Here is a 144,179-nt window from a genome sequence, read left to right on the forward strand (position 1 = left end):
ACTATTTCTAAACTGGATTACTGTAATTCTTTATATAAATCACTAAATTTAATGGCTTCAATATATTGTTTTTGAGTAGAGGCAAATATTCAATACAGAAAGATTCAAATAATGCCACACTCTATAATGTCTTGAAATTCATATTATCACTTGTTATTACAGGAATTTCATACTTACACTTCCCCCTCCCCATTCGCGGTTCCTGCACTCGCGGTTTCATATAATCGCGATTTTTTTCTGGGGAGGGGGAAAATAAAAAAAACCCAGTCTTAATGTAAAAAAAAATCCATCTTTTTTTTTCCTCCCTGCCGCCTTCCCGGCCTTACCTGGTGGTCTAGAAGGCTTTCGGGGCAGGAGCGATCTTCCTGTGCTCCTGCCCCGTGCAGATCGCCATGAGGAAATAGCTGCTGGGAGTTCCCGTAGTCTCTCGAGACTATGTCGGGAACTCCCTACAGCCATTTCCTGATGGTGATCTGCACGGGGCAGGAGCGTAGGAAGATCGCTCCTGCCCCGAAAGCCCTCTAGACCACCAGGTAAGGCCGGGAAGGCGGCAGGGAGGTGGGGGTGGGTCAGAGCCGGATAATAGCGTTTTTTTTGGCATTCGCGTTCCGGCTCTGCCCGTATCCCCCGCGAATGACAAGGGAGAAGTGTATTTCATTTTGCTCATAACAATTTTCGCAGACTTCTTCTTTACCCTTTATATGGCCTCGAGTGTCATAATTCATGTAATACTTGAGCCTAGAAGTAGCCAGCCTCCTCATCAGCCTTTGAATAAATATCTCAATGTTTAAATATAGATAATTTAGATTTAAATTAAGAAATAACTTATCTCATCTTATGTGAATATACTGAATGAGGCTCCGACGTGAATTCAGCGTTTCGTATTAGAAGCTGTTTCAAGGAGTAATCCCCATTTAAGAAATAACACCACTATCTCCATATTACATTACATTACATTAGAGATTTCTATTCTGCCATTACATTGCGGTTCAAGACGGATTACAAAAGAGTTATAAACGGTGGGTTACAATGGAAGATCATTTGTCATTTCTAGAGAAGGTAAAGAGTAGATCAGGTAGTTTCTGTGTGGCGGGAAGAGGGAGAAAGGTATATGTGATGTTAGGACTATTTCAGGAATTTCTTGAAGAATAGAGTTTTTATCTATCTAATTATCTATATTTAAACAATGATATATTTATTCAAAGGCTGATGAGGAAGAGGGCTACTTGTAGGCTCGAGTATTACATGAATTATGACACTCAAGTATAGCCACTGAGGCCATATAAAGGGTTAAGAAGAAGTCTGAGAAGATTGTTATGAGTGAAATGAAATAAGTATGAAATTCCTGTAATAATAAGTGATACTATGAATTTCAAGACATATAGAGTGTGGCATTAATTGAATCTTTCTGGATTCTTTATATAAAGCCATTACTCAGAAACAACTAGGTAGACTACAGTTAATGCAGAACACATCAATAAAAATCATCACTGACTCAAAAAATTTGACCACGTAATGCCTCTCTTGCGAAACGCCCACTGGTTACCAATTCAGCATCTAACATCACAAATACCTTCCTTCTTCCTGCCACACAGATACTACCTGATCTACTCTTTACCTTCTCTAGAAATGACCAATGATCTTCCATTGTAACCCACCGTTTATAACTTTTGTAATCCGCCTTGAACCACAAGGTAATGGCGGAATAGAAATCTCTAATGTAATGTAATAACATTACATTACATTACATTACGGATTTCTATTCCGCCTATACCTTGCAGTTCAAGGCGGATTACAAAAGATTTGACTGGACATTTTCCAGTGAAGATACAATTTATTTTTTTTTTTTTTGACAGAGGAGATAGCTGGATAGATTCCTAAGGGGATTTAGGGGTTGGATAGTAAAATGACAGTGCCGAACTGTGTGATATGGACAAAGAGAATATTGTTAGAGTAGGTAAGATTACCATCTAATTTTGGGGGTCTGTTTGCTTGGAAGGTGTTTAGGTGGGTTATTTGGGGACGTAATATCTTGAGGTAGGTGAAGAATGGTTAAGATATTTGGATGAATTTTTTGAAAAGCAGGGTTTTGATTTCTTTTCGGAATGTTTTGAAGTCGTCCGATGTTGTCAGCAGATTGGAGATGGTATGGTTGAGTTTTGCTGCTTGTGTTGCCAGAAGGTTGTCAAACAATTTCTTGCGTAGTGTGCCTTTGAGTGGGGGAAAGGTAAAAGGGTTTGGGGTTCTTCTGTGTCTTGAGGTGGAGATCTGGTTTAAGCGGTTGTTTAGGTAGGAAGGGGAAGAGCCATGTAACGCTTTGAATAATAGGCAGTAGAATTTGAATTGAATTCGTGCTTGTATGGGTAACCAGTGGGAGTCTAAGAAGGCAGTAGTTATGTGATCATATTTTCTGAGTGAGTAGATCAGTCTGAGGGCGGTGTTTTGTATGGTCTGGAGTCTTTTTATCATGGTGGCTGGACAAGGAAGATAGAGGGAGTTACAGTAGTCCAGCAGACCTAAGACTAGGGATTGGACAATTAGTCTGAATTGTGCTGGGATGAAGAATTTTCTGATTTTACGTAGATTTCTCATGGTTAGAAAAGCTTTCTGGGTCGTCTTGTTGATTTGGGACTGCATTGTGCAGCATCTGTCTATTATAACTCCTAGGAGTTTTAGTTCGGGTTGTATTGGGTATTTGGTGTTTTTGATTTTCAGTTCTGTGATGGCAGGCGTTTTGGCCTGTTCGAGCAAGAATAACTTTAAAAAAATTTGTTCTCCTGTGTTATAAAATTCGACAATTAAATCCTCCAGCATTTCTTGATAAATTCTACATACTCCCGTTAGGACCCTGCGTTCGGCGGATCATAACCTATTTTCAATTCCTTCTCTAAAAACCATTAATACCAGACGCAAGGAGATCTTTCCAATTTACGCACCTCGGTTGTGGAACTCTTTGCCTTCTTTTCTAAGATGGGAATCTGCTCTTGATAGATTCAAGAGCTCTTTAAAGTCCTTTTATATATAGAGACGCTTTTGAAGATTAAACCACTATTCCAGTTCTTAAACTTTCCACGATCCAGAATTTTTCTTTAATATATAGGATGCATCATTTATATATTTTACCTTCCCAATTGTATTTCCCTTATTTGTGCCTTTTACTTCATTTATTGTAGTTCTACCCTTATTCCTTATGTAGCAGGTTAGTTCATGGCTGTTGTTGTCTATATAATATATGTTTTACTATATCCCCGATTTTATTACATACTAGTTTTTTAGCCCGTTACATTAACGGGTGCTAGAATAGATGTGTAGACTTAAGCTTTTCTTTCTTTCTCTTTGCCCCCTGTCTGTCTGTCTTTTTTTCTTTCTATCTCTACCCCGTCTGTTTTCCCTTCTCCCATATTTTTACCTCCCCCATGTCCAGCAGTAGCCCTTCTCCGTTCCTTATACCCCTTCCCTGCTCCCCCTGTCCAGCAGTAGCCCTTCTCCGTTCCTTTTACACCCTCCCCCCCTGTCCAGTAGTACCCGTTCTCCCTTACCTGCACATTGTCCAGCATCCGCTAGGCCGGGCAGCCTCGGGGCTTTTTGCTAGGCAGGCCCGCTTCGCATTATCGAAGTGGACTAGCCTAGCAAATGCCCCATAGCCACTGCTGGTCCGGAGGTGAGAAGGAGAGACATCGTCAAAAGTCAGCCAGCGTCAGAGATCAGGGCAGAAACGTTGCTGGAGAAACCACCACACGCATTGCAAACCGCTGAAGGCTCCTACTGTGCATGCAGTGACATGGAGCCACAGATCAGGGATCACAGCCGCACAAAGTTTCAACTGCGCATACGCGCTAAGGGTTTTATTATAGCAGATACCGCTTAGAAATTATTATAAGCGATAGTATCAAATTTTAAAATAACCCTGAAACCTGATGACCCTGCCTTGTTCCACCCACTCCTCAGCTTCAGTGAAAGCTTTTTAACCACCCTATGTACCACTGAGTCTCCTTTAATCTGTCATGGCAGGCCGCTGATCATCTCTGCTGCCCTTTGGCCACTAGTAGTATGAAGGTTGATAGGCTTAAGTACTAAAGTGAAGGAAAAGATCTTGGAACACCACGCCAAGGATCATGAATTTTTCTTCTACAGCTTAATTTGGTTAAGGTATCTTTTATCTATCAAGAACCTTCACAATATATTGACTTTCTATTTTTTAGTCTTAAATTCTAACTCTACTTTTTATTTATTATGAGATCATTTCTCAGGTTTAAGAAAAAAGTCATTAAGACTATCATCAATTTACACAGAGTGCAAAAAAACACCCAGTTCAATTCACTTGTCTTAAATGTTGCTTTGTTTATGAATATCGCTGTTTGAAATTCCAATACTGTGTGGATCCTCCTTATCTAAAGGATTCCAAAAGCTGACGGGACCCATTTCGCTTCAAATACAGGGCTTCATCTGTGTCAGGAGTGTTGTTAGCAGTGTGCAAGTAGCTCGACCTTATGCCCTGATGAAGCCCTGTCTTTCAATTCACTTATGTTTAAATTGATGATAGTCTTAATGACTTTTTTTTTTTTTTAAAGCCGAAGGTTTTTATGAGTCATATAATAATCTTTAAAAATTCAAAAAAATTTTTAAAAAGAGAAATTATCCCAGGACAAGCAGGCATGATATTCTCACATGTGGGGTGACGTCATCTACGGAGCCCCGATGCGGAAGCATTTTCAAGCAAACTTGATTGAAGATTTAAGTTTGCTCTGCTGCTCCACGCATGCGTTCCTTCCTGCTCCACTAGGGGGTGCATTCCCTCGTGGTCTCCAGTTCAAAATTTTCCGCTGAGCCTAGAAGTCGTGTTTTTTCAGGCTCTGCCCCAACTGCCTTCTAGCACCGCGATTTTCTTGTTTTTCATCGTTTAAGTTGCTGTGCGCGAAATTTTTTCTTCTTCAACTTGATTCCTGCTTCATTTGACCGACCCGGAGGCTTCCGGGTCCCCGTGGCCGCGTGGCTACTTGAGCCGCGGCCACTTTCGATTCTATGTCCCGGCCTTTGACCGGCTTTAAAAAGTGCACCCGGTGCGAGCGGCTTCTTTCCATCACAGACCCACATCGCCGGTGCATCCTCTGCCTGGGGGCCGCTCATCCAACCGACTCCTGTCCCCAGTGCGCTACTTTCCAGAACCGGGCCCTCCGTCGAAGGAAAGCCCACATGGCGGATCTTTTCGCCCCAGACCAACCCTCTACCTCGGCCTCGAGGTCGGCCCCGGCCTTGACCTCGGCCCCGAATACCTCGGCATCGCCTCAAGACTCGACCCCGAAGTCCTCGGGACAACAGAAAGCCTCGGCTCCGGGTAAGTCCCCTCTTCCCTCTTCAGGTTCTGTACCAGCGAAGAAACCAACCTCGGGGACACCGGCGACGCATGGCGGAAGTCCCATGCTTACAACCCCAACGAAGCCCTCCAAGCCTTCGGGCCGTGCCTCCACCACACGGGAATACTCTGATATGAGGTCGCCCCCCGGTGGAGTGCACCAAGGCAGGGGATATGCCTTCGATGCTGTCCGTGCCCGTCTTCCAGGACTTATTCCGAGCAATGATCTCGTCGGAGCTGTCCGCTGCAATGGTCCATCTACAACCGGCCTCGACCTCGCATGTGCCAGACCAGCCTGAGCCTCGCGTCGAGCCACCTCGGGGAAAAGTGCGCAAACTTCGCCGCATCTCATCCTCCTCGGACTCCTCGCCGAGGCACCCGAGGCGCTCTCCCTCCACAGACCGCCACAGGGCAAAACGTCGGGCTAAACTAACAGAAACCTCGAACCGCCGTACCTCTAAGAAGGCCCGGGGTTCCCCCACTCTACGAGGCCGTTCACCTACACCTCGTACGGGACCGCTGAGGGTCACAGAGTTATCACTCTCCAACCCACGCATCCTCCGAACTCCCCCTCGGACCGGGGCTCCGATCCGAGGCTTCGGGCTTTCACCAAGGGAATCCGGGTCGAAGTCACCAATTCGACATCGATCGGTACCCCGAACCCCGGCATCGTCTCCGAGGGGCTCCTCGAGACGTCGGAGATCCATGACCCCGGAACATTTCACAGTGCTTCCCCGGTCTCGGAGCTTGGATCGGAGCAGGAACCTCGCTACTCGAGGGAAGCCTCCCCTTCCTTCTCCACCCGACGGAGGTCTCGTTCACCGACCCCGCACGGGGCCTCGGGGAACATCCCGACCATCCTTCTCACGCTTTGTCCAGGACATGGGCCACGCTTTGAATTTAGACCTCCAATCCGACTCCAGATACTCTAAAGAGTACCTAGCGGAACTGGATATGCCATCACTGCCCAGAGAGTCCCTTCGCTTACCGCCTAACCCGATACTCCAACAGGCTCTCTTCAGGAACCTGGAGACCCCCTATATGGTCACAGCCGTGCCCTCCAAAATGGAGGCCAAGTACCGTACAGTAAGTACCCTTTCCGGGATTTGAACAACCACAGCTCTCCCACCAGTCGCTGTTAGTAGAATCCTCCTTAAAAAAGGCTCACCCCTCCCGGGTCTCAGCGGCGGTCCCTCCAGGCCGAGAAGGCCGAACCCTAGACAAGTTCGGCAGGAGACTATATCAAAATGCGATGATGGCCTCTGGGGTGCAAAGCTACACTTTCACCTTCACATCCTACCTCAAACACCTCATTGGACTACTGAGAGCCTTTGAGACTGACCTACCGGCCTCCCGGCAAGGAACGTTCGGCCTGTTTTGGAGTCCCTCTCCAACCTGCGCCTTCATCTATTCCATGCGGCCTACGATGGCTTCGAACTCTCCTCCAGAGAGGCAGCCTTTGCTATCGCCATGCGCCGACTAGCTTGGCTACGCCTAGTCGACATGGACCCCAACTTACAGGACCGGTTGGCTAACCTCCCCTGCGTGGGAAAAGAACTGTTCGATGACACTATCGAGGCGGCTACAAAACGCCTCTCCGAACATGAACGCTCGTTTGCCTCCCTCGTCCGACAAAAGCCCAAACCGCCCTCGTCCAGGCCGTATAGGGCCCCTCCGCGCCGCTACCCACTCCTGCCTTCTCGCGGCCTCCACCCAGGCGTCCGCAAGCCCACCACCGGGCCATGCCCAAGTCCCAACCGCCTGCGACTACCAAACCATCTCCGTCCTTTTGACGGGATACGCGGAAGGGGGCGGGCCCCCTCCGCCATAGTCCCAGGCCTCCTTCCCATCGGGGGTCGCCTAAAAGCCTTTTACCCTCGCTGGGAACAAGTCACGTCGGACGCATGGGTCCTTGGCGTGATCTCATCAGGATACTCTCTCAACTTTCGGACCTTTCCTCCGGACAACCCCCCAAGGAATTCCCCTCCCAACCGGACGCAGCTACCCCTACTCCTCTCCGAAGCTTGAGACCTGCTTCGCCTGAGAGCAGTGGAGGAGGTTCCCCCCGACCAACGGGGGAAGGGCTTCTACTCCCGTTACTTCCTGGTACCGAAAAAAACGGGAGACTTACGCCCAATACTAGACTTGAGACACCTCAACAAATTTCTGATACGGGAAAAATTTTGGATGCTTTCCCTACCGACCCTCTACCCCCTGATCGACGAGGGCGACTGGCTCTGCTCCCTCGATCTGAAGGAGGCGTACACACATGTCCCAGTGCACCCCGCTCACCGCAAGTTCTTGCGTTTTCAGGTAGGGGACTGGCACCTACAATACCGTGTCCTCCCCTTCGGCCTAGCATCGTCACCTCGGGTCTTCACCAAGTGCCTCGCGGTGGTCGCAGCAACCTTACGCTCCCAGGGCCTCCAGGTATTCCCCTACCTGGACGACTGGCTGTTATCTCAGCGACCCAACAGACTATTACCTACCTACAAAGTCTGGGGTTCGAAATAAACTTCCCAAAATCCCAACTACGCCCCTCCCAGTCCCTACAGTTCATCGGGGCCACGCTGGACACGGTTCGCCTCCGTTCCTTCCTCCCCCCTCCGCGTCTAGAGGCGTTAGTAAGTCTGAGTCGAAGGTTTTCCCTGCTGACCTCAGTATCAGCTCGGCAGATGATGACTCTTCTGGGCCACATGGCCTCCACCGTCCACGTCACACCCTTCGCCCGCCTCCATCTGAGAATTCCTCAATGGACCCTGGCCTCTCAATGGCGTCAAGACCGGGACCCGATCGACCGCCCCGTGACAGTGACGCCTTCTTTGCAACGATCGCTCCGCTGGTGGGCCGACTCTTCAAATCTTTCCAAAGGTTTGCTCTTCTTCACCCCACCCCACAGCAAGATACTCACCACGGACTCGTCGGAGTACGCTTGGGGAGCCCATCTGGACGGCCTACGCACTCAAGGGATGTGGTCAGCAGAAGACCGTCGCTGCCACATCAACGTGCTAGAGCTTCGGGCCATCTATCTCGCAGCTGTAGCTTTTCAACATCTGCTCCACGACCGAGCGGTTCTCATCCGAACCGACAACCAGGTAGCAATGTACTACGTAAACAAACAAGGGGGAACAGGGTCTTGGTCCCTTTGCCGGGAAGCCCTACGCCTCTGGAAATGGGCAATCTCAAACAACACCTTCCTTCGAGCGGTGTACATACAAGGAGAACAAAACTGTCTGGCGGACAGACTCAGCCGCCTCCTCCAGCCACACGAGTGGTCACTGCACTCTCAGATCCTAAGACAGGTGTTCGAAAAGTGGGAGACGCCTCAAATAGATCTATTCGCATCCCCCCACAACCACAAGCTGCCTCTCTTCTGCTCCCGGATGTACTCCCCGGACCGGCTTGAGGCCGACGCCTTCCTCCTCGACTGGGAGGGAAGGTTCCTGTACGCGTTCCCGCCGTTTCCTCTGATACTGCGGACGCTGGTCCACCTGAAAACAGTACAAGCCACCCTGATCCTGATAGCCCCGCGCTGGCCACGCCAGCCGTGGTTTTCCCTTCTACTTCAACTCAGTGTCAGAGATCCACTGCCGCTGCCTCTGTTTCCCTCTCTACTATCACATTGTCAGGGTTCGCTGTTACATCCCAATCTTCAATCACTTCATCTGAATGCTTGGTTTCTCTCCCCCTGACTGCTCTCCCCGTGTCTCAATCAGTCAAGGAGATGTTGGAGGCCTCTAGAAAAACCTCGACGAGAACCTGCTACTCCCAAAAGTGGACCAGATTCTCAACCTGGTGCTCCTCCCACAGCCAGGACCCGGTGTCGGTCCCCGTCCCTCTGGTCCTTGACTATTTACTTCAATTATCTCATTCCGGCCTAAAGACCAACTCCATCGAGTACACCTCAGTGCGATCGCGGCCTTTCATCAGCCCCTGGAAGGGAAAGCCCTCTCGCTCCATCCCTTAGTCTCTCGCTTCATGAAGGGTCTTCTGAACGTCCACCCTCCTCTCAAACCTCCCCCGGTGGTTTGGGACCTTAACGTGGTTCTGGCTCAACTAATGAAACCTCCATTTGAGCCCCTAGACAAATGCCATCCAAAATTCCTCACTTGGAAGGTGATTTTCCTGCTCGTGCTCACTTCCGCCCGACGGGTTAGTGAGTTACAAGCTCTGGTAGCAGACCCACCCTTCACGGTATTCCATCACGACAAGGTGGTACTCCGCACCCATCCAAAGTTCTTGCCTAAAGTAGTGTCTGATTTTCATCTCAATCAGTCCATTGTCTTACCTGTGTTTTTTCCCAAGCCCCACTCTCACCCCGGAGAAGTGGCGCTCCACACTCTTGACTGCAAGAGAGCGTTGGCCTTTTACCTCCAACGCACTCAGTCACACCAGAAGGTCCCACAACTGTTTTTGTCCTTCGACCCAAACCGGTTAGGTCACCCAGTTTCCAAACGCACCTTGTCCAACTGGTTGGCCGATTGCATCTCCTTTTGCTACGCTCAGTCTGGTCTCGCGCTGCATGGTCGAGTAACAGGACACAAGGTCCGAGCGATGGCAGCCTCCGTAGCATTCCTCAGGTCCACACCTATTGAGGAAATCTGCAAGGCTGCCACGTGGTCTTCGGTTCATACCTTCACCTCCCACTACTGTCTGGACTCACTGTCCAGGAGCGATGGCCGGTTCGGCCAATCAGTTTTACGAAATCTATTTGCTTAAATTGCCAACTTCCCTCCATCCCTTTTCAGATAGCTTGGAGGTCACCCACGTGTGAGAATATCATGCCTGCTTGTCCTGGGATAAAGCACAGTTACTTACCGTAACAGGTGTTATCCAGGGACAGCAGGCATATATTCTCACAACCTGCCCACCTCCCCGAGGTTGGCTTCTTTGCTAGTTAAATGAACTGGAGACCATGAGGGGATGCACCCCCTAGTGGAGCAGCAGAGCAAACTTAAATCTTCAATCAAGTTTGCTTGAAAATGCTTCCGCATCGGGGCTCCGTAGATGACATCACCCCACATGTGAGAATATATGCCTGCTGTCCCTGGATAACACCTGTTACGGTAAGTAACTGTGCTTTATCGGCATTAGAATTTAAGACTTATCCCAAGCTTTCTTGAATTCAGAGTTCCTGGTCTGTGATTACCAAGAAAATTCTGAACAACCAGCACGAATGCTTCCCGTGCTGCTGATTCATCTGGGTTCAGTTTTTGTTTGAACACATTATCAAAGATCAGTTCACAGATTTTGGGTCCAACAAAAACTCCTTCTTTGATTTTGGTTTCACTTTTTTCGAAACCAAATGTACTTAGTGCAGAAACACATCACCATTTCTGGCCATCGCCTTGACAGAATTTTTCAGCAGACCCAGTTTTATGTGAAGTGCTGGAAGATAGATTTTCTCACGATGTACTAACTGCAGGTGCTTCACATTGTATCTGCTAACATAATGCTTGTATGCACTTTGAAGTCTGCTGGACAGATTCTTTCACTGATCTTGTGTAGTAAATTGTCCGCAGACATATCAGAAATTATCAGGATGGTTAACACAACCTCATCTGTTCATAATAATAATAATATCTTAGTCAAAGACAAACAAAATATAAAAATTCACAGGTAGAAAAAGCAGCACAATCACTTTTTAGTATAAACATTCAAATTACTGGCATATGAGCTGACCTAAAATGCAATATTGTGTTACAGAAACAGTAAAATACTGACGTTTCACAGTGGCATTATTGATGAAATGATATAAACCCAACTTAAAAACAGGATGTGATAGACAAAATCTGTTTTCAGATTTAGAGGCAGCATGTGGTCCTTGTAAGGTATAGGTGACAGAATTACTTAGAGGTTATGATATATAATTTTTGTTTATAATTGTACTATATTTATTATTAGACTTGGTGTACTGCCATTTCTAAGCGTAGGTCATGGCAGTTTACAAAATACTGTAAAAAGCTAATGAAAAATAAATACAGTAGACTGTTAACCAGCACCCATGGGGATTGATAGACAGAAACATAGAAACATGATGGCATATAAAGGCCAAATGGCCCATCCGCAGTAACCATTATCTCCTCTCTCTAGAGATCCCACGTGCCTATCCCAGGCTTTCTTGAAATCAGACAGAGTCTGTCTCCATCACCTCTTCTGGGAGACTTCCACGCCTCTACCACCCTTTCTGTAGAAAAGTATTTACTTAGATTATCACCTCTTAACTTCATCCTATGCCCTCTCATTCCAGAGCTTCCTTTCAAATGAAAGAGACTCGTCTCATATGCATTTACATCACGTAGTTATTTAAAACGTCTCTTATATCTCCCCTCTCCTGCCTTTCCTCCAAAGTATACAGATGAGATCTTTAAGTCTGTCCCCATACGCCTTATGATGAAGACCACGCACCATTTTAGTAGCCTTCCTCTGGACCAACCCCTATCCTTTTTATATCTTTTTGAAGATGTGTATAAATGTTTCTGGCTGTTGAGTTACTATTAAAAATAGGCCCAATACTATGCCATACCATAAACTGTTCCAGACAAACTACTGGACATGTGGTAGGCAATGCTTGGGAATACTCAGGTGTGTTGTGCTAAGTTTACACTTAAATTTCTGCCAGAAATTGATGTGATTTTAATTTATATTTTATTACAGTATTTCTTTGAATATTTTTTTTTTTTTGCTGGTTGCTTGAGTCTACTGTCGAAAGGAGTACCAACAAGTCATGCTACTCCCTGAGCAGAGGGTTTTCAAAGTATCAGTGATGTGATTGGTCAACACTACGGCCACAGGCTCCACCATTCCACACAAGGTAAGGGCTCCTCTTACAAAGCAGCCCATTCTAATCGTGTGGACTTCTCATGTGAAACACTGCTAAACAGTAGTGTGCTTTGTAAAAGAAGCTCTAATGTGTGAGCTGGTACCCTACAACTCACCAACAAAGGAATTTGTCAATCCAGTTGGGGGGTGTGGTCCATAAGATGTTAGAAACAAAGAAAAACTGCAGACAAGTGTACAAGATGCAGACTATGTTTATTATATCAATTATAGAATGCGGTTATCAATGTTACCACTTTTTGACAAACCAAGGGACCTGACACGGTCCATGTTTTTGCTTTGGAGCAAGTTTATATAGAGACCCTTGGTCAGCAATTACCTTCGATTTGCTCAGGCTCATGTTTATTTTGATACCTTGCCAACCTGAAACCCCTGATGAAGGCGTGTTAACAGAAAACACAGATCGTGTCAGGTCCCTCCCCCGAACCAGCAGGGGATCCTGCTACAACTAAAAGAAACAGCACCAATCGGCATTTCATCGCCCAACCCCCGCACCGATACCAGCGGGCAGTCCATCTCATCGGGACCTCTACATCGGAGCACTGCTCCGCCCCTCCCCCCGAACCAGCAGGGGATCCTGCTAAAACTAAAAGAAACAGCACCAACAGCGCGCCGCCGTTTGGCGTACCGATGAAGGCGCACGACAAAGGTGCATGCGCCTTGGTGCACGCCTTTATGAAGTGACTGCCGGGAAGCCGTCGGTCCCACTACTAAACCCAACCACTCTCTGAGATCAATCAAAATTCTGCGAGGAGCTCCACGAGGACACCAACGTCCCGCACCAGGTCCAACAATCTCAGCACCTCCCAGAGCCGACCACCAGCAGCGCGAGCACCAGGCCAGAGATGCCTCCAGCCTGCCATTCCCACCAGCCAATCTGATAAGTACCTTGCATAACTACTATACTATCTATTCCAGACTAAGATATCTTAACACTTGCACTATCTTTCATTACATGATGGTTTCCATACAAAACTACCTGAACTTATTTCTCATGTTTTTTTGGACTTGTTACAAAAACTGGTTAACCTACTCTCCTCCCCGATTCCAATCCTCATAAGGCCTCGTCCTATCAACCCAGAACCCCAGAGGCCAGCTCAATGCCTCATTCTTGACTGCTCTGAATGGGGCCCCTTCCAAACCCCGGTTGTTACCCCCTCTCGCAAACCAAAGAAACCTCACAGAAATATACACTGATCATTAAGGAAAATCACCCACTCAGTCCCAGGTGACGCTCCTCACTATCAAAAGGTCCTAGGTTTCTACTTAAACATCCGTTCTATCAGGAACAAAGCCCAACTAGTTAAAGACTGGCTAGAGGAGACCAACTCTGACTTTGTCCTCTTAACTGAAACATGGTTGATCTCCGACAACGATATCATAATTCGTGAGTGTTTACCACCTGGGTTTAGCATTACCTCCCTACCCAGAACCTGGGGAGGACTAGCCATCATAACAAGAGATGCTTTCGAGCCCACCATCCTAGCCTCGAAATCCTCAACGGACCTAGAAATTCTTTCCTGTAAACTCCAGTCAGACCAGCTAGAAGATAGCTTAATTATCACTCTATTTTACATCCCTCCCAAGAAATGGCCCACCGACAAAGACAACTTCTGCGAATTCCTCCTCACTAACTCAATTAGAGGTCCCTACAACCTATTGGTCGGTGACCTAAACATTCACCTAGACCAGGTCGATCAGAGTGACACTAAAGATTTACTTTCCCTCATCACTTCTCTAGACTTCTTTGTACTGACCCTGAAAAAAACCCACCATAAAGGTCACCAACTTGACCTAGCAACCTTCTCCTCCAAAGATCAACGCCACCCCAAGATTTTCTGGGAGCTAGCCACTTGGACAGATTCCCTATGGTCAGACCACTGACTATGCAACCTCCAACTTGACTGGCAAGCAAGACGTCGCTCATCCTATTCCAAGCTGGGAAAAAGGACTAAGAAAATGATATCCACTAGAGGCTCGACTCATTCACAGCTGACTCTTGGACCAGCACAAGCACACAGATCCTAAACACAATGGCCCCCATTAAAAATAGGAAAATGAGAAACAAAACTACGGACGATTGGTTTGACACTGAATTAGGATCAGTGAAACGGGAATTATGGAAACTCGAAAGACTTTGGCTGAAATCTGGTGACAATAAAGAGAGAACAAAAGTAAAAGAATACAAAAAACTTATAACTACCAAACGCACTGACTTCTACACACTAAAAATCGGCTCCCCTTACCCCGACATCAAAAATCTTTTCAAAATAGTCAACAACCTTTATGACATTCAGACCCTAACCCGCAATACCTCAGAATTCCCTCCACCGGCCAATGCCCTAGCTGAGTTTTTCAACAGTAAAATCTCCAATCTGAGATCCTCCCTATCGGGCATCACAGCCAACCATATGAACTACCCAGTTGCTCAGCCCTTTGACAAACCTAGAGCTGATCTTCTCTGGAACAACTTTACAAACCCAACCTGGCAACAATTCTGCACACTCTGTTCAAAATACACCAATTCCCACTGCAAACTAGACTGTTGCCCACCTAACATAATGAAAGTTGCCCCGGTCACCTTCAAAGCCAAGTTACATACTTGGCTCTCTTCCCTTTTACAATTGGGCACTTTTCCTGAGGACCTAGGCCAGATCCTAATTACCCCGATTGTAAAAAAACCCAAAGAACCCATCAACCTGACATCAAATTACAGACCTATTGTGAACATCCCCTTCTTTGCAAAGTTAATGGAAGGTCTGGTCAACCACGACTTAGTAACCTATCTGGACAAATTCAACATTCTAAATGACAGCAAGTCACAGCACCGAAACTGTTATTGCCTCTCTACTAGACTCCCTCCATTCCCTGTTCAGACAGGGCACAAGTGTACTAGTCCTTCAGTTCGATTTAAGTAGTGCCTTCGACTTAGTTGATCATACCATCCTTTTAGACTGTTTGGAGTCAATCGGTCTCTCGGGCAACATTTTAAAATGGTTCCAGGGTTTCCTAAGTAAAAGATCATACCAAGTTTACAGTGACAATACACATTCCTTCAGCTGGGTAAACGCATATGGAGTCCCGCAGAGCTCTCCCCTGTCCCCCACTCTGTTCAACATCTACCTGTCTGCACTAGGGAACCTATTGCAAAGCCTGAAAATCAAATTCTACATTTACGCTGACAACATTACCATAGTCTTTCCCCTAACCAGCGTAACTCCTGAGACAAAAAGTAACCTGGCATCTATCCTTAAGCAAATCGAACTATGGATGTCCGACTTCAAATTGTAACTCAACGCAGATAAAACCAAATTGACAAATGACAAAATCAAAGACTCATTAATCTCTTTGAACGGTCAAGTTTTTCCCATCACAGATTCCATAAAAATTCTAGGAGTGATGCTAGACCGCAACCTCACCTTTGAAACTCACACCGACTTACTAGTCAGAAAATGCTTCTCCGCCTTATGGAAACTAAGAACCATCAGAAAATACTTCGATGCATCCTCATTCTGCTTACTGATGCAATACTCCATCCTGAGCTTACTCGACTACTGCAACATTATCTACCTGGGATCCATAAAAAAAAGCCATTCAAAGACTACGTATTATCCAAAATTCGGCAATTCGACTGATCTTTGGACTAAAAAAATGGGAACACATAACTCCCTACTACCAAAAATTCCACAGGCTGCCCCTGGAAGCAAGAGTGCTGTTCAAGTTTTCCTGTCTCTGTTTCAAATCCATTCTTGGTTCGGCCCCCCTTATACTTGGTTCCCCATTTTACCTTAGATTGTCCATCTAGACCCACTCGCAGAGCTCATCTCTTCAGCCATCCAACTCTAAAGGTCTGCTGTTACAAAAGATACCTGAACAGAACTCTAGCCTTCCAAGCAGGTCATCTAAACCAGTGTTTTTCAACCTTTTTTGGGCAAAGGCACACTTGTTTCATGAAAAAAATCACGAGGCACACCACCATTAGAAAATGTTAAAAAATTTAACTCTGTGCCTATATTGACTATATATAAAGTAATTCTCTTGAATAGGAATCAAATAAACACAAAGAAAGTATTTTATAATGCTGCCACCGCCAACAACACCGTTGGCGGCGGTGGCACTCAATGGCTAAAGAGCCGCAGTTTGCCGGCCTAGGGACAACACTGGAGGGTGGCCAGCTGTGCACCCCCTTGGGACGTAAACCCGGGGTGGGGCAGACCGCCCCCCCCACCCTGGTATGCCACTATCTGTACCTCACTCCCTCCCTATGACCAAAGTTCTCCTTTCTTCTATTCCCCGTGTACACAACCATCTCTTTCCCTCCCTTCCTCTCTCCAAAGTCCATGCCTTCTGTGTCCAAACACTCATTCCCTCCCCCACCTCAGCATCTCTTTCCCTCCCTTCCTCTCTCCCAAGTCCATTTCTTCTGTGTCCAAAAACGCATTCCCTCCCCCACCTCAGCATCTCTTTCCCTCCCTTCCTCTCTCCCAAGTCCATTTCTTCTGTGTCCAAAAACGCATTCCCTCCCCCACCTCAGCATCTCTTTCCCTCCCTTCCTCTCTCCCAAGTCCATGCCTTCTGTGTCCAAAAACCCATTCCCTCCCCCACCTCAGCATCTCTTTCCCTCCCTTCCTCTCTCCCAAGTTCATGCCTTGTGTCCAAAACGCACTCCCTCCCCCCTTTTGTGTTCCGTGTTTGCCTCCCAGCTCATCTTTGCAACTTTCTCAGCAAAACGAAGTTCAAGCCGCGAGGCTTGTCTTCTGCTTCCTGCCTGCCCTGCCGCGCACAAATAGCCGAACGGAAGTATTCTCCGACGTCAGCGCTGACATCGGAGGGCAGGCTTTGCTTAAGCCCTCCCTCCGACGTCAGCGCTGACATCGGGGAACGCTTGCGATCGGCTATATGTTAGCTGCAGGGCAGGCAGGAACAGAAGACGAGCCTCGCGACTCGAGATGTATTGAACTCCGCGGGTCCCCCGTCCAGCTCTCTCCTGTCCACGTGGGGCGGACCGCCCCTCTCCCTAGACTGGTGGTACTGCCCTGATGGCAGCCCTGACAGTACGGCACACCAGGCAACATCTCGCGGCACACTAGTGTGCCGCGGAACAGCGGTTGAAAAACACTGATCTAAACGATTGGCTGAGCAACATTATCTCGCGTTCCTCATCCTACCTAAACTTCAGAAAATTATTAAAAACTATTTAACTGATTTGTAGCCTAAGACCCCTTACCCGACCCTTGCCCCCTAAGATCTCTTTTTTTCTTATCTTCCTTCCCACTCACCTTACATTTGATCCCTTATATTGTACCTGTTCCATGCTTACATATATTACCATATTTACGCGCGTTATACACGATTTTACAAACCGAGTATAACCATGCGCGTTATATTCGTGAGCGCGTTGTCCAAATTTTTTTTTACATAGTTTTCCCTCGTGAAAGCAAAAAGAAAATACAGTGGTATCTCAGTTTACGAGTGCACCGATTTGCAAGTGTTTTGCAAGACGAGCAAAACATTTGCAAAATCGGCACCTTGGAAACCGAGTGTGGCTTGATTTACGAGCACCCCTCCCCGTGATCCGCCCCCACCCGCCGCTTTCTACCGGCACCAGCATGTCCTGTGCTTGGTGCCCGAAGATCGGCCTCCTCTTCTGCTGGGCCTTGAGCATCTGCGCATGCTCAAGGCCTGCGAGTTCAGAACGTGAACTCGCAGGCCTTGAGTGTGCGCAGATGCTCAAGGCCCAGCAGAAGAGGAGGCCGATCTTCGGGCACCAAGCACAGGACATGCCGGTTCCGGTGCCCAGGTGACGGTAAGAAGCATCAGGGGGGGTGCCAGATCACAGGGGGGGGGGCCTTTGGGGGGAGCAATGCTGGTTCTCGTGGGGGGGGGGGGGGGGGGAACCTATCAAAGCGAGTTTCCATTATTTCCTATGGGGAAACTCGCTTTGATAAACGAGCATGCTCCTGGAACGGATTATGCTTGTAATCCAAGGTACCACTATAAATAGAAATTTTTTTTCTACCTTTGTTGTCTGGTTTCTGCTTTCCTCATCTTCTCATTCAATTCCTTCCATCCACTGTCTGTTTTTTCTCTGCACCTTCCATTTGCTCTGTTACTGTACCTCTCCCCCAATTGATCTGGCATCTCTGTCCCACCCTGTCATTCTCTAGTCTTAAGTATACAATAGTTCTGCAAGTATAGAGCTGGTTCTGATTAATATAAAATTAAAAGCATTTAATAACTTTTAACTACTGAATGTGCATCTGATGGAATCATGATGAGATTCCATCTCTCTCCAAAGATTATGTAATTTAAATAATATCTAGTAGCTTATATCCTACTAACTTTTACATATGTTTTTCCAGGAGACAAAAAACAAAGATAAATAAGAGCTACAATTCTCTCTTTCACCACCTCCTCCTCACTTAAAAAAAAAGGTTGGGCATTTCAAAACATTTTTTATTCATGCATTAAGCAGTTTTCTGTCGTGGTTTTTTTATTTTTTTATTTTTTTGCCACGCAGAACTGCCAAGTCAGCACAAGAGCTCTGTCTGAGTTTTCAGAAGTGAATGCACGCACAGCCCAGGACCACTGCGGGGGAACATTCTGGGCCAAGGCACCCAACCACAGTACAGACCTCTGTACTCACATGAAGTGGCATCTACAGCGCGTGTCCACAGTCAAAAAGAGAACAGAGGGAGGGGTGCAGGAACCTTTAATAAGCACCGGCGCTGGGGAAGAAAAAGGCGCTTACGACATACGCTACAAGGCACTCTTTGGAACCACCTTTAGCATCCTGCTGCTTCCAACAGCCAGAGCATTGAAATCGCGTGTGGCTGCAGGAAAGGTCATCTGATGCTCACAGATGGCATTTTCCCGAATGACCTCAGCGAAATCATCATCACCCCAATCTTAAAAGACCCAAAAGGACCAACAGACCTCTCATCCAACTACAGACCAATAGCCTCAATACCTCTATATATCAAACTAACAGAAGAATTAGTAGCCAAATTCCTCACCAACTATCTCGAGGACCATAACTTACTCCATCCCACGCAATCCAGCTTCAGAACTAACTTCAGCACAGAGACACTACTAGGCTCCCTTATTGACACAGCAAGACAACACCTCCGCATTGGAAAAAAAATGCTGCTCATACAGTTGGACCTGATGGCGGCATTTGACCTGGTAGACTATGACATCCTACTGCAAATCTTGGACTCAATAAGCATCTCAGATAAAGTATACTCATGGTTTGAAGGTTTCTTAAAATCCAGAACATACAAAGTAAAATCCAAACCTTGGTCCAACCCCTGCGGGTTCCACAAGGGTCCCCACTGTCCCCTACTCTCTTCAACCTATATATGGCCTCTCTTGGCGTTTACCTGAACAAACAAGGCCTATCCTCTTTTAGCTATGCTGATGACATCACCATCATCATTCCTTTCGTCCAACCAATGCTCTTAATGTCAGACACACTACACAGAACTCTAGCTACAGTTACGACTTGGATGGAAGACCACAAACTGAAATTCATCCTCCTAGAAAATAACAAAATCCCAACCATAACCAACTATCAACTACCCTTTGCAAACCACCCTAAAACTTCTAGGTATGACTATTGACAGAGGCTGCACCATGCAACCACAAATTAACAAAACAATACAGAAATCTTTCGCAGTTATGAGAAACCTTAGACAAGTTCGAAAATTCTTCAAAAAAACACAATTTTAGCTCCTAGTACAATCTCTAATCCTAAGTATCCTAGACTATTGCAACATCCTCTACCTCCCCTGCAATAATGATTAAACAACTACAGACAATTCAGAATACAGCTCAGACTCGTCTATTCATTGAAAAAACATGATCACATTACTGAGGCATTCATCAATTCTCATTGGCTTCCAATCCAGGAAAGAATACAATTTAAATTCTACTGTATACTATTTAAAACTATAAATGGAGACAGCCCAACCTACCTAAACGACCGCCTCATCCAAACCACCTCTACCAGGCATAGAAAAACACACCCCATTCACTTACCCCCCAATCAAAGAAGTAAAATGGAAAAAACTATACAACGGACTACTTGCCACTCATGCAGCGAAGATAGACAACCAAGTCTCCAACCTATTGCCAACAACCCCAGACTACAAAATCTTCAGAAAGGAAATAAACATGATACTCTTCAAGAAATCCCTTAATAAAGCTTAACCCCCCTCTTACCATACCCTCCCTAACCCCAGATCCTACTTTTCCCTCTCTTGGAAACCTTCTCTGATCTAACGTTGTAACTCTTCTTCCATAACTCTTTTTGTAATCCGCTTTGAACCGAAAGGTAATGGCAGAATAGAAATCTGTAATGTAATGTAATGATGTAACTTCCGGTTGCGTCAGATATGACCTTTACAGCAGCCACACTTGATTTCATTGCTCCGGCTGCTAGTAAGAAGCACATTTAGAGAAATTCCCTGTTGCGAAGGTAAGGCAGGAATGGAGATGCTCAGGAGGTGGCGATCAGTGACCATGCGCGTTCCCTCCCTTCATTTCGCTCCACGGGGCGGTGAATGGCCTTCTCCCTGTACCCGTAGCGACCACTTCTTTTCACTCCCCCGTTTGGGCTGGTTGCTTGTGGCTAGCTTGTAACAACCACCGTGTCAATCTCTGTTCCCACACTAATCAGCTAGTGCAGGGGTGTCAAATATCAGCCCTCGAGGGCTGCAATCCAGTCGGGTTTTCAGGCTCTCCCCTATGAATATGAATGAGATCTATTAGCATACAATGAAAGCAGTGCATGCAAATAGATCTCATGGATATTCATTGGGGCAATCCTGAAAAGCAGACTGGATTGTGGTCCTTGAGGACCAACATTTGACACCCCTGAGCTAGTGCCTCTACATTACTGTATGCTAACTGGTTAGTACAGGACAAACATGGGGCCCTTTCCACCTCCAACATAGGTGGCAGTAAATCCTAAACTTAGCATTTGGCCATATAGTGGAGAGAAAAAAAAAATGGAAAAATAGCCATTTTCATGGTTGTAGAAAAAATGGTCCAAGTAGATGGGATGGTTTAGGTAGGCAGGTCTGCAGCCTTGATCAGCCAGGACAGGGCTACCCAAATCCGGTCCTCGAGATCTACTGGCAGGTCAGGTTTTCAGGATGTTCACAATGAATATGCATGAGAGAGATTTGCCTGTACTCCTTCTTGGTATGCAAATCTCTCTCTCATATACATATTCATTGTGGAGATCCTGAAAACCTGGCCTGCCAGTAGATCTTGAGGATCGGACTTCAGCAGCCCCGAGCCAAAATATGGCTCCCTTCTCACAAAAACAGACACAGCACGGTCTTATGGGAATGCCTGCTCATACCAAAAAAATTATATTCTATTAAGCGAGGATTAATGAAAGTCCTTAACAAGGGGGGGACCCTCATGCAAAATAAACTTCCATTCTTTACTAGGGATGGGTGGCTAGAAATGTTTGGGTTTTTTTATTTATATATTTATTGATTTTCAATTATAATCAAGCATAACTTGTACAGAAAGGAAATTCAGCAAGAAATAAAAAAAATAAGAATTAACATTATAATAATAAATCAAATATAAGCTTAAATTTCAACTTAAGGCCTCAAAAAGGATCCAAAATGGTTACTAGGCGAACATTGAAGAAAATTACATTTACAAAGGCAGTAAACTAGTTGGGTGAGACTAGGGCACCCTTTCTTTTAACTAAGCACTCATATTTCATCTTTTTCCAAGCGTGATGTTGAGAGAAACATTGTCAGTTGGGTTGGCTCAAAGAGAACAAATTTATGAGATCGATAATTACACATTTACATGGATGTCGCAAGTAAAAGGTTGCCCCTAGGGCTATGACACCAGATTTCATTAATAAGAATTCACGTCTCCTCTGTGTATCTTTAGCCAAATCTAGGAACATCTGTATTTTAAAGGTGTAAGAATTATTTTTGTTTGTTTTTAAAGAAAAGTCTCAACAACCAGTTTGTATCTGATGCGAGAGCCACTGTCACAAAAGTAAAGTTGCTGGGGTCACTAATTCTTTATCAGATAGTTCCAACAGATTTGTTCATTGAATCATGTCCCAATTGCTGTTGCTGATGTCGATCCTGCGTCTTGTTTGAAAGGTAATAAACCTGTGTGAATGGAGGTACTGACTCATCAGGAACCTCCAATACTTCCAACATATAACGTTTCAACATTTCCCTAGGGGCTACTATTGGAACCCTGGGGAAATTAATCAGTCTAAGATTATTATTTCAAGAAAAGTTTTCCAATGCTTCTACCTTACTTCTTAAATTAGTATTGTCCTTGATTAATGTCTCAGTGATTTGCTTGGAGACTTTTAATTCTTGGTGGACAGTCTATAAGTTTTTAATCTCAATTTCATGATTATTAAATTTCCTTTCCAACTGTTGTATCTGTAGATTAGCCACAAGATCCCATAAAGAGTCCAGTGTTACTTCCCAGGGCTTCTCAATTTGAAAAGAGTGTAAATTTAATTTAATTAGCTCACCCTCTGGTAGCGTGTCTTGTTGAACGACCTGCTAGGCTTGTACATCCCTTATTGCTTCCTTTTCAGTCTCCATGCTCAGATTCCTCTGTACCAGCAAGGAATCTGGCAACACAGTCCCGTGTCGTTCTCCTTAGGCTCCGGGAGGAGGTGAACTCCAACTTCTGGAAGTGCCTCCGCTCGCGGGGAACTGGTTGACTGAGGGTGTGGGGGAGGTGCTGTAACATCAGGGCTCAGCGATGTCTCTAGTCTCATGGAGACTGCCACAGTTTCGCCTCCTCTGTGCGTCTCCTGCAGGAAATTCCCCAGTGGCAACAGCATACCCTGCATTCTCCTCATCAGCTCCTCAATGATGCTGAAGACGGCCGTCGTGGAGCTCTGCGAGGCTCCAGCCGCACTTTGTCCTCTCCTCTTCGGCATTGCTCAAAAACAGGTAATAAAGAAACTATGCAAATTAAATTTGAGGAACTTCAAGGGGAATGTAGCTCAGACAGCATAGCATGCGGCCATCTTGGATCCAGAAATGTTTTGTAGAATATACAGCACTGCTTCAGAAAATGTCTGGATACGTTCAAAACATCAAAATACACCTATCCACCTAAAAAAAACTGCAGCCTGTTTAAGAGTGAAACATGAATTCATGTTGGCAGTTTCCACTGCTGCAAGTGCTTTTTAAAAAATTATTTGAACACTAAAAGTATTTAAAATAATAACCATATTTGAAATCTTGAAAAAATTACAATTAGAGAAAAATTTAAAAACAAGCAAGAGAAACATTAAGAAAAATATGGACTTATGAAGCTATGATGGTTCCTTGAGAACACCACCTCTTGATGGTCCTGCTAAGATGTGGCTAGGTGTGTTTTGATATAGAAATGTTTTGTCATTTAATGAGACTTAACATGGGAGCAAAAGTCAGCGTGCCCAGTCTGTGCATACTCAAGTGTTCACTAGTTATCAGCAACGCAGTAAACATGCATTTTCTGCTCATTTTTAACATGATAGCCTATGCCATTGTCCAATCGCCATCTCCATGCCCCTTAATATTGCAAACAAATGACAAAAATAGCCATAGCTAGAGTTAGTGACAAAAATCCCACAACTTTGCAGCTATTCCTATGTTTTAGAAATAGACTCGTATTTAGGCCTAAGCACTTTTACAAGAACAGAGACAGATTTGAATAGGTTTGTTCGCAATAATCGGACCAATGCTACCCATATAGTTTTGTATTTATTCTGGTTCTCATTATGGGTAAATTCTAGCCAGTGGCTTCACAGAAATTCACATCTACGTTGCAAGACCACATTCATCTTACTGGTTCAGTCATAAAAGTCTTACCTCAACACAATGACAAATGCTCTGGAATCCAAAACCAAAATTACTCTAACCTTAAGGAGAATGCTTTTAAGAGTATGAAAGCTAAACTGACAAAAATTTTATCCACATAACACTCGGAACATAAAGGGGTCCTTGTATTAAGGCGGTCTAAATGCTAAGGCATCCATTATATTGTAGCATTTAGCGCACCTTACTAAGAGGACCCCAAAGTAAGCAAGCCATAGGGACAATGCTTCCTTAAAAAAAAGGAGGTGAGAAATTTAGGGCTATAATCTAAATATTCCATAGGCTAAACCAGGGGTGTCCAACCTGCGGCCTCGTGAAGTATTTTGTGCAGCCCCAGTTGAGGGTCGATACAGTGTTTTCCTTTGCTGCCCCCGGGTGTCTGTCTTGCTGCAGCGTTTGCACGGCCCCAGATACATTTTTTTTGGCCAATTCGGCCCAGGGAAGCTAAAAGGCTGGACACCCCTGGGCTAAACTATTTACACACCATCCCCTCATCCTAAAGGGAATGTACTGGCCACCACCCAAATATAATCTTATGTGCAAGTTTCTAAAAGTTATTTAACCAGTACTCTTAAGTGATAGTTTCTGCTCATGTGATTTTAAACTCTGTGGCCCATTCAGTGTACTTGTGTCAGCTATGGAACCTTGATCTGTATAATATGTGTTTTAACCCTTTCAGGACCATAAGGATCGTAGGCCAATTTTTGTGGTCTGACGACATTTTTATGGTAAAAAGGGCTTGCAGATGCCAAAAAATTGATTTTTTTTTGTGAAATATCATTATTTTATTTAAAAAAATCACACTTCTGGCTTATGGACAGTGTGGCAAGTGAATCTTCTCGTCAATCTGGCAACGACGCTAATGAATGAATGTTGGAACCAGTTTGTTTACATAAAGGCAGTATCATATGGAATCCGTACATATCAAATTTAGAACTGTAGACTATCCCAATCAAAATTTATAGGATTTTAAAGTTATGGGACAAATATGTCCCTTGGTCCTGAAAGGGTTAAAAGATTGACTTTGGTATTATTCCATTCAAGCCAGCTCTAGTCTATTGAAAGACATACAAAAAAGTTAGATTCCATCTCCAAAAAAAAAAATCTTAAAATGTTAGTGTGGGTTTGGAGGCTAATGTGTCATTTAAGTGATATTCCAAAACTGCCATCAATACCCTTAAAAACTTAAAATGACATTTTAATAAAGCATAGGTAAAAAATGCTCTCCCAAGTCAGCAAGAAGCCTAAACTCTGCTTTGTACCTTTCACACCCTTAAACAAGTCAAAATAGATTATATAAAAGCCACTCATTAAGTACATTAGATTGTTGTAGAATTAGATTTTTGTAGAAAAAATAAAATGATTAAACATTTTCTCAGTCAAATGTTTGTTTTTATAGAAAAAGCAAACAGAAAAATATACAATTTAAACACTTTAATATACGCCAGTGTCCATTTCTCATAAGTTTAAAGTTTTTTTTTAATGGGGGTTTAAATATTTTGTTTCATGACATCTTTTCCATTCCTTTAAAATAGTAAAAAACCAGGTTCTTGATATGTTGTTCTACAGCTTCTGGACACAGAATGATCATAGTGAAAAGTCAGCTCTAGCATCCCTTGGCTATGCCTTAACTAGAAAGATTCTGAAGTTGACCTTGATCTAGATTCTGGAGTTAGAGAATTATTCTGCTGCTTCTGTATGATGATTTCCAAAAGGTACTCTTCACATTTGATGCAAGTGAGCAGTGTGAACCAGCTCTTCATGGCTTTTCTATGGTATGGGACTTCCTCCATTTCATAGGGCTCAAACACTAGAGGTACACTGAGATCAGACATACAAGTTATGCAGTTTTTGTACAGCAGAGGAACAGACAAGCTGAAAATTTTTACAACCCTATGAGAGGCAGGGGAAGTGAGAGTTATGAGGGGCTGCTGAAAAGCTATCATCCCAACCAAAGTTCAGGCAGTCTCTAGCAAAGGCTAAAGACTTAGTCTAGCGATTTTCCACTTTTTTTGTTCTGTATTTTTCCGAGACTGCCCCAGCTTTGTTGGTTGGGCTGAGAACTCGTCAGTGGCCCCTCGTACTATGTTAGGGACCAACTGCTTAATGCTCGAGTTTCTATGCACTACTGAACCTAAAACGTACCACCATTATCACCAATGACTTTAGCTGGGCTAAAGTACATTCTCTCTTTCTGTAAACTTGAATGTTGAACAAGATTAGATTTTAAAGAGACAACAACTGGCCTTAATAGTAACAGAACCTTAGGTCAGTGATTCCAAACCTGTACTGGCTGGTAGGAGTAGAAGGAGGGAAAACTCTAGTCAAGATTTCAGAATATTCACAAGATCAATTTGCAAGTCTAATGTAACATAAACATAGTAGATGACGGCAGATAAAGACCCGAATGGTCCATCCAGTCTGCCCAACCTGATTCAATTTAAAAAAATTTCTGGGCAAGAATCCAAAGCTTTACCCGGTACTATGCTTGGGTTCCACCTGCCGAAATCTCTGTTAAGACTTACTCCAGCCCATCTACACCCTCCCAGCCTTTGAAGCCCTCCCGTGCCCATCCTCTACCAAACGGCCATACACAGACACAGACCGTGCAAGTTTGCCCAGTAACTGGCCTTAGTTCAATATTTAATATTATTTTCTGATTCTAAATCTTCTGTGTTCATCCCACGCTTCTTTGAACTCAGTCACAGTTTTACTCTCCACCACCTCATTCCAGGCATCCACTACCCTCTCCGTAAAGTAGAATTTCCTAACATTGCCCCTGAATCTACCACCCCTCAACCTCAAATTATGTCCTCTGGTTTTACCATTTTCCTTTCTCTGGAAAAGATTTTGTTCTACGTTAATACCCTTTAAGTATTTGAATGTCTGAATCGTAGCTCCCCTGTCTCTCCTTTCCTCTAGGGTATACATATTCAGGGCTTCCAGTCTCTCCTCATACGTCTTCTGGCGCAAGCCTCCTATCATTTTCGTCGCCCTCCTCTGGACCGCCTCAAGTCTTCTTACGTCTTTCGCCAGATACGGTCTCCAAAACTGAACACAATACTCCAAGTGGGGCCTCACCAATGACCTGTACAGGGGCATCAACACCTTCTTCCTTCTACTGACTACGCCTCTCTTTATACAGCCCAGAATCCTTCTGGCAGCAGCCACAGCCTTGTCACACTGTTTTTTCGCCTTTAGATCTTCGGACACTATCACCCCAAGGTCCCTCTCCCCGTCCGTGCATATCAGCTTCTCTCCTCCCAGCATATACGGTTCCTTCCTATTATTAATCCCCAAATGCATTACTCTGCATTTCTTTGCATTGAATTTTAGTTGCCAGGCATTACACCATTCCTCTAACTTTTGCAGATCCTTTTTCATATTCTCCACTCCCTCTTCAGTGTCTACTCTGTTACAAATCTTGGTATCATCTGCAAAAAGGCACACTTTTCCTTCTAACCCTTCAGCAATGTCACTTACATACATATTGAACAGGATTGGCCCCAGCACCGAACCCTGAGGAACTCCACTAGTCACCTTTCCTTCCTTCGAGCGACTTCCATTAACCACCACCCTCTGGCGTCTGTCCGACAGCCAGTTTCTGACCCAGTTCACCACTTTGGGTCCTAACTTCAGCCCTTCAAGTTTGTTCAACAGCCTCCTATGAGGAACTGTATCAAAGGCTTTGCTGAAATCCAAGTAAATTACATCTAGCATATGTCCTCGATCCAGCTCTCTGGTTACCCAATCAAAAAATTCAATCAGGTTCGTTTGGCACGATTTACCTTTTGTAAAGCCATGTTGCCTCGGATCCTGTAACCCATTAGATTCAAGGAAATACACTATCCTTTCTTTCAGCAATACTTCCATTATTTTTCCAACAACTGAAGTGAGGCTCACCGGCCTGTAGTTTCCTGCTTCATCCCTGTGACCACTTTTATGAATAGGGACCACATCCGCTCTCCTCCAATCCCCAGGAATCACTCCCGTCTCCAGAGATTTGTTGAACAAGTCTTTAATAGGACTCGCCAGAACCTCTCTGAGCTCCCTTAGTATCCTGGGATGGATCCCGTCTGGTCCCATCACTTTGTCCACCTTCAGTTTTTCAAGTTGCTCATAAACACCCTTCTCCGTGAACGGCGCAGAATCTACTCCATTTTCTCGTGTAACTTTGCCAGACAATCTCGGTCCTTCCTCATCACTCTCCACATATTTGTTCCCAGCATCTTTTAGCCTAGCAATTCCATTTTTTATCTTCCTCCTTTCACTAATATATCTGAAAAAATTTTTATCTCCCTTTTTACATTTTTAGCCATTTGTTCTTCCGCCTGTGCCTTCGCCAAACGTATCTCTCTCTTGGCTTCTTTCAGTAGTCCTTTCTGCTCTCCTCTTCTTGGGTTTTTTTATATTTCATGAACGCCAACTCTTTCGCCTTTATTTTCTCAGCCACTAGGTTAGAGAACCATATCGGCTTCCTTTTTCTCTTGTTTTTATTGATTTTCTTCACATAAAGGTCCGTAGCCATTTTTATCGCTCCTTTCAGCTTAGACCACTGTCTTTCCACTTCTCTTATGTCCTCCCATCCTAACAGCTCTTTCTTCAGGTACTTTCCCATTGCATTAAAGTCCGTACGTTTGAAATCTAGGACTTTAAGTATCGTGCGGCCGCTCTCCACTTTAGCCGTTATATCAAACCAAACCGTTTGATGATCGCTACTACCCAGGTGAGCACCCACTCGAACATTAGAGATACTCTCTCCATTTGTGAGGACCAGATCCAATATCGCTTTTTCCCTTGTGGGTTCCATCACCATTTGTCTGAGCAGAGCCTCTTGAAAGGCATCCACAATCTCCCTACTTCTTTCCGATTCCGCAGATGGAACATTCCAGTCCGCATCCGGCAGGTTGAAATCTCCCAACAGCAGAACCTCCTCTTTCCTTCCAAACTTTTGGATATCCACAATCAGATCCTTATCAATTTGCTGCGATTGAGTCGGAGGTCTGTAGACTACACCCACGTAGATAGAAGTTCCATCTTCTCTTTTCAGAGCAATCCATATCGCTTCTTCCTCTCCCCAGGTCCCTTGCATTTCGGTCGCTTGGATATTGATCTTTACATAGAGAGCTACTCCTCCACCTTTATGACCATCTCTGTCCTTCCTAAAAAGATTATATCCCGGTATGTTTGCATCCCATCCATGTGATTCACTGAACCATGTCTCTGTGATAGCAACAATATCTAGATCTGCCTCTAATATCAGGGCTTGCAGATCATGAACTTTGTTGCTTAGACTGCGAGCATTTGTGGTCATCGCTTTCCAGCTATTTTTCAGCGATAATCTCCTTTTTTGTATGGATTTTTGTGTCGTTTCACTTTCCGTTGCAATACTAAGAAATGAGTTGCTGATATTGCTTATGTTGCAGCCATTACTACTATCACATCTTTTCTTTTGCCGGAGGTGGTCTCTATAATTGTCCTTCGTACATATACCACCCCCACCTTCTAGTTTAAATGCCTAGAAAAATATTGTCTAAATTTCTCTGCAAGGTTTCTTTTTCCTGCTGTAGTAATATGTAGCCCATCAGTGCAATATAGCTTCTTGTCCTTCCATGTATTTCCCCATCCTCCTATGTACCTGAAGCCTTCTTGATGACACCAGGCTCTGAGCCATCTATTAAAGTCCTCTGTGTTTTTCACTCTTTGCTCTCCTTTTCCATATGCAGGCAGTATCTCAGAAAAAGCTAAAGTTTTTACAAAAGGTTTCACGCCCTCACCAAGCTCCCGAAAAGCTTTCTGTGCTGCAAGTGTGGAGTTGTTGGCCAGGTCATTTGTTCCCAGATGGATAACAACATCAGTGTTAAAATCCTTAGTTTCTTCCTTAATTATAGTCAGTATTTGCCTGGAACTCCTGGTAGCTGAGGATCCTGGAAGACATTTCACTATTTTGGTCTCCTCGACCTGTGTTCCAAGGTTAATGCCTCTGATGATGGAATCCCCCAACAGTAATAGTTTTCTGTTTTTGGCTTTTTTATTTGTACTTAGGGTGCGCTTGTTCTCTTGAGTTACCTTCATTGGTTCCAGTCCCACCTCCCTTCTGTTTTCCTGAGTATCGCAGTGCACTAGTGGAGCGAAGGAATTCTGTAGAGGTAATATTAGTGAAGGTGGATGTTTCTGTGTTACATGTCGCAGTCTTCCTGAGCCTACTGTGACCCATTTATTCCTGGGCTGTTTTATTCTTTGAGGTAGAGGTGGTAAGTTGGTATGATTTTGTGGAGTGATGGAAGCTGCTTTAATTGTATTCAATTCCTGTTTAAGTTTGCAGAGCTCCTCCTTAATACTGGCAAGTTGAAGACAGATGGATATTCATCGTGGTCATCTTGAAAAGCTGACTGGCTTGGGGTTATCCAGAGATAGGTTTGGGAATCACTGCATTAAATACTTCTTATTAGATCCCATCTTCATTTAAACCTAGTCAACACCTCAGACTATTTTGCTCCCTAAAAAAGAGATTTTACCAATTACAAATGCAGTGTGCTTGATTGCTGCCGTCCAATTATCTGCTGTACCATTTTTTTAGGGGGAGGGCATGGAAGCAGGGGATTAATATCACAGTGCACCCCCAAAGGAGAACAGTACTGGTCAAAGGAATCTATTTCATGGTGTGAATTAATCACCATGGTATTTCTGAGCCTGAACATATAAGAATAGCCTTACTGAGTCAGACCAATGGTCCATCAAGCTCAGTGGCCAATCCAGGTCACTAGCACCTGGGCAAAACCCAAGGAGTAGCATTATTCCATGCTACCAATCCAGGGCAAGCAGAGGCTTCCCCCATGTCTTAAGACTATTGACTTTTCCTCCAGAAACTTGTCCAAACCTTTCTTAAAAGCAGCTATGCTATCTGCTCTTACCACAACCTCTGGCAATGTACTATAAACCACTTTGGGTGAAATCTCATCATGAAAAAATGGGTTAATAAATCCAAAGAAATAAAAGTGCTTTTATAGCTAAACAAATACTTCCATGTATTGTAGAATTTTATTTAGTACCAAGTGAACTGAACACTTTGAATTGGAACTTGGGAGGTAACCAAATGATGAAACATTTTGAAGTGGCAACAGACCATCTTACCTAGAAAGATCCCATTGTTGGGTTGCTTGGTAGAATTGCCATGTTTTTGACACCTGGCTAGCATGACCTGTCAGTATCACTGTCTTCAGAAAGCTGACTGGGAGATACAAACACTGTTTAAAAGGCATCGACATCTGCAAGAGAAATCAGTTATCCAGAACAGGAAAAAAAGTTTCTACTTATCCTACATATTATACTATTAGTATATGGGTCAAGTTATAGGATAACCTGAAACGTAAACTATACTGAAATTATGGCAACTCCAGTGCAAATCATAACCTGTTAACTGCATACTATGTATGTTTTAACTTGTAACCCATTCTGAGCATTCTATCCTATTGCCCAAAAATAAGCCCTAGAAATTTTCTGATTGTGGTGGTATAGAAGAATAAAGTTATGTTATATATATCCTCTATAATAAAACCCTAAGCGCACACTTACGATGCTGTGATCCCTGCCATCATGATGTGTGCCTCCATGGCCATATTCCATTTACGGCATGTGCGCCGGCTTGGGGCGTGTGCAGCAGTTTGAGCGGCGGTTTGTCTTCTGATAGCTGGCAATAGAGCAATAGTAGGAGGGTGTCGTGCGGGTGCTGCGAGGTGTCCCATGCAGGTAAACATTCTGCTACTGCTGCACAGGGAAGTGGAGGGGGAGAAGGAAAGGGGGCCAGGGAGAGAGAGACAGACAGACAGACAGAAAGCAGCCAAGGAGAGAGTTGGTTTCTTATCCCATTGCCCCAAAGAGCTCAGGATGGGTTACAGGTTAAACACACATACCTATGTACATAAAGTCTAGGAAATAAGACCCGTGTGTGTAGAGAGGAGGGAAAAAAGTGGAAGGAAGACCTGGAATTCTTTTAAAAAAATCTTTTGCATAGGGTTACCAGATTTCGTAATGGGAAAAAAAATTAAGTACACAAGGCCCTGCCCTGTTATGCTCCAGCCCTGCCCCCACACAAACCTAGTCTCTTCTTCACCGAGCTTGGGGCTGCATAGGACCTCAACAGATGTGATACAGTAATGTCACATGTGCGCACACGTGATGTCATTGCGTTGCATCTGTGCATGCTCGGCAGCCCTCCAAGGTCGTGGCCTTCCAAAGCCCGGACAAATTTCCTAAAAAGGACATGTCTGTTTCCCCCGGATATCTGGTAACCCTACATTCGCACAAGATACACTTAAAAACTTGCATTTCAATCCATTTGACTGCTATAACCATGTTGGAGCATTCTAGTCCTCTTTAGAGCAGTGGCTCCCAAATTTGTCATTGGTGGACCCAGGGACATGAGAGGCAGATCTGCGATGACACAAGGGTAGAACAAAGAGCAGACCAAACAAGTATATGGAGCAAAAATAATTTTATTGTAACATGTGCGCGACTTTGCCCGCTTCACCTGAGGGCTGCCTCAGAGGAAAAACAGGAAGTGGTTGAAGGAGTAGCAGGACTACTGCTGCTGAATTTTTGTACCAGAGAAAAGTGTAATCTGTGGTGTTTTAAGTACTCTGGATGCTTGCTGTCCATTTTTCCTCGTGACACAGCCTTTGGGCTAAATATGGCCACCATCAGGCACACGTTACATTAAAAAATTTTTGCTCCATATACTTGTTTGGTCTGCTCTTTGTTCTACACCTCTTACCTTGTACCTCTAATTTCCACGGCACAAGCAGTATCGCAAACCTGCTGCCTGCGTTGGTGTCGGCTCTGAGGTCACTTGGGTCTAACGCCTAGGAAGTGACGTCAGAGGGAGAACTAACACGATGTGGACAGCAAGTTCTTGATGCTACTTGCACTGGGAAAATTAAAGCGATATGGGGGAAGGGGGTGCTACCTACACTCCAAGCGCTACTCATTCTTGCTATGGCGCTGGTTCTACCTTTGGAGATCCCCAGTCATTCATACATTGCCTCTGCAGCGTGTACATCTCGTGCATATTCATTGTGGAAATCCTGAAAGTTAACCAACTAGTTCAAACTGGTGTGTCTGTTCAAAGCAGCAGGATCTCCTAGACAGATTAATCTACCGTACTGTTTAAATCTGGTAACAATTTGAAATACCTATTTGAAATACCTAGTGACTGAGCTGTTTAGGTGAACTGTCAAAAAACAAACAGGATTTATAGAATGCAGTAGTTACCTCCATACAACAATCAGGACATATTACCCTGTAAGGAAAAAAAAAAAAATACACCTTAAAAAAAGAGGCACTGAAGTGCATTGGAAGAATTTTGTTTAGCACCAGCCATGGTGGTAACTGCAGTTTTTAGCACCAGCCACAGTAACTGCTTCAACGTTCGTAGGAATTCTAGGAGAATCGGAGCCATCACCGTTGCGGCCAGCGCCGAAAACGGCACTACACTTTTGTAAGGGGGGGGGATTAAAGAGCTTTAAATAACTCTCAAATTAATTTTTCTATTAGTTTTGCAATTTTATAATTTCAATGTGCCACAAAAAACATTTGCTCAGTTTAGTCTGCCAGAGCTAAAAAAAACTGAGACACTGGGCAACATGGATGGTTGACCTGTTTTAGAATTTGGTTTTTAAATTAAGAGTAGCTAAGTCTTTCCCTCAGGTGCCATTTACCTGTCACAGATTTGGCAATTGCAAGGCCATGTGAAGAATAGCCGCCTCTTGTGGCAACTTGAGCAGACCTGTAAGTGGTCAGAAGAAGAGACTTTAGCTAAAGTGGAACCATCAAAGCTTGCCCTCGGAGGATGCAGTTGTCTTCAAACTTGTTCTGTTTCCTGGAGTTTATCTGTTTTTCTAGGCACAAAGCTAAGATTGTTAACAGTGACAATTTGTTGGAATTTTACAAGTCAAATATTGCTTGGAGCGTTTGGGTTTGATTGTATTAATGAAGTTTCACATGGCTGATAAGTGCCAGTGTCATTAGAAGGCTATTTCTGCTAGGATAGTCACACATTTCACAAACCATTAATGCTATGTAGGATTTTATGACAAAACTAGTGTTTAAGCCCGTTACATTAACAGGTGCTAGAGTACATGTCTGTCTGGGTTTTATTTTATTTGTCTCTCTCTCCTTGGATGCTGTCTGTTTGTCATTCTTTCTGTCTGTCTCTCCCTGGCCCCCTGTCTGTCTATCTTTATTTCTAACTCTATCCTCTTCCCTCAATCCTGCATGTGCCCTTTTTTCTTTCTGTTCACCCTCTGTCTTGCCCTTTCCATTCACTGCCCTCTCTTCTTTTCCATCCAGTGTCTGCCCTCTCTCTCTCTGTGTTCCATATGGCATCTCCTCCTTCCTTTCCCCCTTTCTTTTCCCTTGGTCTGGCATACATTCCTCCTTCCCTCCATGCCATTCTCTCCCCCTCTGCTCCCTTTCCTCCTTGAACTTCATCGGGCAGCAGCATTCACAATTCATTGCTGTTGCCGGCTTCAGGTCTTCCTCTCTGTCGGGTCATCTTCCTGAAACAGAAAGTAGGCAGGACTCGCCAGAGAGGAAGGCCTGAAGCCAGCAACAGCAGCGAATTGTAAACGCTGCTGCTGCCCGAAGAAGCTAGGCCTTGAAAAACCCGAGGTAGACCGCTTCTCTTCCCTCCCAGCCCAACCCCCGCTGACTCGGCTCCCTTACCCTTACCCTGCGTCATGGAAGCGTGAAGACTGAACGCTGGCAATTGGGCTGGCAAGGACACGGCTCAGGAGACTGAGGTTTTGGTGTGCGGCGGCGCTCCACGAAGCCCTCCTCCCGGCAGCCGCCGCCAGCACCAATCGGGACCAAGCTTGCCTGCGCTTCCTCCAGCGGTTGGAGAGGGAGGGCGGGAGGAGGGAAGTGGCTAGAGTGATCCTTGCCTCCGTGTTCTAAAATGGAACGTGGCCAATGATCAGAAATCACAGCGGCAGGGATCACGAAATTTCAAGAGCACTTGCGTGCTCTAGGGTTTTATTATATAGGATTGTTCCACTAAACTGCCAGCCATCATGCGGTTATAAAGCAGTTAATCTGAACGTATTTTCAAAACGTTCCCCAATGAAGCCAAATCTCGGCGAAACGGGTCCCGTTGGGCTCTTATCAGCAGCAAAGATAAGTGCATTAATATTATAGCTGATTGTTTTGAAGAGTGATAAAGTGCATAATTCACTGAATCAAAAAATTTTTTTTTGATCAGTTAAGAGGTTTTTGACCGATGATAGAAACCCTGTCCCTGCCATTTACCGCCTTGGAGTTCATATTCTGTGGTGCAGATGTCTGAGGTCTTTTCCTCTTAACAATAACTTTCATAGTTGTGTGTGGAAACCTGTTTCATATTTCTTATACAACACTTGAGGTTTCTATCCATTCTAATTTTTCAGTAGTACTACTATAAGACCAACTTCTTGGGACATTCTATATTGTCAGTAAAATTCATAGCAGTTTTTGTAAACATTCTCCCACACTGAATTTAATCTGGACACACCTCCTTCCTGTGTCCAATGTTCATTCCTTGAGCTCTAGAGCAGGGGTTCCTAACCAGGCTTTCAGAATACCCACAATGAGGGAGGAAAGGTGAGTAGTGGAGTCCCTCAGGGTTCGATGCTGGGGCTGATCCTGTTCAATATGTTTGAGTGACATTGCTGAAGGATTAGATTAACAGGGGTGTCAAAGTCAGTCCTCAAGGGCCGTAATCCTGCCGGGTTTTCAGGATTTCCCCAATGAATATGCATGAGATCTATTTGCATGCACTGCTTTTATTGTATGCTAATAGATCTCATACATATTCATTGGGGAAATCCTGAAAACCCGACTGGATTGCGGCCCTCGAGGACCGAATTTGACACCTGTGGGTTAGAAGGACAGGTTTGCCTTTCTGCAGGTGATACCAAGATTTGTAACAGAGTAGACACAGAGGAGGGAGTGGAAAACATGAAAAAGGATCTACAAAAGTTCGAGGAATGGCCTAATATCTAGCAACTAAAATTCAATGCAAAGAAATGCAGAGTAAATGAATTTGGGGATTAGTAATCAGAAGGAACCATATATGCTGGGAGGTGAGAGGCTGATATGCACGGATGGGGAGAGAGATCTTGGGGGCGATAGTGTCTGAAGATCTAAAGGTAAAGGCAAAAAAAAAAACAGTGTGACAAGGCGGTGGCTGATGCCAGAAGGATGCTGGGCTGTATAGAGGTCTAACCAGTAGAAGAAAGGTGTTGATGCCCCTGTACAGATCGTTGGTGAGGCTCCACTTAAGAGTATTGTGTTTAGTTTTGGAGACTTGAAGAAGCTCAGAGGAGGGCAACAAAAAATGATAGGAGGTTTGTGCCAAAAGACGTACAAGGAGAGACTGGAAGCCCTGAATATGTATATCCTAGAAGAAAGGAGGGACAGGGGATATATGATTCAGACGTTCAAAAACTTGAAAGGTATTAACGTAGAATAAAATCTTTTCCACAGAAAGGAAAATGGTAAAACCAGAGGATTTGAGGTTGAGGAATAATAGGCTCAAGAGCAATGTAAGGAAATTATTTACGGAGAGGGTGGTGGATGCCTAGAATGTGCTCCTGAGAGAGGTGGTGGAGAGGAAAATGGTGACAGTTCTAAAGAGCGTGGGATGAACACAGAAGATCTAGAATCAGAAAATAATAGTATAGTGAAGAACTAAGGCCAGTACTGGGCAGACTTACATAGTCTGTGTCTGTATATGGCCGTTTGATTGTGGATTTGCTGGGAAGGGCACCAGCGGCTAGGATGATGTAGATGGGCTGGAGTGAGCTTTGACAGAAACTTCAGTAGTTGGAACCTAAGCACAGTACTGAGCAGAGCTTTGGATTCTTGCCCAGAAATAGCCAAGATGAAGAAAAAAAAAATATATTTTTTTGATTGAATCAGGTTGTGCAGACTGGATGGACCATTCGGGTCTTTATCTGCCATCATCCACTATGTTAGAGATAAATTTTCATGCACCACCTTCATTGTGTCCGAGTCTAGTCATTCGTATTCATTGTGGATATCCTGGCTGTCTAGGTATGTTACAAGGACTGAGTTAAGAACCCCTGCTTTGAGAGGGAGGAGGGGAGATTGCCATTGTCACAATTATCTAATGTGTTTTACCAACATGGGATACACTCATTCAGTACTTGATCTCACAGCCGCCTACCCACAACCTAAGTGTTCTAATAGTGATATTAAGCAGAAGTTGTACAATGGACCATCATAGCTTCTTATCAGTCTCCGACTGCTCCTACCATTCTTAATAATGGCAATGAAGTTGAAAACAATTTCACTTAGCTGTACACTGGAGTGGATACTGGCATCTGTGCTTGAGCGGTCCTGTAGCCATGAAATCGTTATATCCCTCCCAATGAAGCACCTTTTTTGCAGAACTCGAGTAGAGGGAATGCAATGGTTATAGAGATCACAAGTGGTAATATAATATTTGTTGGAATTGGTGAAGCACAGAGGTGCACAAGCAACATCTGCTCCAGTGTACAGCTAAGTGAAATTGTTTTCCAACTTCATTGCCATTGTTGATGGTCCCTTGTATAACCTCTGCTTAATATCACTATTAGAGCATTTAGGTTGCAAGTCTGAGCACTTATCTCTAATTTATGTATTTTTAATTGTTTGTGAGGAAGGTGGCTATGAGATCAAGTACTGAATTAGTGCATCCTGTGTTGGTTGAACACTTAAGTATTATCACAGGACAGTTTCAGTTGTGCTCCACGATTTATTAAGAAGTTGAAGCTGCAATATCTAATGGCCAGGCACTAAGGACACGTCCTACGTTCTATTCAACTACAGACCTGTGGTAACTGCCCAAGAACCTATTGTGGAGGTAAGGCCCTAAGGCAGTGCTTCTCAACCCACTTTTTTCCAATTTTCAGGAGTACCATAGCAAATATGCATAACCAGTTGTACATCCAATGTGTCTTTGAATATATGCTTTTTTCCTTCTTTTTTTAAATTAGGTAATCCTGAAAACCTGACTGGGCAGGTGTGCCTCCAGGAGAGAATTGAGAAGCACTGCCTAAAGGGAAGAGAAGTGTCATTCTCTAATGCTAGCCAATATAGGCCAGTCCCAACTCAAATTGAAAAAGTTATTCAGAATAGCTAACAGCCTTGTTTATTAGGCATTTTCTCCTGGAATCTATCCATAAGAACATAAGAATTGTCACTGCTGGGTCAGACCAGTGGTCCATCGTGCCCAGCAGTCCGCTCCCGTGGCGGCCCACAGTTCAAAGACCAGTGCCCTGAGTCTAGCCTTACCTGCATACGTTCTGGTTTAGCAGGAACTTGCTAACTGTCTTGAATCCCTGGAGGGTGTTCTCCCCTAACAGCCTCCGGAAGAGCGTTCCACTCTTTGGGTGAAGAAGAACTTCCTTATGTTTGTACGGAATCTATCCCCTTTCAACTTTAGAGAGTGCCCTCTCGTTCTCCCTACCTTGGAGAGGTACCAGCTACCAGTCATCTGAGCGGACACTCAATCTTATTTTGTAATGCTGCACTACAGGGGCAGATCTCAACTCTAGCTCTGGCATGACCATAATTATGGCAGCTATTTTCTGTCCAGATTGTTATGAAGTGGTGCAGCGGCTCATAGCTGACCATCATGACCTTTCCCTGTTATCCATAGGAAAAGTGTGTTGCGTTTCACACCACAATCCTTCTGAAACTATTGCTACTATGCACTGATCACAAAACAGGGTTATAACAAGGCCTGTCTAATTATCAGATGCCTTAGGCAAAATCTCCAATACTTGAGCTACCCCCCGCCCCCAATGGCTCAATGTCATTCCTCCTAGAACAATCCTGTAAGGTGGCATAGTTGGACATACTTGTCATTTAAATTTTCATGTTCACGTAAGCTCAATTTCTGAAGTCATTTACTTGTGGATAAAATTGAGTTAGACAGTGATTGAACTATTGTGGGTGGCTACCTAGATAGCAAAATGGTTAAGCTGGCTTTAGTTGTGAATAGACATGTATGCTGCACTTTACCACTTAAGAGAACATTTACCCTACTTCTGGAAAACATGGTGTTATCTTCATTCCTTTTGAAGTCCACCATTTCAGATTTTATCATGGCTTGTCTGACTGGAATCAGCTCAGCAATTGTTGGATGCCTTCTACAATGCAAAATCTTGGGGGGGAGGGGGGGAAAGAGTTAAAATGCAACTAATTAATTATCTACCTTAACATAAAAAGTTATTTATTGCATTAAAAATAAATGCAAATTCAGGCATTGTCTTGTCATACTTACAGAGTCCTCACTCCAAGGGCTACTCCCCAAAGACTTTGATCTCTGGTGGGATGTTCCCAGCATCTTCACACTAAGAATGCTGTTAGTTTTCAAGTCAACTTGTGATGATGTCAGCACCGGAACAAACGTCAAGTCCATGTCAAGTTCTATTGGAAGTGGCATGTTCAAACGTCAAAATGCATTTTACTTTTAGAACCCGAATGTTTACATGGCATTTCTTGAAAATTAGTTGGCTGAGTTACTAGAGCCCTATTCCTTTCTCATGAGTGATTTATATAAGGTCAAACCTTGGTTTGCGAGTAACATGGTTTGCAAGTGATTTGCAAGATGAGCAAAACATTCCCAAAATCGTGCCTCACAAACCAAGTGTTGATTCGATTTGCGAGTGCCCCCCCCCCCTGCGATCTGGTATCCCCCCAATGATCCGGCATCCCCCCTGCTCGCATTGGCCCCCCTTCCCCCGTGATCCGGCATCCCCCGCCGAGCGCCCAAACACCATCCCTTACCCTGATTTGGCACCAGCACCAACGCATAGGACATGCGGTGCCCGAAGATCCTCCCTCTTGGCTGGGCTGGGCCTTGAGCATGCGCAGATGCTCAAGGCCCAGCCCAGCCAAGAGGGAGGATCTTCGGGCACCAGCATGTCCTGTGCATTGGTGCTGGTGCCAAATCAGAGTAAGGAGTAGTGTTTGGGTGGGTGTGGGATGCCTGATCGCAGGAGGGGGGGCCCACGATGCGAACGGGATGGCAATGCCGGTTCTCGGGGTGTTCGCTGGTGGGGGGTGGGCCATGCCAGTTCTCAGGGGGGGTGTGAAGCAGCGCTGATGGCCTTGGGGATGATGACGACGAATCAAGCGAGTTTCCATTCATTCCTATGGGGAAACTCACTTTGATATACGAGCAATTTGGTTTACGAGCATGCTTCTGGAACAAATTATTCTCGTAAACCAAGGTTCCACTGTATATTATATAGTAAATATATAGCTAAACAGAACAAGGAAGTACAGTGGTATGCAAAGTTTGTGAATTTTGCATTCTTTTCAACTTTTGACCTTTTAAATTTTTTTGTTGATTCAATAGATTTGTCTGCATACCACATTATAAGGGATATGTGTATGTTTGGCTAATAGAATCAACTTTTTATTCTAGCTTGGTCTTAAATTTGAGTTTGTTAAAGTTGCCATGTTAAATTCAGTTTTCTGTGTAAACTGAATAATGTACGTTGCTGGTCAAAAAATATATATAGGAGCGTCATCTATCCTTCATATTCATGTAGGTGGCATTGGCAAAGTCTAAGGTGTCAATGATGGCTCAGCATTTGGTGAAAATCCAAAACAAAAAACTGTAGTCTGATGTTGCAGAGCATAGGTTGTTGCAAATTCACACAGTTCCTGAAGAGACTAATTGGGGCCCCTGAAGACCTTTCTGGTCAAAACACAAACTGTGTTGGGTCCTTTTCATTGACAAATTGTGGATGTGCTCCATTGTTGTTAGAATGTGTACTATCGTCTTGTTCTAATAAAGCTGACATCAGCAATATCACACTTCAAAGATTTTTTTGTTTTGGACTTCTACCCTTCAGTATTTGGTGAGCCACACTCTATTCTTGATCATCTGTCTGCACCATTGTCTATATTGAGTGAACCAGTTTGATGTGATCATGGGTGACCAACATCATGGTTCCAGACTGCAGTGAATGACTCAGATCAACTCACGTTATGATATTGGATGTCTCCTGGATATCTTCCAGGCCACCTTATACAAGTTCTCAATCAGATTCAGATCCAGAGAATGGGCAGGTTAATCAATTGACTTGAATGTTGTTCCATCACTTTCAGTTGATCACCTGTTTGGAGCGATTGCATGGTGCATTGTCCTCTTGGAACAGGAACTGGCCTGGAAATAGCTGCTAAACTGATGGCACCATGTGCTTTTACAGTATTGTGATGTACTTTGTTCTAGAGAATGACACGGGGACAAATTTTTCCCCATCCCCACCCCATTGCTGCAAGCTCTGTCCTCATTTGCACAATCCTCAAACACCTTAAAATCATAAATGTTCAAGGCATGTGCGGTTAAGACAGAGCTTGCAGGAATGGGGCAGAAACAAAAACTTGTTGAGATGGGACGTGGAAAAATTTGTCCCCGTGTCATTCTCTACTTTAGTCCACTGACCATTCCATCGACAATATACAGGCATCAGACACCACTGGCAGCCATGCAGCTTCAGACCATGACCTTCAAAGGATGCCTCACAGTGAGGTTGAGGCACTCAACCTTGAACTCCTTTCCAGGAAACCTCCTCCTGTAGGTGTGGGCCTGGTTACCAAACAGGTAGAAGATGCTTTCATCACTGAAAAGCACCTTTCTCCCCCACATTTACATTACATTAGTGACTTATATTCCGCCTTTACCTTGCAGTTCTAAGCGGATTACAGTGCAAGACAGCTGGACATATCCAGGAAGTTACAATTCAGGGGATGTATACAGATCAGGCATAGAATAGAGGGGGATAGCTGGGGTTTTCTAGGAAGTTATAATTGGATGATGCTAATATAATAGATGCTGGAAATTACAATTTAGGAGAAGGGTTTAGGCTTGGTTGCTTGTTAGTTTCGGTTGGGAAGTTGTATAGTTTTTTTGAAAAGTAGGGTTTTGATTTCCTTTCGGAATGATTTAAAGTCGATAGTTGTTGACAGCAAATTGGAGATAAAGAGCTTTGGATTCTTGCCCAGAAATAGCTAAGAAGAAAAAATAAAATATTTTTTAGATTTAATCAGGTTGGGCAGACTGGATGGAACATTCGTGTCTTTATCTGCCGTCATCTACTATGTTACTATGTTTGTTGATGCAGAAAGTGTATGAAACCCAGAAGTCCTGCGCTTTTCATGGTTGTCCAGAGAAGAGCGACTAAAATGGTTAAGGGGCTGTATAGTGAGAGATTAGAGAAACTGGCCCTCTTCTCCCTTGAAAAGAGGAGACTGAGAGGGGACATGATTGAAACATTCAAGATAATGAAGGGAATAGACTTAGAAGATAAAGACAGTTTGCTCTCCCTCTCCAAGGCAGAGAGAACGAGAGGGCCCTCTCTAAAGTTAAAAGGGGATAGATTCCGTACAAACGTAAGGAAGTTCTTCTTCACCCAGAGAGTGGTAGAAAACCGGAACGCTCTTCCGGAGGCTGTTAAAGGGGAAAACACCCTCCAGGGATTTAAGACAAAGTTAGACAAGTCCCTGCTGAACCAGAACGTATGCAGGTAAGGCTAGTCTCAGTTGGGGCACTAGTCTTTGACTTAAGGGCCATCGTGGGAGTGGACTGCTGGGCACGATGGACCACGGGTCTGACCCAGCAGCGGCAATTCTTATGTCTGGACTGTGATTGGCTGACGAAAGCAGCCTCCTTATTGTCCAATTAGCATGTGTTATTTCTGATCAGTCTCAATCCAGTTTTTGAAATATGAGCTGTAAAAAGTTATAGTAGCTATGTTCCAGTATCAAGAAAATTATAAAATTAGAAACAAGTGGTCTTAAAGTTCATTCTAATAGCCAAATGTATCCCTAATGTGATAAACAGAAATCTATTGGGTCAAAAAAATTAAAAAGGTCAGAAAGTTGGAAGAATGCAAAATTCACAAGCAGTTTCAGACTTTTGCCGCTACTGTAGGTTAGAAGAGAGCTGAAATCTGCTGGAAATAACAGCCTTAACTTGCTCAACAAATTATAGAGTTCAGGTTGCATGTGGCTCATTTTGAATGTGCTCACCATCCCTATAAAATCAATACTTGAATTTAAAATCATAAAAACAGAAGTTCTTGACAGCAAGTTAAGAGGCAAGTATCCTAAGATTTGCTAGTTCCTCCCACTTAAATATCACATTATGTTTCCAGCTATAATATATTAGCCTCAAAGGCACCCAACTCATATAACTTCTTAAAGAAAAAGGCAATAGTAATTCACAGCCTCAATATATAAGGGATTACAAACCTTATACAGTCAAACCTCGGTTTGCGAGTAACCCGGTTTGCGAGTGTTTTGCAAGATGAGTAAAACGTCTCGCAAACCAAGTGTTGACTCGATTTGCGAGCACCCCCCAATAACTGGCATCGCTCCTCCCCGCTCGCAAAGGGCCCCTCCCGCTCGAATCGGCACCCCCCTCCCCCCGCGAGAACAGGAACCCCCCGCCTGACCAACTTTAACTCACCCCCCCTTTGGCACCGGTACGCAGCCCAAAAGTGCCCGTGCCGCTTGAAGATCTTCTTCCCAGTCTCTGCCGGCTTTGAGCATGCATCTGCGCATGCTCAAGCCCTTCTAATTCTCCCTCTCGCCGAGAATCTCGGCGAGAGGGAGATTTAGAAGGGCTTGAGCATGCGCAGATGCATGCTCAAAGCCGGCAGAGACTGGGAAGAAGAAGATCTTCAAGCGGCACCGGCACTTGTGGGCTGCGTGCCGGTGCCAAAGAGGGGGTGAGTTAAAGTTGGTCGGGCGGGGGGTTCCTGTTCTCGCAGGGGGGGGGGGGGGGAGGAACGTATCAAAGCGAGTTTCCATTATTTCCTATGGGGAAACTCGCTTTGATAAACAAGCATGCTCCTGGAACGGATTATGCTCGTAATCCAAGGTACCACTGTATACTTAAAACCTTTTTCAATTGCAAAATCTCACATGATCCTCAGAGAGGCCACCTCCCCACTCAATAAATCTTCATAGTAGGTGGCTTTACACCTCCTCTCGTCATCGGATCCTTATATTTTCTTAAACTTTTTTTGTGCTTGTATTCTTTATAATTTTTTTATATAATTTAATGTTTAAATACTTAAATAGTTCATAAATAGTGGCTAAAATAAATTTACTTAGCTTTAGATCAGCTCAATTTCTGGTCTCAGTTCATAGAACGGGGGGGGGGGGGGGAGAGATAATCGACATGTTTCACCCATGTGTTCTGATACGGTTTTTTCAAGGTTATCTCTCCCAATAAATATCACTCCATTCCGAACAGACCATTCTCCTCTCCAGAAAGCACAAAAAAAGTTTAATAAAATTAAGAAAATATAAGGATCCAATGACGAGAGGAGGTGTAAAGCTACCTACTATGAAGATTTATTGAGTGGGGAGGTGGCCTCGCTGAGGATCATGTGAGAGATTTTGCAATTGAAAAAGGTTTAAGTATATAAGGTTTGTAATCCCTTATATATTGAGGCTGTATCTAGCTATAATATAGCCATATTCCCCCTTACAGGCAATCCCCCTAATTCTAGAAAGTTGCATGCCCAAATTTCTGACTAGTGTGTAACTTAAGGCCAATAGATTAGCATCTAATCTATTAACCAACTATTGGCTACAATTAGCAGTTGTAAACCCAATTTCCAGGGTGCACATCTCTAAGCATCTGTTATAGAATACTAGCATTTGCTTGCCAAAATTGCCATTGAGTTAGTAAAGTGCTCCCTCATAAAAAGCCAATGCAAATTCTATAATTGCATTTTAAGCACACATCATCCCAACACCTAACATTACTGCTTGCCAAAATAGTCCCAGAGATAGCAGAAAGTCTTAAGATTAGAGAGGAAACTCCAAAGGGTCCAGCTTCAAGCAGGTTATATTATGCCAATATTTAATACACTAATACTAGAAACCTGGAATTATGGCTTTTCTGGAGGGTGTGGGAGAAGGTGTGCTAGATGTACTGCTGGACATATACTCCGAGAGCCTGCTGTCGGAGGTAGTTTCAGAGCCACAAGCCGAGGGCCAGCTGCCTTCCTAGAAAAGATTTAAGATAAGTGTAAAGAAACTGAACAGAGATGGAGTCCAAAATAAAACTACATTTTTACAAGATCATTCTAAAGAAAAATGGGAATAGCAGATATCAGGCAGTTACAATCTGTTTGATTTCAGTGAGACAAGACAAAAAATAAACAAACACCACCTCCATTATTAATCCAGATTCTTGGATTTCATGTATGTATTCGGATTACTGCTTAGAACAAGCCATTACTAAAGATACTGGTTAGAGGGTCTTTGCTGCCCAGATTAATCTAGACCAGTGTAAACTTTTTCAAGCCAAATATCCACCTAAGTCTAACAAATATCAACCAAGTACCCCCACCCAGGCTCTGCCCCAGACCTCACCCCCGCACTGAGGAGGGGTTCACCATTTTGGATTGGTGGGCCTCAAAGCTGGAGGAACCGTGCTTCCCTCCTGCTCCCAACTTCTGAAAAAGTTACCGGGGAGAGGGAGGGAGGCTTCTGGTAGCAGGAGAGAATGTGCATCCCTCCTGCCTTTTTTTTGGGGGGGGGGAAGGAGGGGATGGTTCAAGAGTGGGCATCCCTCCTGCCAATTTTCTCATGTGGAAGGGTGGGGGGATTTCCATGGAAGGAGGGAGTGGGCATTCCTTCTGCTTATTTTTTCTTGTGCAAGGGAGGAGGGGGTCGGCCTGGCAGGAGGGAAATGGGCAACCCTCCTGCCTATTTTCAGAGGTATAGGGTTGGGGGAGGGGGGATCGGTCCCAGTTCATCAGGGAGGGCTGTCATCGGCCATGTAACATGCACAGCATCTGTGCCAGTTAAGACAGTTAAGCAATTGGGCTTGACTGGCCACTTTTTTATAGCTTTATTTGTGCATCGCCAAGCGATGTTAGTACATTAATCGCTGGGTAGTTTGCATGGAGTTTTAATATTAACTAGATAGATAAGTTTGCACGGCATGGCCAGATCGGAAAATGAGTGATCGAGGGGGAAAAACACACGGTGAGCAGTTTTGTGCATCGGGTCGGCAAATGCAATTGTCGCTAAAGCAGTCAAAACTGGTTTAGCGGCGATTGCCGACTTTGGTGCATGCAGCTCTTAAGTTAGGAAAGTCTGGGAAAGGCAGAAGCATCACAAGCCAACATGACACCTTTCACTCCTGGCCTACCTATGATGTCGCAGTAAAAGCAGGACAGGGCAAAATTTCGACACCCCCTGCCTCCACTGTGTCCTGCACGGCTGCACATAGCTCACTTTGGCTTTAGAGCAGGGGTGTCAAAGTCCCTCCTCGAGGGCCGCAATCCAGTCAGGTTTTCAGGATTTCCCCAATGAATATGCACGAGATCTATTGGCATGCACCGCTTTCATTGTATGCCAATAGATCTCATGCATATTCATTGGGGAAATCCTGAAAACCCGACTGGATTGCGGCCCTCGAGGAGGGACTTTGACACCCTTGCTTTAGAGAGAGAAGATAGGAAAAGTTTAGGAAAATGTTAAAGACTGAACTATACGTTGAGGCCTTTTTCTAAACTCCTACTGTTGAGTTAGGTGAGGTATCTTGATTTGACCATTATGATGCAATAAAGATTGACAATTTATAATTTCCTCTGGTTTTTGAAGTTAAGTGGGGCAATGCTAGTATGCGATTGTATTGTTAATTGATAGTGTTAACGTATGTTGTCTTGAATTATTGTGAACGTTTTACTGTTAACCGCTTAGATATAGGTGGTTTAGAATTTTTAGAAATAAATAAATAGGAACAGAGAACCTCATCAGATTAGGAACTCCTTACCTCAAATAAGTTGGCATTAATCGGATCCACTGTGAACTGCTGCTTGGTGTTATTTTTATCATCCAATCCCTTGTGCTTTTGTATAACTTCAGCATATAAGGAATCATCACAATGGAAGACCAAAGACCTTCGAATCTTGCTCCGATCTGATGTTTCCAGCAAGAAATAAAAATGTAGAGAATGAATGCTAATATTCAGTTTTAAAGATAGCTATATTCTATGTCTCTCCTTCATAGCAAAATTGGTCTTATACATATCTTTTTGTTCCATGCTCTTCTCCCTCACCAACAGTGGCAGTCAATATCAACAAACAAATTTAAAAAAAAAAAAAAACACATCCCCAAACCCTAGACAATCCATTCTTACTTGTCATGGAAGAAAATAGTGACTTAGCATCTTATGATAATAGTACAAAAAAAAAAAAAAAACCCCAACTCATGATCATAAGGAAAGATGGTCATCAATACTTAATGGCAATATTACAGCTACTGTTAATATTCACATAGCATATACAACAGTCCACATTAAAAAAATCATAGCAGGAAGAGATGTTTAGTATGCAGGATCTTCAGACTGCCAACTGAGTAGCTGAACCCGATCTGGCCACCCAAAATACTTTTCATTTCTTACTTAACTTTTAAATTCATCTGTTTTACTGTGTTGCATTTGATCTTTAACTTATTAAGTCCAATAGTTTCTTGTGCTATATTAAGTTAAAAAAGATAAAATACAACACAATAAAACAGATGAATGTGTAAAAGATGAATATAAGAAAATTAAGTAAGATATGAAAAGTATGTTAGGCGGATCAATGAGGATTGTGGCCAGGTCGAGTTAAGCTACTCGGTTGGCAGTCTGAAGATTCTGCTATGATAACCATTTAATGTTGACTGTTGTATACATAAAAACATAAGATTTGCCACTGCTGGATCTTACCAGTGGTCCATCGTGCCCAGCAGTCCGCTCACACAGCGGCCCTTAGGTCAAAGACCAGTGCCCTATTTGAGTCTAGCCTTACCTGCTTATGTTCTGTTCCAGTAGGAACTTATCCAATCTTTTCTTGAATCCCTGGAGGGTGTTTTCCCCTATAACATCCTCCGGAAGAGTGTTCCAGATTTCTACCACTCTCTGGGTGAAGAAATTCCTTACGTTTGTACGGAATCTTTTCCCTTCTAACTTTAGCGAGTGCCCTTTCGTTCTCTTCACCTTGGAGAGGGTAAACAATCTCTCTCTACTAAGTCAATTCCCTTCAATATCTTGAATGTTTCGATTATATCCCCTCAGTCTTCTCTTTTCAAGGGAGAAGAAGCCCAGTTTCTCTAGCCTCTCATTGTACAGCAACTCCTCCAGCCCCTTAATACAACTATATCTAAAACATGTGATAAGAATACAACACTAAAATTATAAAATTTCAATATTTGCCATACTAGTTCAGATTGATTTTCCATCACCACCAATACCTATTTGGCTTGCACCTGTCATACATTGTTCATAAGTAAGTGTAGGCAGTGCTGCTTCAGTTTAAAGGGGTGTATATTTCAAAAAAACGGAGGAAAAAGCCTCAGACAAATGCCCTCCCACTGCCACAATGGTGGATAAAGGTGGTTGGGTGGTAACCTCATTGGCAGAAAACCTCCATTGCACTCCCTATTGAATAAACTATAAGCAGGGCTGTCTATGCAATTGATAGATGAAAAAAAAAAAACTTTCAACTTATCTATGATCGGTACACCGACGATGGCCAGCGTTTCACCAACTTGCTGCCTCAGGGTGTAACAGAATCCTATCAAACTAGGGCCAGAAAAGAAGATTATATCAAAAACTGGACTTATGCATAACTTCAAACAAGTTTAAAGAAGCCACTCTGACATACCTTTTAACCGGGACGTGAAGAACGTCTCCTCTGATCAAAAAAAGATGGCCACATCATGACTGTACGGGGTTAAAAGCTCCCAGGAGATGACATCAAGTGGTTGTTCAGTAAAAATGCTGATCAAGCTGCCGACACGTAGTAGATCGATATTACTACGTTGCTGATCAGTTATTATCAAAGGGAAGAGAAACAAAACAAAATGCAGCCATAGTTCTCAAAGGACTCCGTCTACTGCCCCGAGTCCCCATCTGATGTTATATAAGGAACTAGTTATTAGAGACGTTAGGAAATTCACCAACAAAAATAAGAAAAGATATCAACCGTACAATTTGTCACGAGACGAACTCTTAGCTTTGAAACAATTTAAGTCCAATCGACCGATTAGGATTTGTAGGGCTGACAAAGGAGGAGGTGTAGTGGTTTTGGATATGGCTAAATACAAGGCTGAAGTGTGTAGATTATTAAATGCACCTACTGATTAGAGAGCTAGAAGCGGATTCTACCCCGCTTCTAGCTTCTGAAATACAATCTTTAACATCTTCTGCCCTAGATAATGGTATTTTGACCAATAAAGAATTTGAATATTTAAATACGGTCAACCCCAGGATCCCTGTATTTTATGCTTTACCCAAAATCCATAAAAACATGAATAATCCCCCGGGCCGCCCCATTGTTTCAAGCAAAGGATCCATTTTAGAACCTCTGTCATCTTTCGTTGATGTTTTTCTCCGTCCCATAGTAACTAAAGGGTTCTCATATTTACGGGACTCTTCCCAATTCCTCATAAAACTTTCGGAAATTACAAATTCAAACCACATAACTTTTTTTGTCACGTTCGATGTGAAGTCGTTATATACCATTATCCCTCAGGATGAAGCCATTGCTATTGTGGAGGAATTTCTTCAGAACAACATGAGCAATCATAGAATTCCTATCCATTTCATAATACAACTTTTGTCTTTAGCCATGAAAAGAAATTTTAGATTTGAAGAAAAATTTTTCCAACAAATCTCGGGGGTGGCCATGGGGGCGACCATGGCACCCTCGATTGCTAATCTTTTCATGCAGAAATTTGAGAACAAGTGGATCATGAACAACCCTTTTTCTGAGAAAATCCTTACATGGCTACGTTTCATCGATGACGTTTTTGTCATTTGGATAGGCTCTAAAGAAGAACTTGACCATTTTCACATCTGGCTGAATTTGAGGCATCAGAATGTAGAATTCAGTATGGCATGTCATCCTGACCGTATATCTTTTCTGGATGTCAGTGTCTTTAGAGAAAATGATTCCATCAGGACGACAGTCCATAGAAAAAGCACCGATAGGAACACTTTTCTCAGCTTTTCCAGCAATCATCCAACTGCCTTGAAACGTAGCCTACCTACATCTCAGTTTTTTCGGTACCGACGTTTATGCTCGGATACTGCAGACTATAAATCGAAGAGCAAACAATTATATACTCGTCTGAAAAATAGAGGGTATCCTTCAACAGTACTGAAAAAAGCTTACAAAAGGGCTAAGTTCCTAAATAGAGATCTTCTATTTCTACCCAGAGAAAAAGAAAAAGACAATGAAATAGTGGACAACATTGTTACATGTGTACTTGAATATTCCCCTAACATTAATAGTATCACAAGGATTCTTAGACGCCATTGGGAAATAATGGAATTGCATCCAACCTTCAGTGACACTCATTTAAGGATGGCTTACTCTCATCAAAAGAACTTCAAAGAACTGTTAAGTCCATCCGACATCATGGATTCGCACCCAACCACTGCTCAATCAGCAGGCCACTTCAAATGCGGAAGTTGTTCTATTTGTACTGTCACACAGGAACTTATTGACTTTTTTATTCATCCAAGCACAGGTCAGATGTTCAAGTTAAAACACATCACTACATGCACTTCCACTTTTGTGGTCTACATTTTTATTTGCCCTTGCCCCATGGACTACGTGGGTCAAACGACTCGCCCTTTCAAAACACGGGCTATTGAGCACAAAAGCTGCATCCAAAATAATAGACTTCAGGCCCCTATGGTTACTCACTGTTTAGAGCATAATCATTTATTTACGGACTTAGTGTTGTGCAATTGACCATATAGACGCAAGCCACACGGATCGACAACAGCGACTGTTAAGGGCAGAACAAATATGGATCCACAGATTGAACAGTGAAGAACTGAATGGGTTGAATTCAAGACTCGAGTGGAGTATATTTCTTTAACTCCAGTCGTTCAGACTTTACCTTTCTTCTCCTCTCTTTTTTGCAAGTCCTCATTCTGGGATTGTAATTCCAGTTGCTGTGGTTTCCACGTTGCTTTTGAGCACCAACAGCAACAAGAACGAGTAACTTATTTTGACATACTTATGCATTTTGGAATAGTTCAATGTTTTTATTAACATAATTGAAAAACATAAGTAACATCACAAAAATTAAGAGAAAGACAAAAAAATTTAAAATTTAAAATTTAAAATAAAAAATTATCAGAATTAGATATGGACTCATAACAGAATGTATACATCCAAATCAATGTAATGTCACTTTTGGAAGACAACACAATCTTTGACAGCCACCGTAGTCCTTTGAGAACTATGGCTGCATTTTGTTTTGTTTCTCTTCCCTTTGATAATCACTGTGATCAGCAACATAGTAATATCGATCTACTACGTGTCAACAGCTTGATCTGCATTTTTACTGAACAACCACTTCCAGGTTTTGACGTCATCTCCCGGGAGCTTTTAACCCCTTACAGTCGTGATGTGGCCATCTTTTTTGATCAGAGGAGACGTTCTTCACGTCCCGGTTAAAAAGGTATGTCAGAGTGGCTTCTTTAAACTTGTTTGAAGTTATGCATAAGTCCAGTTTTTGATATAATCTTCTTTTCTGGCCCTAGTTTGATAGGATTCTGTTACACCCTGAGGCAGCAAGTTGGTGAAACGCTGGCCATCATCGATGTACCGATCATAGATAAGTTGAAAGTTTTTTTTCATCTATCAATTGCATAGACAGCCCTGCTTATAGTTTATTCAATAGGGAGTGCAATGGATGTTTTCTGCCAATGAGGTTACCACCCAACCACCTTTATCCACCATTGTGGCGGTGGGAGGGCATTTGTCTGAGGCTTTTTCCTCCGTTTTTTGAAATATACACCCCTTTAAACTGAAGCAGCACTGCCTACACTTATTTGTGACATTATCATCTTTTGTGAAAGTGTGGCACATTATATTATCGATATTTCACATATCCGAGTTTCTTTGGCTATACATTGTTCATAAGCACAGGACAATTTGTACCTCTGTCTGCATTTGCTTCGGTCGAAGCTGACCAGGGCCGTTTGCCAGACTTTATTTCATTCATAAGCAGTTCATGCAAGCTTAGCTCTTTATGACATTGATCCTTCAGTTTTCTGTCCGATGCCTGCATCAGTAGAAATAATGAGTTACAGGTTACACAACAAGTTGGAATACATTAAATCTTTCACCAAAAGGAAAGGTGTGGCAACAAGTTCCTCAAATATTACTGTCAAAAATAGACCGTCAACCCCAGAGTGGGATGGCAGAAGAGCTCGTCACTGCCTAAGTTCCTGACTTTTACAAAAAGTCACAGGCAATAGGTATTTTTCTTCTTCACATTTTTGAATTTAAAAAATAGTTTTCTTATGACTACCCAAATAAAGTATTTCTACTGGTAAAGTTTACCAACATCCACTCCACCCCCCTTCCTCACACACAATTTTTTTTTTTTTTTTTAAATTTATCATTTCAAATAATTACACAATTGTACAAGAAATACTGAAAACATCTCTTCAATTCATCAAAAGATAAATGAATATAGAAAGGAAAAAAGGGAGAAAAAGCTTCAAGAAACCTCCTTGTGGGAATCAAGGATTAACTAAGTAAAATAAAGTGGAAAAATTACTCGAGCATACAACATTTCTAATATTTCATGACCACATTATACTGTTTCAGTCTTGGCCAAGGCAGGAAACCCTGTACCTTCCAAAAAGAAACCCAATTGGGCAGGTTAAAAAAAAACCAAAAAAAAAAACCCCCCACACAAATATATATATATATTTTTTTTTTAACCTGCCCAATTGGGTTTCTTTTTGGAAGGTACAGGGTTTCCTGCCTTGGCCAAGACTGAAACAGTATAATGTGGTCATGAAATATTAGAAATGTTGTATGCTCGAGTAATTTTTCCACTTTATTTTACTTAGTTAATCCTTGATTCCCACAAGGAGGTTTCTTGAAGCTTTTTCTCCCTTTTTTCCTTTCTATATTCATTTATCTTTTGATGAATTGAAGAGATGTTTTTTTTTTTATTATTATTTTTTATTTATGCAATTTTATAAAATTCCAAGCATAAACATCTTGTACAGAAAAGTATGATCAAGACATCTCTGTTAAAATTAGTTTTCAAATCTGAAAAATAATTCACTCAACTTATAATAGGAAAAGAAAATACAGCTTCCCTGATCATACACAAGTCCTCTAAATTAAACTAGATCCAAAATTTAAAGAGTATCTTAAATGCAAACAAATATAAAGAAGCACTTTAACTACTACTAATAACGAGAACTAATTTCCAATAGGAGCTGTTACTTCATTCTCAAGGCGTTTCATTGAGATAAATCTTATCAAATGAGAAGGATCTACAAATACATATGTCAATGAACCATATCTAATAACACATTTACATGGGTATCTTAAAAAGAAAAAACCCCCAATTTGAGTCACTCCAGGCTTCAAATTTAGAAATTCTCTTCTTCTTTTTTGAGTCTCTCTTGAGCATTGAAGAGATGTTTTCAGTATTTCTTGTACAATTGTGTGTGTAATTATTTGAAATGATAAATTAAAAAAAAACATATCCCCACCGAGGTTCATAGTTCTTTATTAAGGGAATGTGGTTTCAGTGCGTTTCACAGGGCTTATATTACACCTTGTGAAATACTCCACAATCACACAACCCCAAGGAAACCAACAATTCAATACTCCAAACACCTAAGGATATATTCACTTGTTCCCTAATTAATCCCTTTTAATTAGGAAACAAGTGACTATATCCCCTAGGTGGTTAATCCCTTATATTACACCTTCCCAGCTTCATAAGATAGGCTACAGTCAGGCGCCCTTTTGTTTGAAATGTAAGGTGAAGAGGCCACCTTCTTCATACCTTCTGGCTTTGCCCAACAATCCTGAGCTTTTGGAAGAGAACGGGGACCTACATACGACAGATTTTAGGACAGTGGGCAATTGTTGCTCCAGAGGCCCTTTTACTGGGGCAGCTGGGAACCATAGGAATTAGGGGACAGGGTCCTAGGTTGTGGGTCAGGAAACTGTATTTTAGAACAAAGCCATTTTAAAAGTGTGGGGATGGCGACTCACTATCCATGAGCTGCTGGGTTAGGAAGCTAGAGATGCGGAAAGGTACTTATAGATGGAAAAAAAAGCTCTTCTTGAGCATTTGGGATTCTTATCTTAACTCTATCTCCTCAAATGCTTAGACTTTGAATCACATTTAAACACCCATGCCTCACATGGCATCTCCTTTTCTCACCTCTCTATTCACATCAGGTGCAGTTTTTTAAAAAAATTTTTTTTTTTTTTGTGGGGGGGAGGTATTCATAGATGGAGGGAGGTGGGGAAGGAAGATGAAACTTGTTCATGTAATCTGGGGTCTGCTTTATTGTTCATATTTTAGTGAGGTTATTACATCATGTTTGGAAACTTAAGTGGGTGGGGGGCAGGAATTTATATAGGATATCATAAAAAATGGATGGCAAATGATGTATTGTTTTACTGTATTATGGTGGAGTCATCAATAAAAATTGGACATGACATCTTGGTTCATCCAAGCAAGTTTAACTGTATACTAGAGAATGACACAGTGACAAAATTCATCACCATTCCCGTCCCTTTGGGTAACCACGGAAAACAATCTCCATGTTATTCTTTATGGAGAGAGGGAATAATTGGAGCATGAATTGGCACAACCACTGACCCTCAAGCCTTGCATTGAAGAATACTGGTGTAGAAGGACCAAGGTTGAGATAGACATTAGAGAATGACAATCTCTGGTATCCAGAGAAGATATTATGATGTCATAAATGTCTCATTCCACCAATAAGAGCCAAGCTTATCAGTGAGTCACAATGGCTTCATGATCTTATACTTGGCTCACATAAGAATCAGAGTAGGAATGGACTCCTCAAGAATGCTGGTGTAGAAAGACCGAGGTTGAGATACACTACAGAATTGCACAGGCTGGTTTCCCATAGTTATCTATAGAACGGGAACAGTGATGAATTTTCTCACTATCATTCTCTACTGTATTATCTGCTATAAAAAAAATCCCCAAACAAACACACCTCATTCTGTTCTGGTCCGTTATCTAGAGCGGGTATAACAGGAGAATCAAATCCATAAAAACACAAGCACACACCAAAGAGTGGAAATGTCTAAAGACGACTGGTGAACTCAGATGTATTGCATAAAAATCCTTTATTTCTTCAAAACAATGATTAAAATGACCCAACATGTATGTGTTTCAGCCAGAATGGCCTGCCTCAGGAGTCTTGCAAATCACGCAATGAAGTTACAAACAAGTTCACATGAAAGCATTTATCCAATGATCCATAGGCAGCTAAAACAATTGAGAATTTCGTACTGGTAACTAAAGTTCCATCATTTCTTTGGTGTGTGCTGTTATCTAGAGCAGCATAAAAGATTTCCCCTCTTTATACAGTTGAAGTCAATCTGCTTTCAAAGTTTGCCATCTTGAATTCAAGAGCTACCCTAAGTATTTTCTATCGGAAAAGCCATTAGGATTGTTCCCCCGACAAGGCCTTATTTGCAAAGTTCATGTTTTTCTTCCCAGAAGAGACTACACTAAATGTTTCTCAACTACAAGGGCATGGATTCCTCAGGGATTACCCTACTCCTAAAAAATAAAAAGTGGCCTAGTATTTGAGAAGCAGCACCTTTTTTGCTAGGAAAAAAAAATGCACTGTCAGGAGCATTTTTAGTTACCATAGTAAACTGCAGTACCAGGCTAAATTAAGACATGTTCCACTGCAATACAATCACCTCTGCTAAAAATTGTTAAGGTTAGACTTTAGAAGCTAATAGGGCCTCAAGAGTACATATAGTTTGTATCCATTTAGAGGGTGTAATGTTAAAGCTGTTTGCTATATTTTGCAACCTGGAATATGGCCGTACTCAGCTAAGACAGAACATACCTGTTTCAGAGAACGTTGAAGCTGAACGCAATTCAAGCTTTGGTCTTCAGGGGTCTTGTTTTTGGCATCTACCTGCAGAAAGAAAAATGCCACAGATGAACATCGTTCACTAACCCATAGAAATATTCAGAGGAAAAAAATAATCATGTAGGAGTGATTCAGTGCCCGAAGTTAAGCGTCAGGGCGATCCACACTAAGCTAGTATTCTGTAAGGCATGCTCTTTTTGGAATGACCTTTACTTTAGAACAATCATTATTCCACAAACATTGTTAAGGTGGATTGAAGCTAGAGAGAACCAGGCATGCCTGGAGAAAATGCACTCTAACTACACTCTCATATTTCTTTAAAAAGGTTTTATTGAAAGCTTCTATAACCAATGCTAATGATTGAGGAAGTCAATTCAGAGCAGTGTATATGAGCTTCCGTAAAGGTGTTACAATACTGGGTTTACGTTTCCTGGGATGGTTTCAATACAGGCATTATTAAACCATAATCAATACATTAAACCTTAATCAATACTTGTTCTTCTGTAAAGGTATTACAATATAGAGTTAGCATTTTAGTTGGTTCTCAATATAGCCCCTCTTACACCATAAATCAATCTTATTTCCGCCTACAACCTACCTCATTATACGTACCTACTTATACATATATTATACCTTCTCATACACACAATTATATACATCCATATTTAGTATAGTGTACTGTGTTCATACTAGTTCTATTTCAATTCAAACTTAATGTCTATACAGTGATCCAAGTTCATCTTGGAATTACTAATTTCCTAATAAATCTAGTTATCTGTGCTATTATCCCCTCTCCCTACTGTGTTAACTCTATAGATGTTCCTAGTGGGGACTAACCAACTATCTCCTCTTTGATGCATTATTGGCTATAGTATTCAGTGAAGATGGTCTTCATCACTTTCTTAAATTCTCAATACCTTTCTAAATCTGGTTTTAGCCCTCAAAGTATAGCCTTTTCTTTGAAAATGGGAGACCATTTCCAGCTCACATTTTGGTTTTCTACTTACCAATGACCATTTTAAAAGCCTCCACGCTGATTTCTAGGTAGTCTATCCATTCATATTGTTGGTAGTCAGAATGCATCAACAACAAGTTGATTTGGTTTACCTCTACCAGTTGGACTCGCTTAGATTGCATGCCTACCTGAACCTTCCGCAGGGCATATCTCTTGCACTTAATGTCATCCATCAGCAGCTCATATGGGAAGAGCTCACGCTGTACAGGAAGCATTTTGTATCGCCTCTCACTAGTAGGCTGCAGTCTCACACCTCTCTTCAGTTCTTTTATGACATCATTCCACGAATAAGCCTGCAACGTATCCAAAATATCTGGCTAAGTTTCTAATTAATCCGAAGGTGGGGGAGGGGGGTCCATGCAGCTTCTATCCTGCCCTCAAAGGGCTATTTCTAGTCATTGAGAGTTTATTACCATTAGGAAGTCCTAGTCTGCTCAATCCAAGACCCTGACTTAGGAAAGTTCTAGCAAAAACTAGATAACGATGGAGCTGGGTTTTGCCAGGCAAGCTGCTGGTACTGTTAACTAGAAGCTCTAGTGGACATCCAGTTGCTCATGTGCTGTAGCTGAGTGTTCTGCAGATATTCCAGCAACAGCTGTACTTGTATTAATGACTCATTTCAATTACAGATGACTTGCGATTACACACTTAGGAAAAGCAGCTGAATTCTTGAAGAACAAGTGAGAATTCTATATGCTCCATCTACTTAAAATGACAGTACTGTATATGAAAGAAACCCTGTCTTCTACTAGGAATGATTTTGGCAAGAGGTCCCCATTGGCAGGCAGCAGAACTGGACAAAAACAAATGGACCCCTGGCTATCTTCTTGCTTTCTATGCGAGCAAGAACTGCATTCTGTTCCAACAGGCTGATCTTGACATTTTCAAGTTCAGGCTATTGCTCGTCAGGCTGACTAAGGTTGCTGGGGGGGGGGGGGAGAAGAGTGAGAAGATCATTAACCCTGTTAACCGAAGAACATATTTCCTTCTGCAAATCTAGAAGGCATTTTTAAGGTTACTGTACTTCTGTGCATAAACAAATTATAGTGCCCTGCTGATTTTATGGTAGAAAGTAGATGTGCTATAATGAGTTGGACCAAAAAAGGCCCTTTGACCCCAGTTAGTTATCAGCAAGACCCAAGAGATATCCATTTCTTAGTTCTTACACCCTGTTAGATGGTGTTTTGCAAGCGTGTATGGCTAACGTTTTATGACTTTTACTCCAGAATTTATCGCCAAATCCTTTTTAAACCCAGCTTTCCTGGCCGCCTTGACCATATCTTCTGGTAAAGTTCACAGCTTAAACAAGTGAAAAATACTTTCTCCACTTAAAAAAAGTTTAGTTGCATAAGTTTCTACCAAGTTCAAGTTTCATTATTTTTAATATACCGACCATCAATAAATATCTAGCCAGTTTACAACGCTATCCTATATAATAAAACCCTAAGGGTTTCGTGTTCCCTGCCGCCGTGGTGTGTGATCCGTGGCCGTGTTCCATTTTAGAATCTGGCGGCAGGGAACACTCTGGCCACTCCCCTCCTCCCGCCCTCACTCATCAACCGCTGCTGCTGGAGGAAGCTGCAGGCAAGCTGTCTCCCAGCGGCGCCAGAGCCGCATCATCGCCGCCCAGTACCACTGCCGACGCCGTTCTTCAAAGGAGCCTGGTGAGAATAGCGGCCGCCTGTAACAAACTTCGCAGGCCGCTCAGCACCTCAGTAGCACGTATCCTCTGACGTACGCGATCGCGTCAGAAGGAACTTGCTACTGAGGTGCATAGCGGCCTGTGAGGCTCGCTACAGCTGGCCGCTATCTTCACCAGGCTGCAAACGAACATGCTGGACAGGGGGAGTAGGTAAGGGGCGCTGATGGGCCGGGGAGCAGGGAAGAGGGACAGGGGGAGCACGGAAGAGGTGCTGATGGACGGAGGAACAGGAAAGAGGGACAGGGGGAGCACGGAAGAGGTGCTGATGGACGGAGGAACAGGAAAGAGGGACAGGGGGAGCACGAAAGAGGTGCTGATGGACGGAGGAACAGGAAAGAGGCTGCAAACAAACATGCTGGACAGGGGGAGCAGGTAAGGGGCGCTGATGGACCGGGGAGCAGGGAAGAGGGACAGGGGGAGCACGGAAGAGATGCTGATGGACCGGGGGGAAGGGAAGAGGGACAGGGGGAACACAAAAGATGTGCTGATAGACTGGGGAGCAGAGAAGAGGGACAGGGGGAGCACAGAAGAGGTGCTGCTGGACACGGGGGACATAAAAGGAAGGGAGAAGGGCTACTGCTGGACAGGGGGAGCTGGCAAGGGGTGGTAGTGGACAGCGGAGGAAAAAGAGACAGAAAGAAAGAAAGACAGACAGAAAGCAGCCAAGGAGAAAGAGAGAAAGACATCTATTCTAGCACCCGTTAATGTAACGGGCTTAAAGACTAGTGATAAAATAAAGAATTAAAATAATGCTTATAAAAGGGGGAAAGTGATCATTGTAGACGTTTTACAAAGACATACATGATAGTGGGGATTGAAGAAGAAAGGTGGGGGTAAAGTTACATTGTTAAAGAGAAAAAAAAACGAAAAAAAAAACAAACTAGGGTTAGAAAGAAGAGAGAGGGAGAGGGATAAAACATTAGGGATTGGGTTGCTTCTTAAAAGCGGTTGGCAGACTTGGCAGTAAGAAGTTTAGGAGCTGTGGAATGCATCTTGAAATAAAAACGTTTAGTTTAATCTTGAATTTATCTAGGAGATTTTCGTGGTGAAGTTGGGGAGGTAAGGCATTCCATAAAGTTGGGGCGACAACGGAGAAATTGGATTTCCTAGTGTAATAAAATCCTTTTAATAGAGGGAACAGATAGTAGGTTCTGGTCTGCTGATCTAAGAGTCCGAGAGGGGCAGATAGGGATGAGGAGTTTGTCCAGAAAGGGAGGAAGGCGTGAAAGTTTTATTTTAAAGACTAGCATAAGTGTTTTATAGGTAATGTGCTGTGCAATAGGTAGCCATGGGGGTAACATGATCATATTTCCCTAACATATGTATGAGTTTTATTGCCGTGTTTTGAATGAGCTGTAAATGTCTTAATTCTTTTTGATGAATTCCGCTATAAAGAGAATTGCAGTAATCAAGGTGAGAGATAACTAATGAATGGACAAGGGTTGTAGTAGCTTTGGTTTCGAGAATAGAAGTTAAAGAATGAATAAGTCGGAGTTTGTAGAAGCAGATTTATACCACTGAACTAATATGATCATGAAAAGTTAAATCTTTGTCTATAATTACACCAAGTACTTTTACTTTTGTTTCCATTTTTACAGGGTAAGATTTGATAAGGATCTGTCCTTTTATTATTTTGTTGTTCTTGGTTGGAAAAAGTAAGCCACAGGATTTGTTGATATTGAGGTAAAGTTTGTTTGCGTGAAGCCAATCACTGATTTTGTCCAGTTTAGAATTAACCTCTTAATTTGCCTGTTCACCGCACTCTAAGTTTTCCTTCTCAGTTGTCACCTTTCCAAGCTGAAGAGATGACGTGTAAGCCCGAGAGTCAGTCTCGATGGGCGAAATTTAATACTGGGCTAGAGGGCCCAGTTATCGCCCGTCGGGATTAGGTTAGGCAAAAAGATAGTGTAGGGTTTTTTCCCGCCCCAACCGGTCAGAGCTTCTGATTGGTTGGGGCATGGAAGGTTCTAGAGAAGGGGGTATAAAAGGCTGGGACCTTCCGGGATCAGGGGTTCCTGGCTCCTGTGGGCGGCTTTTTCCCCTCTCTCCCTTTGGTAAGGTGCAGCAGCATGGCTGAGGCAGTCAGAGGCAGTGCTAGCGGTAATTTACCTGCGGCCGGGGAGTTGGACTGATCCGATTGACTTGTCCCTGCATGCCGGCGATTCTTTTGCAGAAGACAGTGCTTCAGATCAGGTGGTTGTGGCCACTACTCTCCCCTATCAGCCTTCCATGCTCTCCGCCTTGTCAGCTCTCACTGCAGCTTCTTTAGCCAGACGCGCTTGTCAGGGCAGTCAGGGTCGAGCGGTTGGGAGGGGCCGAGTTCGGTCGTCCGTGGTCGGTCATCGAGGGGCGGGGCGGGCTCATTTATCTGGGGTCCCGGGGAGGCATTCTCCCCCTGCTGCGCTCTTGCAGTCCGCTCCTGTGCCCGCCTGGCGCATTTCATCATCAAAGCTCCCTGTGCGACTCCCTGAGGCAGAGGTCAGTGCGATGCAGGAGTGGGGTTCTGAGTCGCAGGGTGTCCTGGTGGTGCAAGTTCCTGAGTCGCTTTGTCTCTCGGGAGGGCAGGGCTCGGTGTCTGTACAGAGCTCCGAGTCGCACAGTTCCCTGAATGTGTAGGGCCCAGTGTCTATGCAAGGATCAGAGTCGCGGGGTCTCCCGGGTGTGTACAGGTTATCCAGGGGCCAGGCCTGCCGGGTCTCCCGGGTGTGCTGGGACCACCTTTCTCTAGTGGGCCCCCTAGTGGTTGGCCTTTTTGGCCTCCTGTTTCCTGGATGCCTGCCTGGGGTTCCGCCTGGTGCTCGCCCTTTCCTTCTGCTTTCTCTGGGTCACCAGCGGGTGTGGGCATGTGCTTCTTCTTCTCTCCTTCCTTTGTTGTTTGGTTTTTGCTCCGATTCTTTCCCCTGTTCTTAGAGATGCTGTGTCTCAGGTGTACACCATATGGATCATTGGTCATTCTTTCGTCCACTGGGCTTGCGAGAGGGCGATCTGGCGGCCTGGAGTTCGGGTGTCCTAGTGGAGGCAGCGGGGCATGCGCTGGCTTCAATTACTGCCTCTTGCATTCTTTGCAGGTTAGGCAGCGGCGCCCCCACTTACTTATCATTCATCTTGGGGGCAATGAAGTTGAGTCCTGGACCGGGAAGCAGCTTATCCATACTATTAGGGATGACTTGCATTTGTTTTTGTCTTGGTTCCCTGCTACTCAGCTCGTTTGGTCCGATATTATCCCTCGTCCACGTTGTTTACTGTCCAAGCGCTGGTCTAGGGGCCTCACTAAAATTAATCGGCAGGTGGGGACTTTGTTTTGCTGCCCAAGGGGGTTTACAGATTCGGTATGGCTGGGTGGACGTGGCATGTTGGGGTCTTTTTGCACGGGATGGTGTGCACTTTTCTGATATTGGTTTAGATTTGCTTTTGAATGTTTTTGCCGAATGTTGTGAGGCTTGTGTTGTCAGACGCTGGCTGGTTGCAGCACTGTTGATTGGGGGGGGGGGGGTGCCTGTTAATTACAGGCTGTGGCGATGTCCTGAGCTACCAAGACTTTTGGGGAGTGGGCTCATCAGGCGATGAGCCGTAAGAAGACGCGAGCTCGGGGGGAGCGAGCGTCAGAGAATGGAAATCGAAGGGGCATCAGGGTCATGCCACCCCCAGGCCCTAGCTGAGGATGGCGGGGAATTGGGGATTTAGGAAAAAAAAATTGTTTACATGGTAGGATGCTTTTGGATAAAACTGTCCTTCTTAGGACTAAATTAACTAAAGTCCCTCCCCTACCTATTGTTCTACCCCTAAGTGTGCTTTATCTATAAATTGTAGTTCGGCCCTTCTTTCCCAATGGTTTCCAGTCTGTACATGTGTCCTTTGTTATAGATTAACCCAACATTGTCTTGTATAATATTTTAACCTTAAATCTGTTTTGTCTCTTTTAAAGATCTCTCTTATTATTGTTGTACACCGCCTAGAAACCTGAATAAGCGGTATAAAAAAAATCTTTTAAATATACTTGAAACTTTAAAACTTGAGGAGGAAGAGAGATGGGACATACTGGATGGAAGTGAGGAGAGGACATGCTGGATGGAAAGGGGTAGAGGATAGAGTTAAAGAAAGACTGGGGAATAATAGGAAGGTAAGAGGTATGGTGTGAATAAAATTGAAGACTATATAGTAAGAATGAGAGAAGAGAGGTAGAAAAAAATTGAAAACGGCGGAGGAAAAAAAATTTTCAACCCTTTTACTAAGCCACAGTAGAGGTTTCCTAACACAGCCTGGAACGCTACATGTTGATACTCAAAATTCCTATAAAGTGTTGGAGCATTTAGTCCCCCAGGCCATGGTAAAAACCTCTACCTCTGCTTAGCAAGAGGGCCAATGTTAGAGATGGATGTAGTGGAGGAGAGAAAAATGACAAATGGACCCAAAATTCTGGGCTGAAAGTTAAAATACAGAGGCAAACAGATAGATTGGAACCAGCATGATCAGAAAAACTTAACAGCCAGATAAAGGTAGAATTTTTTTTAAAGCACAAAAATGCAAATAAACTCTGAAATATCCTGGGGGGAGGGAGCAGCATAAGAAAGGATGGTGGGCACCATAGAGGGGAAGTCACTCAGGGTGCTTGCTACGGTCCCGATTGCTCATGTTCAGTAACTGATACTGAATATCCAGCACCAAATACTAGTGCAGTGGTCTCAAACTCAAAACCCTTTGCAGGACCACATTTTGGATTTGTTGGTACTTGGAGGGCCGCAGAAAAAAATAGTTAATGTCTTAAAGAAATGACAATTTTGCATGAGGTAAACTCTTTATCTATATATATATATATATATATAAAATCGGAGGTATGTATGTGTGTATGTGCCGCGATCACGCAAAAACGGCTTCACCGATTTGAATGAAACTTGGTTTGCAGATCTCTCACTACCTGGGATGATATGTTCTGGGGGTCTCGCGGCCCACCTGCACACGTGGGCGGAGCTACAAACAGAAAATCAGATTTCACCCATTCATGTCAATGGAAAAAATGTAAAAAGCTGCCATTCTCACTGTGACCAATTTGGACGAAACTTGGTATGCAGAACCCTCACTACCTGGGTTGATATGTTCTGGGGGTCTCGCGGCCCTCCTGCACATGTGGGCAGAGCTAAAAACAGAAAATCAGATTTCACCCATTCATGTCAATGGAAAATATGTAAAAAGCTGCCATTCTCACTGTAATTCAAAAACGGCTTGACCGATTTGGACGAAACTTGGTATGCAGATCCCTCACTACCTGGGGTGATATGTTCTGGGGGTCTCACGGCCCACAACTCTATTTTGCTTGCTCAAGGGTGGGTTCACCCAAGAATTTATATGTTCTTGCTCCAGGAGGTGAAACTAAAATTGTTGTTTATAATCACGTTTTGCGTTAGTTGTATTGTATTCATTTTGTCAAATATTTCACTTTATTATTTGAATATTGTACTTTTTATTAAGCTGTAAAAAAATACTTTCATTCACCACTATAAAGTATCTTTATTTGAATCCATTTACAGTGTTATTGCTATAATTAAATACCCGTGCAACGCCGGGGCATCAGCTAGTAGTTTATAAATCTTTCCTTTTGGCTAAGTCTTAATAATAATATTGTAATTTATAGCTAAAGAGTCACTTGATCAAGAAACTGTTTTATTTTACTTTTGTGATTATGATAAACAAACCGAGGGCCTCAAATTAGTACCTGGCGGGCCGCATGTGGCCCCCGGGCCGCGAGTTTGAGACCACTGTACTAGTGTAACTCAGCTGTTAGCAGCCCATGTGCAGTTATAAAGTTATCGGGGGGGGGGGAGATGATGATCACAGGAGAAAAAGCATTCTTAAGTCTAGAAACGTTTCAGTTGTACTTTCAGGTTATACAGTTTAAAAAAAAAAAAAAAAAGAAGCTTCAGATCCGTTAACATTCAATGCACAGAGCCCATGAAAACTTCCACATTGACTAGGAAGGACTATCACCAATAGGAAACAGAATATTTATGAGTGTCATTTCTTGGCAAGGTATAAAGAATGGTTACTTGTTTGCAGTTTAATAGTTCAATCTTAATAAGCTTTGACATTTCAAAACCTGGACTTAATAGCAACTCCAAATCAGTCTTGATGGCTTGTTCCCGTGTCAGATCTGACAAGCTAAAGCTACATCAATAGCCTGGCAGGTTATTAAACTGAGGATCAATTAGGAAGGGATCCCTAGAGAAAAAGGCCACTCACTGGGATGTAATGCCAAAGGTCAAGCTTGTAACTGATACAAGGTAGCCTCTTAGCATTAAGAGCATAATAGCCATACCGAGTCAGACCAGTGGTCCATCTACTATCCCATCTTCAAGGTGGCCAATCCAAGTCACAAATACCTGGCAAAACAATTGGTGGCAACATTCCATGCTGCCGATCCAGGACAATCAGTGGCTTCCCCATGTCTGTCTGTCTCCTTAGCAGACTATGGACTTTTCCTCCATGAACTTGTTCAAACCATTTTTTTAACTCATCTAGGCTAACTGATGGTGCTGCATCCTCGGGCAATGCGTCCCAGAGCTTAACTATTCTGAGTAGAGAATGACATGGGGGGACAAATTTTTCCACTAGAAATAAATACTCAAGGATTAGGGCCCGAATATATCCCTTATTCACTCAAAAACAAGCCCCACACGGACAAACGATACACACACCCAGCAACACTACAAGGCCTTACTTACAACCCACAACATTCACACTCCCCAAAGAGAAAGGGAAAAAGGAAAAAGAAAAGAAGTGGAGAAAAAGGCCTCAGTTCAGCTTCATCTGGCCAAAAAACTCCACTCCTACAAAAGCTGTTTATGTGTAAATGCTGAAAAATAGTCCAAGAAAACAAGGCCTTTCTCTTTGGGGAGTGTGAATGTTGTGGGTTGTAAGTAAGGCCTTGTAGTGTTGCTGGGTATGTGTATCATTTGTCCGTGTAGAGCTTGTTTTTGAGTGAATAAGGGACAAATTTTTCCCATCCCTGCAGGAACTCATTTTCCCATTCCATCCCTGCAAGCTCTGTCCTCAACTGCACAAACCTCAAACACTTTACAATCCTAAGTGTATGAGGCTTGTGCAGTTAAGGCAGAGCTTACAGGAATGGGGCAGGGATGAGGGGACAGTGACAAAACTCGCAGGTATGGGGAAATCGAGTTCCTGCGGGGATGGGGACAAATTTGTCCCCGTGTCATTCTCTAATTCTGAGTGAAAAAGCATTTCTCTGTAACTTCGAGTGTCCCCTAGTCTTGCAATTTTTGTTGGAGTTAAAAAAAAAAAAAAAAATTGATCCACTTGTTCTATACTTCAATCATCTCTCCCCTCAGTCGTCTCTCTTCCATTAGCACTTCTGTAGTAAAAAAATTTTTTGCGCTAAACAATCTTCAGCCATGCTCTCCCCAGGTAGCCAGCAGCCCCCTACCCTAGGTACAGCATCTCATCTTCCCCTTTCCCCAGTTAGCAATCCCTGAGGTCTAGCATTTTATCTCTTTTCCCCCTCCCCCCCATCATATATCATCCTGACCATTCCACTCTTCAAATTAAATGTTTTAAACTTTTACCATAAGGTTGCGAGTTCCTGAAGTCAGGTGTTGTGTTGAGAGATCTGCTGATGTCTTGAGAACAAAATGTATTTAATAATCACTGTTAAAATTGACAAATCTACTAAATTGAGAAGAGCCAATGTTCAAGATTTACGATCAAACAATTTTTATTGATGCAAAAAACAAATGTGATCAATGGCAAATTTAGGAATATAGCTAATACAAAGAACATCTAAAGTCCTGCATCAATTTCAAATTGTAACATCAGAAGATCGAAAACAGAAATATTGACACTACAAGAATGAAATTACAATAGTTAAAAGTACATAATATAACATTCCTACCCCTCAACCCCCCACAACCTCAAGAGATGTGAATAAAGAGATTAGACCATGACTATACAAAAAGAATAAATAATTCTTCGACAAGCCCAACAGAGGAATAACCCAAAGGAACATTATAACATCAGGACCCTGGATTATCATGAACCCCAGTGAAACCCCTTCTTAATTCCCGGCTCTCCCAACCTCCCCCCATCATGCAGTGAAAAAAAGAGAAGCATGAAAGTGTGTGTGCGTGCACCAGTCAGAACCACCATATCAAGCCCCCTCCCCCAATAGGAGGAACGGCTGCATCCCCCAAGCGATTGAGGAGAGAGCTGCACACATGATGAGGCAATGATTGTATATAGGGGCCCCATAAAGAATAAAAATGTTTTTGATTTCTTAAAAGGAAAACGAAGATCCTGGAATTCCCATAACAATAACTCATGAAGACGATTGTGCCAATGCCAGAAGGATGGAGATGTCTCCTGCATCCAATGTTATAAGAAGCATTTATTCCCTACAATATAAGATTTGAGAACCCATAGACGAGGACCCTTACCCCAGACCCCTAACAGAGAAACCTGCACCAGAAGAACACCTAAGGGATGTAGCTGAAGTGGTTGCTGGAGGATATCTGCAAGATACCGAAAAAGAGCCCACTAATATTGAACAAGCTGGAGACAGATCAAAAAATAATGTATGAAAGTATTTGAGGCTTGATGACACCGATGACAAAGTTTGGAGGAAATACCTCATCAAAAAGAGACCATGTTGGGAAACAAGCACGACATAAGACACGATATTGGCACTCCCACAATTCCGCAGAACCAACCCAGGAGGGATTAAGCTGCAAGAGTTGAAAGAAGTCCCCCTCTCGAATATCCATAGCCAAATCTTTGCCCCAGCAAGCTAAAATGGATGCAATTGATTTAGCTGGAAGACTTTGCACCATCCACTGGTGAAAATATGCAATAGACAGCAATTCCTCAGTATCAAGAGCAAAAAGGTCATCCAAAAGTTGAGCTACATCCATTCATAAGGAAACATCAGACAATGACTTTACATAATGACTTAATTGCCCATAAGCAAAAAGCTCTCTCCATTTCCCCCCCCCCCCCCCCCCCGACCTCCCAGGGAAGTCAAAGGTATCAGCTGGCCCTTAGATGTTAGAAAATGCAGGAGCTGAACAAATCCCTGGCAAGAAATTCCTGGCAAGACATTCCTGGCAAGAAATCCCCATTCCCTTGCAATGGCAAATAGTAAGTACAACGACCATTAAAACGACCCCAAAAAGCCGAGGCTTTCCATAAACTCCGGGCTGTTTGGAACAAGACAGAAGAATGAATATGCAACTGTAGAGCTCCTGGACGAGCATAGAGTACATAAAGAGGATGAAGAGGGGCGCACCAAGTACATTCCATAGCTAAGGGAATATGAAACTCCGTAGAGTTGAACCAATCATCTAGATTGGTAAAAAGACAGGTCATAGAAATAGACAGCAGATAAGGGCCACGGCCCATCCAGTCTGCCCACCTTAATGACCCTCCCCTACCTTTCTCTGTGAAGAGAACCCATGTGACGATCCCATTTTGTCTTAAAATCAGGCACGCTGCTGGCTTCAATCACCTGAAGTGGAAGACTATTCCAGCAATCTACCACTCTCGGTGAAAAAGTACTTTCTGGTGTCACCATGCAGCTTCCCTCCCCTGATTTTCCACGGATGCCCTCTTGTAGCCGTGGGACCTTTGAAAAAGAAGATATCTTCTTCCACCTTGATACGGCCCGTTAGATATTTGAACGTCTCAATCATGTCTCCCCTCTCTCTGCGTTCCTCGAGTGAGTATAGCCGCAACTTATCCAGCTTGTTCCTCATACGGGAGGTCCTCGAGTCCTGAGACCATCCGGGTGGCCATTCGCTGGACTGACTCCAGTCTCAGCACATCTTTGCGGTAATGAGGCCTCCAGAATTGTACACAGTATTCCAGATGGGGGTCTCACCATGGATCTATACAATGGCATAATGACTTCAGGCTTATGATTGACGAAACCCCTACGTATACACCCTATGATTTGTCTAGCCTTAGATGAAGCCTGCTCCACTTGATTGGCAGTCTTCATGTCTTCACTGATGATCACCCCTAAGTCCCGTTCTGCTACAGTCCTTGCTAGGATCTCGCCATTAAGGGTGTAACTTTTGCATGGATTTTGGCTGCCAAGGTGCATGACTTTGCATTTTTTGGCATTGAAACCTAGTTGCCAGATCCTAGACCAGCGCTCCAGTAGGAGTAGGTCGTGCGTCATATTGTCGGACATTGAGTTTTTGACCGTTGCACTCCTTTCTACTACATTGCATAGTTTGGCGTCATCTGCGAATAACGTTATTTTACCTCGAAGCCCTTCAGCCAAGTCTCTTATAAAGATATTGAACAGGATCGGGCCCAAGACCGAGCCCTGCGGCACTCCACTGATCACATCCGTCATTTCAGAGGGGGTGCCGTTCACCACCACCACCCGCTGAAGCCTGCCTCCAAGCCAGTTCTCAACCCATTTTGTCAAAGTGTCACCCAATCCTATAGAACTCATTTTGCTCAACAGCCTATGGTGTGGTACGCTATCGAAAGCTTTGCTGAAGTCTAAGTATACGATGTCCAGGGACTCCCCAACATCCAGCTTCCTCGTCACCCAGTCAAAGAAGCTGATCAGGTTGGATTGGCAGGATCTCCCCATAGTAAATCCATGTTGACGGGGATCCCGTAGATTCTCCTCGTTCAGGATCGTATCCAATTGACGTTTGATTAGAGTTTCCATCAGCTTGCTCACTATTGATGCGAGACTCACCGGTCTATAGTTTGCAGCCTCCATTCTGCAACCTTTTTTGTGGAGTGGAATGACGTTAGCCGTTTTCCAGTCCAACGGGACTATACCCGTACTAAGGGAGAGATTAAAGAGCGCGGATAGTGGTTCCGCTAAGACATCACTTAACTCCCTGAGCACCCTGGGGTGTAGGTTGTCTGGCCCCATCGCTTTGTTAACCTTGAGTTTAGACAGCTCACAGTAGACACTGTCTGGCGTAAACTCGAAGCTACTAAACGGGTCTACTGAACTATCCCTTGTCTATAGCAGGGGGCCAGATCCCGGCTCCTCGCGGGTGAAGACCGAACAGAAGTATTCGTTTAAAAGTTTAGCCTTTTCTACATAGTTCCCATCTGGTTTCCTAAGGTGTACTATCCCGCCTGTGTTTCTGTTTCTGTCACTAATATACCTGAAGAAGGATTTATCGCCCTTCTTGATGTTCTTCGCTAACGTCTCCTCGTTTCGGAATTTGGCCTCTCTAACTGCTGTTTTGACGGCTCTTGCCTTGGCCAGGTAGTCTTCTCTCGAGTCCTGATTCCCTGATTGTTTGTAAGAAATGAACGCTCTTTTCTTCTCTTTTATGAGGCCCGAGATCTCCGCAGAGAACCACTGTGGCCTATTGTTCCCTCGCCGTTTACTTACTGATTTTATATATCGGTTGGTTGCCTCCTGTATGGTATCTTTCAGAGCTGACCACATTTCTCCTACTTTATCTGTTACTGCTTGGTTTTGTAGCTCTTGATGGATGAATTCCCCCATGCCCTCGAAGTTGGCGTCCTTGAAGCTTAGGACCTTGGTCAATGTGTTAGATTTGGCGAACCCCTTTTTGAGATTGAACCATACCATGTTGTGGTCACTGGAGGCCAACGCTTCGCCCACTGAGACCTCTGACACTTTCGCCATTGGTAAGTAACAGGTCCAGTATTGCCTGCTCCCTTGTTGGCTCCAGTACCAGTTGTTTCAGTCTTGCTCCCTTCATAGAGTTCAATAGCCTCCTGCTGCTGCTGGATGCAGAGGAAAGTGTGTTCCAATCCACACCAGGCATATTGAAGTCACCTAACAGTACTGTATCCCCACGCAAGGTGATATTCTCTATGTCTCCGACCAATTCCATATCCAGGTCAAGTTATAGAGTCTCAGATCTAGAATTCCTAACCTCCCTCTGTGCCAGTTACCCACCAAAATTGAAAAGGACACCTTGGCCTTCTTCCCTCCCCAGCAGAACCAGCTAAGCATATGATGTAGGGTCATAATGTCCGCAGCACGCAAATATATCGGAAGAATTTGTAGACAGTACAATCATCTACAAAAGATAACCATTTTATAAAGACTAATGGGCCCCATAAGAGATGAAGGAAGGGCTTCCCATTGTTTAAACGAAGATAGTTGCTGCCAGACAGAGAATATTAAGGAAATATTAAGGTCATAAAGATTTGCAGTATCCGTCCCTAGAGTTATACCCAAATATTGAAAGGAGGCCGATGCTTTGTGCAGAGCACAATGAAACCTCTCACTGGGAAGGCCAGGAGGAAAAACTTCAGATATTCAGATTTAGCAAAATTCAATTTGAAGCCCAAGAAGTCTCCAAACTCCACAAGAGTTTCCAACAAAGCCGGCAAAGATTGACTAGGGCGAGTGATGAGCACCAGCAGATCTGCAAAGACAGATAACTTAAAGGTCTCAGAACCATGAACCACTCCCTCAGTCTCAGGATTAAACAAGATATCCCTATCAAAGGATCCAAGGTAAGCACAAAAAGAAGAGGGGATAAGGGCAGCCCTGCCTAGTACCCTGTAAAACTGCAAAGGAGTCCAACACAGCCATGCACTGCAATTCAAGCTTGCGGAAGACAATAAAGCGTCCGGACTGCTGATAAGAAATCGCCCGAGAAGCCATAAGCTTGGAGCACCTCAAACATAAAGGTCCAATTGACCCTATCAAAAGCCTTCTCTGCATCAAAACTTATGAGCAGAGAAGGCATCAAGTCCCTCCAAACCTGCTCCAGAGACACGAGAATACGCCAAAGGTTTTTCAAGACTGACCATGAACAAAGCCCATCTGCGGGTCTGCTAATAGCTGAGGTTACACCCGAGCCATTCTATTTGCCAGGATCTTAGCAAAAATCTCCAGGTCTGCTAATAGCTGAGGTAACACCCGAGCCATTCTATTTGCCAGGATCTTAGCAAAAATCTCCAGGAGTCCAAAAGATCCAAGGAATCACAGAGCAAAGGAACTCCCCTAGAGTAATCAATGGGGGAAGCTCCAGCAGGATTAGATTTGGCTAGCAAAGGATCAAAAACAGTGTTGAAATCACCCCCCATAATAGGCAAATGTGCATGACGTATTAACTCCTTGAAAAAAAAGAGCATCATACACATTGACCAGCACCATTTCCCCATTATTCACTGATATATGGGCGACAATACAGTATACCTACCCTGAGAATCCTGAAAAACATGGGTGTTCCACCACCAAATCCTTTTTGAAACAAATGACAACCCCAGCCCTTTTAGACTCTGCAGGATTCTCAAAAATATCCCCACCCACCAGGTACGAAGTTTTAACATGTTCCTTGGAACTCAAGTGGGTCTCCTGCAGGTCCTGTATTGGCACCACCTCATCCTTCCATTCCTCAACACATTTCCAGTCAGGACACCGCACCATTCAAGAATCAAGCCTCTACTGAAAGGTCCCGTGCCAGTGCAGGTACCATTGGAGCAGTTGAAGAGGTAGTGCAGAAGGGGAAATGGAAGCAGGGAATGAGACAACTTTCTAGCTTTTAAAGTTCAAAAACCTCTTCCCACCTTCTCAGTAAAGACCAGGAATCTTAAGCATCAAGCCCGTCTTGCAATTATCAATGCTGTCTGCAGTAAGAAAGCATCTTAAGAACTAAAGCAAGTTGATTTAGTCTTAGTCTCCCCCCTCCCCCCCCAACACTATGAAACCCACATTATGGGTATTTTTCCCAATAAACCCTGAAGGGCATAACTAACCTACCCCATAATTAGCTGTATCCATCTTTGTGACATCCTCCCAAAGATCTTCCGTCTCCATTTTCTTCAAGTTCTGTTGAAAACAAACCATATTTAATTGAACATTAATCTTTCAGTTCTATTCAGCATTGAGCTGTAGTTTTGAATCTAAACCCTCCCACCCCACCTGGGACCCTTGTACATATTTAACTGACGGCATTAGTCACTCTTATCACCGATTAAGCAGCACTGCCTGCTCTGGCTTCATATTTTTTTCCCTAAAATTTGTTTTTGTCACCTCAGGAAAAGTCATCTTGATGTTACCCATACAATGGTGTGTATATGCACGGCACCAAACAAATTCCTTGTTCACTTAGTGGTGTTTGATATTATTTCATCACAATATAAGCCAGTGGTGTACCAACAGGAGGGGGGGGGGGGCGGTCTGCCCCGGGTGCCATGGTCTGGGAACTTCCCTTCTCACAGCCTGGTGAAAGTCCCCGTGGCCCAACATGTTCCCAGCCTTCACCTTCCGTGAAGCTGAAAAAAACTGCCAGCCTTGGCAGTGACTCAGCTACGTCGCTCGCAGCTCCCCTTCCTGCTTTCTGCATCTGCCAATGATGCAACTTCCTGTTTCTGCCCAGGTGGATTGCAGAGGCAGACATGGAAAGCAGGAAGGGGAGCCGCGGGCGATGTAACTGAATCACTGCCGAGGCCGGCAGTTTTTTCAGCTTCACAGAAGGTAAAAGGAGAGAAGGCTGGGAACATGCTGGGCCACAGGGACTATCCAAAGCCTTGGCACCGGGCCGTGAGGAGGGAAGTTCTCTAGGCCGGGAACACTTCCTCATGGCTGGCACCTAGGGGGAACATTACTAAAAATATTTTTTTACATTGTGTGTGTGGGGAGGGGAGGGGGGGCGGGGGGTCAAAAAACAATGGGCCCAGGGTGTCATATACCCTAGGTATGCCTCTGATACAAGCATGCCATTTTTGGTGCAGTACATAACAAACATTTAAAAAAAAAAAAAAAACACCTCACTTATATATGGTTAAGTTCTATGTGGTTCACAGGAGATTAGAAATGAACAACCAACCAGTATCTTACTTCTAAAAGATTCTATAGCAAGATGTGTCTTTAAAGCACGTCAAAACTGATGATACGAATTTGAAAGTGTAAATACGAGTCAAATCCCTAATCCATGAGGCTGCCTGGAAGGACAACAATCATTCCTGGAATTTTATATTTGCATCCCTTTGCAGAAGGAAATGAGAATAGTGAGTGAGATTTTCTAGAATGTTTAGGATTTGTAATGAAAGGTTCCTAAGATAGTCTGGGATTAGACCTGTTAATGCCTTAAAAAAAATACAGCCGAACTTAAATTTAATCCGTGCTTCAACCGGAAGCCAATGCAGTTGACGATAGAAATCGGCGACATGATCATACTTCTTCAGTTCAAAAATTAATCTAACTTCTGCATTCTGTATTATGCGCAGTCTTTTGAAGATTTTTTTTAGCTCCAGCAAGATACGACTGTATTGGTCTGTTTTCCTATCTCACTTTTGAACTACTCTGTTGGACACAAGATTTTCTACCCTCTCGTTTTCCTACCTTGACGTTACAAACTAAAAAAAAACAAAAAAAAAAAAAAACCTCCAACCCCTCCTTAATAAACCATCTGGTGGCAAACTAGCTTCAGCAGCACAACCTCAAGCTAAATACTGCAAAGGCACGAGGTACCAATGATGGATCTTGGCAGGGGTGCCAGCACCTATCCTCCTTTCTCCTTCTAGACCCCCTTCCCCCCCACCACACACATGCACCCATTCCCTCATACCCATTTTCTCTGCGTGAGCAGCATTATGAAACTTGCTGCTCATGTCGGTGTCACTTTTCTCTGATGTCACTTCTTGGAAGCAACATCAAAAGGGATAGCCGACATGATGCGGGCAGCATGTTTGCGACATTGCTCCCGCCTGGAAAATTAAAAAAAAAAAAAAAAGAGGTACAGAGAAGGGATGTGTGCACGCGGCAGGGTGGGGTCAGGAAGGAGTGGGAGGGGGCACCACTCACCCTTGTTTCACCACCATAGGGGCTCACACTGTTTGAAGTTTTAATGATTGCATGCTAATGACAAAAATTAGCACGTGGCCAATTTAGAGTATGGGAAAAGTGAGTCATTTTTTGGCCATGGTGAAACCGCGAACAACATGGTGGGAGACCTAGCCTGTTCCTGAAGGAGAGGCAAAACACGGTGAAGAAAGTGCTGGGAATCAGCAATTTTCTCTGTAAACACTTGGAATCAGCGATTTCTCTATGCAAGCTGATGTAATTTTTTTTTTTGGGGGGGGGGGGGGGAAGGAGCCAGCAAGCTACAAAATTGTGAATAATCAAAACCACGAATACGGAGGAAGAAGTGTACTCTGCTGTGTATGTTCTCCTGTAAACCACCAAGAATTTTGGATTATGCGGTATAGAAGTGTACAGTAATAAATAACAGTACCTCTCTGTCGCTTCGTATTGTCAGCAGGAGTTTACAGAGCTCAATATGCTCTTCATAGAGAGCCCTGCATACGTTCTGGTAATGATTGGCTGCTTCTGAAGGGACAAACAGTCTCTCTTCACATATCTGAAGGAAAAAAGTTAGTACATTTACCAGGAAGCTTTTATTACAAGTGGAAATCAAAAAAAGCTGTTCTCCCCCAATATACATATATAGACATTTCCAAAAAATCACGAGAGAAACAAAAAACAGCAGTTTTACTATTAGCACAAATTGGAAAGAACTGTACGAGCCATTGCAGCTGAAAGAAGGCTGCCAAATCGCAAACGATTCAAGATTTATGAAACTTGCCATGTTCTTCACAGGCCAAAGGATCTGAAGATAACATGGCTGAGCTTTTGTTACCAAACTAGTTCCTGTGAAGAGCCTCTTTGGATCACTCATGCGGTTACATAATTAGCAAGTGGAAAATCCGGCTCCGTATAACCAGACATTGGAAACCAAACAAGTTACGAAAAAAAGTGGCACATGTTGTAGAACAGAGTAACTACTGGGGACCATGGTTCAATAGTGTGGCGCAGTGGTTAAAGCTACAGCCTCAGCACCCCGAGGTTGTGGGTTCAAACCCACAATGCTCCTTGTGACCCTGGGCAAGTCACCTAATCCCCCTAGGTACATTAGATAGACTGTGAGCCCGCCGGGACAGACAGGGAAAAATGCTTCAGTACCTGAATTCATGTAAACTGTTCTGAGCTCCCTTGGGAGAACAGTATAGAAAATTGAATAAATAGTGTGAAAAGCTTCAGCCTCTGATAACCAGAGCTGGTGTTGTGACATCATAATGCCTCATTCCACCAATGCTTAAGAGCCAGCCTCATCAGTGATGTCACAATGGCTTGATTGTCCTATATTTGGCTCAGTTTTACTACTTTTTGATTTCTAGAGTGGTGCAGTGGTTAAAGCTTCAACCTCGGCACCCTGAGGTTGTGGTTTCAACCCCAAACTGCTGCTTGTGACCCTGGGCAAGTCACTTAATCCCCCCATTGCCCCAGGTACATTAGATAAGATTGTGAGCCCACTGGGACAGAAACGGGAAAATGCTTGACTACTTGAATAAATTCATGTAAACCATTCTGAGCTCCCTTGGGAGAACAGTATAGAAAACTGAATAAATAAATAGTGTGAAACGCTTCAGCCTCTGATAACCAGAGCTGGTATTGTGACATCATAATGCCTCATTCCACCAATGCCTAAGAGCCAACCTCATCAGTGATGTCACAATGGCTTGATCGTCCTGTACTTGGCTCACTTTTACTACATTTTGATTTCTAGAGTGGAGCAGTGGTTAAAGCTGGTTCAAACCCATGCGGCTCCTTGTGACCCTGGACAAGTCACTTAATGTCCCCAATCCCCATTGCCCCAGGTAAATTAGATAGATTGTGAGCCCACCAGGACAGACATGGAAAAATGCTTTAATACCTGAATAAATTCATGTAAACCATTCTGAGCTCCCTTGGGAGAACAGTATACAAAATTGAACAAATAAATATTGGCCATAACAGTATCAGTGGCTAAAGGGCTTGGGTGGGGGGACAGGGCCAGAGATTGTTTCACTAATTGCAGTGGCGTAGTAAGGGTTGGGGGGGGCGTAGAATTGCTCAGGATGCCAGTATCCCTCCTCTTCACTCCTCCCGCTGCTGCGTGCACTCCTTTTCCCCATACCTTTTAAACTTCAGTGCGAGCAGCCACAAACTTTCTGTCCAACGTCACTTCCGGGACCTGCGCCTAGGAAGTGAAATCGGAGAGCGTGCCAAAGCGGGCAGCACGTTGGTGGTTGCTCACACCGAATTAAAAAAGGGTATGGGGAAGGTGCATGCGTGCATGGAGGGGGGGGGCAGAGAAGAGGGCAGCCACAACCCCCAGGCGCCGCTCACCCTCACTATACCACCGACTAAACATATATTGAATTAGTAGATACGCTATATATGTCAAGTTAGGATGGAAAAAAAAAAAAAAAAAGCTATACTAGAATTATAGCAAATTGTAACTCGTTGTCTATATATAGTACTCCCCCGAAATTCACAGGGGTTCCATTCCAGGAACCCCTGTGAATTTTGAAAAACCGCGAATATGGTTCTTAAGAGGAAGGAGAGGGCAGCTGGAGCACCAGCGGGTGTAAAATCACTCACGGTATGCTCCGACCGCCTCTTCCTGTTGCTAAAGTCACGCTACACCAATCAAGAGCTGCTTCGACAGGGAGCTCCTGATTGGTATAGCCTGAATTTAGTACAGGAAGAGGCAGTCGGAGAATACTGTGAGTCCGTGATTCGCAAATTCACGGGGGAACATTGTACTATATATGTTAACCTGTAACCCATTCTGAGCTCATTGGGGAGAGCAGAATAGAAAATGAAATAAATTGTCCCTTTTGAGTGTAATATGGGCATTTATTTCCCTGTTAAAATGCCATCAAGAGGCTAGAAGTGTTAAAGTCTAGTACCTTGATAATGCCAGCAAGTGTGCAGGTCTCCTGTCTCTCGTCTTCTTCTAGTCTGAACATCTGTCTAAGGAGACCCTCCAGGGATAGACTCAGGTCCCGTTCCACGTCAAGGTGTAAGCCCCAATCCAGAGCCTTGTAGACTACAAGTCCCAGACACTCCACAATCTGGAATTGTTACAATCCAGGACTGTTAATAGCCTTTAGACAAATTTCAGACTAAGACCAGGGTGACCTCAAAACTAAAACAGGGATCTGTTGCTTTTTAGTGGAAATTCGCTTTTAAAAAGGTGGTCAGCAGAACATAAAGAAGCAGCAGTTTAAAAAGTACTTTAACCCATGGGTGGGGGCAGAGAGAACATTTTGTAGGACACATTCACTCTTCCTTTTAAAGATCAACCCCAGTAACTGGATAGTATTTTCTTCAAATTACAAAAACATCCATATCTTCTGCAAATGATCACCACTGGTCACAAGAGTTCTCCCACAGATATGCACAAGTTTGATTAAGGAGCTTTGGCCACTCACAGGCCAACAGGACATCAATAATGCACCTAGCCAGAACATGATTTCAAAAAATACATACAGCCAACAAATGAATGCACAGAGATTTAAGTCCACATGCAGTAGATGTCCAAAACTAAAAAATGCCCCAGAATTAGTCAAAAGATACTCAAAAGTTAAACAGTATTAGTCAACGGGTTGACTAATACTGCTTACCTTTTGAGTATCTTTAGCCATTTTTGGAGATTTTTTGCGACTTGCCAGAATTAGTCAAGACAATTAGCCAAAATGTAAACTCAAGTGAATACATCTAGGGCAGCACGTCAACTCAAGCCAGGAGAATGCTTATCTAGTTTGGTTCCTCCCAGCCCCGATTTCTATAGTGAATATGGATAGGTCTACATCTGTTAGAGACTTTATATATAAAAGTCTTCTTTTGTATATCCTGAAAGTCAGTCAGTCTGGTTACGAGTATCTGCAGGACTAGCCTAAGGAGACATTAACCTAGAATCCAGCCAATAGGACACGCAAGTCCTGAAACATTCTCAGCCCCACCAAGAGGTACAGAATAGAGAATGACACGGTGACAAAATTCATCACCGTTCCCGTCCCCGTGGATAACCGCGGGAAATAATCTCATGTCATTTTCTAGTGTCTATTTCAACCTCAGTCCTTCTACACCAGCATTCTTCAAAGTAAAGCTTGAGGGTCAGTGGCTGAGCCCATTCATACTCTGATTCTTATGTGAGCCAAGGATAATGAAGCCATTGTGACATCACTGATGTGATTGGCTCTTAGGCACTTTTGGAATGAGGCATTATGACATCACAATATCTGCTCTGGATACCAGAGACTGTCATTCTGTAGTGTCTGTTTCAACCTCAGTCCTTCTACACCAGCATTCTTCAAAGTAAAGCTTGCAGGTCAGTGGTTGTGGCCATTCATACTCTGATTCTTCCCTTTCTCCTTAAAGAATGACATGAAGATGGTTTCCCGCAGTTATCCGCGGGGACGGGAACGGTGATGAATTTTGTCACCGTGTCATTCTCTAGTACAGAACTCCAACATGAAAGGACTGCTACTAGCCTAGCTTCATATCACCCCTTGAAATTATTTCAAGTCATTAATTACAAAGAATTTATTAGGGGAAAGGGGAAAAGAGATTAAACTTGTACTTATCCCAGCTCTTACTTTGAAGACACCCAATTTAGAGACTTTACCTTAGTTTCAGGTTGTGGGTTCCTATAAGAATCTGAAATATAAAAAAAGACAATGCCATATAAAGGGTTAAAGGTAGTCAGCAGAAAACTAAGAAGCCAGTAGTTTGTAGTTTAAGCTCTGGAACGCATTGCCAGAGGTTGTGGTAAGAGCAGATAGCGCAGCTAGTTTTAAGAAAGGCTTGGACAATTTCCTGGAGGAAAAGTCTATAGTCTGCTATTGAGACAGACATGGGGGAAGCCACTGCTTGCCCTGGATGGGTAGCATGGAATGTTGCTACTCTTTGGGTATTTAGAATCTTTTGTTTTGGTATTATTCCTGATGGTAATGATGGATGGGGGAGGGAATTTTTATCTTTTGTATAGATACTGATTGATTATCATTATTTGTATATAAATTGTATTGCACTTTTTGTTAGCATTAAAAACTAAATAAAGAAATAATGGAAAATCCAGTGACACTAACATATGACACAGTGCTATTTGGCACTATGATGAGAGCTAAAAGCCAAATAACATCCCATAATAATAAACTTCTATTTATTATGACAGGGGTTGCCATACAGCTTATTCTAAGGAATTGGGAAAAACTGGGATAGACTGAACTATTCCTTTTGGTGGGAGACTCTCTGTCATGTTTTTAAGATGGAACGTAATATGGCCAGACATCAGGGATATTATAAGAAGTTTCTGAAGATTTGGGAGCCATTGACAAAATTTTGCAAAGAGTGATTGCTGATTATGTCCTTTGGTCATACACTCCAGGGTGGGTTGGAATGTATTTTTCAATTCTCAATTTGGGTGTAGTTCTTAGATATAATTATTGGGGGGGGGGGGATAATCTTTGTCATAGATTATATTTGTATTTGTATTTAAGTGCTTTTATAGAATTATATGATTGTATTTTATTTTTGCACTTACTTATGGCTTTAAAATGAATAAAGAAATTTTTTTAAAAACCTAAATAAAGTTTTTTAAAAAAAGTTTTATTATTCCTAAACTAGTCCATCACAAACAAATATCCTTTTTAGAACAGTTTGCTTAACTAATGGTTCCCACAAACCAAGGTCTACAATCCCTGGCAGAAAAGCAGCTGCCAGCTTCAGCTAAGCAGGGTTAGACAGAGATCAGAGCTCTGAGCTCTCTAGCCCTGCTCGAGCAGCCTTCCCACTGATATAATCCAAGGGCAAATCGAAATAGTGGGAAGGGATAGATAGCTGTCTTCAACCCACTCCAAGACAAGTATTCAACACCCCCCCCCCCCCCCCACCCGTATCAGCTCACCTCATTTACAGCCTTACACTAATTAAGCTTTTTATACCCTGCTGCAACACCAGATTAGAATCCGTTTCTCACCGCATCAAAATAAAGGGAGGACAGTTTCCAGCTGAAAAGGCCAAAAACAACAACAAAAAAACCACCTCCAAGGATCTGACTTAAAACAGTTTTTCTTACCAGGATTAGAACCAGCCACGAAGGTCAGGCTTCCATCCTGGTGAATCAAGATAGTTTCGGGGCCCCTCAGCAGTGGAGCCTGCAGCCCCCCAAAACCCCATCCCAGGGGAATCATTCTAGAGCTCCCCTGATAGAGCAGAGCCCAGCCTTGCTCTTCACTAACGGGTTGTCCACAGCGAGTCAGAATCTCTTTCAGAGAAACCGGGGGGTTATGTGTCTCAAAGGAGGTTTCACCCATGTTAGTAGCAAGTGATGTCTCCTACTGGTTTTCTAGCCTCTCATCCCCTTCCAATGGACCAGTTGGTATCTTCCAGTTATAGTAACCTGCTAATTGACCAATTAAGGGCTTTTCTTCTAAAATTCAGCTCAGTGCGCTGTAAGAAATGTCTTCCAGGGAATGGCAGGCAGCAATCTCACACGATATAAGTAAATCACTCAAACAGGTGGAGAAAAAGTCCTCAGGGGTTGGTGAGGAGTAATTTTATACGCTTAATTGTTAAATGTAGCAGGTGGAGGTGTTTATATGGCCAGTGACCGTTATGGGATTGCCTGCTTAATGTATGTGATAACAGTAGCACTCCCCAGTCATCATTTTGACTTTAACTGAGGCCTTTTTCGCCACCTGTTTGAGTGATTTGCTTATATCGTGTGAGATTTGCTGCCTGCCATTCCCTGGAAGTGAGTAGATCATTTGGTCACCCGATTAAAATAGGAACATCTGCAAGAACTCTCATTTCTGATTTAGTTGTTATTCATGAAGGAACTGTATACTAAGCACGTTAACAAACAGAGGCTGTGTTGAGACCCCAGTGAAAAAGTCTAAACTCTAAAGCAGGGGTCCCCAAAGTCCCTCCTTGAGGGGCGCAATCCAGTCGGGTTTTCAGGATTTCCCCAACGAATGTGCATGAGATCTATGTGCATGCACTGCTTTCAATGCATATTCATTGGGGAAATCCTGAAAACCCGACTGGATTCGGAGGGACTTTGGAGACCCCTGCTCTAAAGCATTAATATTGCGTAAAACCAGTACAGATTCAGAGCAAGATATTTAAAACTAAGGGGCATGGCATAGTATTTAAAGCAATGTGCAGTAACCCTGGGAAAAACCAGGCTTCAAATCCCCCCCCCCCCATTCAGAAGTCCAGGTAACCTATAAATCAGGGGTCTCAAAGTCCCTCCTCGAGGGCTGCAATCCAGTCCGGTTTTCAGGATTTCCCCAATGAATATGCATGAGATCTATTTGCATGCACTACTTTCATTGTATGCTAATAGATCTCATGTATATTCATTGGTGAAATCCTGAAAACCCGACTGGATTCCAGTCCTCGAGAAGGGACTTTGAGACCCCTGCTTTAAATCAAATCACTGCAGGCAGTGCGAATAAAACCAGGACTGGATGAGCCTGGCCTAAAAAACATGGGACAATAAAAATGCCTCATTTAATAGTGCACTTTTCTGATCATGCTCAAGATTAATACAGAATGTTACAGTCACTTGAGCTATGCAGCCAGGAATATAGCTCTAGTTAGAAGCCGGTATGAATTTCTGTCTCCAATGAATAATTAACTCTAGCACAGTCCTACTGGGTCATTGGCGATGACTGGATGCAGGAACGCATGGAGCTACCATCGGGTGGCATGGAAGAGCTATTTATTGGGCTAGCACAGCTGGCTAAGCCTCTGCTTCCACGATGAGCAAGTCTAGCACATCTGGCTCTTTGCTGTCACTTGCTGATTTGCAGACAGCGCTTAATCTCGAGCGTGTTCCCAGTGCAGACTTGTCAGAAAGTGAAGGAAGAAGCGGCTTCCAGTTTCACCCAAGGGGACCTGCATTGATTAATTCAAACAAAATCTGGCATCTGCCAGCAAATAACAGGCTTTTTTTTTTTTTAATCTTTATTAAATTTTCAAAGTACAATTATGCAAATAATTAATGTACATATAATATTACAAGAAAAGCACAATAAACTTACAGATATTAATAAGCAATTATTTTCTCCCACCTAGTAATCAAGAAAATAAATATCTACAAGAAACTACCTTAAAAAAATCCCCAAATCAATTCCAATGCAAACCCCTGCCACCCTGGATGTGTATGTTTAAAGATCAGTAAAATAAAGTTAGTTATCATTCCTTACAAAATTTAGCCAATGGCTCCCAACCATCCAGAAATTTCCTGTAACTTCCCTGCTGTATAGCCATCAAATGTTCCATTTTAAAAGTACTGTATAACAAAGAGATTCCCACCAGAAAGTGTAATTTAACCTATCCCAGTTCTTCCAATTCTTCAACCCCTGCCATAAAGAGAAGTTTGTTATTCCTAGCAGATATTTGGCTTTTCCATATTACAGATCACTGTTCTTTGCCCTTGTCCTCTCCTTGACATTTGCCAAAATTCTGCGCAATCCGCGGGAAATAAGCACATCTAGAAAGGATCAATACCCAGCCAGTCTTTCAGAGTATAATTTGCTTATTTTACTCTTGTGCAAATCATAAGTTTTTACCCTGTCATTTAAACATCAGTGTGTGCAAAGATGGAGAATTCAGTTGGGAAGTAGATGGTACATCTGGGAGGTTTCTCTTTCACCACAAGACCGGGTTTATGTATCACTGCAGATATAATACTGAACTTCCTTTGAACACTCCACAACCTATAATGAGAAAAATATGGTAATGCATTTTGATTTTCTAGTAACAGGTTAAAAACCATGCTGCATTCTGACAGCTCTGTTGGGTTTTTAGTCTGTGATATCGTCCAATGGCTCAGATTAAGTCTAGGCAAAAATCAATGACTCGTCTGCGTTTTCATGACCACATAAATCCCTGTTGCAAAAGGCCTCAAAAGTTAATGTAAACAATCATCTTTGAGTAATTCTTACTTTACCTGCTGATAGGTAGCTTTTGTAGAAAAATGTTTTCAATTTTCTTTTGAAACTCAGGTAGTTTGGTTCTAATCTAGTGTCTGTGGAGAGGCTGTTCCAGTTTTTTTCATTGCGGCATAGGTGAACAACGAGCTGTTTATTCCTTTGTATCTGACACCTTTTGGTGAGGGGATGATCCTCTTGGAGGTGTTGAAGATTCTAGCAGATGTGAACTGGAGCTCGAAGAAGAGATGTTGTTTGCTGATACACAAAATCATTCATCTCTCGGAACCGCAGTATCTAGCAGCCAAACCACATTACCACATACTAGGGGTCTCAAAGTCCATCCTCGAGGGCCGCAATCCAGTCGGGTTTTCAGGATTTCCCCAATGAATATGCATGAGATCTATTAGCATACCATGATAGCAGTGCATGCAAATAGATGTCATGCATATTCATTGGGGAAATCCTGAAAACCCGACTGGATTGCGGCCTTCAAGGAGGGACTTTGACACCCCTGCCATATACCATCATGCGCCCTGCGCTCAAGCCAAGGATACCTGTTGGACATACCCTCCTTCAGAGACATCAAATGCAAAAGCGTTAGGACAAGAATGTTCTCAATGATGGCTCCCTTCCGAAGGAATTAAAACTAGAAAAAAGGACACTGGAAAGTTTAAGAAATGGATAAAGACCATCCTCAGTCACAGACTGCTTTATCTAATAAAGCAACAGAGGAGATAGCTGGATAGTCCTCATTAGGAACAGAACATAGAACACGAAAAAGCTTTGGTCTCCAACTCAAACCCTTTGCAGGGCCACATTTTGGATTTGTAGGTACTTGGAGAGCCTCAGAAAAAAATAGTTAATGTCTTATTGAAGAAATGACAATTTTGTATGAGGTAAAACTCTTCATAGTTTATAAATCTTTCCTTTTGGCTATGTCTTAATAATAATAATATTGTAATTTATAGCTAAAGAGACATATGATGAAGAAACTGTTTTATTTTACTTTTGTGATTATGATAAACATACTGAGGGCTTCAAAATAGTAACTGGCGGGCCACATGTGGCCCCCGGGCCGCAAGTTTGAGACCACTGCGATGCAGATATTATGTGTGCAAATAAGTAGAATTTAGTATGAACATAGTACATGATACTAGGATTATAAGTGTATATACATAAAATGATTGACTATAGTATAAATATGTTTATATTCGTAGGATGATTGATTATGGTATAAATGTGTCTGTATCGAAAACCATCTCAGAAAATGCTAATTCTGCATTGTAACACCTTTACAGAAGCTCATGTAAACTGCTCTGAATTGACTCCCCAGTGATTAGTAGAGGTATAGAAGCTTTCAATAAACATATTGCATCTGCTGAGTTTGTAAGACATATCTGGTACAATATGCAAGAGGTTTAGAAGTAGATTCTGGGTGCTATGGGTAGCCAATGTGAAGATGGTGAGATATTGCATCATAATTCTGGTCCTCGAGGCCCACAAGAAAGGCAGGTTTTCAGGATATCCACAACGAAAATGCACAAAAGATTTTCAAACCAAGAAGGCAGTGCATGCAGATCTTTCTCATGCATATTCATTGCAGATATCCTGAAAACCTGGTCTGCCCTTGGGCCTCGAGGATCAGAATTGAGTGGCCCTGATCTAAGAGAACTGTAGAAAACAAGGAGGTTATGATCACCTGGGACATCACCATCCTGACCAATAAAAAGCTGGATGCCAGAAAAACAGATATAATAGTAAGAGAGAAAAATACCAGAATGGTATAGAAGTGTCAATTCCAAGAGATTACTCAGTGAATCACATGGAGAGGAAAGATCCTCAAGTACAGTCCAAGACTAAGAAATATTTCCCATCATTTTGGAAGCCAGAGGCTTAATTAATTAATTAATTAATTAATTATTCAATTTTTTAGCCCGTCCTCCCAAAGCAGCCCAGAATGGGTTACAAAGTACATCCATAATAATCGAGACAGGACACCAGGACAAGTTGCCCGTACTGTATATATTGCATCTTATGGACTCCAGAAAGAAACTGTAATAGGGCAAGCATTTGCTGTCAATTTGAGAGACTGAGGTTATACTCCATATGCCCTGTCTTGGTATGCCTAAAATGAACCTACTTGGAGAAATTGCCCCAGAGATGCCATATCACCCAGTTCCAGGCTGGAGATTTTGAGACAGTCCAGAATTTCTGACCATCCTATCCTGATGAATTATGGAACTTGCAGCATTGATTTCAGTGGGTAGGACCAGGCACTACAAAATACAAATCCCACAGTGCTTTGGGATATAAGTTCAAAACCAGGACTGTCCTAAAATCTCTGGCCTGGAACTGGGTAACTTGTCATCTCTGCATCTCTGGATCAGACTGATGGTCCACCTAGTCCAGCATCTTTCTTCTGACAATGACCAATTCAGGTCACAAATACCTGACAGCAGTGGCGTACCTAGGTTATGTGGCACCCGGGGCCCATCATTTTTTGACACCCCCCTATGTAAAAAAAATATTTTTGTAATAACCATGAAACGGAATAAATGGTCATAATAGAAACAGGCAGTGAAAATTTTCTTTTATTGAACCTCATATATGTAACCATTATTCCAAACATACCATAACATAACATAAATTATGTCTGAATTGTCATGACATCAGAAGTACATATGGAGTAGTTGCAGGTGATGCTTGGGACAGTTCTGATTGTGTTAGTTCGGTTTTATGTGATTTTTAATAGAAGGGTTTTTATTTCTTTTTTGAAGGTTTTGTAGTCTGTGGTCGAGGTCAATAGGTTGTAGAGTTGGGGGTCGAGTGTTAGGAGGTTGTCGAACAGTTTTTTTTTCTTTTGACGTTTTTGGTTGGAGGGTGTGTGAATGGTACGTGAGTTCTCCTATGTCTGGTTGAGGTGGATTGAATTATTTAGCTGAAGAAATTAGTTCCCCCCCCCCCCCCCCATTCCACACACATTAATTCTCTTCCATTTTTGTTCCCATTATAAAAAACACTGATAAGTTCCCAGAAAAAAAAATACATTAAAATAAGAAGTGAAAACAAAGGCCCCTACAGATGAGAACATCACATAAGAATAGCCTAACTGGGTCAGATCAATGGTCCATCATGTCCAGTAGCCCATTCTCATGGTAGCCAATCCAGGTCACTAGTACCTGGTCAAAACCCAAAGAGTAGCAACATTCCATGCTACCGATCCAGGGCAAGCAGATGCTTCCCCCATGTCTTAATAACAGACTATGGACTTTTCCTCCAGGAATTTGTCCAAACCTTTCTTAAAACCAGCTACGCTATCTGCTTTTACCATAACTTCTGGCCACTTCATTTTAAGCTGAGATCTTTCCTTCCAAACAGAGACCTTGCAAGATGTTAAATACAGCACAAGGTAACTTCACACGGACTTAGCAGTGCAGGAAATGTGAATCTCCTCTTACACCCACCATATAGTGCAAAAATGTGTAAAGGTCTGGTTTTTTCTTTCGATCACTACATAGCCTAATGCCACACAAGCAGCGCTGTTACAAACATATTCTGAAGATCAATGCTAAGGTTAACAAAGTTTCCTTCCTTCAACCACAAGGAGATACTGACAAACCACTGGAAGAGATCCTAAAACAACTACCCGGGCACAACACCCAAAGATCCATTCAGTGTGTGAACCAGTTGAGTGGAGTGGACTAACTGGGGGTAGAAATGGGCCCGGAGTATGCTCAGCAGAATTTCCCAGACCACCTCTTCCTCTCAACACATTGACACGCTGCCACCACCACCACCACTAGGAACACCTCACCAGGTAGGCCAGCAATGCATATAAACTTTATAAAACACATATTTTAACTGAACTCTTTGACATCCTCAGCCTTGCCATTCACAAAAATAGAAGGAAGAAAAGTTCCCATTTCCTCTGGCCTATACAATATTTTTCTTCTGCAGACCCTTCAAAAGTCTGACCAAATCTTCGTTTCACTTGCATTATAAAGTACTGAGGATACCATCTCTCCCCAATCCCAGGTCCTAAAGTCTAAGATAGTAGCGCAAACTAGTGCTGTCTGATTCAGGAAAAAAAATTTTGATTTGATTCAGCCTATTGAATTGGTTTTTCAATTCGATTTTCCTGCCCAATTGGGTGTTTTTTTCAAACATCCTGGTGAGTTTATTTTATAACTTTTTCACCCCCCTTTGGCTTCTCCTAACCACACTGGCGCTGTGGTGTAAACCAGTGGTTCCCAACCCTGTCCTGGAGGACCACTAGGCTAATCAGGTTTTCAGGATAGCCCTAATGAATATGCATGGAGCAGATTTGCATGCCTCTCACTTCCATTATATGCAAATCTCTCTCATGCATATTCATTAGGGCTATCCTGAAAACCTGATTGGCCTGGTAGTCCTCCAGGACAAGGTTGGGAACCAGTGGTGTAAACAAAATAAAGAAACAAGGACTTTTCCTCTCTCTGTTAAATCCTAGCTCACGTTTGCGATCTAACACCAGCTCTGGCAGGATACACTTTTCAAATCTGACATATTGTAATCACAAAACAGAAAATATAATTATTTTTTCTACGTTTTGTTGTCTGGTCAATATTCAAATCTTGTTGGTCCCAGGCTCTGGTTGTCTTGCTTGCCATGGTCTCCTTCTTTCTCCATGCTAACCATCAATCTGCCATCTCTGTCCACCACTTCCGTTTACCTTCCCTCCCCTGGAGGTCTGGCATCTTTCCTTTTTTTTCGTCTCCATCCACAGATTCACCTTTTCTCAATTACCCTTTCATCCAAGATCTCTCCCTCCTTCCCCACCATCTCTCCCTTTCTCTTCCCAACTATCCTCCTATCCAGTATCTCTATCCCCCCTCCACACCATCCCTTGTGTCCAACTCCTCTCCCTTTCTGTTCCTTCCCTCCCTAAATCCCATTATCCACCATCTTTCTCCCACTCCACTGTTTTTAGACCCATTATTTCTTCCCCCAAAGTCCGGCATATGCACGTATCTTTGAACACCCCCCTTCCCTCCCTCCCTCCGTGTACTTCTACACCAGGACCCCCTCCCCTGGAGGTCTGTACCTCCCCTGAAGGCCTGTCCCCCCCCCTGAAGGCCTGTCCCCCCACCAAAGGACTGCACCTGTCCCCCCCCACCAAAGGACTGACATCGGAGGAGGGGGGCGGGACCACGGCAGAGGAACAACTCAGGAGGCCTATGGCAACCTGCAAGGATCGCTGAAGTACCCGCGATCCTTTCTGCAGGTTGCTTTGTAGAGGAATCGCACGTAAAGGGAGGCGAAAGCCTTGGGGTCGGGCCATGAGAAGGGACTCCAAGGCCGGGAGCACCCCTTCATGGCTTGCACCTGGGGCGGACCTCCCCCCTCCCCCTGTCCCCCCCTTGGTACACCACTGCCTGACAGAATCTCAAATAGTAGAAAAATTCCATGCTGCTGATTTCAGGGGGAGCAATGGTTTCCCCCTTGTCTATCTCAAATAAGGTTCCCCACTTTCTCCTGTCCTTTTTAATATTTGTCTTGCTTCTTTAGGTCAGATACTATCTTCGTTTAATCTGAAAGTATTCAGTTATGCCGACGATATTACTATCGTTGTTCCTACTAGTTCTGATCTTTCAGCATCTTTAAATTCTATTAGCGAGATTTTTCTTACTGTGAACAACGGGATGAGGGAACACAAATTAAAACTTAACCCAGACAAAACTACATTTTTCTATGCTTCTCCTTCTAACAAAACTACGGAAAAAGTTTTGACATTATGTATAACAATTTTTATTGAAAGAACCAAACAATCAGTACAATAGGATAATACAAAAATACATTCAATACAATAAGAATCACAATAATAATATTTCATACAAATTTAAATCATTCCTTCAAATCCAATTTCCATATGAACTAATTCAATCTTATCTACACTCCCCTTAATTCCATCCCCTACCCTCTATCTTCCCCTAAATGAAATTCCTCACCCTGGATGAAAGTTGACAAAAATAAAGAATTAAAATAAATAACTAGAATGTAATTATTAAACCTAATTTTCAAAATAAATCATTAATAACCAAACTTCGTATTCTTGGTGAAAGATTCTGAATATAAGGATCCCAAAGACGAGTTTTTTTAGGTGAACCTCAAACCTCCCAACTCTCAAATAAAAAATAAGCGATGTAATTGATTCCTTCAATGCCAAAAAACTTGGAGATTCTTTCTGCAACCAAAATTGCAGAATACATTTATGCCCAATTTTGACATTAAATGGGATTACTTATAGAATTGACTCAGAAATTAAAATCCTGGGTGTGTATCTGGATAGGAATCTAGCTATGAAAACATTTACTGCTGCCTTGGTTAAGAAATGCTTCTTTGCTTTATGGACGCTACGTACGATTAGGTCTTATTGCAATCCCTTTGCATTTAGAATGTTGGTTCAATCTTTGGTTCTCAGTACATTGGGATATTTGGTTCTCAGTACATCTGTTCATCTTGCAGGTCTACGTTCAAATCTAGATAGATTACACAAGATTGAAAACGTAGCTGTACGTCTGATCTTTAATTTGAGAAAGTAGGCTCACGTTACTCCCTATTATAGAGAGCTGCATTGGTTGCCTTTTGAGGCCAGGGTATTATTTAGGGCTCCTTTTAGGGCCTTAACGTGCGGAATAGCGTGCGGTAGATTGCCGCACGTGCTAGTCGCTACCGCCTCCTTTTGAGCAGGCGGTAGATTTCGGGCTAGCACACGCTAATCCGGTGTGTGCGATAAAACAACTTGCGTGGCTTTGTAAAAGGACCCCTTAAATTTGGGACTTTATGTTATAAAGCCATACACGGTCAAGCTCCCAGTTATTTGCTGGATCAACGTGCGCTCTTTAAAGTAGAACGTCCGCTGTGGATTACTTCAGTGTTTTGTATTTCCTTCAGCGCGTGGCTGCCTATACAAGAAATTTTTACATCGAACGATTGCATTCCAGGCAGCCAGTCAGGATTCCGAGTTACGTATCTTGTTTGCAACCTCAGACTCCTATCTGCACTTTCGAAAACTATTGAAAATTTTTTTGTAAGATTTTTTGGGAGATTAATGATTAAGTCACACATTTTGTAATTTGCTGATTTGTACAGTCTCTTGCTTATGTAAACCGCATCGATCTGGAAGGTTTTGCGGTCTATATATGTACTCTAATGTAATGTAATCTTTCTGAGCAGCTAAGCTGAAAACCTACAGAAACAGAAGACAACTGCTGCCCTCCCTCTTAATAAAGGCTTAGGTAGTTTTCTTGGTCACAAAATACAAATGTTTCCAGATTTGGCACGGGAGACGCAAAGGCGCCGCCGTGAATTTCTTCTTTTGAAACCTGGGGTTTTATCTTTGGGGGCAACTTTTTATTTGAGACATCCGTGTAAATGTATTGTGTGTTACCGTACTCTCAAATATGTGTTTTTTGAACCATCCCAATTGACAAATTTCGTGGCAATGTCTCGTCTGAATGCAAATAATTATTGAGCCCTATAACTTGGTTACTGATGACCTCACTTCACTGCTATAGCTCTCAGTTTCTTATGTATTACTATTATTTTTCTTTATTATTTCGCCAATTTTTCTTTAACTCTTGGATCTTAATTTGAGGACTTGAGCATAAATAGTATATTTGTTAATCTATGAGCTATATTTGTATTGTATCTGATATCTATTCTATTATTGCTTTCTGTACAAGTAATACTTGGAATTTAAATTGAAAATTAATAAAAGATTTAAGCATAATAAAGGCTTAGGTCACCTGTCGTAGCTGAACCCACCTTTTTTGTTTCCTTTCTGTTCACCTTAACAAAAGTATTTAACGTCTTAGGGCTCCTTTTCCAAAGGTGCACTAAGCGTTTTAGCACATGCATCCGATTTAGCGTGCGCTTTAGCGCGTGCCAGCTGAAAATCTACCGCCTGCTCAAAAGGAGGCAGTAGCGGCTAGCGAGCACAGCGATTAAGGCCCTAGCGCAGCTTTGTAATGTTGAATTGAGCAAGATAAATACTGATAGCAATACTTTTCATTTTAACTTACCATATTCCCCAGCTAGATCCTCTAAGATCAACAGATCAGCATTTACTGACCATTCCGTCATTGAAAGTAATAGGCACTAGAAGAAGTACAATCTTTTCTATCTTGGGACCCCAGCTTTGGAACAAGCTACCAATCTATTTACGCGCTGAAACCTCTTTAGAAAAATTTAAAAGCAAACTAAAAAGCTACCTATTCAAGGATGCATATGAGTCTCAGATTAGATAATGTTCTTTTTAGACCAAGTCTTATCTAAAAATTTCTAATAACTCTTTAGATGCTATCTTTCCCTAAATGTTTTTCTAAATCCTTTTTTTTTTCTTTTTAATAACTGTAGTTTATCCCTCCCTTCCTTATGTATCACTAATTAATTATGGATATGATTGTATGTTCATTGTTTCAAATGGTTTTATTTGTCCCCTCAATTTATTATTGTTATACGCATTGAATATATTTGATACTGCGTTCATATCAAAATTTCAATAAACTTGAAACTTGAAACTACAGTATATTGTTCCAGGACTGCATAATATTTACCTGCCTATATGTGGCTGGCATGAGAGCAAATTGTCAGTCAGTGTTTAATCTTGAATGACTGCATCAATGGGAACTCTACTAATATGGAACAGGAGGACGTTACTGACCAGACTTTACGGTAGATGTCCTGCTAACAACGGGATGGTTGGATAGGCTGGAGTGAGCTTGGACAGCAACTTCAGCATATGGAACCTAGGACAATACCAGACTTTACAATCTATGGCTCAGAAATATCAAAGAAGAGACAAATTAATTTAATCATGTATTTTTTAATGGGTATAACTTATGGGCAGACTGGATTGGACCGTTCAGGTCTTTATCTGCCTTCATTTACTATGTTACCTGGCAGAAACCCAAAAAGAAGCAACATTCCAGGGCTGAGATTGTGATGTCATAATGCCTCATCCCACCAATGCCCAAGAGCCAGCCTCAGCAGTGATGTCACAATGGCTTGATTAGATGGCAACTTCAGCAATTGGAACCTAGGACAATACCAGACTTTACAGTCTACAGCCCAGAAATATCAAAGAAGAGACAAGTTAATCTAATCACGTATTTTTTTTAATGAGTATACTTATGGGCAGACTGGATGGACCGTTCAATAGATGCCGTCAATTACTATGTTATTATGTAACCTGCACAGGGTGCTGGGTATCGGGCAGACAGGATGGAACATGCAGGTCTTTATCAGCTGTCACTGATTTTGTGTTACTGCTATGCTAAACCACTGTCAGGCCCAGATATGGTTTCTGAATACCAGAGCAATGTAGCTGCCAATGTAGCTGCTGTGCTATATGACGGATAACCTAGGACATTTTGAAATATCTAATATTAATGGGTAAATACAGTAGCTTTTTCTCTATTTTATTAAAGAGATGTGATATAGTCACAACATAAGAACATAAGAACATAAGAACATAAGCAATGCCTCTGCTGGGTCAGACCTGAGGTCCATCATGCCCAGCAGTCCCCTCATGCGGCGGCCCAACAGGTCCAGGACCTGTGCAGTAATCCTCTATCTATACCCTTCTATCCCCTTTTCCAGGCAGGAAATTGTCCAATCCTTTCTTAAACCCAAGAACTATACTCTGCCCTATAACGTGCTCTGGAAGTGCATTCCAGGTATCCACCACACGTTGGGTAAAGAAAAACTTCCTAAAATTCGTTTTGAATCTGTCCCCTTTCAACTTTTCCGAGTGTCCTCTTGTTCTTTTATTTTTCGAAAGTTTGAAGAATCGGTCCCTCTCTACTCTCTCTATGCCCTTCATGATCTTATAAGTCTCTATCATATCCCCTCTAAGTCTCCTCTTCTCCAGGGAAAAGAGACCCAGTTTCTCCAATCTCTCAGCGTATGAGAGGTTTTCCATCCCTTTTATCAAACGTGTCGCTCTCCTCTGAACCCTCTCGAGTAATGCCATATCCTTCTTAAGGTACGGAGACCAATATTGGACGCAGTATTCCAGATGCGGGCGCACCATCGCCCGATACAATGGCAGGATAACTTCTTTCGTCCTTGTTGTAATACCCTTCTTGATTATGCCTAGCATTCTATTTGCTTTCTTAGCGGCTGCTGCGCACTGTGCCGTCGGCTTCATTGTCATGTCCACCATTACCCCCAAGTTCCTTTCTTGGCTACTCTCATTCAGTAATATCCCTCCCATCGTATAGTTGTACCTCAGGTTTCCGCTTCCCACATGCAATACTTTACATTTCTCAACGTTGAACTTCATCTGCCATCTCGCCGCCCATTCCCCCAGTTTGTTCAAGTCCCTTTGCAATTCTTCGCATTCCTCTTTAGTCCCAGCTCCACTAAATAGTTTTGTATCGTCCGCAAATTTTATTATCTCACACTTCGTGCCTGTTTCTAGATCATTTATGAATATATTAAATAGCAGCGGCCCAAGCACCGAGCCCTGCAGAACACCTCTCGTGACCCTCATCCAGTCCAAGTAGTGGCCCTTCACCCCTACCCTCTGTTTCCTACCCGCCAACCAGTTTCTGATCCATCTATGTACGTCTCCGTCCACTCCATGGTTCTTCAGTTTCCGGAGTAGACGCTCGTGAGGCACCTTGTCAAAGGCTTTCTGGAAATCAAGGTATACAATGTCTATGGGGTCTCCTCTGTCCATCCGTTTGTTAATTCCTTCGAAGAAGTGCAATAAGTTCGTTAGGCACGATCTCCCCCTGCAGAAACCATGTTGGCTTGTTATCAGAAGTTCGTTTCTTTCCAAATGTTCATCGATGTGTTCTTTAATCAGTGCTTCCGCCATTTTCCCCGGAACCGAGGTTAGACTCACTGGTCTGTAGTTTCCCGGGTCAATTAGAATGAGCTGCATGGAAAATCTGTAGTCTAGAAGGGAATTAAACTTAGTCTTAGACACAGAAGGCCAGATTCTGTATACCCTAGAGGAAAGGAGAGACAGGGGAGATATGATTCAGACGGTCAAATACTTGAAGGGTATTAATGTAGAACAAAATCTTTTCCAGAGAAAGGAAAATGGTAAAACCAGAGGACATAATTTGAGGTTGAGGGGTGGTAGATTCAGGGGCAATGTTAGGAAATTCTACTTTACGGAGAGGGTAGTGGATGCCTGGAATGCGCTCCCGAGAGAGGTGGTGGAGAGTAAAACTGTGACTGAGTTCAAAGAAGCGTGGGATGAACACAGAAGATTTAGAATCAGAAAATAATATTAATATTGAACTAGGCCAGTACTGGGCAGACTTGCATGGTCTGTGTATGGCCGTTTGGTGGAGGATGGGCTGGGAAGGGCTTCAATGGCTGGGAGGGTGTAGATGGGCTGGAGTAAGTCTTAACAGAGATTTCGGCAGTTGGAACCCAAGCACAGTACTGGGTAAAGCTTTGAATTCTTGCCCAGAAATAGCTAAGAAGAAAAAAAAAAAAAAAATTTAAATTGAATCAGGTTGGGCAGACTGGATGGACCATTCGGGTCTTTATCTGCCGTCATCTACTATATTATGTTACTATGTTATTCTGTAAACGGCGCATTCATCTGGCATCACCTACACAAATGGCACTGTTCTCATGTCAATCATGAGTAGTTGCCGTGGCTACAGAAAAATTTAGGTGTTGGTAATGTAGGCACCTAGGTTTGATGAAGAATCATGGCTAATAGCGCCCAAGGTCATCTCCACCCCTAACTCCGCCTACTTTGACCTTAGGCATTGTTATCAGCCATGCTTAGACGTCATTCTGGGGCCTTTAATCAATTACCACATCAATTAAAACCAATTAAAGCAAATAGCCGCCTAACTTAAAGCACCATTTGTAGAATCCAGGCCAAAATGCTCGACAACTGAAGCCGCCACTTTAGTCTTAGGCAGGCAGAGGCTCAGAGGTAAGAGAGACAAAAAGGGCCTGATTCTGTATAGGATGCTGATATTGGCAGCCGCCTAAGAAACATCCGTCGATCGCGTGTCGATCAGACATTGGCATCCTATTGAGAATTGTGTCTATAATCTTGGACAGATGTCTTAAATGTAGGCCAGGTGACTGTCTTGCATCTACAGAGACTCGTACTGATGCTTAAGCCAACTCAAGGCCACTTCTGGGTGAAACCACACACGCGCCCCACCTTGGGCATGCTTAAGCGCGGGTATGCATCTCCTTAGAAGCACAACAGAGGCCTAAGATAATAATAATAACAGTTTATATACTGCAATACCGTTAAGTTCTATGCGGTTTACAATAGATTAAGCGAGGTACAAATTGATTGAATTTAAGAGGGGGGAAGAGGAGAGTTAATAGGACCGGAAATGCGTTGTTGAACAGAAAGAGATCAATAGGACAGAGGAATCACTATGGAGGAGAAAGAAGACGAGTGGGTCAGTTGTCTAGATACTTTAGGAACAGTTGAGTTTTTAGACGTTTTCTGTTTTCTGAATTCCTCATAAGTAGTGGGCGAAAGCAGTTGATCTAGGTCTTTACCCCACAATGCTGCTTGATGTGAAAGAAGGGGTGATGGCACTAAATCGTGCGAGACAACGGCACGCCGACAACTGAGTGCAGACAACTGAGCGCAAGGTTGACAGCGCGCCAAAGAAAAGCACTATTTTAAAGGGCTCCAACGGGGTATGTGGGGGGGAACCCCCCCACTTTACTTAACAGACATTGCGCTGCCGTTGTGGGGGTTTGGGGGGTTGTAACCTCCCCCATTATACTTAAAACTTAACTTTTTCCCTAAAAAACAGGCAAAAAGTTCGGTTTCAAGTATAATGAGGGGGGGAAACGAAGTAGGAATGAGAGCTTCTCTTGTGTCTGTTGGCAGAGAAGGAGAAAAGGTCAATTATGTTCTTATGTTCTTATGTATTTAGGGGCACGTCCGTTTAGCGCTTTAAAGCAGAAGCAGGCAAATTTAAACTTTATGCGTGCTTCCATCGGTAGCCAATGTAACTGCGTCCTAGGATGTAGGCATCCTACCTCGGACACTATTTTTTTTTTTTTATGTGCATCTCGATTGGCTGCCAGACAGCGGTAGGATGCCTACTGATGCCTGCAATCGGGACACATGTTTTGAGAATCAAGCCCAAAAAGCCTAGCCTGATTCTGAGACCAAATGCTGATGGATATCTCATGAAGGTGTTCTGAAAGTATACACCCTTTCATTTAGGACATGGGTTCCTCTCTATTTTTAGGATTTACACTTCTTCCTCCGTATTCACGGTTTCAGCAATCGTGGTTTGGATTATTCACGGTTTTTAGGTTGCTGGCTCCTCCCCCCCCCCTATTACATCAGCTTGCATAGAGAAATCGCTGATTCCAAGCGTTTACAGAGAAAATCGCTGATTCCCAGGACTTTCGTCACTGTGTTTTGCCTCTCCTTCAGGAACAGGCCAGGTCTCCCACCATGTTATTCGCGGTTTCACTATAATCACAATGGTTTTTAATAGAAAACAGCGAATAAAATATGAAAAAGTTATTCACGGTTTTTCTGTATTCGCGGGTCTGTTAATCCTCTATCACAATGAATATGGAGGGAGAAGTGTATTTTATTTACAGCTTATATCTTCAGTTTACACTCAGTAATGATCAGGTACTTTTAGTATTTTCCCTATCTGTCCTGGTGGGCTCACAATGTAACAACAGTACGTGGAGTAATTTGCCTAGAGCAGTGTATCGTAAACTGTGTTCCGCGGCACACTAATGTGTGTGATATCATCGATGCCACCTGTGGGCGGGGTTTAAGCCGCCTGGGCCAATCCGGCCCCATTCCTGCGCTGGCTGGCCTGCCGGATGGGTGGATTTGGCACCCGTCCGTCTGGCCAACATTTTTTGAGGTACAGGGAAGGGGGATGGGGGTGGGGGGGTTGCAGGTTGGCGGGGGAGCCAATCGGGGGTTGCGGTCATTGGAGGGGTTACGTCGAGGGCAGGAGGGCCTGGGATCCCTCCTGCCTGTATTTTAGTGGGGGTGAGGGTTAGAGGGGGTCGTGGGCCAGGAGGGCTTGGGCTCCCTCCTGGCCAGATCGTGTGGTGGAGAGGGGGAGATTGCCAGGCCAGGAGGACTTGGGCTCCCTCTTGGCTGGATCATGTGGTGGGGAGAGGGGGAGATCGCCGGACCAGGAGGGCTTGGGCTCCCTCCTGGCCCTAACGGATTCGGTCCGGGTGGGGGTTGGAGATCGCAGGAGGGCTTGGGCTCCCGATAGTGTCGGTGAGGTTGGGGGTGCCGCAGGGCAAGAGGGCTTGGGCTTCCTCTTTCCCCGATGTCGTCGGGGGGGGGGGGTGTTGTTTTTGACAGACATTGGTTACAGAATCCAGCTTTTAGGTGAGGTACTGGCTCCTCCTTCGCCTAAAAGCCCTTGTTTTGGACGTTTGGGGCTTAGGCTTTTTTTAGGTTGATTATATGGTATAAGTTTAGACGTAGTGGTGGTGTGGGCGTTTAAACAACTGAACGTAGAGGCAGGCCATTATTTTTAAAAAAACCTCCTTTTGGACGTTTTTTTTGATAATGGACATTTTCCCTGCTTCTACTTTCAACGTTTAAGGCCTTAGGCCAAAAGGGGACTTAGACGTTTTTTTTTATTATGCCCCTCTAATCATCAAAGTATAGCTCAAAAGGGTCATGGCTTTGATATACAACCTTTCTGTAGTGCAGTCAAAGCATTTTACTTTTATTATAAGCAGGCACTTTCTGCATCAGCTCCTAACTTCTCTGGGGTAACATAGTAACATAATAAATGACGGCAGATAAAGACCCGAATGGTCCATCCAGCCTGCCCAACCGTACATATTCTATAAATAATTTAATTTAAATGGTCCATTTTTTTAAAGATATTTTTGGGCCAGAAACCCGGAGTCCTGCCCGGTAGTATGCTTAGGTTCTATCTACTGGAGTCACCGTCACAGCTCACTCCAGCCCATCTACACCATCCAAGCCATCGAATACCTATTATTTTCTAATTAGAGATTCTCTCTGTTCATCCCATGCTTGCTTAAACTCTGTCACCGTTTTCCTCTCCACCACCTCCACTCCTACTCGGGTAGACTCATTTTGGGTTACCATATGGCTCCTTGGGTAGACTCATCTAGGGTTACCATATGGCTCCAGAAAAAGGAGGACAGATTGAGACATCCGGGTTTTACTTTCCTTGGTTTCAAAAAAAGTAAAGCCCAGATGTCTCTATCTGTCCTCCTTACTTCCATTGCTTTCAGTAAAAGTAAAACCCGGATGTCTCAATCCATCCTTCTTTTTCTGCAGCAATAAGGTGGTAACCCTAGCCCAGGTGTATATATGAAATGGTGCTTTTGACTTTTTAAAACCCTTGATCTTTACTCCTAGTCCTAGAGGGCCACCAGTGGTCAGTGTTTTTTTCAGGATATCCCTAATGAATATGCATAAGAGAGATTGTATACCAAAAAGAAAAATAAAGAGGAACCGGAGCAAAAATCTACAAACACAACACTTATATCCTCCAGTTCAAACGCTGAGCCACAGTCTGTTTGGAGAGGAAACTTTCACTAATGCTTGTACCACATTATTAAGCCTGTCTGCCGTGAAGCAACAAATAAGTGTGGCTTGCACTTTGTTAGATTAATATTTAATCACTTTATTGTTATAGTTGGCACAGTGGGGTTGCCTATGATAGAATATTGAAGGTTAACCAATGAGGAATTCGGGTTCTCCTTCCTAGTTCTGGAGCAATGACTGCCCGGTAGCTTCTGAGGCAAATTCCCCTGCATATGTGCTTCAACTGTATGCTTTAGGTATAAAATAGTTAATCCTTGAGCTTTAGCTTCAGCGCTTGAACTGGAGGATATAAGTGTTGTGTTTGTAAGAGAGATTGTATACATATTTCTGTCTTACATAGTCATTAAGGAAATACTGAAAACCATGGCAGCCCTGGAGGACTGAGAGGGAAGACCAAGGCTGTAAGCAGACAGGATTATTGGCAGTTCACAGCTGTTCTCATTCCAAAGCCTTAAAACTGAGAAGCCTAACTGAGTTTGAATATAAAATTAAAATAAACTCCAAGAGAGGAGGAGATACTGTACTTAGATAGAAATAACAATTTTTTTATTTTGGCATCTTCACTAGCTTTGCATCCTTATTTGGTGTTTATTTAAAATACATAGATATAGGTGGGGTACATTTTCCCAACTTTTATAAGTACCATCAAGCCTATATAATGCGTCAAGATATGTATTGGATCCTCCCTGAGCTCATGGAAAATCTTCCAGATTGGTTATGGCTGGAATGGCAACTCCTGTCTCCATTGAGATTGTGTCACGTTTTGAGTATCAAGATGCCTATTTTATATAAGGACAATAGAATTTTAATGGACACTTGGAAGACATTAAAATTTGTTACTAATTTAACAGATATTCCAATTCATAAATCCACTTGTCAGTCCCTTTGGTTGAACCCTAAGATTCAAATTGGCGGTTTAAGGTCATCTGGAAGTACTGGATGAAGGTGGGCATACGTACTTTTAGACGATGTAGTATCAGATGGAAAGCTGCTTGAGTTTTCACGACTGCAACAAAAATTTGGTATTGCTAAAACTCAAAGTTATAGGTGGTTGCAGATGAAGCAGGCCATTCAGGAGGTGTTTCCCGACTGGAAAAATCTTAAAAATCAGTATAGTTTGCCGTTCCTGTGCTTCCAGGCGGATTTCCTGGGTCACCAGGCTGCTCAGTGGTATAAATTAATATCTGGATTTTTGAATAAGAAACCAAAAACTGGTCTTTGTGACATTTGGAGCATTTGGACATTGAGATAAAGCAACAGATTACTGCGTCTCAATGGCCACAAATTTGGATTTGAAGGATGAAATATACGGTGTCTGCATCTATGAGACAATCATGGTTTTTCTTATTACATAGAACTGTTTGGACCCCAGTTCGTTTACATAAAGTAGATAGTTCCAAATCTAATAGATGCTGGCACTATCACTGTCATCTCGAATCTGGGACGTTGGATCATTTGTTATACTATTGTCCCTTGATACTGAAATTTTGGAGATCTATTTGGGATCAAGTTAATAATTTATTGGAGAATCCAGTGGCACTATCATATGATACCATTTTATTTGGTATATTTATGAGAGCAAAGAGTCAATTATCTGTGAAAAGTAACAAACTTCTCTTTATATTGACAGGGGTTGCCATGCAGCTTATTTTAAAAAATTGGGATAGACTAAATTACACATTCTGGTGGGAATCCCTTTGTTATAATTTTAAAATGGAGCGGTTTATGGCCATTCAGCAGGGAAATTACAAGAAATGTATGGATGTTTGGGAACCGTTAACTAAATAATGTAAGGATTGATCTCTTTAGATGTCCCTTTAAACATACACATCCAGGATTGGGAGGGTGGGGAAGGGGGTATGGTTTGGAGTTGGTTTAAAGGGTATGTATTGATTGTTCTTGAAGGTATTTATTTATTGCTTAATAGTTGGAAGGGTGGGGGAAATTTCCTTTTTATAAATTATTGTAAGTTTAATGTGCTTTAATTTTAATATTATATGTAAGAGTATTAATTATTGTGCACATCTGTAGTATAAAAATTGAATAAAGAATTAAAATAAATAAAATAAAATACATAGATATTTTCCTAGGTTCTACCAGTTATTGAATGCAAATGTAGAGGAGTCATTGATCTTTGTACATAGGTGTAAATACTGTACAGTACCCAGGTTGCTTGCCTGTGGAATTACATGGGAGGGTCATTAATCAAATAGCCACTAGATGTCAGTAGAGGTACCAGTAAACTGCGTCTTGGCACAGTTAATTCATCTGCCTCGTTGCTGGAATGCTCCGTTCTGCAAGGAATGGTAAAACAGGTTCTTTAGGAATTCCGCAGATATTCAGGCACAAAATATATTAGGTAGCAACTGGTTATACACTCCAGAAAGGGATGTTCGAAACACTTTCGACTATAGCACACACCTGTTCTATAAAAAAAATAATTTTTAAAAAAACTGCTGGGAAAGTGACAAGCCATTATATTTTCTCGAATTCCGAACAAGTTGCACGATGGTTTTTGAAATGATGTTTTTGCACTTTTTATTTAAGAATTTATAATCCTCAAACAAAAAGTTTTATGCTTATAATTAAAATGTATTAAATAAATAAATACTATATGTAAGAGATAAAATTGATTCCACACTGCCTTGAACATGTGCTTGTCAATGGACCGTGAATGATGGTCGCATTTATGTACTTATTGGAATGTAGATAATGTGTGATATCATGTCGATCTATTTTATGGAATTTTATGACTGTTTTAATACTGGAAACCGCCTAGATTTAAGGCAGTATAGAAATGTATTAAATAAAAATCATGGCTTAACTCCTCCTATACCAATGCATAGCATGGGTTTTAGCACCAGCAGCAGTGGTAACTGTTCTGATGCTCATAGAATTCCTATGAGCACTGGAGCAGTTACCGCCACTGCTAAAACCCACGCTACGTGTTAGTAAAGTAGAGAGTAACTGAGCTCCTTTTTCTTAAAAATTTTGGCTGATCTGTCTGGCCACTTAAATCTGTGTGTGTGGTCGCTATAGTAGCTCTTTCCTATAACCTTCTCCTTGGTCTTTATGCATCTTTATATTCATCCATCAGTTCTGCCAGTCTAATGCTGCTCTGTGTCCATTCTCCCATTGTTTTACCAGTGTTATTTGGGGAAAGGCATGAAGGTAACACAATTAAAAGTAAAAACAAAGGTTTTCCCATGGGTGTGGGACTCTAAATTCCACCAGATGGAACAGTATGACCAAACGTAGTTGAGGCCAAAAGAATGTCGAGTGCACAGGGAACATAGCCAAAAAACACAAGAAAAGCCATGCAGAGTGAAACCAAGATCAACTGAGCGCAGTTCTGAGTCTTCCAAGTCTACATAGAAAAAAGCAGCAGAAAAGGGCTATAGCCCACCAAGTCTGCCCATTCCAAGTATCCCCTCCCCTGAATTTACTCCCTTAAAGATCTCACATGAGTATCCCATTTTCTCTTAAAATCCGTCACGCTGCTGGCCTTTATCACCTGGAGTGGGACTCTGTTCCAATGATCCACTAATCTTTCGGTAAAGAAGTACTTCCTGGAGTCGCCATGAAACTTCCCTCCCCTGATCTTCAGCGGATGCCCTCTGGTGGTCGAGGGTCCCATGAGCCAGAAGATATCATCTTCTGACTCGATGCATCCCGTGATGTACTTGTATGTTTCAATCATATCTCCCCGTTCTCTTCTTTCCTCAAGTGAGTACAGCCACAATTTTTTTAATCTTTCTTCATACGTGAGATCCTTGAGCCCCAAGACCATCCTGGTGGCCGTTCGCTGAACCGACTCAATCCTCAGCACGTCCTTTCGGTAGTGTGGTCTCCAAAACTGAACACAGTACTCCAAGTGAGGCCTCACCATGGCTCTGTACAACGGCATCATAACTTCAGGTCTCCTGCTGACGAAACCTCTGTGGATACACCCCATCATTTGTCTTACCCTGGAGGAAGCCTTCTCCACTTGATTGGCAACCTTCATGTCCTCACTAATGATCACCCCTAGGTCGCATTCCGCCGTGGTCCTAACCAAGATCTCACCATTTAGTACATAAGTTCTACGCGGGTTTCTCTTACCCAGGTGCATTATCTTGCATTTTTTAGCATTGAAGCCTACCTGGTAATAAATACGATGAATCCCCTACGCTCTGGAACTCAGCTCCCAATCACTTAAGAGAGGTTACATCCTTAGACACTTTCAAATGCAGCTTAAAAACATTCCTGTTCAAAGATGCCTTTGAATTTTGATCGCCCTATAAAGGATGTTTTACATATATTGAGACCTACTCTTAAGCCGGTTTCTCCGTTTTCCCTGCCTTTCGTTTTTTTTCCAATTTGTTCTTTTCTGTCCAAATATTGTAGTTTCTCTCCTTCCCCTTTCGTACCAGTTAGTCATTGTCTCTATTATTTCTGTCATGTTTATTTGTCGTACGTTTTGACTTAATATTGACTTCTATGTTTCCCTGTTATTTTAACGATGGGCACCTTTTACTAAGGTGCGCTAGCGTTTTTAGCGCGCGCTAAAGATTAGCGCGTGCAAACCACTCTATGGAGGCATTAGCGTTTAGCACGTGCGGCATTGTAGCACGCACTAAGTGCGCTCTAAAACCGCTAGCGCACCTTAGTAAAAGGAGCCCAGATTTTTAATAAACTTCAAACTTTGACTAGTTTTAACCTTCAGGTCAGAAATGAGCGAAAGATGACAAATATCAGAATCTATAAGCGGAAAACGTATTCCAGAGAGAGATGAATGGTGTCACCACTCTGCAGCCCGGGATCAGGACTCCACAGCACTACTAGTGGTTGAACATTAAAATTACACAGACGTGTGACCCGAACTGGAGTCACCCCGCAGGAATGGAGTGATAAGAGGAACACAGCAACATACAACTCCAAAGTTATGTAATAAGGTGAATTTTACTTTCATCAAAAATAAGGTCAAGAATGGCAAACAAAAATAGATAATCAGTTTTGTCTAATAGAAGCAAAAACCCAAACCACATAACAAAAGAGAAAAATAAAAGGTTCAAGTTTTTCCTTCTTTTCACCAGAGGAAACAACAATGTTCTTGAGCACTGGCTCTCCTTAGAGCAAATGACCAGATTGGGCTCTTCAACTGCTTCCAAACAAGGAACCACCAATAAAGTCCTCTGCACTGCTCTTAGCAATGCTTGCGGATATCAATTAGAAGCCTCCAGCAGAGTAATGAGCCCTGCTGGGTCAAACAAGAGTGTCCCAGGTTTGCCTTACAATTAGCTTTTCAAACAGCTATTCAAAATACCTGCCCATGGTGTTAGCAAACCTCACCCAAATGAGCACTCTTAGTTTCCACAATTTAAACCCCAAAATGCTGAGTTCCCAAACCAAAAAGTCCCAACAAAACTCACAGTGCAGGAAAAACAAAAGATCATTAGCACCTGGCAGTAAGTCCAACCTGCATAGGTTCAGGATCCTCAAAGAACTCCTCAGGCAAGCTCCCTTGAAAATCCATCGGAGTTTCTTCCTCAATGTCCTGCAGATCCAAGGTCAACTATCAGCCTCAACTACCTCCATAGATGTACTGGTATCACCTCTGCCTGAACCAGGGGGGTCATCCTGGGAGAGGAACCTGATCTTCTCCCTAGCTTTCCTGCCTGCTTCTCCCAAGCTGCTGGCTTTTCTAGAGCAGGGCGACGCCCTAATCTAGCTGAGTCAGCAGGCAACAGCACCGCTCTTGGGCTCCCCCGGTGGCGACCTGGATGTTGACTGCCTAGTGACTTTTCAGAGATTTCGGGCTCCCCCTGGGGGTTAACTGGGAAATTACCATGCTCAGGATCAGGAGGGATCTTGGAACTTCCCTTCCTGGATTTCTGCTTTACTTTCCCCTCTGTCTTAACAGGGACCTTGGCAGGCATCGTGTCTGACTGGTCACAATGGGTGATCAGAAGATGATATAACAGTATGATTGAATGGTTTATAGTGTGATAGCAACCCAAATCTCTGTTAAGTCAGTGTATGGTTTTCTATCACATTATCTAAATAAACCATTAAATTATATTGCTATCTGTTTCCCCCCCCCCCCCCAGACTGTCATTGGAATGTTTTTATGTTACACTTACATATTCTGATATTGTCATCTTTTGCTCATTTCTGACCCAAAGAAAAAGGTTCTGCCTTCAAAAGCTCATAAAAATGTTAGTGCAAGAAAAAACAAAAACTGTAGCTACAGATGTTCTGGAGATAATTTATTATACACTGACATATAAAACCATGAAAATTCAATTAAAAAAGTACAATGATAAAAAATTCTGTGATAAAAATCCAACCGGACCCTACACGGTCCGTGTTTCGGCGAACACGCCTTCCTCAGGGGTCCAATGGGTTGCAAACTCACATATAAAGAATTGGACTGAAAGCAGTCTATTGTCTTTAAACATGTGAGCAAAGAACACCGCAGACAAGCTGAAGTAGCAGAAAAAAATGTGTCTTCTATTTTTGTTTTGTTTTAATTTTTATTTATCTTTAAAGCAGACTAATATGGCATCCACACTATCCCCCTCCTTTTACTAAACAGCTTTAGCAGTTTTTACCACAGGCCGACGCGCTGAATGCTCTACGCTGCTCCTGACACTCATAGAGTTCCTATGAGCGTCGGGAGCAACACAGAGCATTCAGTACGCCAGCCTGCGCTAAAAGCCGCTTTCATGTTTTTGTTTTTTTTAAAAAGAAAGGGGGGAGGTAATTTTTCCAAGTTTTCCTGGATAATAATTTTTTTATGAATTTTCCACAGCTTAATTTTCTGCTATGTATATTTTATTAAAAAATCAATAATTTGTTTTCAATCTGCTGGTCATTAGTTTCATGGAGTGTCCTTTCCACTCCCCATAAAGTTCCTTGCTAGGATTTTATTTTCTGCAGTACAATAAAAGCTCCAGAAGGAAGATTTAGTATGCGATATTCCGCGTGGTGCGCACACTGTCTGAATCCGACCTAATACTGCAATAGATTTTTCAAAAAAAAAAAATGTGCTGTTAGCAGGAACCTTAAATCACACACACTAGTTTTCTCAGTGAAATATTAATCTGAAAGAAAACTCCCCTGGTGTATTTTGGGCTCCCAATAATTCATATTTTATTTTGCAGCAAAGTTTTATGCCTGGTGAGCAGCGAGCCTCGGCGCTGACACAGAGAGGAAATATACCCTGTCTGTGCTAAACACTGTTGCATAAAACCTGCCCCTTTCTTTCCCCCCTCAAGAAGAGGGAGGTAATTTAATTCTGGGCTTTGGGTATCTGCAGGTTCAGACTGACTTTTGGCACATTGCTTCCTTTATGACTCTCATAAGAAGTATTAAGCTGTGATTGATACAGATAAAGGGTAACCAGGAACTTCAATTGTCAGACAGAGGCTCACACTCTTAGAATACTAAGCAGGCTCCAGAGTGAGAAATAAGCCACAAAAGCTTATTAAAATTTGAGAAAGCAACTTTCTTCAGGTTCAGCTTGGAATTAAAAAAAAAAAAAAAATGGTTTTACTGAATATAGGATTGGCAGGGGTGGTGCAAGGGTATTAGACACCCGAGATTAAAACCTTCAGTTTTGCTTTCTTGCTACTGCACCCCTCTCAAGTAACAGCCCCTTGATTGTTAAATTCAGCAATCATGATTACCACCCCCCCACACATGCCCCGTCCAAGAACAATCCTGATCAAAAAAGACATAGGGCTCCTTTTACAAAGCCGCGCTAGGGCTTTAACACGTGGAATAGTGCACGCAAAATTGCCACGTGCGCTAGCCGCCTCCTTTTGAGCAGGCGGTAGATTTCCGGCTAGCGCACGCTATGGCGCGCGCTAATCTGGCGCGTGCGTTAAAACCGCTAGCGCGGCTTTGTACAAGGAGCCCATAATATCTTGTTTTGTATATATCGACCTAATGGGGACAGTTTCTGAAGGCCGTTTATCCAGATAAATGAGCAATTTGAAAACTCCCCATCTTCCCTGCGGGTGAAAGCATATAATGTGCACCGCCCAAACCTGCTGGCCAGATTGCGCGGTGTATCAAATTGAATAAATATAAAACTACTGAGCGCGTTGTAAATAGGAATGACAAACATTGTTTGAAAAGTTTATGCAAATACCAGAAGTCTAAGAAACAAGAAGGGAGAGTTAGAATTGCACTAAGTGAAAGGGTAGGTATAATAATCAAAACTTAAACACATCTAAAAACCCGCCCAAGTTGCTACTTGGATAACCTAAAAGACAGGTCATTGAAGTGCCGATAATCAAACCGACTTTCGGGACGTATCCAGGGACGTTTTAGGCCTCTGAAAGCCGCTGTGTGCTCAGAATTAAAAGGGGCGTTTTTGGAGGAGTGGTTAGGGTGGGATGTGGGTGGGAAGGGGGCTGACCTAGACTAAGTCATCCTGTGACTAAGTTGTCCTGTGACTTAGATGATGTGTAAGTGCCAAAAAGGTATCCAAAGGGACCAGATAACCACTACAGAGACACTGTAAAGCCCCACACACACTTCCCCAGTGATCACTGACCCCTTCACACTGCCACAAATATCAGAATGAAAACATACATACCTGTCTCCGGAACATCAGCACCTGCTATAGAAAAGCCTAGTAGAGCTGCATTCAGGTGTCTTAAGTAGCGTGGGGGTAGGCTAGTGAACCATAGAGAGGAGGACCCAGGCCCATATGCAACTCTAACCACTACATTCATGGTGGAAAATGTGAGCCCACCAAAAAAAAAAAGCCAAAATCCTACAATACTGCCATATAGATGGCACCTGCAGCCATAAGGGCTATTGGGGTTATAGACAGGTGGGTATAGTGGATTATGGGAGTGTTTATTTTTTTTTGGGGGGGGGGTCACCATATCCTATAAGGGAGTTCTGGTGAGATGTTTATCTGGCAGCCTTTTTGTGAAGTACACAGCAGTGCGCTGTAAGGTGCCCCACTGCTCTGTTGCCATGTCTGGGTGACCGGCCTATCACAATGCTGGCCCCTCCCACATCCAAAAGGTCTTGTTCTGGGCGTTTGGGACTTAGACAAATTTTTGGTCGAAAATGTGGTATAAAGGTAGACATACTGGCGGTCTGGACGATCAATGGCCTGGACGTCCAGACAGAAGATTTTCCCAAAAAAAATATTCTTGACATATTTTTCGAGAATGGACATTTTTCCACTGCTGACTTTGGGCGTCAAGCGCCATACATCGAATCAGACTTAGATGTTTCTTTTGATTATGCCCCTCCACATATCTCTAAGACTTGATGGGAAGAAGATAACTAATGAGGCACTGTGCTACCAAGGTACAAGTTATATTGCAATGATACAGTAGAACAAATTAGGGGGGAGGGGAAGGGTTGTGCTATATGTTAAAAAGGGAATTGAATCAATCAAAATAGGCATTCTGCATGACATAGACAGCAGCATTGGAATCCATATCGGTAGAAACTCCATGTATGAAGAGAAGGAATATACAGGTAGGGCTGTACTACTGTCCTCTGGGACAGAATGAGCAGACAGATGAAAAAAATATCTGGACACTAGAGAAATGAAACGAAAATTGTCATGAAAAATGTGAAATAATGTGTAAGTTTGATGACTCCACATCATTTCTCTTCTTGGTTGGGCTGAGAACTTTACAGCGGCCCCTCGTAATAATGGGTGATTCAATTACCACTAAAATATAGAACTAGGATATATATCAACCTGATTCTCCTTGTTTCTTGGTCACCTTGGATGTTACTTCTACATGCACCAACATCCTTCAGAAGGAGGCATTGGAGGTGGTGGGTGAAATATTGGGAAAAAAAACCCATCGCTCTTGGTTGGTTCCAGTTGAATTTATTTTGACTCTGATGGAAATTGCATTAATATCGAATTATGTTATTTTTGACCATAAATTTTTTTTTTACAGAAAGGCTTTTTTCTCTTCAGTTGCCATGCTGTTTATGTCTCATTTTGAGGAGAAGTTTATTTATACGAGTTGATTTCATCATGTTGTATGTTGGTGGAGATATAGCAATGATATTTTTTTTGATCTGGAAGGGCAGTGAAGATAACTTAAAATAATTTATGTTATTTAAATTTGTGTCATGTTATTCATTTTGAATTATCACATTCTCATAGTACAATCACATTTTTGGACATTCTTGTGAAGTTGGAGTTGGACAAACTGGTAACTACAATTTAAACCTACGGATCACAATCTAATCGGCTGCTTCAAAGATGGCCATCTCTGAAGCAGCTGATTAGATTGGACTCTGAGTAAAATTCTCCTGAGCATGTGTTTTGATGAAACAAGGTACTCCTATGGGACTTTTTGAATCTGTTGAGCAAATAGTTATAGTGCATTGACAATGGATGACTGTTGTACGGCAGTTAGATGTTTTATAAATTTATTGCGTATTTTTTTACTTGCAGTATTTTCTTTGGAAAGTGATATTACTTCATCCTGCTGTTGGAGAAGAACTGCATATTTTGATATTTATATACTGTATTTTAGTAGTGTTTTTTTAAAATGACCTTATGTGAGTTTCTGTGTATTAACAGTATTATTAAAAGTGGCAGTGCTCTGTGGATACTGAGGTCCTTTTTCTCTACTTCTTTAATACTTTTCTGTTGATTCTTCCCCAACAGAAGAGAATACGTCTCTTTTGATATAAGTAATTGAAATCACCCATTATTATACTGTTGTCCAATCTGCCAACTTTCCTAATCTCTGTAAATATTTCTTCACCCATCTGCTCATTGTATTTGGGGGCGACTGTATCATAGCCCTACCAAAGGTTACCAGATTTTCTCATTAAAAAAGAGGACACATGGCCCCGCCCTGTTCTGTTTCCAGTCACACCCCATTGCACCCCAGCCCCAGCCAGCCCCACCCCCACACAAATTTCATCTCTTCTTTCCCAAGCTCAGGGCCATGTCTAGAGAGCCTCTGAGCATGCACGGAAGCAATGTGATGACATTGCAAGCATGCGTGCATGCATATGACATCATTGTGGCACATGCTCAGAAGCCCTCCAGATGCAGTCCCAAGCTCAAGGCTTTCCAAAATGTGGACAAACTGCCAGGTTTTGGAAATCCATCCGGACACTCGGACAGTCCTCTAAAATGAGGTCATATCCAGATTTTCCCGGACATCTGGTAACCCTAGCCCTACCAGTATATTCCTTCCCTTCACACATGGAATTTCTATCCATATAGATTCCACACTGCTATCTGTATCATGCAGAATAGTTATTTTGTTAGATTCAATTCCCTATTTAAAATATAGTGCAAATCCCCTCCCCACCAATTTGATCTACTATATCAGTGTGATATAATTTGTACTCCAGTAACAGTGTCCCATTGATTGTTCTTCTTCCACAAGGTCTCAGAGATGCCTATTATATCTATCGTTTCATTCAGTGCTATATATTCTAACTCTCCCATCTTATGTTTTAGTCTTCTAACATTTGTATACATACACTTCAAATTGTGGTTTTTCCTTTGCATTTAGAAGCTGCTGAAAAGTTGACAGGGATAATTTGTGTCCTTTACTCTGCATTTTTCTTAAACACTCCTGGCTTTCTTTCACCATTATTGAAAACTATCTATTAGGATTCCTCAAATATCCTGTTTCAATAGTATTCTTTAAGGATATTCCACACTGAACCATCTGTTCCTGGTTGACCATCAGCTTTCTCCCCTATCTTAATTTAAAAGCTTCTCTATCTACTATTTAAATGTTAGCACCAGCAGCCTGGTTCCAGTCCAGTTAAAGTGGAGTCCATCCTTTTAGAATAGGCACTCCTTTTTCCACAATGTTGCCCAGTTCCTATCAAATCTAAATCCCTGCACCGTCTCAACCACACAATGAGACTTCGGAGCTCAGCCTGCCTCTTGGGTTTTGTGTGTAGAATGGTAAGCATTTCTGAAAACGCTACCCTGGAGGATCCGGATATTAGCGTTCTACCTTTCAGAAAAGCAATTTTGGAAGAAGAGAGTGTCAGTTTCAAAGTTGGTGGCCAAAATATAAACAACCTGCGCTATGCTGTATCTACTGAGAAAAGTCAAAGCCAAAAGTCATAACATGGGGTTAGAATTGAACATAAACAATAGAAAGATCATGAACACGGAAAATGATGAAGATTTTGAGCTTGAAGGTGATAGGATAGAAGTTGTAAACAAAGAAGCAACTAGCAGGGAGGAAATACTCTGCAGACTAGCACTTGATCGCTCTTCAATGAAGGCTCTTGACAAAGTATTCAAAGGCAAGGAGGTAACACTCCAAATGAAGATCATTTACTATGTTACTATGATTAAAGAATTCTATGAGCGTTGGATCATTTACCTCGCCGGCCCGTGGTAGAAACCTCTACCGCAGCTTTGTAAAAGGAGCCCAAAGTCAGCAATACAGTTGAAGGACTTCCACTCAGTTCAGAAGGAACACTGATTTGCACTAGTATTTTATAAAGAAAAAGTAGGTGTCTACTCTTTACAGAATAGGCTTAAAAAAGGCATCATAACCAGCATCTATGGTGGATTACCCATTATAGAATTACCCTTTATATTTGTACAGCTCAATCTCCATCCTTTCCCCTATTGCAAAACTTGTAAGAGTCTTCATTCTCCCATGAGCTAACTTCACTTCTTCCCCCCTGCCACAGTGAACATCCCTCCCCTCCCCCCTTGCAGTTTCATACTGTAGAGTTCTACAGCCTCCAGTGTCCTTATCTGAGAAATGCAATCAGCCCTTGTAATCTACTAAAACTTTCCACCTTGGGCAATATTGTTTCACAGCATGAGCCAGAGTACACAGGAGTGCATTGGACCGAAGATCCTTGGCAACCGAACATCTAGTTAGCTCATAAACGTCTGTGCCCTTGATTGCTATCATTTGTACCCCTGCGGAATAGTGCATACTAGAAGCAACCTGCCATTATGCCATGACTCTGGTAAGGAAACCACTCCCAGGGACGGTGGATAAAGCAAAGGAGGAAATTTCTGCAGTGTCTAACCACCGATGAAGCTCTTTGAAAGGGAACCAATCAAGTAGGAACTGTGCATTTTCTGAAGAGCAGAACTCAAGATTTTGTTCACCTGCATTTTGAAGGCCAGGGAGGCAGTCAGTGGAACTGTTCAAGCATATTATTGTCATCTTACAAAGTCATTTATAGACAGAATATTTTTAGAAAATTCATCTGTGCTGTATTGTAGTATAGAATCACAAAAATTATTGTGTATCATGGTTCAAGCCTACAAGACCCAAATCATTTTTTTTTTTAATTCAAATGACATCTTTGCAGAAAGTACTTGGGGAGTTTTTACCGCTACACCAAGATCTGACTTTTCTTCTGTCAAAAAATATTTTTTTTTTTGTGGGGGGGGAGGCTTTAAAAGCAGCAGAAGTTAATCAAGATAAACTTTACAGCAAAAGGACACCAATGAAAGGATTCTCACAATCTGCACCTGAGAGAATCCATCAGACCGAACTGAATTATGCTCTTGAAGGAGCACAGAGTATCAGAAGGGACCCTGAATTAAAAATGCATTCCCTCTATTACATATGCTATAATCTGTCTGCATCACAGAACTGTAGCTCTGACATTCAACAGTCTTTTTGCATTGAATAGAAAACTGAGAGCAAAGAGTTTTGTATTGAATAGAAAACTGAGAGCAAAGAAAGAAGAATTCATCTCTTGCTTCGCTACCATTGTTATTAATACAAGCACACTTCCACTCAATGAGGAGGAAGACATCGGATGAATAAAAAAGGGGTTGACTTGAAATATCAGAGAAAGTCATGAGTTGTTGGGGTGGATGAAAAAGGCATTGCTTGAAAATGAAATATCTAATAGCCAAATATTAAATTAAGTTGCTCGTGAAACTGATTTTATTCTTTGAATTGCACTCACAACTTTGCACACGAAGCATAAAATTGGGTGCCCAATATCAAAGAAATAGTGAGCAGCCCAATGATTGGATGTCCAAAATTGGGCACAGATCCCAGATTGGCGCCCAAAATAATTGGTTAATGGGCTCCAATGCACTTAATTGGAACTAATCGTGATGTACCAATCAGGCTATGCTCTAGTAGTCTATAACAAAGGGCACCTATATTGGATCATGTGCAATGCAAAAGGGGACGTGGTAATAGGAAGGGCATGAGCAGGCCAGGGCATTCATAAAAGGTGCATGCAGTGTAATACAATAATGGGGATCCACGCCTAGTTTGTATGCCCTATGCCCAAAATTCGGCACCCAAAGTTGACAAAATTTGATGCTCAACAGTGTTCTATAAAGCAGTGTCCGACAAACTTTGTGAAGCCATGGCACACTAAATTGGTGGCAGCAGCTCGAGGGCATCTGAAAGGGTGCGAACATCAACGTGATGATATCACGTGCATGCATGACATCATCACGTCGACGTCAACGCATGCACAAAGGCCCTCCAGATGGAGCCCTGAGCCATCAGTAGGGGGGTGCTGGAAGGGAAGAGGCATGGAAAGGTGCCGGGGAGGAGGAGAGGCGCTGGTGCTGGCTGACTGCCTACAGGAGGCGCCTCTCACGACGAGAGGCACGTCCTGTAGGCAGATTGCTGGTGCCTCTCCTCCTACCCGGTGTCTAGCGGCACACCTGGAATCTCAGTTTGCGATAAACTGCTGTAAAAAGTATTCATCTTGAAGGGCCTTTATAGAATAGCATTGAGTGCTGAATTTTATTGGCGCCATTTATAGAATCTGGCCCTAAGTGCTTAACTCACTTTAGTGAAGGGACTGCATAGATTATAAGCCCTAGGGGTCAGGGAAATACCTCCCTTACCTGAATGTAACTTGTCCTGAGTTACTAGAGAAAAGATGTGAGTTAAATCTAAACTATTGCAGGCTAGAAGCATATCCAAATTTTTAAAAATTTTGAGAAAAGTTTCTGGAAGACAGATCTGTTATAGGCTAGATAGAAACGGATGTCCCCACTTCTGGAAGTGAACAAAAGGGAGGAATTTCAAAATTTTATACCACCAAAAATCTCAGTGGTTTCCAAAATACACATAAAAATACACATAAAAATACACATACACTGAAACATAGCAATCCAAAATCATCACACATATAGCTATTGACACAGGGAGTCACGTGATGTGCTGAGCCGAGTGAGATGTGCCTTACTCGTGCTCCGGGGCCCCGAGTCACTCTGTGCCTAACCTGCTCCTTTTTTGCGAGTCCTGCACTTTACTTGCCAGTCGGGGTAGTGCATGGACAAGTTTCTTCAACTTTCTAGCCCCGGTCATGAGCGCGAAATCGAGCCGAGCCACCAAAGAACGGGAGACTAGAGCAGCGTGGCCTGAATCGAAAATGGCGGCGGGGGAGTTGGGTTCTGCACTCCCCTTGTCGGAGGCCCATATTGCAGCGTTGTCAGCTTCGGTGGTGAGGGCGTTGGATTCCTGTTTTGAACAACTATTGGGCAAACTTACCTCACTTAAATCCCTCCTGACGGAGACCACCAGGCGCACGGGTGAGCTGGAACACCGAGTCTCATTGGTGGAGGATACTACAACTGCTTCTTCAGCGGATCTGGCGTCCATGAAAGCTTTACTTCAACGTCAGGGGGAAAAGCTGGAGGACCTTGAGAACCGCTCTAGATGCGATAATATACGTCTGGTGGGTCTTCCAGAAGAGATTCCGGACTCCCGCCTGCTCTCTACATTGGAGTCCTGGCTCCGGACCGCATTACCTCTTCCAGCTGGCGTGGGACCATTGAAACTCAATCGAGCGCACCGCCTGGGCCGGCGCTCTGATGAGCATGAACGAGCTCAGGTTACAATATTTAAAGTGCATAACTCAGCTGTGAAGGCAGAACTGATGCGGCAGTATAGGAAAAACCGCAATACCCTTTCCTACGAGGGAGCTTCAGTTCGCCTTTTCCAGGATTACTTCCCCGCGCTTCAAGAGCGCCGGAGACACGTGTGCTCGGCCCTTTTCGACAGGAAGCAGCGGTTCCAGTTACTTTACCCGGCGCTGCTGAAGATTTGGACTTCTACAGGATGGCGGAATTATGATTCGGCGGAGGCTGCACAGGCCTACTTGGATGCCTTACCGGGAGAGTCTGGGCCTTCCTCGGCCCCCTGAGATCTTTGATATGGCTGGAGAGTTTGTCTGCCCTCTCCGGTGGAGGGGCTTTTTCTGTTCCTGTTGGTATCGGCCCTTCTGGGGCCTGAAGATCTAAGTACATAAGTACATAAGTACATAAGTAGTCGCCTCCGCCGGGGCAGACCAGAGGTCCATCCAGCCCAGCGGTCCGCTCACGCGGCGGCCCATCAGGCATATTGCCTGGTCAGCGGTCCCTGACTAATTTTATGCCTACCTCTACACTTATCTCTAAACCTTCCACTGCTCTTATCTGTACCCCTCAATCCCTTTGTCTTCCAGGAACCTATCCAGGTCATCTTTGAAACCCTGTACTGTGCTATTTCTTATCACGGCCTCCGGAAGGGTGTTCCATGTGTCCACCACCCTCTGTGTGAAAAAGAACTTCCTTGCGTTTGTTTTAAACCTGTCCCCCTTCAATTTCATCGAGTGTCCCCTTGTTCTTGTGGTTTCTTTCAAATTGAAAAATCTGTCTTTGTCAACCTTTTCGATGCCCCTCAGGATCTTGAAGGTCTCTATCATATCTCCTCTGAGTCTCCGCTTTTCCAGGGAGAACAGCCCCAGCTTCTTCAGTCTGTCAGTGTATGTAAGGTTTTCCATACCCTTAATCAGTTTAGTTGCTCTTCTCTGGACTCCCTCAAGCATTGCCATGTCCTTTTTGAGGTACGGTGACCAGTACTGTACACAGTATTCCAGATGCGGGCGCACCATAGCCCGGTACAGTGGCAGGATGACTTCCTTCGTTCTGGTCGAGATACCCTTCTTAATGATACCTAACATTTGGTTTGCTTTCCTCGAGGCTGTGGCGCATTGTGCCGACGCCTTCAATGTCGTGTCTACCATCACTCCCAAGTCTCTTTCCAGATTACTGACCCCTAGCATTGATCCCCCCATTTTGTAAGTGAACATCGGGTTCCTTCTCCCTATATGCATGACCTTGCATTTCCCTACATTGAAGCTCATTTGCCACTTTTTCGCCCATTCTTCCAATGTCGTAAGATCTCTTTGGAGATTCTCGCAGTCAACCGTGGTTTCAACCTTGCTGAATAGTTTGGTGTCATCTGCGAATTTGATGACCTCGCATTTTGTTCCCGCCTCCAGGTCGTCAATGAATATGTTAAACAGGAGCAGTCCCAGCACCGATCCTTGAGGAACCCCGCTCGTGACCTCTTGCCAGTCCGAGTAATGGCCCTTTACACCAACCCTCTGCTTCCTGTCTGCCAGCCAGTTTTTGATCCATCGGTGGACCTCCCCGTGCACCCCATGATTCCATAGCTTCCTGAGCAACCGCTCATGTGGTACCTTATCGAAGGCTTTCTGGAAGTCTAGGTAAATTATGTCTATGGGTTCTCCTTTGTCCACCTGGTTATTTACCCCCTCAAAGAAGTACAACAAGTTTGTGAGGCACGACCTACCCTTGCAGAACCCATGCTGGCTCGACCTTAGCTGTCCATTTTTTTCGATATGGTCACAGATGCTGTCCTTAATCAGTGCCTCCATCATCTTTCCCGGGACCGATGTGAGGCTTACCGGCCTATAGTTTCCCGGGTCGCCCCTCGAACCCTTCTTGAAGATGGGCGTGACATTAGCTATTTTCCAGTCTATTGAACATCTTCTGACCTCATTGTGAACTGGTTCTGAGTGGGGATTTTTTTTGCTCCCATGCTGTTCTTGCACTGCCCCGAGACTTTGTTGAATATTTGGTTGAGTTTTCGTTTGTTCTGGACCATTGCTGGGCGTGTGTTCGAGAGTTTGTTGCCTTGGGGGGGGCTAGAGCTGGGCCTTTTGGCATGAGTGAGTGTTTGTAGGGGAGTGGAACCAGGGCTGGATCCCTCACAGCCTGTTTTGCTGCTGTAGTTATTTTGGGGGGACTTCCAGTGGTTGGGATGCATCCCTTCTCCCTGGTGTGGACCCTTGAATGCTTGCTGACTGAATATTTTGGGAGATGGTCGTGTATTGTGTGCTTGTAGGTTGTTTATGGGGTCTCCGTTTCTGTCTGGGATTGATACTGAGGATGTACTTGCTGGGGTTTGGATTTCGGAGGGGGGGTGATTGTTTCTCCGCTAACTTGGAGTGCTATTCCAGACTCCGGGTTGGTTTCTCCTTTTGGAGTTCTGTTTGTTTGAATTGCCCCTGTTTGTTTGTGTCTTTTGAGTGTTGGCTGTATGAGTTTTAGGGATTCTTTTTTGGAGGGCATTCTGGAGGGCTGGGGAGCTCTTTGAGGCCTGAGGCAGTGCTGCATCTTGGTTCCATGTGCCTCCTTGGGTTCTTGTAGTCTGGACCTTCTTTTTGGGTGTATGGTTGACTGAGTGTGGAGTGTGGCTGGCTTGGGGTGGGGACTGTGGGGGTTTCTGTTTGATTGATTCCCTGGTACAGACTGTATGGAGTGGGTAGGTTTGGGGGGATTGGCAGCCCTGTACACATCTTAGCGTGACTCTCTCTCCGCTCACCGTTTGTGGAGCGGGGCTTCGGATTGTGGTTGGGCGTATGGGGAGATTGATTTGGCTGGTTGGGGGGGGGGGGGTTTCGGGTTGGGTTGGGATGGGATGGGTTTGTAGGGGTGGGGGGTCCGCCTTCATTATGTATGATCACTTTGTTCACTATTTGCAATGTATTTGTTTTTTGTTTCAGGCCATGCCACTTGTTGGGTACTACTGCTCTGGGGGGTGGCTGGGCCCCTGGGGTAGTCTCTTTCTTGTTCTCTTTCCTTCTCTTTGTTACTCTTCTCTTGATTGCCTGACCTGAGTACCCCTTTTAGACTTACCTCTTGGAACGTTGGAGGCATTACGTCACCAATAAAGCGGTCCAAGATACTGGCAGCTTTGCAGGGTTATCGGTCAGATATTGCTTGTTTACATTTGACTGACGCAGAACATCTTAAGATGCGTCGCTCCTGGGTGGGGGAGGTATATTTTGCTTCCTCTCAGGGCCACCATGGTGGCATTGTGGCATGGCATGGTGTTGGTCCGCAAGTCTTCGCCTCTAGGAGTCCAAGTTCTTGATAAAGCCGCCGATGGTAGATCTCTGCTCTTGCGTATCACCCTGGGTGCAAGATTATATCTTTTACTTGTGGTCTATGGACCTAATTCGGGAGAATCGGCTTTCTTGCAACGGTTGCTTCACCTTTGTTCCCGTTTTCCCGGAGATCCTCTTCTTCTTTTGGGTGATTTTAATTTGGTGTTGGATCCTGACTTGGATAAGTCCGGATCCTCCATTGCCTCTTTGGGAGCCAAGGGTCATTTTCTTTCTGTGATAATCTTTCTGTAGTGGACCCTTGGCGCCTTCTTCACCCTGAGGTTCGTGACTATACCCATCTTTCACGCGCCCATGGAACCTGGTCTCGGATTGACCATATTTTTCTATCTTCGCCATTGTTTTCTTCAGTCCTGTCGGTCGAGATAGGTCCTCTGAATATCTCTGATCATGCACCGATTTGGATGGACATTCACCTGGATGCCACATACCTTCGAACTTTGTCATGGCGGTTCCCTTTCTATCTTGCTCAGGATGCGGAATTTCGGACCTTTTTGCAGACTCAATGGAATGATTATTCCACCAATAATGCTCCCCACTTGGATGATCCTATTTTGTTTTGGGAGGCCGGAAAGTCTGTGATCCGTGGATACATTATCTTTTTTGAGTGCCCGCAATAAACGCATTCATAGTGGTATTGTAAACTTAGAACGGGCCTTGCGAGTGGCTAAACGGTCTTTTCTTGTGCATCCTTCGAGGGAGACTCGGGAAGGCTATTTGTCTATTCAGGAAGCATTGAACTCCTTACTTCATTCTCGTTCCCAAAAATGGAGGGCTTTTCATCATCACCGTTTTCAACGCTTTGGGAACAAGCCTGGTCGCCTTATAGCCCGACTGGTTGCTACTGAGACTAGCAGGAAACCAATTTTATCCCTTCGGACTCCGAGTGGAAGGGTGGCTACTACTACGTCTGACATTTTAAGGGTCCTTTTTTACTTTTTTCAACGGCTTTATGATGCGCCCGATGATGTCTCTCCGGATTTGTTAACAGATTACCTTCAGTCTTCTGGACTTCCCCACCTGCCGGAGGAAGTGGTGTCTTCTCTTAACAGTCCATTTCGGGCAGCTGAATTGGAGTCTACCATTAAGGCTCTCAACTCGGATCGTGCCCCAGGCCCTGATGGCTTTTCAGGAAACTTCTACCGAATTCTTTCCTTTACCCTTTATGGCCCTATGCTGGCTTTCTTTAATGCTGCAATAACCCAGGGGTCTTTTCCGCGTTATGCTAACGAGGCCCTTATCTCTTTATTGTTGAAACCTGGAAAGGAGGCTGATTCCCCAGGATCCTATCGCCCCATTTCTTTGATTAATGTGGATTTGAAACTTTTTGCCCGTATGTTGGCTGATCGTCTTGCTCCTCATCTTCCTCAGCTTATCCATGAGTATCAGGTAGGTTTTGTTCGGGGTCGCCAATCCGTTCGTAATGTTAGAAAGGTTCTCTTTGCTCTTGCCCATTGTCAGTCTCATCAGATTCCAGCTCTGTTTGTTAGTCTTGATGCTTCTAAGGCATTTGATAGTGTCCATTGGTCCTTTTTGTTTCGTACTCTCGAACATGTAGGGTTGGGGGGGGGTTTATCTTGACGCCATTCGTTCTCTCTACTCTAATCCCAGGGCTTCACTTCTTGTCAACGGGACTCGCTCGGATTCCTTTTCCATCTTTCGTGGAACTCGGCAGGGCTGCCCCCTTTCCCCCCTGCTGTTTCTTCTTTCTCTGGAACCGTTGTTGTGTACTCTTAGGGGGTTCGCTGAGATGAGGGGCCTTCAAGTGGGTGGAATTTAGTTAAAGACCTTAGCATTTGCAGATGACATGTTTTTGATTCTTACTCGACCTGAGGATTCGTTACTGACAGCACTAGACCTTATTTCTGAATTTGGCTTTTATTTGGGCCTGTCTCTCAATCTGGATAAGTCCTTGACCTTGCCTTTTCCCCCTGAATTACGTGCCACATGGAGGGGTGATTTTCCTATTCTCTGAGCTGACTCTACGTTAAAATATTTTGGGGGTTTTATTCCTCGGGATTTGTCTTCTCTATATCGTTTGAATGTGGAACCTTTGTTTCAAGCCCTCCAGAATAAACTGTGATTATGGGGATCTCTTCCCTTTTTGCTCTTAGGTCGGGTACATCTGTATAATATACTCATCGTCCCCTGTTGGCTTTACGTCTTTCAGGTCCTGCCTCTGTACTTGACACCTCGGGATGAGAGACGTCTGGAACGCATGGTCCAGAGGTTTCTTTGGATTGGGAAGCGGCCCCGCCTGCCTTATAAAAGGGCGGCTGCACCGTGGTATAAGGGTGGCTTGGGTTTACTGAACCTTAGATATTTGATTGTTGGCTGTGGCATGCGCCACATTAATGATCTTTTCAGGGGTACTTCAGCGTTCACCAATACTTCTTTGAAACTCTCCTGTTTTCAGTCTACTCACTTTAGTGCTTATCTTCATTCTCTTCCTTCTCTTGTGCCTGAGTCTCTCTCTGTGACGGTGCTCCACAGTCCCTTGCGGAAGATTTGGCGATGGGTCTGTAAATTCCATGCTCTTTCTTCTTCTGTCACTCCCTTTCTGCCTATCCGCTTTAATAGCTCCTTTTTACCTGGGATTGATGGGCCGAGTTTTGTTAGGTGGGAAGCGAGGGGCATTCATTATGTCTTTCACTTAGTTGACGATGATGGGAAGATTAAGTCCTTTGCACAGTTGCGCGAATAATTTGATCTTCCGCCCACTGATTATTTTGCTTATATGCAAGTACATCATTACCTTTCCTCTTTACCCTCTGGCTCCTTGCAAGACTCCTGTCAAGAGCTGTTGTCTACGGCATACACTATTGGTTCCCAACTTCCGGTCCCTCTAAAATTCCATCATCGTCACTTGGTCATGAATGGCATTACTGGAAGGACAACAGATGTAGAAGTTGCGGCCCCTCTGGGGACAAGTGATCACAATATGATCAATTTTTCCATTGACATCGGAAAAGGGAAACCAATCAAGACTAAAGCTACAACTTTTAACTTCAAAAAAGGGAATTATGACAGCATGAGAACCATGGTTAGAAAACGGCTCAAGAAGGGGAAAGCACAAATCCAAACAGTTGATCGAGCATGGTCTCTTCTGAAAAACACCATCATAGAAGCACAGAATCTTTACATACCGAAGATATCCAAAGGAAGGCGAAAAAAGGTCAAAGGCGAACCAGCTTGGTTATCCAAAGAGGTGAAGGATGCAGTGTGGGAAAAGAGGAAATCATTTAAAAGATGGAAACGAGAAAAAACGACGGAGGCCTGGAACTGTCACAAAAACGACCAGAAAAAGTGTCATATAGTGGTAAGAGACGCCAAAAAAGTCTATGAAGAAAAGATAGCGAAAGAAGCCAAAAATTTTAAGCCCTTTTTTAGATATATAAAAGGAAAGAAACCAGCAAGAGAGGCGGTGGGCCCTCTCGACGACCAAGGAAGGAAAGGGTCAATTAAAGAAGACAAACAGGTTGCCGATAGGTTAAATTCATTTTTTGCATCTGTCTTCATAAATGAGGACACTGCAACAATGCCAGAAACAGGGAGGATATTCACCGGAGGCATAGAGGAAAGCCTCGCAACAGTAAATGTGGAGTTGGACATGATATATTTTCAGATTGACAAACTAAAGAATGACAAATCCCCTGGACCGGACAGAATTCACCCGAGAGTATTAAAGGAACTTAAGGTGGAAATTGAGGAACTATTACAATCCTTAGCTAACATATCAATTAGAACCGGGCAAATACCAGACGACTGGAGGATAGCAAATGTCATCCCAATTTTCAAGAAAGGATCAAGAGGTGAACCGGGAAACTACAGACCTGTGAGTCTCACATCGGTCCCTGGGAAGATAATTGAAGCAATAATTAAAGATAACATTGTACAACATCTGGAAGATCACAACCTAATAAGAGCTAGTCAACACGGCTTCAGGAAAGGGAAGTCATGTTTGACAAATTTACTTCAATTCTTTGAGAAGGTGAACAAACACATGGATAGTGGACAACCAGTGGACATAATTTACTTGGACTTCCAGAAAGCATTTGACAAGGTCCCGCATGCAAGGCTTAGGAGTAAATTACTAAGTCATGGAATAGGAGGAGAAGTGCACAGATGGATCTGCAAATGGTTAGAGAACAGAAGGCAGAGAGTAAGCATAAATGGGAAATTCTCGGACTGGGAGAAGGTGACTAGCGGCATGCGCCAGGGCTCTGTTCAATATTTTTATAAATGACCTGGAAGAGGAGACAACATGCAATATAATCAAGTTTGCAGATAATACAAAACTATGTCGGGTGGTGGGCTCTCAAAGGGACTTCGAGGATCTTCAGAAGGATCTGAACCAGCTGGAAAAGTGGGCGATAAAGTGGTAGATGAATTTTAACGCAGACAAATGCAAGGTAATGCATCTGGGAAAGAAAAACAAAGAACATGAATATAGGATATTGGGTGTGACATTAGCCAAATGCGAACAAGAAAGGGATTTGGGGGTACTGATAGACAGAACCCTAAAACCATCGGCTCAATGTGCGGCGGCGGCAGCAAGGAAAGCAAACAGGATGTTGGGCATGATTAAGAAGGGGATCACGAGTAGATCGGAAGATGTCATAATGCCACTTTACAGAGCAATGGTCAGACCACACTTAGAATACTGTGTCCAACACTGGTCTCCATACCTTAAGAAGGATATAACTCTGCTGGAGAATTTGCAGAGGCGAGCCACGAAACTTGTCAGAGGTATGGAGAATTTGAGCTACAAAGAACGCCTCAGAAAACTGGGACTGTTCACCCTCGAAAAGAGAAGACTGCGAGGAGATTTGTTAGAGACTTTTAAAATATTAAAAGGATTTGATAAAATTGACCAAGAAACAGCATTACTGACATTTTCAGATGTGACACGGACAAGAGGTCATAGCCTGAAACTGAGCGGCAGCAGGTTCAGGACAAATGTCGGGAAGTTCTGTTTCACACAACGAGTGGTGGTGCTTGGAATGCTCTCCCAGAGGAGGTTGTGGCAGAGACTACTGTTCTGGGTTTCAAGCGCAAGTTGGATTCATACCTTCTTGCAAATCACATCGGAGGATACGGGAAATCTGGGTCTCCAATAAGGAGCACCTAACTGGGCCTCCGCGTGTGCGGATCGTCGGACTAGATGGGCCTAGGTCTGATCATTCCAAATTGCGGGATGCTTGGGCTCGTGACCTAGCAGTGGAGTTGCTGACTGATGTGCTTCTTCAGGCTGTCCGTCGGTTGCCTACCTATCGCAAATATTCCACATTTTGGGAGCAACACTATAAGCTGATCTTCCGCTTGTATATTTCTCCTAAGAGGGCTTATGTATCTAGTCTATGTGAGACTGCAGCCTGCCTTCGTTGTCATGCTCCTGAAGCGGGCTTAGGTCACATGTTCTGGTCCTGCCCTGCTGTTCAAGTTTTTTGGGACTGCTGTTTTTGCTGTTGTGGAAAGCATTTGGGAAATTACCATTCATCGTTCCCCTTTGCTCCTGTTTGGAACAGTTCCTCATTTTTTCCCTCGTGTGAAGGGAGTTGCAGCTTTTCTCAAGTGAACTGTGCTTATTGCTCTGAAACGTATTTTGTTGAAATGGCTTGAGACTGATGCTCCGGACTATCCCCTATGGCGATGCCGGATGATTACTCTCCTGATGTGGGAACGGAGGGATGTGATAGATCTGTCATCTCTTCCAGGTCGTATCTTTCAGCGCACCTGGGAACCGTTTTGGACAACAATGACTCATCTGGCTCGCAGCCGCTTGCTTAACTGCTGAATTTTTAGTTTAGTGACATCTTTTGTTATGCTTGGTATGCCTGTTTATTTTGGATTTACCTTTGTATTATTTTTTTGGATGGAGGACCCGGGGTGGGGGAGGGGGGAGCTTGGTGGTTAGTTTTGGGGTGGGGGGGGTGGGGGGATTGGGATTTGTGGGGACTGGGTTTCTCCCGATAGGGAAAAAAAGTTGAGCTGTTTTGCTTATTATATCGATGCTATGATGCTGTTTTTGCTTGCTCAATAAAAATATATTTGACTATAGCTATTGACACAAACGAAAAAGTATTCCCTTAACAATACTTTCAACAGATACTCATCAGCTGTAGTTAAGGGAAAGCAAGACAGTTTCAGAGGAATAATTATCATATCATATTAGAAATAAGCATCAATTAATAGCTTAGGGCTCCTTTTACAAAGCCGCGTTAGCGGCTTTATCGCACGTACCTTTTTTAGCGCGTGCTAAGCCCCGCGCTAGCCGAAAAACTACCGCCTGCTCAAGAGGAGGCGATAGCGGCTAGCAAATTAGCATGCGCATTAAACCGCTAACGCAGCTTCGTAAAAGGAGCCCTTAGTCTTAAAGCAGTTTTTTGAAAATGGAATGTTCCACCCATAATCTTATTTGACCGGGCAAATTATTCCATAAAGACATCCCGGCAAATCGTAAACATTTTTGTTTTTGTAGACACATATTTTATATTCATAGCTGATTGACATACTAGCTTCATACGACCAACTGATCGCAGGGCTATACATCTCCCAGAGACATTGGAACCAATATGGTACCGTTCGATGCACAGTTTGATACACCGGAGATAATACTTTAAAATGAATCCCCTGCTTGATTGGTAACCAGTGTAAACTTTAAAAAAAAAAAATATATGTTTTATTGAGAATGGCAAATGATCCAGGCAAGGAATACTGTGTCCGATATTGGTCGCCGTACCTAAAGAAGGACATGGAAATACTCGAGAGGGTTCAGAAAAGAGCGACAAGAATGATAAAATGTATGGAAAACCTTTCAAATGCAGACAGGCTGGAAAGGCTGGGGCTCTTCACCCTAGAGAAGTGGAGACTTAGAGGAGACATGATAGAGACTTACAAGATCATGAAGGGCTTAGAGAAGGTGGAAAGGGACAGATTCGTCAGCCTATTGGGAACTACAAGAACAAGGGGGCACTCGGAGAAATTGAAAGGAGACAGGCTTAGAACCAATGCTAGGAAATTTTTCTTCACTCAGAGGGTGGTGGACACCTGGAATGCGCTTCCAGAGGATGTAATAGGACAGAATACATTAAGAGGATTCAAAGAGGGATTGGACAAGTTCCTGAAGGATACGGGGATTGAGGGATATAGATAGAGGCAGAGATAGGAGTATGAAAGGGTATTGAAAAGTTTTAGACAAGATCACTTACAGGTCATGGACCTGATGGGCCGCCGCGTGAGCAGACTGCTGGGCGCGATGGACCCCTGGTCTGACCCAGCGGAGGCAACTTCTTATGTTCTTAACCTTATAGGAAGTGAGATGTTCTCGTTACCCCACTAATCAATCTGGCTGCAGAGTTCATCATAACCTGTAGAGCTCTCAGCTTTTCTTTGGCTAATCCCAGAAACAGCTAATTACGATACTGGGATCTGCTGCGTTCTTTAAGTGACCCATATTGTCCGCTGTCAGGCAGGAGGCCAGACTGGGCTTGATGGTCAGAACAAAATGGTGCCTACTGACATTCTTATAGGGAAGGAGGGGTACACTCAGGAGAGCATAGATGGGGATGAAATGTGCTTTGGAGGTTTCTGCTTATGACTTGTCTGTCCTACCGACTCTCTATGGGCCACGAAAGCTAAGCAGAAAACAGCCCGGAATGAAGTTTTAACTGGTTTTGCTACAGACTCCCTTTCCCAGTTAGTTGCTTTGGGCGATTTAATCAGACTAGTAACTTACCTCCTATCGTGCAGAACACATATTTTTCTATTGTCCAGCACATGCTACCTAGTTAAACTGCAGTGCAATCTATTTGCATTATTTATAGGAAAGCTTGTCAGCAAATTTACACTATTCATTAATTCACCATTAGGAAATTTATGGTTTTATTAGCAAGACAAAAGGGAGGCTGGGCACTCAAAGCGCGTGCATATATTCTTAGTGGCAAAATTCAGATTTATTAGGGCTCGGTGCAACACTGCAGTCCATTTCGTTTCTGCATATTTTACGAATAATTATGATTCATTATTCATTTTTGTTTGATCATTGTTGAGAATCTGGAGAGGGGGAGGGGGAAGCCAAATAAAGGAGATATAAACATAACAGCTATTCACTAATAAAGTGGATTAAATAGATATTAAACATTTCCTACCAGTTAATTTTTATGTCATAGTTTAGAAGCAGAAAGTGAAGGAAGGGTTGGAACACAATGGTAAAAGGACAGGTCAGGGAAATGTTAACTGTATGTGACACTGAATCACAAAATCTTTCCAGATCTCAGAATCTAGTTGTGAAATGGTGTGGTGGCTGTGTTTGCAAGGTAATATACAGAAATAAAACAATAGAAATAAGATAATACCTTTTTTTATTGGACTACCTTTTAGTGGCCACAATGGCAACTCCCTTTCTCATTTCTGCCTCATTGCTTGAGTAATAAATGGTGTAGTCATCTGAGCTGAAGTCCCCAGATCCAGTGCAGTGCAGTTTACAAGGTCCATAAGAACATAAGAATAGCCTTATTGGGTGAGACCAATGGCCATCAAACTCAGTAGTCCATTCTCACAGTGGCCAATCCAGGTCCCTAGTACTGTACCTGGCCAAAACCCAAAGACTAGCAACATTCCATTATCTCAGAGTAAGCAAGATTCTGGAACCCCAAAGAGTAGCAACATTCCATGCTACCGATCCAGGGCAAGCAGTGGCTTCCCCCATGTCTTTCTCAATAACAGACTATGGACTTTTCCTCCAGGAAACTGTCCAAACCTTTCTTAAAACCAGCTATGCTATCCGCTCTTACCACATCCTCTGGCAACGCATTCCAGAGCTTAACTATTCTCTGAGTGAAAAAAATTTCCTCCTATTAGTTTTAAAAGTATTTCCCTGAAACTTCGAGTGTCTCCTAGGGCTCCTTTCACTAAGGTACGCTAGCGTTTTTAGCACACGCAGCAGATTAGCGCATGCTAACCCTGCGCTATGCGGCTATAACTAACGCCAGCTCAATGCTGGCGTTAGCGTCTGGCATGCGTGGCATGCTATTCCACGCGTTAATGCCCTAATGCAGCTTAGTAAAAGGAGCCCCTAGTCTTTGTAATTTTTGATGGAGTGAAAAATCGATCCAATTGTACCCGTTCTACTCCACTCAGGATTTTGTAGACTTCAATCATATCTCCCCTCAGCCGTCTCTTTTCCAAGCTGAAGAGCCCTAACCTTTTAAGTCTTTCCTCATACAAGAGGAGTTCCATCCCTTTTATCATCTTGGTCGCTCTTCTTTGAACCTTTTCTAGCGCCACTATATCTTTCTTGAGATGATGAGACCAAAATTGAACGCAGAGAGGTTGCACCATGGAGTGATACAGGGTCATTATAACATTCTTAGTCTTGTTAACCATCCCTTTTTTTAAATAATTCCTAGCAACCTGTCTGCTTTTCTGGCCGCTGCCACACATCGGGTGGTAGGTTTCATCGTATTGTCTACGATGACACCCAGATGCTTGTTCTTTCTAGTTCCCTCTTTATAATGTCCAGCTTTCCAACATTCATCCCTCTCACATTCCATGTTCCAATGGTATTTTGTTCTTTGCAGCTCAGGTGGCCCTTTTTATCATGGACTACATCAGCAATCGGGCCCCCATATGTGATTCCCCCTCTTGCATCATCCTTGTCCTGATTATCTTGGGTCTGCCTTTGCTCTTCCCCAGGCACTTGAATGATGCTTTCCAGCCCGGGGGATCTACTGTCGAGCATCATATTTGAAGCATATTGATTCTGATCCATAGATTTTCATTGGTGAAGAAGAGAGGCCTTACTACCTACAAAATAGGTAAAAGGGGGTGCTGAAAGGTTCTCAGTCCAACCAAGGAAAGAATAGCATGGATATGGTTCAATCAATGATCTGAAACAATGTCAAAACATAGAATTTTGTTTTTGCAGATTGACTCTTAACAAAATAAGATAACACTCTTTTCAGCTACAGTGGCAAAATAGCGCTCAGAATTTAGGAAGTTGGTTGGTTGGACTGAGAACTTTTCAGCACCCACAATGAGTAGCAACTCCACTTGTTAGAAATTGATTGCAAGAAGGCCTGGAAGCTAATTATATTCTTCTTTAGATTCAAATTCCGGCCTACCATGAAGTGGTAGCAATTCTGCTTACTCTATGAGCTAATAAGCTTACTATTCCAGTTCACTGTTATCTAATAAAAAAAGATAACCGTGACTGTTAAATCTTTTTACTTATCCTTTAATGCAGTATCTCAAGCGTGCCTCAACAGGACCCGTTTCGCCCATACAGGCTTTTTCAAGGGTTTAAAGAAGAATATAATTAGCTTCCAGGCCTTCTTGCAATCAATTTCCAACAAGTGCGGTTGCTACTCGTTGTGGGAGCTTCCAGATTGCCTCACTTTTCATCTTCATCTTTGCTTTAGTGGTTACTAACTTTTCAGCACCCCCTCATATTGGTAAGTGCTTATGCGCTATAGGGAAAATTAGTGCACAGTCATTATTGAAGAAATAGGAAAATTGGCCATTTCCTAGCAGCACCAAAAGTGACCTAAGCGTGCAGGAATGATCCATGCTGGGGCAAGCGCAGGCCACGTTTTAGAGTTGCTTAGTAAATGGGCCCCTTTATCAGTAGCCTATTGGTACTTGCTAAATGGTCATTTAGGAATTAATACCCTGTAGTAAAAAGGGCCCGATGCACAAAACTCTGGTGCTAAAAGTAAGCGCACACATCCCATAGCGCAAGAACAGTACAGAAAGCTAGGCCCCTCCCCCAAATGCCCAAAGTAAATGGGATTCAAATTTTATGTGCACTAGTAAAGCAAAAGCAAGGGAGCAGAAGGTGACTGAAGCATGAGCACAAGGACTGCACCTACTGTGAAACTCCTGTGCGCACGCGCCAGGCAAAATAGGAAGTACAAGAGCACATTGGCCTCCCCCCTAAAAAAAACAAACTTTTTTTTTTTTTGCAATTCAAGAGCTCCTTTTATCAATCCACGCTGGCGGTTTAACACACATAATATTGCACGCTAAACCGCCAGCCGCTAACGCCTCCCTTGAGCAGGCAGTAGTTTTTAGGCCAGCGCGGGGGTTAGCACATGATGAAAAGTCGCAAGCGTTAACCCCGCTAGCACGGCTTAGTAAAAGGAGCCCTAAGTCACCCACAGGGCTTTTGGGGGTGGGGGGATTATTTTGCTAAAGCAAACTGCTGGGGAGGTAATGATGGTACATACCAATATCCAATAATTACAGTAAAGTAATAAAGAGCTGAGATGAACTATTGAAATTAATTGTATTAACAAACAAATGCCACAATTGGAAAACAGCGATAGCCCTATAATCATTGCGCAAACCAAAGACGTAATGCAAGACTAAAATGCAGATAAAAGATATAGCTTATATATTGCCAACTGTATTAGATGATACTATATTAATCATACGTAGGAAAAACAACTGATTAAAAAGCAATTGCACCAGGGCTTAATTATGAAGCAAATAGTCATAAGGGCAAAATGCATTACTGTATAAAGTATCAGTAAAGAGGTATTAAAATATTACTTCACATTATGCCTGCTATTGGATTTTGGATTTGCATTTATGCCACACCTTTCTCAAAGCAAGTTACATCCAGGTACAGTAGATATTTTCCTGTACCCGGAGGGCTTACAATTTAAACTTTTGCACCTGAAGCAATATTTATTTATTTCATATTTTTTTCTAATTTATTTGTTTGCTACAATTATATAACAAAACAAAAAGATTGACCTTTGGAAATCCACAGAGAAGAAAATTCAAGAAAGACCCAAAAAACACTGTGGAGTGACGACGTTCCTGTAATGGACTTTATTGAAGATATAAAAGTTCCAAAAGTCAACGTAACAATCCACATAAAAACAGGATAATCCACATAAAAACCTTAAGGACCTACACCGCTGAAAGCGTAGGACCCAACACGGTCCGTGTTTCGACCAGGTGGTCTTCCTCAGGGTCCTATAAATGATAGGGTAGCATTGGAAAAATGTATAAACAATTTTAAGTATAAGTTATATAACAAACATACAGGAATATCAATAATAACATAAAAATGCTCATCATAAATGAAATACAAAAGGAAAACTATTTATCGATGATCTAGTCCACATTATTTGAACCGCTGGTGCCACTGCATAGGAAATTAAAGCAACTAGACTTGATTAAAGTCTAACAGGCAGCAAAACTTGTGGCAAGGCATCTCATCCAGTCAGCCATCTAATTAAAGGTAGGGGGGAGAGGGGTCAGAAGTAGGAGGGGGTTGTGATACAGCGGAAGGGGGGGCGGGGGGGTGCTTCTCAAAAACGGCTTTTCTAGCAGTCTCCGACACTGCTATGCCGGGGTTTTAAACAGTGCTGCCACTGTACCAGCACCTCTGGACCAGCTGCTTATTTTTTTTAGCCAAAAGCCGACGCTGCTCTTGGAAAATGGCTCGGCAATTTTAAAGAATCCACCGGAGTGCTCATTTTAATATGGAAGAGCCCATTTTGCATGTCGGAGACTGCTAGAAATAAGCAAGCCATAGAGATAAACTAGACATAAGCTGTTTTGATAATCCGCCGTTAAAATAGGTGCAGGCTAAACCATCAGAAAACAATTTAGCAATGGCGTTAAACTTTTGAGAATCTGGACCTAGATCTGGAATATTCCAGCACCTGCCTGCTTCATGGTGGATGCCTATAATTCAATATATTTCATTTTTCATGGCGGATTCTCCGCAGACATGTCCTCTAAGATTTCTGCCTCCCTTGCATTAAATACCATTTTAGAGGGTCAAAAGGCAGCTTAAATGTCTTCATACTCTAATGCAGGGGACTTTCTTCAGCCCGTCTCATGCCATTCCTGAACAAAGCTCGAATTGCTGGAGACGAATGGCCTTTTGTACCAGGTTAACAATTCTGTCTCACTCTCGTTTACTGTGTCATAACCACACTTCTGCATTAAGCAAGAATTCCTGGAAGCATCATAAAGTTACCACTTAAAATTCAATTTGTCTTCACTTGAGACCTACAGTGTTATCTGTAATCTCGTAAAAGGGAACTCTGAAGGCGTGAGAGGTTAAGTGAAAAACAAAGATCAGAAATTGCTCAGCCCAGCACACACAGAGTCGTTGACACCACTGAAAAACACTTTCTTAATTTCAGGTCATGTACTTAGACTAGCAGTTTAGAGAAATATTTTTATGTGCTCGTTTCATGAACTGGATTCTAACCCCCTGCTTTACTAAGGTGTGTTATGCGTTTTAGCGTGCATTTAGCGCACGCTAACCGCTAACACGTCCATAGACTAACATGCACGTGTTAGCGTTTAGTGTGTGGTTAGCACATGCTAAAAAGCATAGCACACCACAGTAAAAGGAGTCCTAAGTTTTATTATCGCTGGCTTTTGATACGCATGCAATAACATTTGTGGATGATTTTTATATTGAACTTCTATAATGTTTAATTATACATAAATAAGATATCCAGAAATTTGCACAGTAAAAATTTCCATCAATAATTAAACCAGGCGAACAAACAAGAACACCTCGCCTTCAGGGAAGAACAGTCAAACAAAAAAGGCAAATATAGTCCCAACAGGGATCCCTGTTTCGACAGTTTATGCCAGGGGTGTCAAAGTCCCTCCTCGAGGGCCACAATCCAGTCGGCCCAATGAATAAGCATGAGATCTATTAGCATACAATGAAAGCAGTGCATGCAAACAGATCTCATGCATATTCATTGGGGAAATCCTGAAAACCCAACTGGATTGCGGCCCTCGAGGAGGGACTTTGACACCCCTGGTTTATGCTGTTACTCACCATAAGAATATAAGAAATGCCTGCACCGGATCAGACCTTAGGTCCATCTAGTCCAGCGATCCGCACTCGCGGATGCCCAGCCAGGCCTACCCTGGTGAATACCTTAGTTATTCGTATCCCTCAATGTGGCTTTCAAGAAGATGTGCATCCAACTTGCCCTTAAATCCTTGAATGGTGGTTTCCTCCACAACCTCTTCCGGGAGAGCGTTCCAGGCGTTCACCACTCGCTGTGTGAAGCAGAACTTTCTGACATTTGTCCTGGCCCTGTCCCCCCCACAGCTTCAGTCCATGACCTCTTGTCCGAGTCACCTTTGACATTGTGAATAAAGTTGTTCCCTGCTCTATTTTGTCGAATCCTTTCAGTATTTTAAAAGTCTCTATCAGATCCCCTCGCAGTCTCCTCTTCTCGCCAAAACAGGGAATCCTTGTTGGGACTATATTTGATGAATAAAGATTGTATTACAGGTTGAAAAGACACCACCCTTGCCATCAATAATTAAACACATTAAGCAAAGCAGCCCATGTTATGGAGGACAGATCAAGTGATTACAAAAAGGGGGGGGGGGGGGGAATCACCAAGAAAATCAAGACCTCAAATTAGAAGGCAAAATATTTCTTTACCTTCCAAAAAAAAAAACCAACAAGCTGGAAAAAAACACTAGCCAGTTTTGCTTTGGAGAAAACTTTCCAGGTGGGTAAGATCCCAACTTTGGACATGAGGATTTACACCAGCTGTAACCTGGTATAAATCTTAGCCACCATGTACTCTCCTATCCCAGTTGCGAACCAGGGCAGATACGCTAACCCCCCCCCCCCCAAAAAAAAAATAAAATAAAATAAAATAAAATGCTCCCAACACAGCCCCCACAACCCTTTTCCTCATACACCCCCCACAACAACAAAAAAACATATCTATCACCCTCATAAATACCAGACCAGTAAATAACAAAGACATCATACTAAAAAAAAACCTCACAGATAAAAACTAGGACATATTCCTGACTACTAAAACCTGGAAAAGATTTGGTTCTATATTAATGCCTAAGAAGTATTTCAACACCTGTATCATATCTCCCCCTGCCCCTCCTCTCCTCCAGAGCTTCAGCTGTATTTCCTGCATAAGGCTTTTGCTCGGCCTTTCATTTTATTTTGAAGACTGGTCTTGGACAGCTGTATTGTCGCACACTGAAGTATGAGTTTTGAAATGTGTTTGTGTCTATTGTACCTTTTATTATGTACATAAGTTTGTTCTCTGCTTTGGACATAGGCAGATTCTTAATGATAAACAATAAGCCATGCAGTATTCTATATAGGATACCAATGCCAAGATACCTGTTAAAGAAAACCATTCAGCACAAGCTCTTTTTTGACACTGGATTCTAAGCAAATAATACTTAACAAAATAGCAAGCTTCAAAACCAAGAAACGGGCTTTGAAATAAACCATTGTTAGAATCAGAAGCCCAGCTCATATCACTGGCTTGCTTTTAACAGTCTGGAAAAGCAGAACTGAAAAAACACTCCACACTGTTGTAGGAGAAAAAGACTGTTCTACAAAAACCTGACTTCCTAATTCCAAATTGGAAACACTCCCCTCCCCCCCCCCCCATGCGCAGTTTCACTGTACCGTCCGTGTGGACTTACCTGCATGGCTTAATCTTTCAGACGAGCATATGCTACTGGCAGGATCAACCAGGTAGATGCGCGGCGGCTGGGGCCAGCCAATCGGCGGAGGCTGCACTGCCAGAGGAGGCGCCCTCCTCTGAGAAATGAACGACACCCCTCACAGGATGGCGGCGGCAGCAGCGGGCAACCAACTTCCTCCGTACCGCGGCAGAAGGGTCTCGGCGCAGCTAGCGGCAATGAAACGGGAGAGGGGGAGCTCTCGCTCACTTCAGGAGAGATGGACTGGAACCGGGGGTGGTGGGACACTCCTGGGAGCCAGAGGAATGTGCTTCTTTCGACGGGGCCAAGAGACATGAGAGAGAGGGAGGGTCATTCCTTCTTCTCACAGGGCGGAGGCCCTGAGATTGTACACTTGCTGTGGGCTCTCCCAGTGGGGAAAGCCAACCTGCTGGAACTCCTCGGCTTCGCTTTGCCGCAGACAAACTTACGGGGCCACATGTGGCCACGCAAATCCTCCTTACTCAAAAAGACCTGTAAAACGAGGGAGGAACCATTTTGCCTGAACACCGGACTCGCCGGCCTGCAAGGGCACTCCCCGTTAGGGTCTGATGCGCCAAAACGATCAGTGCTCCCCCCCTCCCCTATGCAAAACACCAGCAGTTCAACAAAATGTCACTGTAATCCTCTCAGGCATATGAATACTTATCTTAATATCCTGCATATCCATCGAGTTTTTTAAAAAAAACCTTCAAATTGGATCTAAACTTCTTTCAAGCAGTCTTATAAATCCGAGTGCAGCCAGAGAGGATAAACAGTCCTGAGAAGGGACCCTTGTTTCGCGGCTTCCCGCTCCTTCTACCGTGACTGCTTCTGATTCTAACAGTGGTTTATTTCAAAGTGTGTTTATATTGTTAGATATCCTTTCCAGAATCACCTTTTAGGCATTACATATACGTCCTATTAATGTCTATAATGTTATCGTGCGCTAGCATTATGATGTCATTAGAATGGTGATTTTTTGTTGGGGTTTTTTTTTTTTTGGAACATTAAACACCACTGCACCACACACAATCAGATACTAAACTGCGTGTCAATTCCGAAGCCAAGCTTATATCCTCTTAAGAACATAAGAACTTAAGAAATGCCTTCACCGGATCAGACCGAGGTCTATCTAGTCCGGAAATCTGCACACGCGGCGGCCCATTTAGGTACTCCTTTATGGAGACCCGAAATTGCCGTATCCCTCAATATGATTTGCTAGAAGGTGTGCATCCAACTTTCGCTTGAAACCCAGAACCGTAGTCTCCACCACAACATCCACCGGCAGAGAATTCCAAGCGCCCACAACTCGCTGTGTGAAATAAAACTTTCTGACATTTATCCTGAACCTGCTGCCGCTCAGTTTCAGGCTGTGACCTCTTGTCCGTGTCACATCTGACAATGTTAGTAATGCTGCTTCTTGGTCTATTTTATCAAATCCTTTTAATATTTTAAAAGTCTCTATCAAATCCCCTCTCAGTCTTCTCTTCTCGAGTGTAAACAGTCCCAGTTTCCTGAGGCGTTCTTTGTAGCTCAAAGTTTCCATTCCTTTGATAAGTTTCGTGGCTCGCCTCTGCACCCTCTCCATCAGAGTTATGTCTCTTGATTTACAAGCAGTGATTGCTCTGGGATTAAAATCAAACATGTGCACCCATGGTACACTACAATAAGGTATTTTCAATAATCACAGCTCTTATAAACAATATATAATGAAAAATATTCTAAATAGTATGTGAAGTGCTCAGAACCTTATAACCTGTGTAACTTAGTGTAATCACTAAAACGAGGTTAACAAGGGGACCATCATTGCCTTCACAGTCCCCTGACCACCTGTAATATATGAAGAAAGAAAGATGTACTTATCTTAACAAGGTGGTCGTTGGTAAAGGTAATCCTCGTTCAAACCAACTGAAACGTGTGATGTGATTATAAAAATTATTTTCTCAGCGTGAGCTGTTCAGCCTATGGTCCCAGTCCCCCCGACCTAGGTTTCGTCTCTTCGTCAGGGAGGGACATTAATGCTATTGCTGGGTCACTGCGACTGGACCGGACCAAAGAAAAGGGCAAATTCTTTGGTCCGGTCCAGTCGCAGTGACCCAGCAATAGCATTAATGTCCCTCCCTGACGAAGAGACGAAACCTAGGTCGGGGGGACTGGGACCATAGGCTGAACAGCTCACGCTGAGAAAATAATTTTTATAATCACATCACACGTTTCAGTTGGTTTGAACGAGGATTACCTTTACCAACGACCACCTTGTTAAGATAAGTACATCTTTCTTTCTTCATATATTACAGGTGGTCAGGGGACTGTGAAGGCAATGATGGTCCCCTTGTTAACCTCGTTTTAGTGATTACACTAAGTTACACAGGTTATAAGGTTCTGAGCACTTCACATACTATTTAGAATATTTTTCATTATATATTGTTTATAAGAGCTGTGATTATTGAAAATATCTATTGATTCTCATCACAGAGTTAAACTAATTATTCCTCCTGATATATATTTATACACTACAATAAGGCACACCTATGACAGAGCATTTCTTAGTGCATGCGCACATTTATGCTTCTTTCTGTGGCTTATTCAGTGCATGTGTCAGTCGCTTTATCCAATCACTGATCTGATGGAATTTCCTTGGACCTCTACAGAGCTCATTTGCATGCAAATTTTTGCAGCATCTCTTGAATTTTGAAAGCGGAAAATTTACTGGCACTGCAGTGATCCGCAGGATTTTAATGGGGTGTTTAGAACATAGGGGCTTCTGTGTTCAACTGCACTGTCTGAATGCATTGCTGCTTTATAACGTACCCGTCATATTATAATCAGTGAACGATGCATCAGGTGTTAGGGTCCCTACAATAAATGAGACATTGGGGGAATACTCCAGAGAGCACATACAGGGGCGATCAGAGGCATAGTGAGGGTAAAAGACGCCCCTTCTCCACCCTTTTCTCCCCCCCTACCTCTACACCCTCCTTCCCCGCCCCCGGCGCTTCATTTCCCCCACACCTCTGTAACGTTCCTGGCATGAGCAACAACCCCAGAGCTGCTGTTGCGCCAGCGTCGGCTCTTTATCTGATGTCACTTCTAGAGGCGGGTCCAGGAAGTGATGTCAGAGGACACGCTGATGCTGGCGCGACAGCAAGTTGGGGGTGGAATGTTATAGAGGTACGGGGAAGGGAAGCGGCGTGCACACGAGGCAGTGGGGGGCGGGGAAAAGGTGGGTGGGAGGAGGAAGTTTGCCTGCACCCTTACCAAGATGGTACCCAGGGCAGACTGCCCCCCCCCCCCATTGCCCTCCTTTCTACATCACTGGGTGTGATTAAAATTCTGATTTTGAGTAACTAGATAATGGATGTTGCCCAAAGGATCAAATGAATGCAATATTGACTTAGAAAGTGCAAAAGCATATTGCCATTTCCAGCTCATATTTAAAGGGCCTACAATCACTGATTTATTTTCCTAAGCAATAATAATAATAATAATAATAAAAGATCCTCTATTTCAAAGGACTGAACTAATGTGCAAACTCCCATCAAGCTGGAAAATGTGAGCTATACAAAGCCCCACATCATAAAAATGACCCAAATGGTAAATATTTCACCCACAGCAGCCCAGGGAAGAAGGGGCCATTCTCATATCTTCTGAGCTTGCTTCTCCTACCTCTGCCACTTTTTCACTATTCTAGCCTAACCATTTGAAAGGATTGTAAATATAGACAGAACTCGCAAGACATTTTCAAAAAGAATTCAGGGGTAACAGGAATCGGTGTCAACCAGATGCAGCAGAAGAGAAGGAGAAAGAACAAATTGGAGTGGTAAAGGATGGCAGATACAGACCAGCTTGGTTCATACAATCTGCCCAGGTTATTTTCTTCATGCCTTTGCTTTTGGGGTTCTTGTGCAATACAGGTAACTTTCCCCATGCCTTTTATTTTGGTGTTGTATCTGCTGTGCAGGGCAGGCATGCAATAAAACTTATATTATCTCAGCTTGCTTGAGACGAAAACCCAGGACTGACCGAGAGTTGCCTGGGATTCACAGTGTTCTCCAATCTCCCTATCACAGAGAGCAACTGAGGTCCCATTCTCTGGCAGAATTAAAGCTTTGATGCCAGACGTCAATAACTTTATAAATAAGCTGCACAGTAAACACACAGGGGCCGGTGGATCGCTCGTCAATGGAAACGTGTCTTGTCCAGTCCTAAGGGCAAAGTCTCTTTAGTGGAAAGTTTACGGTAACCGGAAAGTTCCACCCCTCACACACCTCCCAAAAATTCCTATTAAAAAAAAAAATCAGGATTAGGGCCAGACAATGCACTGGTAATTTCCAGCCTGACAAAGAACATTTACACCCCTGGATTCTATATATGGGGATCAAAATGGTTGGACACATAATTTAATTGAGTAATGAGCCAATTAGTGGAAATAATTGGGGGCTAACAATTGATTACTTGTGTTAATTGGCAACAATTTGAATTTCCGCACAGCTCTTGCTAAGCACCATTCTATAAATCTTCACACATCAATCTTTTAGCACACAACTGGAAAGGGGGTGTGGCCATTGGAAAACGGGCATTCAGTAAACTGCAGTGACGTAACAAGGGTGAAAAGCGCCCATGGCGGTGGTGCGCCTTCCCCCCCCTCTTCTTCCCCCCCCCCCAATGTGCGCACACACCTTCCCTACCCCGTGCCTCTTAACTTCCCTGGCACGAGCAGCATCACCAACTCGCTGCCTGCATCGGCGTCGGCTCTCCCTCCGATGTCACTTCCTAGTCGTGGGACTTGGAAGTGATGTCGGAGGGAGGGTCCATGCTGACACGAGCAGCAGGTTGGCGTTGCTGCTCATGCCGATGAGGAGATAAAGGTACATGGGGGGAAGTGAATGTGTGCACGGCGGGGGGAGGAACGGGAAGGAGCAGAGGGGCGGAGAGTAGTGTTGTTGGTGCCATCTCCCAAATGGCGCCTGGGGCGGACCCTCCCACCCTCTTACTACACCATTGGCACACTGCTATAAAATTTGAGGGATCCACACCTAATTTACATGCAAGGATTTACACCAGGTTTCAGTTGGTATAAATTCTTGTACCTAATGCCAGGTGTGAATTCTGGTATTGCGCACTATTCTGTAAATGGCACTCAACACGGAATGAAAAGGAGCGATACAGGGGCATTAACAAGACTAAGAACGTTATAATGCCCCTGTATCGCTTCATGGTGTGACCTTATCTGGAGTACTGCATTCAATTCTGATCTCATTATCTCAAGAAAGATTTAGTGGCGCTAGAAAAGGTTCAAAGAAGAGCGACCAAGATGATAAAGGGGATGGAACTCCTCTCGTATGAGAAAAGACTAAAACGGTTAGGGCTCTTCAGCTTGGAAAAGAGATAGCTGAGGGGAGATATGATTGAAGTCTACAAAATCTTGAGTGGAGTAGAACAGGTACAAGTGAATCAATTTTTCAGTCCGTCAAAAATTACAAAGACTAGGGGACACTCGATGAAGTTACAGGGAAATACTTTTAAAACCAATAGGAGGAAATTTTTTTCACTCTGGAACATGTTGCCAGAGGATGTGGTAAGAGTGGATAGCGTAGCTGGTTGTAAGAAAGGTTTGGACAAGTTCCTGGAGGAAAAGTCCATAGTCTGTTATTGAGAAAGACATGGGGGAAGCCACTGCTTGCCCTGGATCGGTAGCGTGGAATATTGCTACTCCTTGGGTTTTGGCCAAGTACTAGCTACCTGGATTGGCCACCATGAGCTACTAAGCTTGATGGACCATTGGTCTGACCCAGTAAGGCTATTCTTATGTTCTTATGAATGGGGGGATAACAATATCCACAAACGAGCTCCCCACTGTGTGTAAAAATGAAAAATGTTCCCTGGGCACCAATACAATTTTCAGCGAAAGACAAAGCCTCAGTCTCGCTGGTGAGGGAAACCCCACTCTATCATCCACATATCATAGATGGAAAAATCTTTTGCAGCACAAAAATTTTACATGATAGAAAAAGCCCTCAGTGTTCAAAGCAAACCTGTTGGTTGTTGGACAAAGCACATTAACACAGAAACATAGAAACATAGAAAATGGTGGCAGAAAAGGGCTACAGCCCACCAAGTCTGCCCATTCCAAGTATCCGCCCCCCCCTGAATTCACTCCCTTAAAGATCCCACGTGAGCGTCCCATTAGTGTCTGAGTTTACGGCACCCGGAGTGATCTGCCCACCCACCCCCTTACTATGCCTCTGTGGTGAGTGAGAGTTAGAAGTTGGCTTTTAGCTTGGATTTGAATACTGCTAGAGATGGAGCTTGATGTATTGACTCGGGCAGTCTGTTCCAGGCATATGATGCAGCAAGATAGAAGGGAAGGAGTCTGGAGTTGGCAGTGGAGATGGGTACCGATCAGAAAACACTAACTCTATTATAACGCCTTTACAGAGGCTCATGTAAACCACTCTGAACTGACTCCCCAGTCATTAGTAGCGATATAGAAGCCGTTAATAAACGATAAACTTACCTGATGAACAGAGTTCAAGGAGAGAATAAAGGGGGAGATAAGTGAGGAGAGAGATTGAGGGGCCGCAGAGCGAATGCATTTGTAAGTCAGTAAGAGGAATTTGAACTGTATTGAGAAATGAATGGGGAGCCAATGAAGACTTGAGAAGAGGGATAATGGAATATGGCAGCTCTGGCAGGATATAAGTCTTGACGGAGAGGGTGGTGGATGCCTGGAATGCGCTCCCGAGAGAGGTGGTGGAGAGGAAAATGGTGACGGAGATCAAAGAAGTGTGGGATAAACACAGAGGATCTAGAATCAGAAAATAATAGTGAAATATTGAACTAAGTCCAGTACTGGGCAGAATTGCACGGTCTGTGTCTGTATATGGCCGTTTGGGGGAGGATGGGCTGGGGAGGGCTTCAATGGCTGTGAGGGTGTAGATGGGCTGGAGTAGGTTTTGACAGAGATTTCGGCAGTTGGAACCCAAGCACAGTATCGGGTAGAGCTTTGGATTCTTGCCCAGAAATAGCTAAGAAGAAAAAATGTAAAAAATTTAAATTGAATCAGGTTGGGCAGACTGGATGGACCATTCGGGTCTTTATCTGCCGTCATCTACTATGTAACTATGTAAGTCGTGCAGCAGAATTTTAAACAGATTGAAGGGGAGAGAGATGGTTCAGTGGAAGACCTGAAAGAAGCAAGTTGCAGTAGTCTAGCGGGAGGTGATGAGGGTCTGGATAAGCCCTTGGAATGTCTATAAATTTATCACATAAATTAGACACAAGTCCTCTAATTCTATAATCTTGCATGTCCATTTTTGTGCTTAAAACTGAATTTATATATTGCACCTATATAAAAGCGGTGCTAAAAAAAAAAGTGCTATTCTAGAAGCTGCGCTTAAAGTTAGATGGGGCTTAAAGAAAAGCACTTACGTCCAGGACCTGTGACTAAATTTAGATACAGCTATTTGCACCAATTAAAATTTGACACAAATACCAGTGCCTAAAATTAAGCACAGATGCCTTTATTCTGTAATTATGCGCCTAACTTTAGACATGGATGCTGTGCCGAAATTTATGCACACTTGTAGCTGATTCTAATTAGCACCAATAATTGTTGTTAAAATGCCAATTATCAGCATTAATTAGGTTGTTATTCAGTTGAATTGTGTGCGCAATTTGGGTAGGTGGCCTAAATTTCATGCACAATATTTAGCACATTTTATAGAATTAGGAGCTCGCGTGCTACCTAACTTATAGTTACCCTCCTTAAGCGTTTGCTGTTTTGCTTCTCTTACCCCCCCCCCCCCCCCCTCTTTTACAAAGCCGCGCTAGGGTTTTTTAGCGGCAGCCACCATGGTAACAGCTCCCATGCTCACAGAATTCCTATGAGCGTCTGAGCTGTTACTGCTGCGGCCGCCACTAATAACGCTAGCATGGCTTTGTAAAGAAGGGGTTTAATTTGCTCCATAGTACTATTTTTTTTTTAATATATATTTTTATTGTAGGAACAAATCACAAGAGACACAATCAGCATTTTCTCTAGGAATTATTTGCATTGCAAAGCTCAGTTCTATCCATTTCTAACCCAGATCTATCATGGTAGGACCCACGGCGTTAACCCAGAGAAGCTTTTCATTATACTAAAGCAGCAGCTTTCCTGGCTGAAACAAGTGAGCTTTCTAGCAGGCCTGGCAGGCATTTTAGCCTCTGTAGTTCTGAATTAAGGTTAGACCCTCCTCTCCTAGAGCTGATCTTTAAAACTTGCAGTGCAGGCAGCTTAGCTGACCAGCTGACAGCCAGGACAAAATATCTTCCAAAGAAAACTCTTTTGGCCTCAATTTCCTTCTTAGCTCGTAAGCATCACTCAAAAAGTTCCACACCAAAATAAGCTGCTTTTTGTTGATTATGTTTTCTCTAGGGGAGGAACTAAATCTTCCACAGTGCTTTCAAGCTACATTTGAGCTTATATATAACATTCTGGTCTCAGCAGATCTCTGGGACTAAAAATGCACCATGCAGGTCTATGCTGGCATGAATCTTCCACTGCAAAATGGAATACTATTTGCAGTGTTCCTGCCGGCGAAGGAAATTTACAAGAGGCACCAAATAATTCTGCAAAAAAGGAGGAGTTAATAACATCCTTTAGCTCAGTATCGAGCATCCAAATTTTATGGGCTGCTATATCAACAATCCAGGAATTCATCCGTCAGACTGACTTTACAGAAGGCAATTTTGAAAAGCCCAGCAGTCTGTAGATCCGTGGTGACCTTGTACCTGCAGTCTCAAAAACTGATTTTCAAAATTTCCCTTTGAAAATCTGAGGCTGGCGTGGGTTCCAGGAACCAAAGTTCTCAAGGAATACTTTAAGGTGCTTTCTGTGAATCTGCATAAAGGACACACAGGAGTTGCAAAATGGCATCCCCCTCCTGCTCCTTACTTCCTCCCTTGTGAACAAGCAAGAGAAATAATTTGGGGAGCAGTTTTCACACAGAGCAGTGTAGTCACATAAACCATTACTGTATTGACACAACGTTGAAACATGAGTAAATAAAAGTTGAGCAGGGCTGCCCAAGTCCGGTCCTCGAGATCTACTGGCAGTCCAGGTTTTCAGGATATCCACAATGAATATGCATGAGAGAGAGATTTGCATCCCAAGAAGGCAGTGCAGGCAAATCTCTCTCAAGCATATTCATTGTGGATATCCTGAAAACCTGGACTGCTAGTAGATCTCGAGGACCGGACTTGGGCAGCCCTGTCCTAGAGGGTCAGACTGGTGGTCAATCAAGCCCAGTATCCTGTTTCCAAAAGTGGCCAATCTTCTAGATTGCAAACTGGCAGAATCTCAAAGAGTAGCACGATTCCAAGCTACTGACCTCAGGCATAAGAGAGGATTTACCCATGTCTACCTTAGTAGCAGTTTATGGAGATTTTCTCCAGGAACTTATCCAAACCTTTTTTTTTTTTTTTTACATAGTAATATAGTAAATGACAGCAGATAAAGACCTGAACGGTCCATCCAGTCTGCCCATTAGTTATACCCACCAAATAAATGATTAAATTAACCTGTCTCTTCCCTGATAATTCCGGGTCATAGATTGTAAAGTCCACCTGGTATTGTCCTAGGTTACAAATTCCGAAACTGTCGTCCAAGCCCACTCCAGCCTACCCAACCATCCTGTTTGCAGAATATCTACCACAAAGTCTGGCCAGCAACACCCTCAAGATCCAAACCAGTGGGGTTCCCATCGATGCCTTCCCCAGCCCAATCCCACACCAAACCATCACTGGGACACAGTCCGCGCAAGTCTGTCCAGTACCGGCCCCAGCTCCTTAATATACATTCTAACCCGGATATGCTGTGTGTGTTTGGAGGGGGGGGGGTAGGTTACCACATCTACCTGCAATGCGTTCCACAACTTAATTCACTGAGAGAAGAAATATTTTCTCCTATTTGTTTTAAAAGAATTAACACTTGTAAGTTCATGGAGTATCCCCTCGTCTTTGTACTGATTGAAAAAGTCAACAATTGATTCCCGTGGCACCTAGCGATGCCTACATGAAAAGTAGGCGTGGTTAGGGAGGTGGAGAATAAGCATGGTTGGCTTAGGCATTGCTAGGTGTCCGAGTTAAGTGCTAGTACATTAGGCCTGGTAAAACCTGGTCTAATATACTGTACCAGCACATACCAATAGGATACTTAGGGCCTTGTCCATTAAACTGCGCTAGCAGTTTCTAGCATGGGGAGCCGCGCTGCTCCCGATGCTCATAGAGTTCCTATGAGTGTCGGGAGCAGTGCGGGCCGTTCAGCGCAGCTCTCTGTGCTAAAAACGGCTAGCACAGTTTGATAGAAGAGGGGGTTAGTTGTCGCTAGGTGGGATTCTATAAATGGCGCCTAGAA

At 43.3% G+C, this 144,179-nt stretch overlaps 1 protein-coding gene across 6 annotated transcripts; it reads right to left on the reverse strand.

Annotated features, from left to right (window-relative positions):
• Positions 1 to 25,439: 25,439 nt before the first annotated feature.
• LOC117368979 (protein spire homolog 1-like) lies at positions 25,440 to 81,059 on the reverse strand. 6 transcript variants are annotated; one of them, XM_033962803.1, is made up of 16 exons: positions 80,670 to 81,056; positions 79,218 to 79,249; positions 77,497 to 77,661; positions 74,997 to 75,122; positions 72,521 to 72,589; positions 57,212 to 57,376; positions 56,042 to 56,113; positions 52,098 to 52,221; positions 46,928 to 47,073; positions 45,024 to 45,147; positions 39,395 to 39,540; positions 39,152 to 39,274; positions 33,786 to 33,853; positions 33,340 to 33,367; positions 31,204 to 31,337; positions 25,440 to 25,890 (listed from the first exon to the last, which is right to left on the reverse strand). In XM_033962803.1, exons 1-16 carry the CDS (start codon positions 80,905 to 80,907, stop codon positions 25,701 to 25,703), a joined length of 1,950 nt encoding a protein of 649 aa, XP_033818694.1. In that variant the 5' UTR covers positions 80,908 to 81,056; the 3' UTR covers positions 25,440 to 25,700. The 6 variants fall into 6 exon arrangements, 4 of the variants coding, with proteins under 4 accessions (XP_033818694.1, XP_033818697.1, XP_033818696.1 ...); XR_004541049.1 differs by having other exon boundaries at positions 25,756 to 25,890; positions 31,204 to 31,300; positions 80,670 to 81,055; XM_033962806.1 differs by lacking the exon at positions 57,212 to 57,376 and having other exon boundaries at positions 80,670 to 81,059.
• Between the last annotated feature and the right edge of the window lie 63,120 nt (positions 81,060 to 144,179).

This window comes from Geotrypetes seraphini, chromosome 11 (genome assembly GCF_902459505.1).
Source record: "Geotrypetes seraphini chromosome 11, aGeoSer1.1, whole genome shotgun sequence".
Classification (NCBI taxonomy): Eukaryota; Metazoa; Chordata; class Amphibia; order Gymnophiona; family Dermophiidae; genus Geotrypetes; species Geotrypetes seraphini.

What these genes read in the sequence shown, in the direction of transcription:
- LOC117368979 (XM_033962803.1), bottom strand. Translation starts at nt 80,907, where the DNA reads ATGGGTGAAACCTCCTTTGAGACACATAACCCCCCGGTTTCTCTGAAA. An exon ending in CGTGGCTGGTTCTAATCCTG is followed by an intron (nt 79,250 to 80,669) that starts GTAAGAAAAACT and finishes TTTATATTTCAG; the next exon opens with ATTCTTATAGGAACCCACAA. An exon ending in CAGAAAAGCCATAATTCCAG is followed by an intron (nt 39,541 to 45,023) that starts GTTTCTAGTATT and finishes CACTTCCAATAG; the next exon opens with AACTTGACATGGACTTGACG.